We start from the raw sequence: 144,179 nt of genomic DNA, 5'->3' as shown, positions 1-144,179 counted from the left end.
AACCAAGAGATCACGGGAGATCTAGGCACATTGACAGAAAATACCATTTCATCAGACATAGAATAGAAGAAGGACTCCTCGTGGAAAAGAGGGTATCATCAGATGAGAACCCGTCAGGTCCCCTCACGAAGGGACTGAGCAGGGTTAAGCATTTGCAGCATGCGAGGCGCATTGGGCTGAAGGATGATATTAGTTTCAACAATTAGATTCCTGAAACTTGTAAAATGTAATTGACATTTGATGATAAATAAAAGTTGTTATTTATTTATGAGTAAGGTGTTACTATCTTGTGTTGATTGTTTACTATGTTTCAATTTTGCATGTTTTTACTTCCAGAATAATCATGTTATTATTCAAACCATCCACAGTCAGTCAAACTTTGGAAGTAAGTATTGATTTAAGACTGTCATGAATTTGGCTTGTATGATTTGTCTAAAGTGCTTTAGACAATGCAATGGTTCCTAGAACATTCATGAGTACTCATAAGGACTGAGTATTGGATTCAACCCACGCTCACTTGCATCACTTCATGGAATTTATCTCGAGTGATCGTGAGACGGTAATATCATATAAATCTTCAAACCTAGAGATATGAGTTGTTGACTATGAGTTGGTTATTCATTGATTGTACAAAAACGCATTGGTAACTCGATGTTATAAAACATGCCTTTGTGAGTAATTCAACAAGTAGTTAGTACAAGCATATCAGTCGAAGTTTATCTGTTCCTTCTAGAAATAGAAGCGATATTTGGGCCCCTCGATGATATGGTTTTGACCTATGTACTGCGCCCGGTCAGAACCTAATTGATGTGTTCAATTTAGTTCTATGTCGAAACAAATCGGAGATCGAGAAACAAATGTTGGACAATAAGTAAGACCATGTTCCATGTGTTTGTCCGGCTGATATCATGAGAGCAAAGAATTATATGATCACTTATCTTAAATGGTGTATCATCATCATCTTAGTTCCGAGAGACTTTGAAAGAGCTACGATTGCTAGTCGGATTTTGAAGTCATAGTTGCAAATATAGTTATTAGACTTATCCAAGTGGGAGACTGTTGGATATAGTGTCTAAGTCCATAACTTTATTTGGTATGTACTTGATCGGACCCGGCATGGTCCATTTGGGTTGCATGGCATTGCAATACTTGGATAGACTAAATGAGAGAATATGAAACTTATGATTATTAATATATTATAAGTTCTAATATATTAATAATAGTGTTATTTAATTAGTATTAATCACGTATTAATCTAGTATTAATTTGGTGATCAAAGTGAGACTAATTAAATATATAGGGTTGATTATAACAATCATCAACTCTTTTATGGTGGATTAATGATCCATGGTTTGTGGGTTATGGATGTAACCATTTGGAGCTCCATGGATAGTCCATGGGAGTTACAAACCCATGGGTCATGAGAAATGAAGAGTCATGACAATTATGGGTCTTCTTAATGAAACCCTAATTGTGACACCATTATAAAAGGAACCCTTTGGCTAGCAAAATTGGACCTAGTGTTACTAGAGAGGGCATAACTGATTTTGAGTGCTAGAAGTATTCTCTCAAGTTATTCTAAGTTTTGTGGTGTTGTGTGAAGCATTTGAGGCACAACATTTGGGGTGCTAGGCTCACAAAGTCTTGAAGAAATCCAAGCAACATCAAGGTATGTATTTATACTAGTTTATATTTTATTTATTCCCCATGCCATGCTAGTTAGGAAATAACCTTGAAAAAGAAGTTTGCATGTATATAGAGAAAACATAGATTCAAGGTTATTAGGGTTGCATGTACACTTAGGAAGTGTTAGAATGCTCAAAACCCATCAGGTTGTTGACTTCGGACTCGGAGTCAGATCCATCCGAGAAGCCTTTTGCGTGATGATCATCTAGAGGGATTTGATGCTCATTTGAGGGCTCTTCTTCAAGCCATCCAGCATTGCCATGGGGTGGAAAGTACGGGTCGTCATGATGATGGAATCAAACCATGATATCTACGTGAGAAAGGGGGTATAAGAATCTTATATAAATAGGCATACCACTTAAGATAATTATAAGATGATCTTTACCAATTATGTCAATACTTGTATAGTGTATACCAGTTATATGAAATTAAAACAGGATACACCTTCGAATAAGTGACCCTAACTCCAAATCCACAACCAAACAAGGAACATGAAGTAAAGAAAAGGTCACAGATTCTAAGTCTATAACGCCTAAGTTCAATATAACCTTAGCGTGTCTACTTAACGACTATTGACCTACTTGATAGAGACCTTTTTAGTTCTCAGATAAGTAATTATAGTAACACAAATACTCCCATAGTATTTTTAGACTTATGGTCTGTTCTAGTGTTTTCCCTGTAGTAGTGTTGGTAAGTTTTTAGAGTTGTTGCCATATCACAGCCATTCTTGGATATATGCTAATCACTCCTCGGACCAGCATAGTTGATCAGGCTATGCCACCCCCAGGACTGACCATACAACCCCGAGCTTACTTGTGATATTCAACAATCGTAATACTTTTGTATTTGTCATTGTGACACTGATTTTTGTATGAATGCAGGCTTGTATACTTAGTTGAATATTTTATTATTTAAAAGTATAGACTCTTGTTCAGAGTTTTAATCCCATTGATTTTATAGTTAGTATATCTTTTATGAGTTGATATACTAGATTCACTATAAATGATGCTGTGATACCAATCTGTCACACCCCAAAACCAAGAACAGTGGAAACGTTCTGGGGTGGAGGACGTCATGTATAGTATCACAACAAAGTATAATAGTAAACAAGTAAACAAAATCATCCATTACATTAAATATATAATTTAATACAAGTGTGTTCTGTAGTTTATGAGAAACCAAAATATGAATCAAAATAAAAGATGAGTCTTGTATGTGCTCCATCTTCTCAAAAGCTGGCGTCGGTACTTGTGTACTGATGACCTGAGAATACAAGTTATTTTGAAAGAGTTTATCGGTTTTAAAGCTGGTGAGTTCATAAGTATTTAGTGTCTATGATTGTATCAAAATGTTTGAAACAGTGTTTGAAGTATGAGTTTGTAAACGTTTGTGGTAAAAGCATGTGAATGTTTGTATGTGTTTGTAAAAGTTTGTAACTCCTAGAAAATCCTATATTTTCTACTAAAAGTAGCCATCTACCAAGGCACGACTATTAAGTATGTTAGTTTCTTGTAAAAGTGTATAATTTTCCCAATCGTAACTATCATTAACAAAATATAGTTTGTACATTAATGTTTATGTGAAGTGATCACCAAATACATGTAAAGGGTAAATTAATGTAGTACTGTAGTGTTGTATTATAATAACTACTGCTTTACTAACTACATTAAACCAGATTTATATCAAGGTATTATGTGATTAATTGTACCATGCTATCGACTATGAACACAACGATGTAAGACGTCGAAAAGCAATGAAATTTTGCACCCGAAGACCTCCAGGTCCCACTGTAGCTAGCAGCAAGGTGTAGGATAGTCAATCTAGTATAGATCTATATGCAAACTCATGCTCTCCCTCTAGGAGATTCTAGTTACAAATCGGGCCATGGCAGTGAAGACATGGCCCTAAACAGTTGATCACATTTATGTTATAGTATACTTGTATATGGCATGTATATACTAGTGTAGTGAAGGTATTGTTTCTCATCATAGTATAGATGTATAGTTTCTCATCATAGTATAGTTGTATAGTTTCTCATAATAGTAAGTATTGACTCATGAATGAACTGACTCTTTGTATGCTTCATTGAACTAGAAGTAATGTGTAGCGTAACCCTAAACTATACCTGTTATAGTTTACTAGAAGAATCGTTTGTATGACTGAATGTATTGAACTGAGATAAAAGTATTTATATCTACACATATATAAATAATATATAACTAAGGATCCAATGACACTCGGACAAACAACAGGGTACTCTAAGTCCACAACCAAACAAGGAACAGGAAATAAAGTGAGTTGGCAGTCCTAAGTCCTTCAATCCTTATTTATATAATTATATATGTATTAAAGATGATTTTAGCAATATATAAGTTTGAAAGTTGTAATTGAAAAGTTTGATACATTAAAGTGAATTTGATAACAAGTTTAACATGTAAAATAGTTTGATAAGCAGTTTCAAGTCATTTGTTTGGTAAAACAGTTTGAAAGTATAGTAAATCCATATGTTTAATAGTTATTAATCACATGTGAATGATATAATAACTATGATATTCAACTTGTATTACCCCCATAAAAGAATTTAAAATCATTTAAAAGGTTAATTAAGGGGTATGAACTCATATGTAGTGATTGATTTGGATGAAAGTGCTGGATAAGGTGCTAGGTGTCAAGTGAAGACTTGAACACACACACACACGCACTGATCCTATTTAACATATAAAGAAATATATATGTATCTAATTAGTGATTATAACACTAATTAAGAAAATAAAGACACCCTAGAACATGGAAAATACTTTGATTCAAGTGTTATAAGATCATAGGGTTGCATCTAAGGGTTGTAGAGGTGTGTATTGGAGTTTACGGTCTAGGAGTAATCTCTCCATGAGTTTACGGCCAAGGGTTTGCGGCCCTTATGGGTTTATGGCCGTAAATCCGTGTTGTCTTGTATTAAATCGATGTTTAAGGTCCTTAGCTCATAGGGAAGGTGTTCTAGGCCAAGTTCCAAGCCTTAGGAAGGAATGTAGGGCCACTATGCACCCTTTAATAGAGTTTACGGTCAAGGGAGATTGCCATGGCCGTAAACTCCCTTGCTTGGTTGATTTTCTATGTTTTCCAGCCCCTAGTCCATAATACAAACTTATAAACATGTAAAGGAGTTAAGGACTTATAGTTTGAAGGCTAAGAAAGGGAGTTTTCGGCCCAAAACACACAAGTGTTCTTGGTGTTCTTGAGGATCTTGAAGATCTAAGCATAAAAGATGGAATTTTGGGTGGATTCAAAGATGAATCAAGTTGAATGATGTAATCAACACAAGGATGGAAGAGTTTGCTTACATTTGTGATGATCGGAAGGGAGTATTGAAGATCCTTGGGAGCGAGTTTTGAGTTTTCTAGCTTAGAAGTGAAGAATGAAAGAAAAAATGGCTAAGTATCACCTTTATACAAGGGGTTCACAGCCACTTGGAGTTTACGACCGTAAACCCAAGTGTTTGGCCAAGAACTCCTCTTTTGATGGTCCAAGGTTTGTTTGACAGGTTACAAGTTCAACTGACACATTCCTTCACTTAATGCTTTGATGTATTAAAGCTCAGAATGCTCAAACGGACACCAAAGGTGCTAAAAGTTAACAGAAGTAAGTTTGACTAGATTGAAATTTAAGATTTGTATAAGATAGAAATTTTGGGTTGTCACATCATCCCCCTGATAAAGAGAATTTCGTACCGAAATTAGAGTTTAAGCAATAACTAGTTACAAATAACTAAGCGAAAAGATGATGATATTTCAGTTTCATTTGATCCTCGTGCTCCCAAGTGAATTCAGGTCCTCGCTTGGTGTTCTAGCGAACCTTGACTATCAGGATACCGCTTTGCTTCATTTTTTTGACCTCTCGGTCCATGATCTCTACTGGTTTTTACATGAACTTGAGACTCTCATTGATCTCGATCTCGTCGAGTGGGATTACAAGAGTCTCGTCAGATAGACACTTTTTCAAGTTCGAGACGTGGAAACTAGAATGTACGTTACTAAGTTCGCGGGGTAGGTTGAGTTTGTAAGCTATAGGGCCGATTCTAGCTAGAATCTCGAAAGTCCCTATGTATCTTGGATTGAGCTTCCCACGCTTTCTGAAGCATATCAAGCCCTTCCATGGTGAGACTTTCAAAAGAACGTGGTCTCCCACCTGGAATTCAAAAGGTTTCGTTCGTTTGTCTGCATGGCTTTTCTGACGGTCTCTAGAGGCTTTCAATCGTTATCGAATATGAACGATCTTCTCTGTCATTTCCCGAATGATCTAGGGACCTGTGAGAGTGCTGTCAGGAACTCGTCCTTTAGCTAACTGGGTGTCACCCACCTCAGCCCAACACAGAGGGGATCTGCACTTCCGGCCATAGAGGGCATCAAATGGAGCAGCCTTGTTGCTCGTGTGATAAATATTGTTGTAGGAAAACTCGAGAAGGGGTAAATGAGTATCCCATGCGTTCCCAAAGTCGATCGCACAGGCTCACAACATATTTTCCAGTGATTGGATGGTTCTCTCACTTTGTCCGTCGGTCTATGGATGGTAGGCTGTACTCATGTCTAGCCTGGTTCCTAGGGAACTTTGTAGCGACTTCCAGAACCTTAAACTAAATCTACTATGTCTATCGGAGATAATGGATATAGGAACACCATGCAGTTGTACAATCTCCCGAATGTATGTTCTTGTAAGCTTCTCCATCTTGTTAGTTTCTTTGATAGGCAGGAAGTGTACGGACTTGGTCAATCTATCAACGATGTCCCAAATGGTATCAAGTCCAACCGTTGTCTTGGGAAACTTGGTTATGAAGTCCATAGTGATTCGCTCCCACTTCCATTCTGGTATCTTTGGTTGTTGTAGTAAACCGGAGGGTTTCTGGTATTCAACCTTGACCTTAGCGCAAGTAAGGTATTTACTCACGAAGGTAGCAATTTCTGCTTTCATGTTAAGCCACCAATATAACTTCTTAAGATCCAGATACATCTTATCTTTTGACAATCCGAAATTTATCCCGTCATTTTAACAACATCTTCCGTTAATAAAACCGCTTTATTAATTGTCTGTTAACCTTTTCGACTAGGTTAATTAAATTGGGACTTTTTATGACTTCGTAAGGATTGAAGCAAGTTAGAAACACCCTCAATAATTCCTTGAAAAGTTTTACTTACAACCAAGTCAAAATACGACCATTTAAGCGGGTGCGACCAAAAGCCCCGTTCAACGTCGGTATCGGGTAGATTTCCACCGAGCCACAAACTCAAACCCCTTTATAAGGCTGAGTGGACTCCTTTTGAGACTTTTCACCCTCTCTCTACATTCTCTCTCCCTACAAGTTGCTTTCAATCCAAAAAGCGCCCATTTTGAGCCCCAAACTGGTAAGTGATCTACCCTAACTTGTTGTTTACCTCATTTAACATGCAAATTCGTGTTTAAGACATCCAATAGGGGCCAAATCATGTGTTTATGGCCGAAGAACACTCTTGGACCGTAAACACCCATAAGTTGGGTTTTGAAGCCCCAAAACCCTTCCAAATCACTCCTAGGGCTTATATATGACTTGTAGACTTGCACATAAGAGCTTATAACACCAAAACCTTGCATTGAGTAAACAAGAGTTTACGGCCCAAGAACACTCTTGGACCGTAAACCCCTCTTCAAGGGCCGTGAACACCTTTTAATGTGTTAGAATTGCCCTCAAACACCTCCTATAACTTGGGTAAATGTCCAGAAGCAACCACCGTTGAAGTAGGGGCTTCAAACATCAATTAAACCAAGGAATTAGGAGTTTACGGCCGTAAACCCCCCTAGGATTGGTCCATGGGTCGTAAACTGCATAAAATGGTCATATGATGCCCCTAACACCCCTTATGACTTGTATGATTGAGTAGAAACAAGTATGAACCATAAAAACACAAAAGGAAGGGGCTAGTAAGAGTTTATGGCCGTAAACTCTATGTTTACTGCCGTAAATTCCCATGAATGGTCTATTTGAGGCCTTAAACCCTTCATAAGCCCTAGATTTGAGCCTAGCTTAATTCCACTAGTGAGATAAGATCTTAAATCATCCAAGAGCACACCACCCATGATTTTACAGCTGTAAACTCATGGGGATATGGTCTTAGGGCCGTAAACTCTATAAAGAGTTTAGTTTTGAAGAGTAAACTCCCTACCTAGGCCATACACTCCCTTATTTGCAACCCAATAGCCTCCTAGCACTTGACCAAAGTGTTTTTCTGCACATTAGGATGCGTATACGTGTTTAATTTGTATTATAATTACGAATTGTATGTAAACGTATGTCATCATATGTTAATAGGTCACTAAGTGTGTTCAAGTCTTTACTTGACACCGAGCACCCAAGAGACACCTCCGCCCGATCCACTTACAACAGGTGAGTTCATACCCCTGAAATAACCATTTAAATGTTTTTACATGCTTTTATGGGGTGGAATACAAGTTGAAACATGCTAGTTATCATATCAATCATATGTGATTAATAACCCGCATGCACAAGGATTTATTACACTTTCAGCTGTTTTACCAAGTATAATACTATAGATGGTTTTCCAAAACGTCTTTACTTGTTTAAATCTTTTCTCAAATTATCTCTCGTGTTGTATGTTTTACTTCTAAAGCAGTTCCAACAGTGTTTTAAACAAAGGTTTTCTTTACTTATATTGTGTTATCAAATTATATTCAAAACGTGTTTATGAATGGTTTTCAAAGCTTGTTTTACATAACAATATCAAGTCGTAAATTCTTATTTTTAAAGGTTTTCCAAAGGTTTTACCAAAGTTTTCTTCTATACTTCTAGCCTTCTACTTCTACTTGTATAGTTATATAAATAATGTTTAAAAGACTTAGGAAGGCTAGTTCGCCCTATTTCCTTTTCCTCGTTGGGATGTGGTTTGGTGGGTATCGGATATTCGTCCGAAGGTCGTTTAAACATTAGTTATATATCATGTATACACGTATAGACATAAAGGTTTACATCGACCAGTTCATTTCCCTTGGGTAGCAAGGGCATCCTTCCATTCATCATTCATAGATCAGAGACACTAGTAACTATTATAGGAATAGTTAGGAGGTGCTGTTTACTATTTCTAGTACGAGAACTTCAAAGGACTCGGTTCATTCGCGATTCTATATCATTTCTCCAGCACCTCTAGTAGAATTTAGAATACGAGATGCATCTTTAGGACACAGATTTCCACGTTGTTAAGTTGGTAACTAGAGTCTCCTCGAGGGAGAGCGGGCATTGTTTGTATAGATCTATACGGGACTGACACTCCCGCACCCTGAGTGCTAGCTATAGTCCACGGCCTACCAAGCCAAGGGGTGACAAATGTCACATTTATTCCGACGCTTGCAGGGTGTCAAGTAATCTAGTGTCAATCAGTATGGTTACGAGTATCTCCATGTTTACCTTATAGTTCATGGCCTTAAGGTAACGATAATTAACATTGTATTCTTGAAACAACACTCTTAGGATTTCTTTGTTTTAGACCTTGCTAGCATTATCGTTCATTTGATATTGTCTGGGGTCTGTGTTTCTTTGTTTTAGACCTTGCAAGTTGTATCGTTCATTTGATACTGTCTGGGGTCTATGTTTCTTTGTTTTAGACTGTGCTAGCTGTTTCGTTCATTTGATACTATCCGGGGTCTGTGTTTCTTTGTTTTAGACCTTGCTAGCTGTATCGTTCATTTGATACTGTCTGAGGTCTGTGTTCCTTTGTTTTAGACCTTGCTAGCCGTATCGTACATTTGATGCCGTCTGGGGTCTGTGTTTCCTTTTGTTAGACTGAGCCAGGCGTATCATTCATTCGATACTCTACTGGAGTCTAAGATTTCTTTTGCCTTTATCAGTAGTATTTTCTGCTGAGGCATATGTTATTTTCCCCTAGTATTTTTACTAGTGATATTCTCCTACTTTCTTTAAAGTCAAATACCGTATTTCGGTAATGATAGCATTTTAGGGAAAATTTCTCTTTAAAACATAACACTGTCGAGTCTTGGTAGAAGACTGGTTTTAATTAGAAAATATAGGATTTTCTAGAAAGGACGCTAATACACCGTAGATTCTAAACTACTACTTTTTATAAAGTTATTTTGAATAAAATGCTTACTTACACAAATTACACTAAATGCTTATGAACTCACCAGCATTTATAAAAATGTTGATACTCGCTTTCAAAATAACTTGTATTCTCAGGTCAGCAATAGACAGGTACACCTGGGGGCTTTTGTGAAGCCAGCCTAGAACCGAGCTGCATCTATACTAGTTTCTGTATTACTTTGATGTCTCTATAAAATGTAACTTATGTAAAACTATTACTATTAATGCAATGGTTGTTTTACTTTGATTACTATATTGCATATGTTGTGATACTTGACATGACGTCATCCACCCCAGAAGGTTTCCATCGTTCCGGTTTTGGGGTGTGACATATCTGAACCTGGATGGACGGAATATCTAGTGTTGTGCACCTCAGTCGTGAATAAGTCTCTGAAGCCACCGTGTTTCGGTGTCCATATCCGGTAAGGCTCCGCCACCCTTGGCTTCCAAGTTCTTATCCATTCCTCTAAGGGATTCACACGCCACGTTATTAGTTTTCAAGGCTTCGAGTTGCGCCTCCTTAATTTGTGTGGACAGATGCGAATGGATAGTCATGGTCAATGATTTGACCCTTCAGCCAGAATATTCTTTCTGACTTAGTGTGTCTGCTACTACGTTGGCTTTACCCGGATGATAACGAATTTCACATTCGTGGTCATTGAGTAGCTGGATCCACCGTTGTTGTCTCATGTTGAGCTCCTTCTAGTCGAATATGTGTGGTAAACTCTTGTGGTCAGTAAAGATAGTGCTTTTCGTACCATACAGATATATCTCCAGAGCTTCAGAGCAAACATGACTGCTCCTAGCTCAAGATCATGTGTGGTGTAGTTGACTTCGTGTGTCTTCAACTATCTCGAGGCATAGGCGATGACCTTACCTTGTTGCATCAGAACATAGCCGAGCCCCTGGTTGGATGCATCGCAATATACTACAAAGTCTTCTATCCCATCGGTGAGGGATAGTATCGGTGCAGTGCATAAGGCTCGCTTCAGCGTTTGGAACACTTTTTCTTGCTTCTCTTCCCAGTCAAAGGCTATGCCTTTCTGGGTCAATGTTGTAAGAGGTTTCGCGATCCGCGAGTTCTATATGAATCTGTGGTAGTAGCCAGCGAGACCTAGAAATTGACGAATTTTTGTAGGCGTCTTTGGTGCTGACCGGTTCTTAATGGCTTTAATTTTGGAAGGGTCCACGTGGATTCCTTCTTCGCTAACCATGTGTCCCAAGAATTCGACTCTTCGGATCCAAAATTCACATTTTGAGGACTTCACATAGAGCTTTTCCGATCATAATGTTCCTAGGACTTGTCGCAGATGATCGTTATGTTCCTCCTTACTTTGAGAGTAGATCAGTATATCGTCAATGAAGACGATGATGAGCTGGTCCAAGTAAGGAGGACATAGCCTATTCATTAAGTCCATGAATACTGCGAGCGCATTGGTCAATCCGAATGGCATCACCACGAACTCGTAGTGTCCGTAAAGAGTTCAAAAGGCTGTCTTCGGAATATCCTCCTCAAGCACTCGTAACTGGTGATATCCAGATCATAGATCAATGTTGGAAAAGAAATTTTCCCCTTGCAGTTGGTCAAAAAAATCGTCTATGCGAGGCAGAGGGGAACGATTTTTTACTGTGAGTTTGTTGAGTTCCATGTAGTCGATACACATACGGAACGACCCGTCTTTCTTCTTAATGAACAAGACCGATTCTCCCCATGGCGAGAAGCTAGGTCTGATGAGTCCCTTACTGAGCAATTCGTTAAGTTGAGTAGATAGTTCTTGCATCTCAGCAGGTGCTAATCGGTAGGGCGATTCGGCTACTGGGGTAGCTACTGGGACTAAGTCGATTCTGAACTCGAATTGTCGTTACGGAGGTAATCCAGGTAGTTCTTCTGGAAAGATGTCGAGAAAGTCGCTCACTACCGGATGTTCTTTAGTTTTTTCGTTTCTAGGCTCGTATCGACAACGTGAGCAAGGAATGCACGATATTCCTTACGTAGGTACTTTTGTGCTTAAGTACTTGAGATGATACGAAGACTCATGCCAGGATTGTCGCCATATATAATAAGAGTTTCGTTAGACGGAAGATTAAGACATACAACTTTCTCGTAGCACATGATGTCGGTGCGATGAAGTCTCAACCAATCCATGCCGATTATGACGTCGAAATTTTTAATTGAGACTGTCATGAGGTCGATTGAAAAGGTATAGATATCTAGAGTTAGTGTAAATCCTATGTATATACTGCTAGTGCTCTCAAATTCCCCGTTAGCCATTTCTACTGTGAATGGTTCCTTATGGATGCGTGGTTGTTGTTTAAGTAGGCGGGCAAATTTATGATTCACGAAGCTTCTCTCCGCACCACTATCAAACAGTATGCATGCATAAGAGTTATCGAGGAGAAACGTACCAGTGACCACTGTAGTGTCGGAAACTGCTTCCTCGTGGCCTATAGCCAAAAAGTTTCCCACTCCACCGGTATTCCCTGCCTTCGGGCAGTTCCTTTTGTAGTGGACCACCTCGCCACAACCGTAGAAAGCTTGGCCCTCACCAGCGTCGGGGACTTGGGTGATTAGCCTTTCCGGAGACTTACAGAAATGGACAGTGTGTCCTTTCTTGTTGGTGGAAGTTACATTTGTTGCATTTTGGCAAACTTCCAACGTACTGCCTTATCGGAGCAGCTGCGGCATGTACTATCGCAGCATGAACCGCCACGACCTTCTATTTTTAGCAGCTTTCTGCTTTTTCTTGTCATCACAGAATTTATGCTTGATGTCAGCGGCTTTGGAGGGTTCTGAGATGCCTAGGGTTGTTGTTGTTGACGGGGTACAAACTTCATGGTCGATGAGCCATTGTGCCCATCGTTTGGCACTATCGAATGTACTGGGGTTTGAAGCTAATACATTCCCCTAAACTAGAGGTAACAGCCCCCAGATGTACCTCTCTATCTTCTTTCCCTCCGTGGGAATCATGTTTGGGCATAGAGCCACCAGTTCGCTGAATTTGGCGGTATAGAAAACTATGTCGGAGCCCTTCATGGTTAGGCTCCAGAGCTCCTATTCTAGCTTCTGGATTTCTCCCCTCGGCTAGTATTCCTCAATCATGAGGTCTTTTAGGGTTTCCCAGTCCATATCATTTGCCACTATGAGAGTTAGTGACTTGACATGGCTATTCCACCATGTCTGGGCTTTTTCCTCGAAGGTGCAAGCAGCAAACTTGACCTTGCTCCCTGCTGGACAGGAGCAGATCTCGAAGGTCAACTCCGTCTATTGGAACCATTGCGAGAGGGCAATGACTTTACCAGTCCCTCTAAAGGACTTTGGCTTGCATTTGGTGAAGTCCTTGTAGGAGCACTCTCTCGAGCGCATGAGGATTTCACGGTGAGTAGAATTAACAGGTGTTCCACCTCCGTTGGCACCAGTGGAGTGATATTGAGCCATGGCTATTGCCACAGCCGCAACTACTACAACATTAAGAGTTGCCGTATCAATTATTGGAGGAGGTGGTGGTGGTGGTGTTTAATTTTCCGGCCTGCCTTTGGTAGGACGTTTGCGAGGTGCCATCTTTTACTGAACGTTTATAGAGATGATGATAGCAGTAAGAATCAATTGTAAAGTATGATGAGGGTGATTCATTGACTAATTCTACATAGCCCCAAACAATGGAATTAGTGTACGATTTGAATAGAAACACATCAATAGAGTTTGAAAAACACAAGGGTATAGACTTTCCAATAGGTTAGAAACTGTCAATATGACTGGTATTACTAATGTAAATGAGTTCGGGAAAAATGACCTAATAGTAGGTCTTACATCAAACCATATGAGGGAAAATGTTTGACAGTTTAGTAGACTAGATAGTGTTTTGAAACACAGGAATATTTTACAGACAAGTGCTTCATAGGGCACATATAAGAAAAGGCTATTCCTTTATCAAAAGAAAAGATGTGCTAGACATCTTCTAACGGCGACGAACATTCCTTGGGCGAACCCTATGTTCTGCCAGTTGATGCTCCACATCAAGAAGGTGTCGTTCGTAAACTCTCTGGCGAATCCGGAGTTCTATGACTTAGGCCCTAGTCTCAGCTGGTGTCTGTAGCAGGGCCTCGTGGTCCGTCGCAAACCTCTCCCGAGCATTTTCTAGATGGTTGGTGTGAATGGAATGCATTCATGCATTTACATCAACCTCCGTGATGCGATGGAGAGTTGTCTTGCCCTGGATTTCATTTCGGGCAACCCTTCATACCAGGATTGGCAAGACTCTATCTGTTGATCCTCCTTTACTCAGGTCATAAAAGCTTCGGTCCCCATTGAACGACATGGGTTGATTTTTCTCTTCGCTCCATGTTTCCAAGCATTCCACCCATGTAGGCATCGGGCTTTGAATATGTGACAACCCGAAATTTCCTTTCTGAACAAACCATATCAAGCCAATAGAAGTTAGAACAGTTACAGTGAAATTCTAGACTTTGGGTATAAGTTTGAGTATTTAAAGATTAGCACTTAAGGAGATATCAGGAGAGCGGATGCACTAGGGTTTTATGCAACACTGTTATTCCAATACCCTAGGATATTAGAGTTCATTCCAGGAATAAAAATATTTTCTGCCAAAAATCCCATGACTATATATAGAAATCCGAATCATATTCATTCATTAGTTATATTTCCAACTAGAGAAAAGCCGAATTCTCTCTCACGGATCTTCGGGTTTTTATCCCAAATCGTGAGTACTTCTATCTAGTTGTATTATATAGCTTAGATTGTCTTTTATAACATCAAAATCGGATCAAAACCCCAAGATTCGGGAGTTTACCGCCCAAGAACACTTGGAGAGTAAACTCATTTTTAAAGGCCAAAAGAGTGCCCAATGTCCCTCAAAGCCTTGGAACTCAAAGTAGAAGCCGCCATTACATGTTTTAGACCACAAAACAATTAAGAATCAAGGCTAGAAGTGAGTTCACGGTCAAGGAAGTTCTTGGGCCGTGAACTCCATTTTTAAGTGTCAAAATGCCTTAAAAACCTTCCTTAAGCCAAGAGACTAATTTAGACATGTACCTAGATGAGTTTAGGACTAGCAAACACCCTTAGAACACCAAGAGTAGGGTGTTCACGGCCCAAGAAGTTCTAGGGCCGTGAACTCCAAAAAATGGTGCCAAATAGTGCTATAAACTCTCCTAAAGCCTTGGAGAATTTCCTTGCTTCATTCATAGATAAATTAGGGACTTGAAAACACCACAAACACCCTCCCAAGGGAGATTACGGCCGTAATCTCCATGGGATATGGTCCATGGGCCGTGAACTCCTCAAAGGAGTTAAAAGGAAGCCCAAACACTTGTTTAAGCCTTGAAGCACTTCACCACTTAAGCTGTAATAATGTTAGGCTTCATTTAGTGACCCTATAGAGAGTTTACGGCCAGGAGTTTACTCCCCTGGGCCGTAAACTCCAACACATATGGTCTTTTGACCATAAACTCCCATAAGAGGTCTTGCACTCCTTTGTTGCAACCCATTCGCCTCCTAGCACTTGACCAAAAGTGTTTTCCTCGCATTAGAATATTTTTACATGTTTAATTAGTGTTATAAGCACTAATTGTTTATATACATATGTCTTCATATGTAATTAGGACCATTGTGTGTGTCTAAAGTCTTCACTTGACACCTAGCGGTCCTACCTCTTCAGTTCATCCGTATCACCCACAACAGGTGAGTTCATTCCCCTTAATCAATGTTTTAACTATTTTATGGGGGGGGGGATACAAGTAGAATTATGCTAATTATTATATCAATCGCATGTGATTAATAAGCAGCATTCAAATGATTGCCTACTCATTAGCCGTTTTATCAAACAGTTTCATTCAAATGTTTTTCATAAACAGTTTTTGTGTTTAAAACTCCTTATTACACTGTACATTTTACTCTGTATGTTTTATTTCAAACTTATTTACAATTGTGTTTCAAACTAATGTTTCTTTATACTAAACTGTTTTATAAAACCCATGCCTTCAAACCGTTTTATAGATTGACATCAAGTCGATCTTTTCTTAGATAATAATTATGTTCAAAGGTTTTAGAAAACTTACTTTATTGCTTTTATATTATAAATTGCATGCCTCTATATGTATAATTATATAAGAAATGCTTAAAAGACTTAGGAAGGCTATCCACCATGTTTTCTTTTCCTCGATTTGGATGTGGTCTGGTGGGATATCGGGTACTCGTCCGAAGGTCGTTTAAATATTTGTTATATATCATGTGTGCATCTATAGTCATAAAGGTCCTTCCAGTTCATCCAATGCCCTTGGGTAGCAAGGGTATACATCCATATCCATACGTACCAGTTAGATTACTAGTAAACTACCATATGGGTAGTTTAGGAAGACACTAGAACTATTACTAGAACGCGATATCATACAATGAGTCACTTCATTCATGAGTCAATACTTATTACTATTAGAACATATACAACTATACTAGGAGAAGAACATATACAACTATACAAGAGGAAGAACATATACAACTATACTAGAAAGAGAACATATACTACGATACTAGAACGAGTAACAATACATTACATATACCTATGTACATTGACAAAAATTGTGATCGACTTTATCGGAGCATGCCTTAAATGTCATGGCCCGAGTTGTAGCCAGAATTCTCTTGGAGGGAGAGCGTGAGTTTGCGTATAGATCTATACAGGATTGGCTATCCTACACCTTGCTGCTAGCTACAGCCGGACCTGCAGGTTTGCGGGTGCCAAACGTTATTTCTTTTTATGACCATACCTTTGTCGTTGTTACCACTCAATAGTATGGTGCAACTAATCACATGCTGCCTTAATATAAATCCAATTTAAGGTAGTTAGTACAACAGTAGTTCCTATAATACAACACTACAGTACTACATTAATTTTCCTTTTACATATATTTAGTGATCTTTTCACTTAAACATTAAATGTAAAAGCTATATTTTGTTAATGATAGTTACACTTGGAAAATTACACACTTTTACAAGAAACGAACATTCAGAGCAGTTAGGTCTTGGTAGAAGACTACATTCAGAGCAGTTAGGTCTTGGTGGAAGACACCCTTATAAAATAGTAGGAATCATAGGGATTTCTAGGGTTTTTCAAACATTTACAGTTGATTTACAAAACATCGTTATACTTACAGTTCATATACATTTTCCATACTTACAATTCATATACATACAAATTCTTACATACAAATTAAGACAGTAAAATACTTATGATCTCACCAGCTTCAAAGCTGATACATGCTTTCAAAATTACTTGTATCCTCAGGTCATCATAGACAGGTACCGATGCAAGGTTTAGGGAAGATGGAGCTCGTTGAAGACTCATCTTTCATTTTGATTTATGCTTTAGTGTTTATCAAAATTTGACAGAACACACTTGTATAATAATTATATTATTAATGCAATGGATGATGTTGTTTCTTATTTACTACTTTTCATTGTTGTGATACTGTACATGACGCCCTCCGCCCCAGAACGTTTCTGCCATTCTTGGTTTTGGGGTGTGACAGATTGGTATCAGAGCATTGTTTATAGTGAATTAAGTATATCAACCCATAAAATATATACTAACTATAAATACATAAGGGATTAAAAATACTCTGACCAAGAGTTTATACTTTAAATAATAAAATATTTAATTAAGTATACGTGCTGCATTCATACTAAAATCAGTGTCACTAGGACAGTACAATAGAATTACGATTATTGGGCAACACAGGTGGGCTTAGAGACATATGGTCAAAACTGGGAAGATATAGCCTGATCACCTATATTATCCGAGGGTTGACTAGCATGTGCCTAAGTTTAATTGTGTGGTTGCAACAAGTCTAAAATCTTACCAACCCTACCACAATGAGAACAGTAGAACATAATATTAAATTAAAATACTATAGGATTATTTGGTGTTACTATAAGTACGTTATACAAGAGAAGTAAAACAGGATCTTCATTACCAAGTTGATAGTTTCTAAGTGGATACACTAAGGCTATATGTAATTAGGATGTTATAGACTTAGAATCTATGAAAATTTTGGTCTACCCCTATTCTGTGTGAATTTGGAGTTAAGGTTACTTATTCGAAAGCCTATCCTGTTTAGATTACATATAACTGGTATGCACTTCACAAATAGCGATGTAACTAATGAAGATTTTCTAAATAATTATCTAGATAGCTCGTCTAATAATTATTTTCTTACCCCAATTCTCACGTAGATAACATGGCTGGACTCCATCACCACGGCAACCCGTATCTCCCGAATGAGGTCATAGCTGGTTGGTTTGGAGAAGAACCAGAGAATGATCATCCTATCCCTTTGAATGATCACCATGATGAAGACCTTTCGGACAATGCTAACTCCAAACCCGAGGTTGAAAACCTACCCCAGGCAGCTCCCGTTCCAATTCCTAACCCTCGTCCGGATTTTCAAGGCCCGACGCCTGAGTGGGTGGAATTCTTGGAAACATGGAGCCAAGGACAAGATCAGCCTATGCCATTTAATGGTGATCGAAGCTTCTATGACCTGAGTAATGGGGGATCAGCAGACAGAATCTTGCCAATCTTGGTTTGCAGAGTGGCTCGGAATGAGATTCAGGGCAGGACAGCCCTACATCAAATTACCGAAGTTGTCGCCGATGCGAGAATGCATACCCTCCGCACCATTCGTCTAGAAGATGCTCACGAGAGATCTGAGAGAAACCAGGAAACCCTGCTGCAAGCACTGGTTGAATCACGAGCCGAAGTCATAGAACTCCGAGTACGCCAGAGGGTGTATGAAAGACACCTACTTGACATGGAACGTCAACTGGCTGAACTGAGAGTTCACCAGAGGGATGCCCGTCGCCAGTAGTAGATGTTTTACCTTATTGTCCTTGTTAGAAGGAATCGTTTTTTTGTCTTTGCCCGATGTGGTATTTTCTATGAAACTATCGTGTACTGTAAGTACTTTTGGTTAGGTCTTTATACTGTCAAGGACTATCTTCTCTAGATATGATGTAAGACCTTTTGCAAGGTCATTTTCCCAAACTTTTACGTCATGAATATCCAAGATTTTGATAGTCGGCTAACTTCTGTGTCCTTCTTTATTCAAGTACTCTCATCATACCTTCATTGGAGTCTATTTGAAACCTGCTTTAGTCAAGTCATTGGATTATAGTAATTTAGCTCCGGAGACGTTTCCAAGTCTCTTTCAGTGGTTGGATCATGTTATTCACCAACCAACGATACCTCGGCTTGAACGACAAACGTCTTGAGAACATTCTACAAACTTACTTCTACCCATTACTAGGACTCCATCTTAGGGATGTAGGTCAAACCTTCGCGATCATACCTCCAATCCGTACTAGGACTGCATCATAGGGATGTAGGTCAACCTTTCGAGAACATACTCTTACTCTTTTCTTGATCAAATCGAAGTACACCTAGGGTCAGCCAGAATCGCTCACAAAATCCTTATCTTTCGTGTTACAGAATCATGTCGTCATCCGGAAGCAATCAGTCAAACAACGAAACCTCCGCTTTTCCTATGGACGTCGTTACCTTCCACACCACAGTTACAACTACCGTGATGGCTGTCGTAACCGCTATCCTTGCGCACCGTAGCGCTATCAGCACAATCAATACTGATGACGAGATTGAAGAATCCGATCGTAGTATGAATCCAAGAAGTCATCAAACAGTAACAGCCATAGGCTCGCAAAGCCGAAAAACAGAGAACAAGAAATGAAAGCGCCGATCCCAGAAAGAATGCAAGAAATCCCAAAAACTTGCCATGCAACAACAACAAGTGGAAACCCCTGCCATCCTCGTACCGAGCAAGCCATGTGAGGGAAAACTCCCGAAGTGTGATAAGTGTAGTTTCCATCATCATGGGGCTTGCCATGAGATGCAATGTTGTAATTGCCTAAAAATAGGGCACCATGCTCGTGGCTGTGGAGCACCGTCACGACCCATCACTCAAGTCCCTATCATCGGGACCAACCCTACACACAAAAGTAGTGATAAAGCCGAACGCTTTAGGAAGCAATTTCCAAGGTGGAGTAATAAGGTAGGCACTCGTGTCCACATAACACTGGCTAAACACCTCACTTCCACCACCAATGTTGGTGTGGTCCAGATATGTCACTAATGCGGTGAAATTGGACACCTCAAGAAGGATTGCCCGATAGCGAAGAACTCGGGTGCTGATGGGAAGGTTCTCAGGATCATAGCTGCAAGAGAAACTATGTCGGACCCTCGTTAAGTTAATTTAGGCGTTTCGTTGTAACAGACTTATAACCCATCCAAAACTAGTGCAACTAGAGTCTTACCTTTTGTGAGATCCTGTCTGTATAGGGATGCTCGTGCTGCGTATACTTGTCTTTTGTAGTATACCTTATTCGCAGCAATATTCTTGTAGTAAGTCTAAAGTATTGTAACTCTGTTCATGATTGCACGGTTGTGTTTTGTCTGTAAACATCTTATGTTCAAATCTAATGTCTTTAAGTTTCCATATGATTCCGACATTATCATACAACTAGATTCAATTTGATCCACACCATACCAGCTTCTTAAGTACATCCCTTTCTCAGTAAACGTCTTTTTAGCGTAGCCGTCATTTAAGAACACCGAAGTACTCATGCGTGGAGTGCCTCTTAGTTCTTCACTTTTCTGAAGAAATCCTCGAAGTACCACTCGTGCAGTACGTCATGTTTAATCCAAGGATTCATGCGGTGGACCTATCACTGAGGAATGTATACATAAGAGTGATATATAATGAAGGTTCTACAGGTTTAGAATTGATGATTCCACTTTAACTTCTTTTTCCTCGATGGGATGTGAGCTTAAAGAAGAATCAGTTATTCGACTACATTTTCAATCTTAATTATATACGACTCGTATACACGAGATTGTGATTGTGAAACCATGTATGAATTCTAATATGAACTTCAGGACGGAGAACTGCCCAAGCCTACGAGTAATTGCATCGTCATGCGAACCAACTTAGAATCCAGCAAGACTTCTGTAAACAGATTTCCCTTTCAGTCTAAACACCTGCGGAGATACAAGAACAGTCCGGACAACTTAGTGAACTACCCAAAAATAGAATTAGAAGACTAGGCTTCTCACCCTGGAGAGCTCCGGTCATATTCTTACAGAGATCAACGGATTGCATCATATGTGCCTCGACTATAGAGGACTCCGTCAAGATTTTCCAGTAGAAATCATTATCTCTACCTCGCATAGATGAGTTGGTTGAGCAAACACAAGGAAAGAATTACTTTCAGAAATGGATCTGAGATCTGAATATCACCAGTTCGGGTGTTAGGGAAGGATGTCCGGAAGACTATCTTCCGAACTCGATGCAGACACTTCGAGTCCGTAGTGATACCCTTCGAATAGGACCAATACGCCCATAGTATTCACGAGCTAAATGAGTAGGGTACGTCTTTCTTACTTGGATCAGTTCATCATTTCTCCATGTAATGAATTACTTATCTACCCTCGTGGTAAGAAGGAACCCCTGGAAACATTACCTTTATAGGAACTTTCGCGAAGTTTTCTAAGCACAAGTTTTGAAATTGAAGAGTCAGGTTCCTATGACACACTGTTAGTGATGTAGGAAATTTTGAGTACACTTTCAATTTGTCGAAACTGTTGAAAATTTATCAACAACAGAGACGCCAACAGAAATTCACCAAATTCTAGGTTTTACAGACCTATTGTCTTAATTCATCTAGTACTCTTCGCAAATCATACAAAACTGTACGACCTTGACCCAGCAAGGAGTGACCCTTGACTAGGAAATTTAGCAAGAGAAAGAACCTTTGGAATTCCAAGTGAGTGACCAAATTATTTAGGGAAAACTCACTCTGGGAATGGCTTAATACGCTTGTATCGCGTGGAAAGCTAAATCCAATATAGTTAGGACCTCCGAGATTCTTACCAGAGTCGGTCCTGTACCTCGCAAAGTAGACCTACTCCGCAAACCTAGTAACGTACATTCTACTCTTCGCGTCTCGGTCGTGAAACCATACCTTTCCGTTAGGACTCTTGTAAGTCCACTCGTCGAGATCCTCGCCTTCGTATTAGAACCGTAGTGACCCTCGACCGAGAGGTCAAGTGGACGCAGCAACGCCATCGCCCATTAGTGAAGGTTCGTTAGGATACCAACCGGGAACCCGATTTCACTTAGGAGCGCTAGAACCAATCGATTAGGAAGTTTCCTCCTCATGACTCGATCCTTCGTACCTAATTCCTTGCCTAAATACTAATTTTGAGACGAAATTCCCTTCAACAGGGGGATGATGTGACAACCCGAAATTTCCCTTCTGAACAAACCATATCAAGCCAATAGAAGTTAGAACAGTTACACTGAAATTCCAGACTTTGGTTATAAGTTTGAGTATTTCAGGATTAGCACTTAAGGAGATATCAGGAGAGTGGATGCACTAGGGTTTTGTGCAACACTGTTATTCCAATACCATAGGATATTAGAGTTCATTCTGGGAATAAAAATATTTTCTGCCAAAAATCCAAGGACTATATATAGAAATCTGAACCATATTCATTCGTTAGTTACATTTCCAACTAGAGAAATGTCGAATTCTCTCTCACGGATCTTCGGGTTTTTATCCCAAATCGTGATACTTCTATCTAGTTGTAATATATAGCATAGATTGTGTTTTATTACATCAAAATCAGATCAAAACCCCAAGATTCGGGAGTTTACTGCCCAAGAACACTTGGAGAGTAAGCTCCTTTTTAAGGGCCAAAAGAGTGCCCAATGTCCCTCAAAGCCTTGGAACTCAAAGTAGAAGCCACCATTACATGTTTTAGACCACAAAACAATTAAGAATCAAGGCTAGAAGTGAGTTCACGGCCAAGGAAGTTCTTGGGCCGTGAACTCCATTTTTAAGTGTCAAAATGCCTTAAAAACCTTCCTTAAGCCAAGAGACTAATTTAGACATGTACCTAGATGAGTTTAGGACTAGCAAACACCCTTAGAACACCAAGAGTAAGGTGTTCACAGCCCAAGAAGTTATAGGGCCGTGAACTCCAAACAATGGTGCCAAATGGTGCTATAAACTCTTCTAAAGCCTTGGACTATTTCCTTGCTTCATTCTTAGATAAATTAGGGACTTGAAAACACCACAAACACCCTCCCAAGGGAGATTACAGCCGTAATCTCCATGGGATATGGTCCATGGGCCGTGAACTCATCAACAGAGTTAAAAGGAAGCCCAAACACTTGTTTAAGCCTTGAAGCACTTCACCACTTAAGTTGTAATAATGTTAGGCTTCATTTAGTGACCCTATAGAGAGTTTACGGCTAGGAGTTTACTCCCCTGGGCCATAAACTCCAACACATATGGTCTTTTGACCATGAACTCCCATAAGAGGTCTTGCACTCGTTTGTTGCAACCCATTAGCCTCCTAGCACTTGACCAAAAGTGTTTTCCTCGTGTTAGGATATTTTTACATGTTTAATTAGTGTTATAAACACTTATTGTTTATATACATATGTCTTCATATGTAATTAGGACCATTGTGTGTGTCTAAAGTCTTCACTTGACACTTAGCAGTCCTACCTCTTCAGTTCATCCGTATCACCCACAACAGGTGAGTTCGTACCCCTTAATCAATGTTTTAACTGTTTTATGGGGGGGATACAAGTAGAATTATGCTAATTATTATATCAATCACATGTGATTAATAAGTAGCATTCAAATGATTGGCTACTCATTAGCCATTTTATCAAACAGTTTCATTCAAATGTTTTTCATAAACACTTTTTGTGTTTAAAACTCCTTATTGCACTGTACATTTTACTCTGTATGTTTTATTTCAAACTTATTTACAATTATGTTTCAAACAAATGTTTCTTTATACTAAACTGTTTTATAAAACCCATGCCTTCAAACCGTTTTATAGATTGACATCAAGTCGATCTTTTCTTAGATAATAATTATGTTCAAAGGTTTTACAAAACTTATTTTATTGCTTTTATATTATAAATTGCATGCCTCTATATGTATATTTATATAAGAAATTTTTAAAAGACTTAGGAAGGCTATCCACCCCGTTTCCTTTTCCTCGATTTGGATGTGGTCTGGTGGGATATCGGGTTCTCGTCCGAAGGTCGTTTAAATATTTGTTATATATCATGTGTACATATATAATGATAAAGGTCCTTCCAGTTCATCCAATGTCCTTGGGTAACAAGGGTATACATCCATGTCCATACGTACCAGTTAGATTACTAGTAAACTACCATATGGGTAGTTTAGGAAGACACTAGAACTATTACTAGAACGCGATATCATATAATGAGTCAGTTCATTCATGAGTCAATACTTATTACTATGAGAACATATACATTACATTACTATGAGAGCATATACAACTATACTAGGAGAAGAACATATACAACTATACTAGAGGAAGAACATATACAGCTATACTAGAGGAAGAACATATACAGCTATATTAGAAAGAGAACATATACTACGATACTAGAACGAGTAACAATACATTACATATACCTATGTACATTGAAAAAAATTGTGATCCACTTTATCGGAGCATGCCTTAAATGTCATGGCCCGAGTTGTAGCCAGAATTCTCTTGGAGGGAGAGCGTGAGTTTGCGTATAGATCTATACAGGATTGGCTATCCTACACCTTGCTGCTAGCTACAGCCCGACCTGCAGGTCTGCGGGTGCCAAACGTTATTTCTTTTTACGACCATACCTTTGTCGTTGTTACTAGTCAATAGTATGGTGCAATTAATCACATGATGCCTTAATATAAATCCGGTTTAAGGTAGTTAGTACAGCAGTAGTTCCTATAATACAACACTACAGTACTACATTAATTTTCCTTTTATATATATTTAGTGATCTTTTCACTTAAGATTTAAATGTAAAAACTATATTTTGTTAATGATAGTTACACTTGGAAAATTACACACTTTTACAAGAAACGAACATTCAGAGCAGTTAGGTCTTGGTAGAAGACTACATTCAGAGCAGTTAGGTCTTGGTAGAAGACACCCTTATAAAATAGTAGGAATCATAGGGATTTCTTGGGTTTTTCAAACATTTACAGTTCATTTACAAAACATTGTTATACTTACAATTCATATACATTTTCAATACTTACAATTCATATACATACAAATTCTTACATACAAATTCTTACATACAAATTAAGACACTAAAATACTTATGATCTCACCAGCTTCAAAGCTGATACTCGCTTTCAAAATTACTTGTATCCTCAGGTCATCATAGACAGGTACCGATGCAAGGTTTAGGGAAGATGGAGCTCGTTCAAGACTCATCTTTCATTTTGATTTATGCTTTAGTGTTTATCAAAATTTGACAGAACACACTTGTATAATAATTATATTATTAATGCAATGGATGATGTTGTTGCTTGTTTACTACTTTTCATTATTGTGATACTGTGCATGACATCCTCCGCCCCAGAACGTTTCCACCGTTCTTGGTTTTAGGGTGTGACAAAATAGTCTGAAGAGGGTTAGGATTCGGGACTGGAGCCACACGGGGTAGGTTGTTGACTTCTGGCTCGAATTCAGAACCATCAGAAAAGCGTTCTGCATGGTGATCATCCGAAGGGATTGGATGCTCATTTTCTGGCTCGTCTTCAAGCCATCCAACTTTTTTTTCGTTTGGGAAGTACGGGTCGCCATGAAGATGGAATCCAACCATGATATCTACGCGAGAAAAGGGATATAAGAATCTAATATAAATAGGCCTACTACTTAAGACAACTATAAGATGATGTTTACCAGTTACATCAATACTTGCATAGTGCGTACCAGTTACATGAAATCAAAGCAGGATAGACCTTCGAATAAGTAACCCTAACTCCAAATTCACAACCAAACAAGGAACAAGAAGTAAAGAAAAGACTACAAATTCTAAGTCTATGACACCTTAATATCATATAACCTTAGTGTATCCACTTAGCAACTATTGACCTACTAGTAAAGACCTTTTTAGTTCTTAGATAAGTAATTATAGTAACACCAAATACTCCTATAGTATTTTAAGTGTATGTTTTGTTCAAATGTTATCATTCTAGTAGTGTTGGTAAGTTTTTAGACTTGTGGCAACACCACAACCATTATTAGGCAGTCACTCCTCGGAAAATATAGTTCATCTGGCTATATCCTCCCAGATTTGATTATATGTCTCTAAGCCTAATTGTGTTGCTCAACAATCGTAATAGTTTTGTTCTATCCTAGTGACACTAATTTTAGTATGAATGCAGGTATATATACATAGTTAAATATTTTACTATTTAAAAGTATAAACTCTTGGTCAGAGTATTTTAATCCGATCGTGTTTATAGTTTTTATATCTTTTATGGGTTGATATACTCAATTCAATATAAACAATGCTCTGATACCAATCTGTCACACCCTAAAACCAGAACGGCGGAAACATTTGTGGGTGGAGGACGTCATGAACAATATCACAACACCGAATAATAGTAAACAATCAAACAACATCATCCATTGCATTAATAATATAATTTAACACAAGTGCGTTCTATATGGTTTATATGAAACTAAAAATGTAAATCAAAATATAAGATGAGTCTTGAATCTGCTCCATCTTCTCAAAAGCTGGCATCAGTAACTGTCTACTGATGACCTGAGAATACAAGTTATTTTGAAAGATTTTATCAGCTTTAAAGCTGGTGAGTTCATAAGTATTTTTATGTCATTGTTTGTATCAAAATGTTTGTAATAGTGTTTGAAGTATGAGTTTGTAAAGGTTTGTAGTAAACGTATGTGAATGTTTGTAACTCCTAGAAAATCCTATATTTTCTACTAAAAGTAGCCTTCTACCAAGGCACGACTGTTTTGTATGTCTGTTTCTTGTAAAAGTGTATACTTTTCCCAAGTGTAACTATCATTATCAAAATATAGTTTATACATTATCGTTTATGTGAAATGGTCACAAAGTCAATGAAAAAGGGAAATTAACGTAGTACTGTAGTGTTGTATTATATAACTACTATTGTACTAACTACCTTAAACCGGATTTATATCAAGGTATTATGTGATTAATTGTACCATACAATCGACTATAAACACGACGATGAAAGTCGTCAGAAGTAATGACATTTGGCACCCGTAGACCTGCTGGTCCCACTGTAGTTATCAACAAGGTGTAGGATAGTCAATCCAGTATAAATCTATACACAAACTCACGCTATCCCTCTAGGAGATCCTGGCTACAAATCGGACCATGGCATTGAGGACATGTGCCGAAACAGTGGTTCACATTTATGTTATAGTATACTTATGTATGTAATGTTTGTACTAGTGTAGTGAATGTATTGTTTCTCATCATAGTATCATTGTATAGTTTCTCATAAGAGTATCATTGTACAGTTTCTCATCATAGTATAGTTGTATAGTTTCTCATCATAGTGTAATTGTATAGTTTCTCATCATAGTATAGTAGTATAGTTGATCATCATAGTATAGTTGTATAGTTTCTCATAATAGTAAGTATTAACTCATGAATGAACTAACTCTTTGTATGCATCATTGAACTAGAAGTAATGAGTAGCATAACCCTAGACAATACCTATTATAGTTTTCTAGAAGAATCGTTTGTATGATTGAATGTATTGAACTGAGATAAAAGTTTTTATATCTACACATATATACATAATATATAACTAAGGATCCCATGACACTCGGAAAAACAACAGGGCACTCTAAGTCCACAACCAAACAAGAAACAGAAAATAAAGTGAGTTGGCAATCCTAAGTCCTTCAATCCTTATTTATATAATTATATATGTATTAGACATGGTTTTAACAATATATAAGTTTGAAAGATGTAATCAAAAAGTTTGATACGTAAAAGTGAATTTTATAACAAGTTTAACATGTAAAATAGTTTGATAAGTAGTTTGAAGTCATTTGTTTGGTAAAACAGTTTGAAAGTATAGTAAATCGATATGTTTGATAGTTATTAATCACATGTGATTGATATAATAAATATGATATTCAAATTGTATCCCCCCCATAAAAGCATTTAAAATCATTTAAAAGGTTGATTAAGGGGTATGAACTCCCTTAAAGTGAGTGGTGTGGATGAAAGTGTTGAATCAGGTGTTAGGTGTTAAGTGAAAACTTGAACACACACACTGATCCTATTTAACATATAAAGACATATATATATATATATATATATATATATATATATATATATATATATATATATATATATATATATCTAATTAGTGATTATAACACTAATTAAGAAGTAAAGACACCCTAGAACATGGAAAACACTTTGATTCAAGTGTTATAAGATTATAGGGTTGCATCTAACGGTTGTAGAGGTGTTTATTGGAGTTTACGATCAAGGTTTAATCTATCCATGAGTTTATGGCCAAGAGTTTGCGGCCCTTATGGGTTTACAGTTGTAAACCCATGTTGTCTTGTACTAAATCGATGTTTAATATCCTTGCTCATATGAAAGGTGTTCTAGGCCAAGTTACAAGCCTTAGGAAGGAATGTAGGGCAACTATTCACCCTTTAATAGTGTTTACGGCCAAGGGAGATTGCCTTTGCCGTAAACTCCCTTGGTTGGTTGATTTTTGATATTTTCAAACCCCTAATCCATAATACTAACTTATAAACCTGTAAAGGGGTTAATGACTTACAATTTGAAGGCTAAGAAAGGGAGTTTTCGGCCCAAAACACACAAGTGTTCTTGGTGTTCTTGAGGATCTTGAAGATCTATGCGTAAAAGATGGAATTGTGGGTGGAATCAAAGATGAATCAAGTAGGAATGATGTAATCAACACAAGGATGGAAGAGTTTGCATACACTTGTGAAGATTGAAAGGAAGTCTTGAAGATCCTTGGGAGAGAATCTCGAGTTCTCTATCTTAGAAGTGAAGAATGAAAGGAAAAATGGCTAAGTGTCACCTTTATACAAGGGGTTCACGGCCACTTGGAGTTTACGGCCGTAAACCCAAGTGTTTGGCCGTGAACTCCTCTTTTGATGGTCCAAGGTTTGTTTGACAGGTTACAAGTTCAACTGACACATTCCCTCACTTAATTCTTTGAGGTATTAAAGCTCAGAATGCTCAAACGGACACCAAAGGTGCTAAAAGTTAGTAGAAGTAAGTTCGACTAGATTGAAATGTAAGGTTTGTATAAGATAGAAATTTTGGGTTGTCACATCATCCCCCCGATAGAGAGAATTTCGTCCCGAAATTAGAGTTTAAGCAATAACTAGTTACAAATAACTAAGCGAAAAGATGATGATATTTCGGTTTCATTTGATCGTTACGCTCCTAAGTGAATTCAGGTCCTCGCTTGGCGTTCCAGTGAACCTTCACTATCGGGATATGGCTTTGCTTCATTTTCTTGACCTCTCGATCCATCAACTCTATTGGTTCTTCCATGAAGTTGAGGCTCTCATTGATCTGGATCTCGTCGAGTGGGATTACAAGAGTCTCGTCAGATAGACACTTTTTCAAGTTCGAGACATGGAAACTAGAATATACGTTACTAAGTTCGCAGGGTAGGTTGAGTTTGTAAGCGATAGGGCCGATTCTAGCTAGAATCTCGAAAGGCCCTATGTATCTTGGATTGAGCTTCCTACGCTTTCTGAAGCATATCAAGCCCTTCCATGGTGAGACTTTCAAAAGAACGTGGTCTCCCACCTGGAATTCAAAAGGTTTCATTCGTTTGTCTGCATAGCTTTTCTGTCGGTCTCTAGAGGCTTTCAATCATTTTCGAATATGAACGATCTTCTCTGTCATTTCCCGAATGATCTGGGGACCTATGAGAGTGCTTTCAGGAACTCGTCCTTTAGCTAACTGGGTGTCACCCACCTCAGCCCAACATAGAGGGGATCTGCACTTCCGACCATAGAGGGCTTCAAATGGAGCAGCCTTGATGCTCGTGTGATAACTATTGTTGTAGGAAAATCGACAAGGGGTAAATGAGTATCCCATGCGTTCCTAAATTCCATCACACAGACTCAGAACATATCTTCCAGTGTTTGGATGGTTCTCTCACTTTGTCTGTCGGTCTATGGATGGTAGGCTGTACTCATGTTTAGCCTGGTTCCTAGGGAACTTTGTACCGACTGCCAGAACCTCGAAGTTAATCTACTATCCCTATCGGAGATAATGGATATAGGAACACCATGCAGTCATACAATCTCCCGAATGTATGTTTTTGTAAGCTTCTTCATTTTGTCAGTTTCTTTGATAGGCAGGAAGTGTGCAGACTTGGTCAATATATCGACGATAACCCAAATGGTATCAAGTCACCCGTTGTCTTGTGTAACTTGGTTATGAAGTCCATAGTGATCCGCTCCCACTTCCATTCTGGTATCTCTGGATGTTGTAGTAAACCAGATTGTTTCTGGTTTTCGACCTTGACCTTAGCGCAAGTAAGGGATTTACTCACGAAGGTAGCACTTTTTGCTTTCATTTTAGGCCACCAATATAACTTTTTAAGATCCAGATACATCTTATCTGAACCTGGGTGGACAGAATATCTAGTGTTGTGCGCCTCAGTCTTGACCAAGACTCTGAAGCCACCGTGTTTCGGTGTTCAGATCCGGTCCATGAGATATAAGGCTCCGCCACCCTTGGCTTCCAAGTTCTTATCCATTCCTCTAAGGGATTCACCTGCCACATTATCTGTTTTCAAGGCTTCGAGTTGAGCCTCCTTAATTTGTGTGGATAGATGCGAATGGATAGTCATGGTAAATGATTTGACCCTTCAACCATAATATTCTTTCTGACTTAGTGCGTCTGCTACTACCCGGATGATAAAAAATTTCGCAAACGTAATAATTGAGTAGCTCGACCCACCATCATTGTCTCATGTTGAGCTCCTTCTGGTCGAATATGTGTTGTAGACTCTTGTGGTAAGTAAAGATAGTCCTTTTCATACCATACAGATAGTGTCTCCAGATCTTCAGAGAAAACACAACTGCTCCTAGCTCAAGATCATGTGTGGTGTATTTGACCTCGTGTGTCTTTAGCTGTCTCGAGGCATAGGCGATGACCTTACCTCGTTGCATCATAACACAGCCAAACCCCTAGTTGGATGCATCACAATAAACTATCAAGTCTTCTATCCGTTCGGGGAGGGATATTATTGGTGTGATGCATAAGGCTCGCTTCAGCGTTTGGAATGCTTTTTCTTGCTTCTCTTCCCTGTCAAAGGCCATGCCTTTCTGGGTCAATGTTGTAAGAGGTTTCACGATCCGTGAGAAGATCTGTATGAATCTGCAGTAGTAGACTGCGAGACCTAGAAATTGACGAATTTCTGTAGGCGTCTTTGGTTCTGATCAGTTCTTAATGGCTTTAATTTTGGAAGGGTCCATGTGGATTCCTTCTTCGCTAACCACGTGTCCCGAGAATTTGACTCTTCGGATCCAAAATTCACATTTCGAGAACTTCACATAGAGCTTCTCCGATCGTAATGTTCATAGGACTTGTCATAGATGATCACTATGTTCCTCCTTTCTTCGAAAGTAGATCAGTATGTCGTCAATAAAGACGACGACAAACTAATCCAAGTAAGGACGGAATGCCCTATTCATTAAGTCCATGAATACTAAAGGCGCATTGGTTAATCTGAATGGCATTACCATGAACTCGTAGTGTCCGTAACGAGTTTAGAAGGCTGTCTTCAGAATATCCTCCTCAAGCACTCGTAACTGGTGATATCCAAATCATAGATCAATGTTGGAAAAGAAATTTTCCCCTTGCAGTTGGTCAAAAAAATCGTCTATGCGAGGCAGAGGGGAACGATTTTTTACTGTGAGTTTGTTGAGTTCCATGTAGTCGATACACATACGGAACGACCCGTCTTTCTTCTTAATGAACAAGACCGATTCTCCCCATGGCGAGAAGCTAGGTCTGATGAGTCCCTTACTGAGCAATTCGTTAAGTTGAGTAGATAGTTCTTGCATCTCAGCAGGTGCTAATCGGTAGGGCGATTCGGCTACTGGGGTAGCTACTGGGACTAAGTCGATTCTGAACTCGAATTGTCGTTACGGAGGTAATCCGGGTAGTTCTTTTGGAAAGACGTTGGGAAAGTCGCTCACTACCGGGATGTTCTTTAGTTCTTTCGTTTCTAGGCTCGTATCGACAACGTGAGCAAGGAATGCACGATATTCCTTACGTAGGTACTTTTGTTCTTGAATACTTGAGATGATATGAAGACTCGTGCTGGGTTTTTCGCCATATATAATATGAGTTTTGTTAGTTGGAAGATTAGGACGAACAGCTTTCTCGTAGAACATGATGTCGGTGCGATGAAGTCTCAACCAATCCATGTCGATTATGACGTCAAAACTTTTAATTGAGACTGGCATGAGGTCGATTGAAAATGTATGGCTATCTAGAGTTAGGGTACATCCTATGTATATACTGCTAGTGCTCTTAGTTTTCCCGTTAGCCATTTCTACCGTAAATGGTTCCTTAAGTGTGTGTGGTTGTTGTTTAAGTAGGCGGGAAAATTTATCATTCACGAAGCTTCTCTCCACTCCACTATCAAACAGTATGCATGGATAAGAGCCATTGAGGAGAAACGTACCAGTGACCACTATAGAGTCGGCAACCACTTCCTCGTGGCCTATAGGCAAAACTCTTCCCACTCCACCGGCATTCCCTGCCTTCGGGCAGTTCCTTTTGTAATGGACCACCTCACCACAACCGTAGAAAGCCTGGCCCACACCAGGGCCTGGGACTTGGGTGATCGGCCTTGCCGGAGACTTGCAGAAAAGGACAATGTGTCCTTTCTTGTTGCAGTTAGAGCACTACATCTACCGGAAGGGACCGTTGTGGTGGAAGTTACATTTTTTGAACTTTGGCAAACATTTATCGTATTGCCTTATTGGAGCAGCAGCGACAGGTACTATCGCAACATGAACCACCATTACCTTCTGCTTTTTAGCAGCTTTCTGGTTCTTCTAGTCATCCCATAATTTCTTCTTGATGTCAGCGGCTTTGGAGGGTTCTAAGATGGCTAGGGTTGTTGTTGTTGACGGGGTACAAACTCCATGGTCAATGAGCCACTGTGCCAATCGGTTGGCACAATCGGGTTTGAAGATAATACATTCCCTTAAACTGGAAGTAACAACCCCTACATGTACCTTTCTATCTTATTTCCCTCCGTGCGAATCATGTTTGGACATAGAGCCACCAGTTCGCTAAATCTAACGGTATAGGAAACTATGTCAGAGCATTTCATGGTTAGGCTCCATAGCTCCTATTCTAGCTTCTGGATTTCACCCCTTGGGCAGTATTCCTCAATCATGAGGTATTTTAGGGTTTCCCAGCCCATATCATTTTCCACTATGAGAGTTAGTGACTTGACATGGCTATTCTACCATGTCAGGGCTTTTTCCTCGAAGGTGCAAGCAGAAAGCTTGATCTTGCTCCCTACTGGACAGGAGCAGATCTCGAAGATCGACTTCGTCTTTTTGAATCATTGCGAGAAGGCAATGACTATGCCAGTCCCTCTAAAGGACTTTGGCTTGCAGTTGGTGAATTCCATGTAAGAGCACTCTCTCGAGCGCACGAGGATTTCACCTTGAGTAGAATTAACAGGTGTTCCACCTCCACTGGCACCAGTAGAGTGATATTGAGCCATGGTTGTTGCTACAGCCGAAGCCACTGCAACATTAAGAGTTGTTGTATCGATTAGTGGAGGAGGTGGTGGTGGTGTTTGATTTGTCAGCCTGCCTTTTGTAGGACGTTTGCGAGGTGCCATCTTTTACTGAAAGTTTATAGAGATGATGATAGTAGTAAGACTCAATTGTAAAGTATGATGAGGGTGATTCATGGACTAATTCTCCATAACCCCAAACATTGGAATCAATGTAGTATTGACTCATGAATGAGCCCTAGAAGTTGTATAGTTTCTCATAATAGTAAGTATTGACTCATGAATGAACCGACTCTATGTATGCTTCATTAAACTATTAGTAATGAGTAGTATAACCCTAAACTATACCTATTATAGTTTACTAGAAGAATCGTTTGTATGACTGAATGTATTGAACTGAGATAAAAGTCTTTATATCTACACATATATACATAATATATAACCAAGGATCCAATGAGTAGTATAACCCTAAACTATACCTATTATAGTTTACTAGAAGAATCGTTTGTATGACTGAATGTATCGAAAAGTTTGATACAAAAAAGTGAATTTGTTAACAAGTTTAACATGTAAAATAGTTTGATAAGCAGTTTGAAGTCATTAGTTTGGTAAAACAGTTTGAAAGTATAGTAAATCCATATGTTTGATAGTTATTAATCACATGTGATTGATATAATAACCATGATACTCAACTTGTATTCCCCCCATAAAAGCATTTAAAATCATTTAAAAGTTTGATTAAGGTGTATGAACTCACCTGTAGTGAGTGGTTTGGATGAAAGTGTTGGATAAGGTGCTAGGTGTCAAGTGAACACGTGAACACACACACAATGATCCTATTTAGCATATAAAGACATATATATATATATATATATATATATATATATATATATATGTATATATATATAAAATATATGTATGTATGTATCTAATTAGTGATTATAACACTAATTAAGCAAGTAAAGTCACCCTAGAACATGGAAAACACATTGATTCAAGTGTTATAAGATCATAGGGTTGCATCTAAGGGTTGTAGAGGTGTGTATTGGAGTTTACGGTCAAGGAGTAATCTCTCCATGAGTTTATGGCCAAGGGTTTGCGGCCCTTATGGGTTTACGGTTGTAAACCCATGTTGTCTTGTACTAAATCAATGTTTAATGTCCTTAGCTCATAGGGAAGGTGTTCTAGGGCAAGTTCCAAGCCTTATGAAGGAATGTAGGGTAAATATGCACCCTTTAATAGAGTTTACTGCCAAGGGAGATTGCCTTGGCCGTAAACTCCCTTGGTTGGTTGATTTTTGATGTTTTCAATCCCCTAATCCATAATACTAACTTATAAACATGTAAAAGGGTTAAGGACTTACAATTTGAAGGCTAAGAAAGGGAGTTTTCGGCCCAAAACACACAAGTGTTCTTGCTGTTCTTGAGGAGCTTGAAGATCTATGCATAAAAAATGGAATTGTGGGTGGATTCAAAGATGAATCTAGTAGGAATGATGTAATCAACACATTGATGGAAGATTTTGCATACATTTGTGAAGATCGAAAGGAAGTCTTGAAGATCCTTGGGAGAGAATGTCGAGTTCTCTATCTTAGAAGTGAAGAATGAAAGGAAAAATGGCTAAGTGTCACCTTTATACAAGGGGTTCACGGCCACTTGGAGTTTACGGCCGTAAACCCAAGTGTTTGGCCGTGAACTCCTCTTTTGATGGTCCAAGGTTTGTTTGACAGGTTACAAGTTCAACTGACACATTCCCTCACTTAATTCTTTGAGGTATTAAAGCTCAGAATGCTCAAACGGACACCAAAGGTGCTAAAAGTTAGTAGAAGTAAGTTCGACTAGATTGAAATGTAAGGTTTGTATAAGATAGAAATTTTGGTTGTCACATCTTGCCGGGTAGGGATTTGCTACAAATGTGGCAAGGTGGGAATATGGCGAAGAATTTCCCCAAGGGTTTCACAGTTTGTTTCCACTGCAATCAGATCGGCCATTGGGAGTTCGAGTGCCCTCAGCTTGTTCAGGGATCAGCCCAGGGTTCCACTCCGGCTGCATTGCGTGTTACTGATGTTTGGCCGGTGAAGGCCGAAGTTCCGAAGGCTCGTGGGAGAGGTTTCCAGCTGACAACGGAGGAGTTCCGCGGAACACCTGATGTTGTGGCTGGTATGTATTTGTAGCATCCCAAAATTCAAGGCCAAAAATTTCTTTTTTAATTAGGTTATTACATAAAACCCAAGTGACAATAATCAAGAATTTTATCATAAAAGCATATCAGAGTGTAATCCCAAAGATCTCATGTGAAGATAACATAGTGTGATGCACTGCGATCGAGCCGGCTCCTTTCCTTTGAAAACAAAGCACCTGAAACCAAAACTGTAAACCGTAAGCACGAAGCTTAGTGAGTTCCCCCATCATACCACATACCACATAATACCATCGGTATCTTTCAACCGGTATCTGCATCGGTATCTTTCAACTGGTAACCGGATACTATTTCACCCTTACCACCATCACATAATAATATATCATAAACATACTGATCACATACTAACAACATAACATATCAATCGCATACTAACATCATAACATAATGATCACATACCAACATATCATTAACAAACATATAAGCATTGCCTGGGTTCTGTATACCCCTTCAGTATATTTCAACCAGTAACTGCCATCGGTATCTTTCAACCGGTAACCAACATCAGTATCTTTCAACCGGTAACTGTCATCGGTATCTTTCAACCGGTATCCACCATCGGTATCTTTCAACCGGTAATCGGGAACTCTTTCACCCCCTATCAACAAATCATAAGCATATTGGTTCCATGATAAAATAACATAAACATACTGAATCATATAATGGCATATCATAACCATACTAGTCACTTAATAACATATCGTACATGGGTTCTGTCTACCTCTTCGGTATCTTTCAACCGGTAACTGCCTTCGGTATCGTTCAACCGACAATCGGGGACTATTTCACCCCTACCACTATCACATAATAACATATCGTGATCATACTGCTAGGCATGCATTGGTACTATCTACCCCTTTGGTATCTTTCAACCGGTAACTATGGGCTATATCAGCCGTACCACTACTAACACATATGTCATAGCGTCTTAGCACATAAAGCATATCAGACAACAACACACCAGATAATTATCACAAAGACAATTGTCTATCAAATAACTCCTACTAGTGGGTTGGCATTGTGGCCGTAGACCCACTCCTATTGGATGGTAACTCACCTCATGCTGCTGAAGTCCTGAAGACACAATCCACACTCCTGAAGTCCCGCAGACTCAACCCCAGCTGTTGGTTGACAGATTCCCAAATTGTCACCATGAAAATAACACCCAATTAAAAATTGGGTTCCACTACATAACCATGAGTACATACTTTGGATAATTACTACATTACCCCAAACTTGGATTTATGCAAGCCCAAGGCCCAATCCAACGCCCAAAAGTCCAACTATGGCTCAAAGCCCAACATATGGCCCAATTTTCCAAATTGGGCCCAAGCCTTTACATGTCTATTCAAAGGCCTAACCAAAAGTCCAGTCCAACATTTGGTATTCTAATGGCCCAATATCTCATAATCATTAAGGCCCAAACTATGGCCTATCTATTGCCTAATTTTTCCAAATTGGGCCCAAACCCCTTACATGGGCCTGACCCTAGGCCCATTAAATAATCTAGTCCATTTGCTTGGCTTTGGATGTCCCATTAATAACACAATCATCAAGGCCTAACAGAAGGCCCAACAACACACCCATGTGAAATTAGGGTTTCACATAAAATGACGATTAGGGTTAAGGATTTCTTACTTAACCTATTAAGGACTTAATCCATTAAGTCCATCATTCTTCTAAATAAGTTATACGGTGTGATTGGGCTTAATCACACAATTCAATCATTCCAATGGCCCACAAGTGGGTCTCAATAAGTCCAAGCTTATAAATCCAATATTAGGGTTTTCTAAACCCTAATTAGGGTTTCCAACCCATCTTAGCTCAATAGGCCCATTAGGGTTCACTAAGCCCCTTATACACATGTTTGGGCTTTAATGTCAATTAGGGATTTATTGGGACCATTAGGGCTTACAAGGCCCATTAGGCCTCCTTGGGTGCATTAGGGTTTCTTAGTCCTTTTTTCCAAACATTGCTAATGAGTCACGATCCAACAAGGCACACCGCCACCCGACACGGTGGCTGGTGGCGGCACGAGGCGGAAGCCAACACCCTATGGTGGTGGTTTTGTGATTTTTATTATTATTCCGACATGATTACAGTTTACATTGCACAAATCCAGAAATAAAGAACACACTAATTAACATAAACGCACACACTAATTAACATAAACGCACATAGGCGGCACATGGCGGCAGCCACCACCTCACGGTGGTGGTAGTGGCGGTCCTCGACTTTATGGCTTGAAGAACACGCACACATAAACTTTAGACTGCATACAACACTCCAGCCACCCACCTGACGGCTCAAGGCGGCGGTAGCAACACAAAAACGACAGCAGCAACAACAGTTACGACGATAGCCACCACCTCATGGTGGTGGCGGTGATTTTTCTTTGTCCCTAGCCGAGCAAACATACACACGCACTCGTAAACACGAGCTGGACCCCAAATTATTTCCGATCGGAAACACCAAAAACGGTGATCTAAAACCATCGGCCGCCCCTGTCGACATAAACCACTCCAAATCATAGAAAGAATGAAGAGAAAGGAGTAGATGAGTGGTTACAATCATTACCGAGAACTTTGTATCCACACACGCGACATGCACAGTGGCAAACATAGCTCGTTTCACCGGGGGAGGGCAGTGACAGCCCGCTGCTGGCATCCTTTTGCTGCTCTTCGTCGCTGGCAGCAGCTTTGCCGGCGATCTTGGGTGCGGTGGACTGCATCTTCAACGTCAAGGAGGTAGTGGTCGGACCTGACACCGACGATGGCGGCTAAGGGTAGTTTCTTGTTGTGGCAGCTGAAGGGAGGTATAAGAGGGGTGAGACAGCGGCTGCAACATGGGGTGATGCTTTTAGGGTTAAGGTTCTCTTACCCTTATATACCGGCTCTCACACGAGTTTCCCATAATGGCGAAAACAACCCCTCACTTCCCTTTTTGTTTAAAAAACAATCCAATATTTACCCTTTCTACCCCAGCATTATAAATCCATTACAACTCAGGTCCAATATTTACCAAACTGCCCCTTAGCCCCAAAATCTCTTTCAAAAGAAGTCCCAACAATTACCCAATAGCCCCTGCCTTTGTAATTATTTACAAATGGGGTCCATAACTTACACTTTTAACCCCTAACTTCTAACATTATGACAATTAGCCCTTCGAAACCCTCCTTTGATATATAATTATTTATTTTAAGGCTACTATACGTTCATTAATTAGTTTATTTATTTAATAAATAAACAGAATATTACAACTCTCCCTCACTTAAATTAGATTTTGTCCTTGAAATCAATCCTTACCATTCCTTACTTGCCCAACCACTCTAGAGACATGATCACCATCCTGGGCACACCCTAACCTTCCCAGTGTAGCCATGACCAATCCTCGCAGAGCCCTAAAATCTGAAGGTGAACGAATTCCTCGCAACAAGATCTCATTTACCCCATCCGAAATCTGTTGTCTCGGGATAGTCTGAATCCTTGACAGACCACTCATATTGAATCATTTTCGTTGGACCCAGTCTAGTTATCCCTCCACGGACCACTCAACTTCTAATAAATGGTGGTTCCTACTATAAAACATGATCACGTACCCAATTATCCCTGCAAATCACTTATACTTATCCAAGGCTCAGCTAATCTCGCTGCGAGTGACTTGGCATAACCCAAAAAAAAATCTATTATTCCGTCCGAACTTGCAATCCCCAAATACAAATACGAATACTTCCCAGACGCTAAAACTATCCGAACACTGAACTGCCTGAAGCAGTATGCTACTACATAGATGCTTCCCAACATCCACCGAGACCTCTCTTGTCTCAATTCATCTGTTAGTCGTCTGAGACATCAGGTTTCAACCTGACTACGGAGCCTAAAGACTCTTATACAGTCGCTCTACACGACTTCTGAACGAAATCCTTCTCTGAAACTAGTTGCCACTAGTTATCATGCCACTGTGGCTCTAACAACCTCCTGATCTAACCGATCGGGTCCATGCGTCGCATCCTGTCATCATCCAATCCGAGACTAAAAGTGATTGCTAGCTAACCAATGGTATCCTTGCGTCACAACACCCTTAAGCAGTCCATTACTTCCCAGATCTCATAAATGTAGTGATGTTCCTATAGTCTTATCACTGGCTCAACCAGAGCTAATCCATCTGGGTAAATCCGAAATCCAATCAGTGGATTTCCATGTCCTCACTGTTACACCCGAACTGGTGGGTACTACTGTTCCTCTCGCGTTCTAACAACACTCTCATGCCAACTACCAACTTAGTTAATGTTGCGGCTACACCCGCAGTCTCACGACACTCTATCACTATCTGACCGCTAGTGAATGCTACGGCTACCCCCGTAGTCTTACAACACTTCCCATGCTAACTAACCATTGGTGAATGCTATAGCTACGCCCGCAGTCTTACAACACCTCCCATACTAACTGATCGCTAGTGAATGCTACGGCTACCCCCGTAGTCTTACAATACCTTCCATACCACCTGATTGCTAGTGAATGCTACGGCTACCCCCGTAGTCTTACAAAACTTTCCAAACTATTTTACTGCTAGGAATGTTATGGCTACCCCCGTAGTCTTACAACACTTTCCAAACAGTCTGACTGCTAGCGAATGCTACGGCTACCCCCGTAGTCTTACAACACTTTCCAAAATGGTTCGAACACACACTCGAACTAACACACCACTGAACCTGAGTCCTAACCAAAACTCTACCCTGGTTCCCGAAATCTGCAATCACGTGACCCCACTGAATCTATACCATACCGATGCCTGTGATCAAAGCGTCACCGTAAACCACGGAATCATCTACACCCTCTGGCAGGGTGAGAATCGGTGCCTCGCACAACCGCTATCTGAGAGGCTCGAAGGCTGCCTGCTGCTCGGGCCCCCAGTGGAGGGCCATCGACTTCTTGGTCAATCGGGTCAAGGAACCGAAATCTCAGAGAAGTCCCGTATAAATCTCTGGTAATAACCCGTTAGACCCAGGAAACTCCGAATCTCGGTTGGAGACCTCGGAATCTCCCACTGCATCACCGCCTCTATCTTGGTTGGATCAACGAGAATACCCTTCTGATTGACAAGGTGCTCAAGAGATTGCACCTAGCGCAACCAGAAGTCACAGTTGGAGAACTTTATAAAAAGTCTCTCCCCCACTTAGATTCGACTAAGTCTTCACATTACATGAGAATTGAAGGACTCCCAATCCTCCTCTATTTCTAATATCCCACTGATGACAACGTGTGCCTGCCCATGCTAGCGTTTAATCACCGATTAAACCTTGAGATCTCCCATCCTCGGAAATCTCGATGAGTACTCTTGAAATCTGATCCCCTTCTGCTGAAATGACCAACCCTGCTACCCTGTAGCAGCCTAAACCCTTGGAGTAACAAACTCCCTCGTGTACCTTCTCGTACGCGCTGCACTGACTCAGGCCCTGATAGCCGTTCACCCGATGATCAGAAGTGATGGGTCTCTTTTCGGGACCCTCTACTATACGCACCTGGAACGCACCTCTCTTTCCAGAGTGCTCCCAAATGGATCCTGCATCTGCAACTCTTGGAAATCATATCCTTCAGGGTCTAACACCCTGTCACGCTCACTAGCTCACTTGCCAATTTGCCAATGGCTAAGTGCAACAACTGGAACATCCTTTGTCCCCACACTGGGTCACAAACTCTTCCCTGAAGCTTCTTAGATTCTCTGAGACTCTCACTGATTCGAGTATGGTTCATGTCCTTTCAGTAGTACGGGCCGAATACTACCTTCCACACCTATCCATACTTTCCTCAGCCATCCTCCTGAATCCTCCAAGTCACTTCCTAAACTAGTACACCCAAGTCTCACTGAGCCTCACTACTAACCCACTGAAACATATCGTAGGCTTTCCTAGGTTCCGGTACTCACCCAGTCCTTACCTGCTAAAGAACTTCTCACTAATGTCAACTAGCTACCTCATGAATATAGCCATTCGCGACATAGCATATTCACTTAGTAGATAGCTCACATTACTAAGGGTCCCTCAAAGCACCAAGTAAGCAGCATTCAGACAATGGAAAATCTAACAAACATATTCCAATCAGATCAGTTTATCCTCTTGTTAGGGATCTATACTAGCATGCGATTCTAAGGCTCACACAATCAGGCATAACCTAAACAGGCTATCCTATCACTAACTGATCCGTACTATCATGTAATTCAGCAATCACATACAGCAGGAAAATAAGGCATCTTCCTACATCCTTAGCCCTAGTCTAGCATGCAGTTCTCATAATCATATCATATCATTGTTGGATAAGGTGTCTAAGCCCATAACTATTTCTGGTTAGTACTTGACCCGACCTGGCATGGTCCATTTGGGTTGCATGGAACCATGCAATTGGATAGACTAAATGAGAGGAATAACACTTGGAGATTATTAATATATTATAAGTTCTAATATATTAATAATATTATTTGATTAGTTTGATCAAAGAATTAATTTGGAATTAATTAAGTGATCAAAAGATAACTAATTAAATATATGGGTTGATTATGTAAATCATTCATATCTTGTATAGTGGGCTAAGAGGCTCCATGGATTATGAAGTTGGGTTCCACCCATAGGATGCTCCATGGATGCTCCATGGGAGTTACAAACCCATGGGTCATGGAAATGAAGAGTCATGACACATTAGGGTTTACATGGTGTAACCCTAGATGTATCAACACTATATAAGAATCCCATTCCCCACCAAAATCGGCTACACATAAGAAACTAGAGGGCTAGGCCGATTTCAAGAAGTGTGTATTCTCTCAAAAGTCTTTCCAAGAGCATTTGGTGTTGTGTGAAGCATTTGAGGCATCACACTTGGAGTGCTAGGATCACAAGGTTTCAAGGAACATAAGCAACAACAAGGTAAGTTATTCTATCTTTCATTCAAGTTAAAAATTGTTCCCCATGTATGCTAGATAGGAATATAACCTTGGAATTCAACTTTGCATGATAATTAGACAAACATAGATCCAAGGTTATTAGGGTTGGATGTACACTTAGGAAGTGTTAGAATGCTCAAAACCCATCAGTGGTATCAGAGCCTAGGCTTGTTTGTTTGTTATTTGTGCTTAAAAGTTGGAAAAAAGACGAAAAACTTGCTGTCTGCCTGATGAACTCGCCGAGTGAGACTCGCCGAGTTCACTTGTATCTTCAACCTACTCGACGAGTAGGTTCATGCACTCGACGAGTAGGAGCCACAGAGTGCATATTTTCGACTTTAGTTTCTGGAAATGGACTAGAAACATTACCCTAAACTGTTTTGGTACTTGAAAACTTGTTTTAGATGGTGTAATGTCTTTGCTAATCCATTTACAACAACTAGTTATGAAAATTACAAAAGTTTTAAGTGTAATTTTGATTCATGAAAGTGTTCATATTCATGTTCTTGATCTTATGATGTTTAGACGATCATAGGAATTATTTGTAACCTATGGGGTAGTTTAATTCTTGATCATAATGTGTTTTAATGGAGTCCATAACTTGTCCTCAAGTTATGGAAAACCAAAAGTCACTTGAGTTAAAACCATTAAAAGAACACAAGAGTTAGAAAAATGAAGAGTCTTCATTTTTATTACTCTAATAAACTCATAAGTTACAAGAAATGAAAAGTTTTGAAAGTTTATAAAACTTGCCCTCAAGTTTTGGAACAAGTAAAGTCATGTTAAAAACTTTAGTTCCAACCCTTAGAATTTTAAAAGTTAAAATTCAACCCTTATACTTATATTATTATGATTTAATAATTATATATATATATATATATATATATATATATATATATATATATATGTATAAGAACAAAGTCGTCTTACCGCTAGTACGCCTCATTCACGAAGCCGGTCTATAAGGTTGTCCTCTATAAAATGGCAACTTAATGGGTATCCACTCTCACCCACCGCTTGCTTGACCGGTGAAGGGTCGTTAGCCGAACGGGTAAGACACGGACTTATAAATTCTCATTAAAAGCATGATAAATATTATAAAGTAACTAAATGTTTTATTAAATTTCCAATCTTAGTTACTTTAGGAAAACTGTGAATAAGGTGCTAATCCATGAAATTACACTTTACACTTTGTTTAAGTCGTTGGTGGAGCATGTGTGGTTAACCGACACACTAACTTGGACTTAACAAGGTAGGTACAGGGTGAATTAAGGTTTATTATAGTATCGGTGGAGCGTGTGTGGTTTACCGACACATCGATTGAGTGATAAACTTTAAGGGTACCACGTGATTTGCATGGTTACTTCACACCTCGTTTTATGATCCTCGGTATCCCAGTCACAAAACTTGGAGGGCACACTCGAGATTGAAACATGCCTTTGAAAAGTTCATTGAATCTCAAAGAATCTAGGAATTTCTAAGAACCAATCAAAAACCTAATATTTAATATTTCGGTTTTCGTGGTGGAAATTGGTGAATCGTCATTCACCTACCTTTCAAATATGTTATAGCTTGGATTACGACATACCTCTTCTAAGTTATAATATATTGTGATTGGGTCCTAGCCTTAATATTACATTTGGGTGTTTTATTAAGGATTCTCTTAATATCTAAACTAATCTTGTCCTTTTCTTTCAGATGTCTTCAAACAATGTTGCTTATGGCTCTAACCCTAATGGCTCATTTACCCTTATGAAATTGTGTGGGAAAGTCACTTTTGATGGATCCAACTTCAATGAGTGGATCAGAAACATTAGGATGATTACCCGCTACGAGGACAAAGAATATGTCCTTGACAAGGAGCTTAAGGAGATTGATGAGACCACTGCAACTCCTCAGGAGTTCGCTGACTTTCAGGCACATGAAAGGGATGCTACGAAAGTGGCATGCATCATGATGGCCACGATGACAGCGGAACTCCAAAAGTCTTATGAGGATTTCTACCCTTATGAAATGCACCAAGATCTGATGGAAAGATACCATCAAAGTGCACGACAAGAGAGGTATGAAATCATCTGCTCCATGATAACAACCATGATGAAGGACGGGGAATCCGTCACGAGCCACATGCAGAAAATGCAAAGGTATGTGGATCGATTGCTGAAGCTTAATGTGAACTTTCCTGAGGAGCTTGCAATAGATATTATTTTGCACTCCTTACCATCGTGCTATGATCAATTCCGCATGACATATCACATGAATAAGGAAGAGGTCACACTCAGCAAACTTCAGGGACTTCTCAAGACCACAGAAACAGGTCTTAAGGGGAAGTCGGTTGTTAACACTCCTACTCCAAACTCTACTCCGGTTTTGGCAATCGGGAAAAGTCGAGGGAAGAAGAGAAAGAGCTCTTCTAAGGGTACCAAGGCTCGGACCCTTGATGGCTCTTCTTCAAGTGGAACCAAGAAAGGTTTTGTCACTCCTTCTTCTGACCAAAAAGAGGCTGAATGCTTCTATTGCCACGAAAAATCACATTGGAAGCGGAACTGCCCAAAATACCAGCAAGATGTGAAGGATGGGAAAGTTAAACCCAACCATGCAGGTATTTACACTATCTTATCTAATAACTCACCCCATTCTTACTCTTGGGTCCTTGATACCGGTTGTGGTATTCATATCTGTTCTGATTTTCAGGGACTAAGAAGAAGTGAGATTGTGGAGCAAGGAAGAATAAACTTAATCATGGGGAATAGGAAACCTTTACCTGTCACCAAGATTGGAGTTTATACTTTATCGCTAAGTAGTGGGTTTAGTTTAGATTTGAATAAGTGTTGTTATTCGCCAGAAATGGCAAGAAATATTATTTCCTTTCATGCATTGTATAAACAAGGTTTTCACCTTTTCATTTGATAATGAAGTTGGTTCGATTAATGCTTTCTTTAATAATGTTCTTTATTTTAAAGCATTACCTTGTGATGGCGTGTACGAAACAGTATCTGTGGTTGATAACTTAGGAAATAATGTATTGTGTATTGATTCTGTTAATAATAACTTGGATAAAGCATCATTATGGCATTGTCGTCTTGGACATATAAGCAAGAAATGCATAGGCCAACTCCAAAAGGATGGATTCTTGGAGTCATTTGACCTAAAGTCAGATGATAGTTGCGAATCATGCTTACTTGGAAAAATGACAAAGTCACCCTTCACAGGCTCGTGTGTGACAACTGTCAATTCAGGTCATTTTCGGACTCATGCATCTTTATAAAAACCATTCATGCACAACATGCCATGACCTAGTAGTAAAAATTAGGTCAAAATTCTTGCATAAACTAGGATCCAACTAAGATCTAGGACTATTATACTTGACACTTACAATTCTAGTAAGTTGCTTAACTACAATAGGAAATGCCAATGCTATAATTAGAATGAAGATTTCAAGCTTTGTTATAATTGAAAAAGGGTATAAAACCCTAAAAATAAATTAAAATATTCTAATTATACTTCATATGATGATGAACATCAAACAATGTTCCAAAAACCCTAAAGAGCCAAAAATCCAAACTTATAAATTATAAAGCTTAAAAACTTTATAAAGTTTGTCTATAAACTTCATAATATCAAATTTTTATTAATCAAATTATGAATTATAACCAATGAAATAGAAATATAAATTATCATGCATTAATCATAATTTATTAGTTAAAAATAAGATTTTTAAATAAATCAAATTGCTTAAAGAATCACTTTTATAAAAATTAGGGTTTTTATAAAAATAATGGAGGGAATTTTATAAAATTTGAAATTAGGAGAGAGGAGGCCTAACCCACTAAAAAACCGGCCATCTCCCCTCTCCCCATGCTCCCTCTTCCCAAAAACTTCAATCATTAACTCATTTCCTACACTCTACCTCTTCTCTCTTCACTCTCTCACACTCCACTCTCTTCACACACAAACTCTCTTCCTCTCTCTCTCTAACTCACGAAATTTCTCTCATCCCTCTGCCAAATTTCTAGATTTTGAAGACTTTGAAGTGTTCTTACTTCGCTCAAGACCATAACCAAGGTAAACAACATCGTCTTCTTCCATAGTTTCATGATTCTACTTCCTTTTCCTTCTTAGTTTTCTCTTCTTTTCGGATTCTATGCCTTTCCATGGCTAGAAATCATTATTTGTCCCTTGTGGTTTGTAGATTCTCACCATAACACAAGGCATGTGTTTGAGATGGTGAAAATCCGGGATCAAACCCATGCAAGGAGTGAAAAAGATGCATATATATTCATGTGACATCAAAACCGAATATTTCATCTTCTTCTCCATTTCTTTTGTGTTCTTGCATGACCAAAAGCATTTAAACCATTTTTAGTACATCTTGGATGCTCATTCACTCCATGCATGTGTTAGAAATCGGACCTTAACAAAGGCATGCATGATGTTCTTGTCAAAATACCCTAATAATGCACACAAACAAACATGCAATCTGCCAGATTACTTTGTTCGACTTTGAACGGCCACAACTCGGTCATTTCCTAACCAAATCATGATATTTTTTTTGTATTGGATAGTTCCACGATTTACATTTCAAACCCAACTGCTCTCACTGTAAAATATTAAATATCCAATTTTTGGCAATTTTTACAAAATGGTTGCGCATACAGCTCTTTTTCTGTGATCACTATTTTTGCCTTGCATGATCAATAGCCTTAAACCCAACCATAAATCTGAGGAAAAATACTTTAGAAACTTAACATATCTAGTGAATGATTTCTGAAATTTCCTGGCTTCAAACCTCACTGAATGGGCTACACAAATTCATGAACTTCAGCCACATCTACATTTCATGCACCATTGCATGCAACCTTTCTTAATTTGTTTAGATTCATTACCCTCATTTCCCTTCTGAATACATTTTTAACATTTTTTCCTTTTGAAAGCCCTCACATGCATGAGATAACCTGGAAAATTTCAAGAGCTTTTATTATTTCTTTGATTTATTAAAATTATTGCTAAAACCAAGGGCATAAATCACATAAAATACTTTCAGAGGTCAATAAATCCTGAATAAATTCATAGATGATCCTTATGGTGAATGATGACCCCTCACCAACTTTCATCCATTTTTGTTATTGTTTGATATGATTTCCGATTTTCTTTTTGTTAGGGCATAATAAATCACAAAACCACTTTAGAAAATGTGAAATTTGTATCTAACAATTTTCGCATACCTTACCTGTGATGGGTGACTCCATACAATAATTTTAAGCTTTTACATCATGTCTTACTATTTTTACCAATTTTTGGTAATTATAATGGTCTAAAAATGGGAAAAATAGTTCTGATTATCCAAAATTTATGAACATTTACCAGAGTATCATAATGTACAGTAGGAGGTTACATAAAAACTTTGAGGATTTTTCTCAACTGTAAACTATTTTTCTCTTATTTTCTAAAGTTAATTGCACTAAAATACACTTAAATACACATAAATACCCAAAACCAGTTTATACATTATGAAAACCACTTTTTATATTTTTCCCAGGTTATTTATACTGTAAATGATGTTACAAAAATTTATGGTGATTTATTTTAACTGTTTAATATTATTTCTTCAATTAATGACTATTTAAAGGAATAAAACAAGGAAAAATATAAATACCCACTGAAAAATATTTTTTACATTTTTTCCAGCTTAGGATTGTATAATAACAGTTAAATAAAAATTTTGGGTAATTTTGGAAACTTTTTTCTGTTTATTTCAATTTTTATTGGAATAAATGCTCATAAATCATAAAATATAATTAAACAGCTTGTAAATCCATTTTTATATTTTTCCCAGCTTAGTATTGAGTAATAACAGTTAAATAAAATTTTGAGAATTTTTATCCCTTGAATGCTATTTTTCGTGAATTTATGTTGTTAAAGAGACTTAAAAATTTGGAAAATTAATATTCCAAAGTTGTAATTAATCACACGACTTGTAGAATTTCATTATTTCAGAAAAAGTGTAACAAATTAATATAAAATCCAATACTAAAACATAAATTGGCATTTCACTATATGTAGAGTTTAGTATATTAACATTAGATTTCGACATGGAAAGTCACTAGTGTGTGTTTGATGTCGTAGGATCCCGGTAGTAAGACGTTGGTGCACCCCGAAGTACCGCTTGTGCCTACACGAAACATCGTGAGTATTCACGCACTCCCCTATTTTCAGTTTTATGTTTTGGGGTGGAAAAGCATGTTCAGAAAACTATCGTTTGCATGATGTATTTAAATTGTTTATTATCAAACATGATTGCTATTGTATTGCTATGTTTCTTTATGTATGTTTATGCAACACGGAACATTAGAACTTATCGTACTAAGGCCCTTCCCTTATCTTTAACCATTAACTCTTTGAGCCAATGGTCATTATGGATAGCGCTATTAGGAATTGACAACTCCTCACTCGCCCTATTGCTGGAGTGCATGATACCATATTCATCTATGGAACAATAAGCATAGATCTCGATAGGGCTTCAGTCATAGGTTTGGTTGAGACTCATTGTTTGATCATACACATACAAACTCGTTTCTCGTTATAGAAATACACTAGTATTCATTAATAGCAATCAACTTGTTTATCATTAAAGCAATGTACTTGCATTTACGAAAAGCCTTATTTTACGCTCGATTTTATAAACTTGTGAACTCACCAACTATTTTCATAGTTGACGCTCGTTTTAAAGATTCATCATCATAGAGCATGCTGCATCGTGTTGAAGCTATTATGAAGTTATATTTTGATCAATGTTGTTTTGGAAAAACTTGTACTTTGTTTCTTTTAAGCTATGGGTTGTAAACTTTTAAATACTGCTATGGTGATGTATCTTTATCTTTTGCAATGAAACCGTTATCGCTGTCATACCTTGCGTTTCCGCTTTAGCGGGGTGTGACATCGTGTGAGAGGGGTGAAGGTTTGTTGGACCTTGTACACACGGATGTGTGTGGACCATGCAAACATGCCACAAGGGATGCTAATCGTTATTATTTGACTTTTACTGATGATTACAGTAGATATGGATATGTCTACTTTATCAAGCATAAGTCAGAGAATTTCGAAAGGTTTAAGGAATTTAAACAGGAAGTCGAGAATCAACTGGGCAGGAACATTAAGATGCTTCGATCCGATCGTGGTGGTTAGTAACTTAGTTCAGAGTTCCTTGACTATCTAAGGGAATGTGGGATAGTCTCACAATTGAAACCTCCCAAGACACCACAGTTGAATGGTGTGGCTGAGAGGCGTAATCAAACCTTGTTGGATATGGTTCGCGTAACGTCTGTGTTTCCGGGCTTGCCATTTTTAGCAATGTAATAGTCTAGGTTAACCGTTGTAACTCGTTTTGAAATAATAAGAGTGTATTATTTGAGTATTATGTGTTTTGTGCTTAATTGCTTAATTATGTGGTTTGATTAATTAAGAATAAAAATAAGCGTCAAAATTTAAGTGTAAAATAAACTTAATATCTTTGGATAATGTTGTAGTAGTTCAAACGAGGTTTCCGAATACATATAGAACGACCAAATCTGAATTCGTATGAGGAAGTTATGATTTATCGAAGTTTCGACTTAGCGGTATGCAGCCTGAAATACTCGATTTGAGATCGAGCGGTTTTTAGCCGAAGCATTCTAAACGAGGATCGAAGGTCTCGTTGTTGGTATCGAAGCGATAAAAAGTTAGGCGAGAACGGACGTCAAACGAAGAAGTTATGAATTTATAATGAAGTTTTTCTGTCGCGGCCTATTAAAAATAAATAATAAAAATAAAGTCAAAATTAGCCGACCGAGTCTAAACGAAAGTTGTAGAGCGTAGTCTCACCTTCGCGTGGATATAAAGAACGTCGAAAACGGAGTTCGTATGAAGAAGATATGAATTTCCGAAGTTTATTAATTAATTTGTATTTATTTTTAATCTTTAAATCCGGCATTATCCGAAGGGGAGTCAGCGATCCGATCCGAGGTACGCCCCGCGTACTCCGAGGATGTCGACACTCGCAGCAAGTGGCTTCGGATGACGAACGCAGTGACGATTTCGGACGCGTACGCCCCGCGTACTCTGAGGCTCCAGCCTCTTATAAATAGGATGTGAGGGCAGCCGGCTCTTTTGCTAATTTTCTCTCTTCTCTCTCCCGTTTTGCATTGATTTGCGTGCCAGAAATACCCCGAAGCGCCGGTATCATTCTCGAGCCCCGAGGCATGTCCCGAGATCCCGAAGATCCCGAGAAGTGCGGTTCCCGAGCCGAAGCTCTGCCCGCGAGAAGTTTGATTTTTGTAGAGATCTTCCAGATCTGCTGAGGATTACTACTTCTGCAAGTCGTAGTGTTGTCTGATCATCTTCTGATCAAGTGAGTGTATACTACCTTTCATAAACACGATAATAATACAAGTATGGTTTGAGTGTATTAAGTAAATTGTGGTTTATACGTGTGAGTTTGTAGTTACTTTCTTCTAACACGTAACTACGAAGTATTTTATACGAAATACATGTTATGTGTAGAATTTGTTGTTATGTGTGTGAATGTATGTTCACCCTCTTCCATCTCATAGATCTGAATTGCTTTCTATGAAATACGTGTTACGTGGGTATGCCTCATCTGTTATGTGGAATATATATTGAATGAAAATGATATACAGGTTTCAAACTATGTATGAAAGTATATATTTTATCTACTAATATGTTGGGTAGAACATGGGTAGATAGTTGGTGTGTAATAAATAGATGAGAGGCCTCGATATTGTTGTTGTTGATCTAGTTATTCAGCGGAGTATGGATAACGACCACAGACTCTTTCTAGACAGTCCAGTGGAATGCTAGCAGGTTCATAACCTGTAGGTGTTGTGAACGATGTGTTCACCGGTGTACTCTATCCCCCTCATGGTTACCTTTAGGATATCTATTGTTGAGGAAACCCCTTAACAGTGATGTCCGTCCCGATGAAAATTCTAGATTAGGTCCCTTGAGATAGATGTTATTTTAGGGACGTAAAGTGAGGATAACGGGAATGGGTAATTGGGATAGTGATTGGTTGGTGAAATTAAATATAACTTATTTATTGTGGGTTGAAAACCCTATATGCTCACCAGGCTCCCAAGCCTGACCCACTCAGTTTTATTTGTATTACAGGTAGTGGCGCGAGGGCATAAGATGGTTGAATCATCAAGTTGTTTTGTTTACAAGTCTGTATATGTATATATTTGTTGAATGACTTGTAATGTTATCGTTTATGCTTTATGGTCTGTATCGGAACATGACATCCCGAGTCTTGACTATATAATGAAAATGTATCTCTTGATGAAATGCTTTGATAAATATTATTTTATCATGTTTTGTTTTGGGAAAAAATTCCACAACTCTTTCAAATCAAAAGGATTTACTCTGAAAATATTTTAAAAGCATAAATGAAAAACGGTCTTTTCTGGCCGTGATTTTGGGGATGTCACAGTTGGTATCAGAGCATTAGTTTAAGTGAACTAGGAATTTGTAGGATTTCTAGACTTAAACTTAGAATGCTAAGTGGAATTGTGAGTTGTGTGTCTGTTGAATTTTAGACACGAGCACTAGTTTATTTTAGGAAAGTTTCCTAAAATGCTTTTATGTGCTAAATGTTATATGTTGCCATAAATGATATTAATTGTTGGGATCTACGGTCTGTTGCCGACCGGATCTGGAAACCTTATGTGTGTAGGATTCTAAGCGTATGTTTACGGTATTAGAACTAGCATGTAAACGTTTCGGAGTAATAAGGATGATTTGAATATCTATCGTGAATGAAGATCTAAATTTCACCTTATTCGGTGTGTAGATCAAAAATGGTGAGAACGAGGAGTGGCGTTGGAAATGCGGATGAAAACAGGAATCAACCGCCAGTGATTGAGCAAATACCTGTTGTAGCAGCAGCACCAGAACCAATAACAATGGCTGCGGTGCAAGCCATGATTCAGGCTATGCTAACCGAACAAAGGGAGGAGGTGCGACAAATGTTGCATGATAATAGGGATGAACCTATCATACCTATTGAGGAACCTGAATTAATTCCCAAGCAATCGGAGGAAGGGAACAATAGTCGCATGATGAGTCAAGTTGGGACTCAAGGAGAACGAAGGAACGATCCGGAAAGGAGAAACAACAAGGATGGGCGAATGTACAAGAACTTCTTGGGCGCCAAGCCGCCAAGTCTTTCTCGAAGCCCAAAGCCTGTTGAGATAATGGATTGGATCTCCGAAATGGAGATGGTATTTGAAAGTTGCGACTGTAGCAACAAACAGAAGACTGTCTTTACAGTCAGACAACTGAAGACTGGAGTCTTGAGTTGGTGGAAGTTGTTGGCAGATACTATGCCACGAGGAGAAGCCCTGAAAATGTCATGGGAGGAGTTCTTGGAGCAACTAAGGGTGCAATATTGTTCAGAAATAGATCTGATTGATCTGAACAATGAGTTCCAAAACTTGAAGAAGGGGAAGATGAGCATAGACGACTATGCTACTGCATTTACTGAGAAAATGAAGTTGTTTCCGTACCTAGTGCCAACGGAACTCTCCAAGATAGAGAGGTTTGCTAATGGACTGCCTGCCGACTTTGGTCCGACAGTCAAGATGGCAACTACTCTGAAGACGGATGTTCGTGCAGCTAACAATGTGGAGGCCTAGCAGAAGGAAAAGGGTCTGGAAAGGACAGATGTTGGTGAAAAGAGGAAGTTAGATGGAACTTCAGGGTCCAACAAGAAAAACAAGTTCTCGAAGTCTGGTTCGAGGGGAAGTGGAGGTGAAGCGAAAAGGTGCGACAAATGTAAGAAGAAGCATCATGGAAGATGTGATGTGGCAAACACATGCTACAAGTGTGGAAAGCCAGGGCACTATGCCAATGAATGTACCCTCACTAAGAAAGTTTGCTATGGTTGTGGTGAGGAGGGACACATGTCGAGGGACTGCCCGAAGAAGAAGGAGGCAGCTAGACCCAACATTCCACCAAAGCCAAAGGCGAGAGTATTCCAGATGACACTGGAAGCTGCTAAAGATGAAGCTGATGTCGCTTCAGGTACCTTTCTCGTTAACGAATTGCCTGCACAAATTTTATTTGATTCTAGAGCCAACTACTCCTTTATATCGCATGAATTTGGTAGAAAGCTAGCTTTGCCTGTTGTTAGACTAGATGATGCCTTATTAGTCGAAGTTGCTAGTGGCAAGTTTGTACCTATTAGCCATCGTATGAAAAACATCTTAATTGATCTGAATGGGAATAAGTTCCACGAGGAATTATTGCCTATAGAACTTAATGGTTTCGACATCGTGCTTGGAATGGATTGGCTTAGCGCCAACGATGCCAAAATTTTATGCAAGAAGAAAATAGTCAAAGTAAACCCACCTGGGAAAGATTCGTTTATGGTGTATGGGGACAAGCGCAGAGTGAATTCTGGAATCATTTCACTGATGAAAGCCAGAAAATGTTTGACCAAGGGGTATACATCATATCTAGCATTCGTGATTGCTGCTAAGAAAGAAAAGAAGGTGATGCAGAATATTCCAGTTGTGTGTGATTATCCGGAAGTATTTCCCGAAGATTTTCCTGGATTACCGCCTGATCGACAAGTGGAATTCCGTATTGACTTGTTGCCAGGAACAATGCCAATTGCAAAAGCACCTTATCGATTAGCACTGATGGAGATGAAGGAGCTAACGATGCAACTTCAGGAGTTATTGGACAAAGGTTTCATTAGTCCTAGTTCATCACCCTGGGGAGCTCCGGTGTTATTTGTAAAGAAGAAGGATGGAAGTATGAGAATGTGCATTGATTATAGAGAGCTGAACAAGGCAACAATAAAGAATAGATATCCGTTGCCAAGGATTGATGACCTGTTTGATCAATTGCAAGGTTCGAGCTATTTCTCAAAGATCGACCTAAGGTCAGGATATCATCAGCTGAAAGTAAGAGAGCAGGATATAGAGAAGACTGCATTCAGAACTAGATATGGACACTACGAGTTTTTGGTTATGTCGTTTGGACTAACCAATGCTCCGGCAGCATTCATGGATTTAATGACTAGGGTTTGTAATCCGTTCCTAGATAAATCTGTGATAGTGTTCATAGACGACATTCTGATTTACTTGAAAAGCCAAGAGGAGAATGGCAGACACTTGCGAGAAGTGTTAGAAGTCTTAAAGAAGGAGAAGCTGTATGCTAAGTTCTCCAAATGTGATTTTTGGATTCGTGAAGTCCAATTCTTGGGTCACGTGGTCAACCCAGAAGGGATAATGGTTGATCCAGCAAAGATCGAAGCTGTGATGAAGTGGGAGCAACCAAAAAGTCCCACGGAGATTCGAAGCTTTTTAGGATTAGTTGGATATTACTGAAGGTTTATCCAAGGCTTTTCTTCGATTGCTACTCCGTTGACAGCTTTGACCCACAAAGGAGCTACTTATGCTTGGAGTGATAAGCATAAAGAAGCATTCGAGAAGCTAAAGAAGAAGCTATGCGAGGCACCGATACTTTCTCTACTCGATGGAGTTGAAGACTTCGCCGTTTATAGTGATGCGTCTGGGGTTAGATTGGGTTGTGTTTTGACCCAAAGAGAAAAGATGATAGCATATGCGTCTCGACAGCTGAAAGAGCATGAAAAGAATTACCCGACTCATGATTTGGAGTTGGCAGCGGTAGTTTTCGCTCTGAAAATATGGAGGCATTACCTCTATGGCACGAAGTGCAAACTTTTCACTGATCATAAGAGTCTCTAATATCTCTTTAATCAGAAGGAATTGAATATGAGGCAACGACGCTGGCTAGAATTTCTTAAAGACTACGACTGTGAGATACTTTACCACCCCGGTAAAGCTAATGTTGTTGCTGATGCTCTCAGTCGGAAAGTCAATCTTGAAAGGAAAAGGCCAAGAGCGTTGAGAATTGAAGTTTTCTCGACTATTGTGGAAAGTATAAAGAAAGCTCAAGAGGAAGCTTCTAAAAAGAATGACCGAAAGGAGGAACGTTTGGGCAAAACGTTGGTGTTCGGTGTAAAGAGTCACGGACTGAAGGTGTTCCAAGATCGGATTTAGGTACCTATGTCCGAAGGAATTAGACGTCTTCTGATGGAAGAAGCTCACAAAACCATGTACTCGATTCATCCGGGTAGCACTAAAATGTATAGGGACCTGAAACCCTACTACTGGTGGCCGACGATGAAGCTTGATGTTGCAAAGTATGTGGCTGAGTGTGTGACTTGCGCTAGAGTAAAGACACAACATCAGAAACCGTACGGGAGTTTAGAACCTTTGCCTGTGCCAATGGGTAAGTGGGAATACATTGCTATGGATTTTGTCACTAAACTGCCCAGAACGAAGAATGGTCACGACATGATTTGGGTGGTCGTTGATCGATTCACTAAGAGTGCGCATTACATAGCGGCCAAGGAGAAATGGTCTATGGAGAAGCTTGCGAATTCTTACGTGAAGGAAATTGTGAGGCTTCACGGTGTTCCGTTAACGACTGTGTCGGATCGTGATAGCCGTTTCACCTCACGATTTTGGAAAAGTCTACAAGAGGAATTAGGTACCAAGTTATGTTTAAGTACAGCTTACCATCCGCAGACTGATGGTCAGAGTGAAAGGACGATACAAACACTTGAAGATATGCTGAGAGCATGTACCTTGGAATTCCTAGGTAATTCGGACGAACATTTACCTTTGGTAGAATTTTCCTACAATAATAGTTTCCACTCGAGCATTAAGATGGCACCTTATCAAGCATTGTATGGACAGAAGTGTCGTACGCCGTCTTGTTGGCTTGAGGCTGGGGAAAAGCAGTTTATGGGACCGGAGTTGGTTCATCAAACTACTGAAAAGTTGAAACTAATTAGGGAATGAATGTTAGCAGCTCAGGATCGTCAAAAGAGCTATGCTGACGAGAAGCGAAGACCGATGACTTTTGAGGTTGGGGATTCGGTTTTGCTTAAAGTCTCGCTGTGGAAGGGACTTATAAGGTTTGGTAAAAGGGGAAAGTTGAGTCCAAGGTTTATTGGACCGTTTAAAGTTCTTCAGAGGATTGGGAACCAAGATTACAAGCTCGAACTACCAGAAGAACTGAATGGAATTCATAACACTTTTAATGTGTGTTATTTGAGGAAGTTCACGGGAGAAGTTCCCGAGATAATTCCAATTTCTGAATTGAGAATTGATGAGAACAAAAGGTTGATTGAGGAACCAGAGGTAATTGTTGACCGAAAGACTAAGAAATTGCGACGCAAGATGGTTGGGTTAGTGCTTGTCCGATGGAAATACACGAATGGGCTGAATCTCACCTGGGAGACGGAGAGTGACATGATGGGTCGCTATCCGCATTTGTTTGTTGATGTGTGATTCCGGGGACGGAATCATTCTAAGGTGGAGAGAATTGTAACGCCTGTGTTTCCGGGCTTGCCATTTTTAGCAATGTAATAGTCTAGGTTAACCTTTGTAACCCGTTTTGAAATAATAAGAGTGTATTATTTGAGTATTATGTGTTTTGTGCTTAATTGCTTAATTATGTGGTTTGATTAATTAAGAATAAAAATAAGCGTCAAAATTTAAGTGTGAAATAAACTTAATATCTTTGGATAATGTTGTAGTAGTTGAAACGAGGTTTCCGAATATATATAGAACGCCCAAATCTGACTTCGTATGAGGAAGTTATGATTTATCGAAGTTTCGACTTAGCGGTATGCAGCCTGAAATACTCGATTTGAGATCGAGCGGTTTTTAGCCGAAGCATTCTAAACGAGGATCGAAGGTCTCGTTGTTGGTATCGAAGCGATAAAAAGTTAGGCGAGAACGGACGTCAAACGAAGAAGTTATGAATTTATAACGAAGTTTTTCTGTCGCAGCCTATTAAAAATAAATAATAAAAATAAAGTCAAAATTAGCCGACGGAGTCTAAACGAAAGTTGTAGAGCGTAGTCTCACCTTCGCGTGGATATAAAGAACGTCGAAAACGGAGTTCGTATGAAGAAGATATGAATTTCCAAAGTTTATTAATTAATTTGTATTATTTTTAATCTTTAAATCCGGCATTATCCGAAGGGGAGTCAGCGATCCGATCCGAGGTACGCCCCGCGTACTCCGAGGATGTCGACACTCGCAGCAAGTGGCTTCGGATGACGAACGCAGTGACGATTTCGGACGCGTACGCCCCGCGTACTCCGAGGCTCCAGCCTCCTATAAATAGGATGCGAGGGCAGCCGTCTCTTTTGCTAATTTTCTCTCTTCTCTCTCTCTCGTTTTGCATCGATTTGCGTGCCTGAAATACCCCGAAGCCCCGGTATCATTCTCGAGCCCCGAGGCAAGTCCCGAGATCCCGAAGATCCCGAGAAGTGCGGTTCCCGAGCCAAAGCTCTGCCCGCGAGAAGTTTGATTTTTGTAGAGATCTTCCAGATCTGCTGAGGATTACTACTTCTGCAAGTCGTAGTGCTGTCCGATCATCTTCTGATCAAGTGAGTGTATACTACCTTTCATAAACATGATAATAATACAAGTATGGTTTGAGTGTATTAAGTAAATTGTGGTTTATACGTGTGAGTGTGTAGTTACTTTCTTCTAACGCGTAACTACGAAGTATTTTATACGAAATACATGTTATGTGTAGAATTTGTTGTTATGTGTGTGAATGTATGTTCACCCTCTTCCATCTCATAGATCTGAATTGCTTTCTATGAAATACGTGTTACGTGGGTATGCCTCATCTGTTATGTGGAATATATATTGAATGAAAATGATATACAGGTTTCAAACTATGTATGAAAGTATATATTTTATCTACTAATATGTTGGGTAGAACATGGGTAGATAGTTGGTGTGTAATAAACAGATGAGAGGCCTCGATGTTGTTGTTGTTGTTGATCTATTTATTCAGCGGAGTATGGATAACGACCTCGGACTCTTTCTAGACAGTCTAGTGGAATGCTAGAAGGTTCATAACCTGTAGGTGTTGTGAACGATGTGTTCACCGGTGTACTCTATCCCCCTCATGGTTTCCTTTATGATATCTATTGTTGAGGAAACCCCTTAACAGTGATGTCCGTCCCGATGAAAATCCTAGATTAGGTCCCTTGAGATAGATGTTATTTTAGAGATGTAAATTGAGGATAACGGGAATGGGTAATCAGGATAGTGATTGGTTGGTGAAATTAAATATAACTTATTTATTGTGGGTTGAAAACCCTATATGCTCACCAGGCTCCCAAGCCTGACCCACTCAGTTTTATTTGTATTACAGGTAGTGGCGCGAGGGCATAAGATGGTTGAATCATCAAGTTGTTTTGTTTACAAGTCTGTATATGTATATATTTGTTGAATGACTTGTATTGTTATCGTTTATGCTTTATGGTCTGTATCGGAACATGACATCCCGAGTGTTGACTATATAATGAAAATGCATCTCTTAATGAAATGTTTTGATAAATATTATTTTATCATGTTTTGTTTTGGGAACAAATTCCGCAACTCTTTCAAATCAAAAGGATTTACTCTGAAAATATTTTAAAAGCATAAATGAAAAACGGTCTTTTCTGGTCGTGATTTTGGGGATGTCACAGTTCGTTCCATGATGAGTCGAGCTTCGCTACCAATCTCATTCTGGGGGTATGCCTTAGATACGACCGCCCTTATCCTTAATCTAGTACGTACAAAGAAAGTTGCCAAAACTCCTCACGAGATGTGGACTGGTAAAGTGCCTAAACTAGACCAGATCAAGATTTGGGGTTGCGAGGCTTTCGTGAGACACGAGTCTCATGATAAGCTCGAACCCCGAAGCGAGAGGTGTATTTTCATCGGCTACCCACATCAATCCTTCGGTTACCTCTTCTACAGACCTAGTGAAAATGTGGTCTTTGTAGCTAGGAGGGCTTTCTTTAGAGAGAGAGAGAGTTCATAAGCCAAGGAAACGGTGGGAGGCAAGTTGATCTTGAAGAAATTCAAGTGTCAAGCGGTGAAGGAACTTCAAAACCTAGCACTCAACTTGAGGAGGAAACTCCTGTTGAGCCAATTGACAAGTCTGTACCTCTGAGGTGGTCCACAAGGGTTAGGAATGCTCCTGAGTATTATTATGGATTCCATATTACTGTAGAAGGGGATACACTTATCAGTGATGAGACACTGATAGGTTTGGATGAACCTAGCAGTTACGCGGAAGCCATGGCAGGCCCTGAGTCAGCCAAGTGGAAAGAGGCAATGGACAGTGAAATACAGTCCATGTTGTTGGATTAATGTCTAAGTCCATAACTATAATTGGTAAGACTTGACCCGACCCGGCATGGTCCATTTGGGTTGCAAACCTTCATGCACTTAGATAGACTATAATGAGAGAAATAAGACACTTATGGTTATTAATATATTATAAGTTCTAGTATATTAATAATAAGAATAATAAGATTGTTTAATTAGTATTGATCAAGAATTAATCTAGGATTAATTAAGTGATCAAAAGAAGACTAATTAAATATATGGGTTGATTGTGTAAATCATCCATACTTATATAGTGGGCTAATGCTCCATGGATAATCAAGTTGGGCTAAAACCCATAGGATGGTCCATGGGTGCTCCATGGTGTATTTGAACCCATGGATCCAAGGAAATGGAAAGTCATGACAATTAAGGATTTACCCTAATTGTAACACTATATAATGATCTTATTCTTGACAAAAATCGGCCACTAGGATTATTCTAGAGAGGGCTAGCCGATTTCATGAAGTGTAGAACTCTCTCAAGTTATTCTAAGTGTTTTGATAACTGTGATTCCATTTGAGGCTTCCACACTATTGGGGCTAGGCACTCAAGCTTCATGAAGACTTTCTACATCAAAGAGGTATGTATTCTATCTTGTTATATTCATGTTTTGTATGATAGATTAGGATGATACCTTGGATATTCTTATTTGCATGTATAATAGAGAAAACATAGATCCAAGGTATTTAGGGTTGCATGTACACTTAGGAGTGTTAGAATGCTCAAAACCCAACAGTGGTATCAGAGCCTAGGCATGTTTTCTTGTTATACTTGCAAATGGAGCTGAAAAATCGAGTTGTGATGCTGTCAGCCCAGCAGACTCGCCGAGTCCATGAAGGGACTCGACGAGTCCAAGGCAAAATTCATCCAACTCGCCGAGTTATGTTCATGCACTCGACGAGTTGGACCCCAGACAGCATATTTTCGAGGTTTTTGGCTAGAAATGGACTAGGAACATTACCCTACGTTGTTTTTGAACTTATAAACTTGTTTTTTAATGTGGTAATGTTCATGCTAATCCATTTTCAAAGATAATTGTCAATAGATTCATGTTTTGTATTAGTTTAAGGTTTAGACTAATTACATGAAGAAGTTTGATATGAATTATCTTGTTCTTATGAGTTGCTTAGATTAATAGAAAAGTTAATTGAAATAGTTGTTTTCAATCCATTTTAATCTAAGAGTTGAGTACAAAATGTGTTTGTGTAACTTGTCCTCAAGTTACATGAAGAGTCACATTAAAGACTCATAAAACTCATAAAAGTTGGTAATGGTTACAAAATGAAGAGTCTTGTGTCATTGAATTTTTTTTTATGACTCCATAACTTGTCCTCAAGTTATGGAAATTCAAGAGTCACTTCATTAATAAATAAATAAATAAATAAAGTGTAACCTTAATTAATTCCATAAGTTATAAAAATAAAGAAAAGATTAATTTTTTTATTAGTTTAAAGTCTTCCATAAGTTATGGAACTTGAAGAGTTTTTTGGATTAAAACTACTTTAAACACATAAGTTATGGAATTAATTAGTTTTGAATAGTTTCAAAACTTGCCCTCAAGTTTTGGAATTTGAAAAGTTTTCACTTATGAATACTTTAATTCCAAGTTAGCCCTTAGAATTTTAAAAAAAAGTTAAAATTCAACACTTATACTATTTATAACATTAATGGTTAATTATTATATATATGTATAAGAACAAGTCGTTTTACCGTTAGTAGGCCTCATTCACGAAGCCGGTCTATAAGGTGGGTATAAGGTTGTTGCCTATAAAATGGCGACTTAATGGGTGTCTACTCTCACCCACCGCTTGCTTGACTGGTGGAGGGTCGTTAGCCGAACGGGTAGGACAATGACTTTAAATTCTCCCTTCATTAAAAGTATTAATGATAAATACTAAAGTAACTAAAATCTTAATAATTCCCAATCTTAGTTACTTTAGGAAAAATGTGAGTTTGGTGCTAACCCATGGAATTCACACTTTGTACCTTACCAAGTCGTTGGTGGAGCGTGTGTGGTTAACCGGCACACTAACTTGGACTAGTAAGGACCACGAAGGGTGACTTAATGTTTGTCATAGATCAATGGAGCGTGTGTGGTTAACCGGCACATTGATTAGGTGATAATATTAAGGATACCAAGTGAATTGGTATGGTTATTCACACCTTGTTTTGTGATCCTCGGCATCCCAGTCACAAAATTTGAGAGGGCACACTCGAGATTGAAACATGCCATTGAAAAGTTCAATGAATCTCAAAAGATCTAGGAATTTCAAATCCAATTAAAACCTAATAAATTATTTCGTTTTTCATGGTGGAAATTGGTGAATCGTCATTCGCCTACCTTCAAATATTTTATAGCTTGGATTACGGCATCCCTCTTCTAAGTTATAAAATAGTTTGTTGGGTCCTAGCCTTAATATTTCATATTGGGTGTCATATTAAGGACTTTAAATCAACTATCTTGAATATCTCCCAAAACATGTCTGGTTTAGACATTTATGATCTTCCCAAATCTCTTGAAGATGATGTTCCTCAACATCATGCTTCACTTCCTTTATCTCCTCCAATTATTCTCCCTCACCCACAAGTTCTTGAAAAGTTTAAAGTCACTCAAGCCCTATTGGCAAGTTAAGGTCTTGGTGTGGTCACATCTTGGAGATGTAGTCACATATTGACAAGACGGGAGAGTTGGGTGTCAAAGTCTCGTGAAAGTTGGATGTTCAATCACTTTCTTAGTAACATAGCGGGTCACTTTGGGACTACTATGAGACAGACTATGACACGAGCCTTAATGATCTTATCTATTTGTTTTGTGCTGTGGAATCAGCAATGATTTGGAACACTAGTAAAGCAAATTTTGTTAGAAGATCAACTTCCCAAACCTTAAATGGACATTGGCAATGGTAGCATTGGATATCTAGAAAAGCATTTCTCTTCCCAATGGAAAGGGATCGGCCATAGTCAACTCGGTTGACCAAATGGTAAAGAGAAAGGCTAAGTCTGAAATAGTCTCATGTGCCATTATCAAAGGGTCTCCATATGTTTATATTGCCAAAGAAAGGGGCATTGGTTGCGAAGCTGCCCTATTTACCTGAAAGGTCATAAGGTTGATCAAGTCAAGAGGTTTGACTCTACTTCGGGTAAAATACACTGTATAACTCTGTTAAGTTCCTATTTGGAGATTCTTATTACATAATGTGAATGGGTCACATGCTGATGTCTTTTAAGAATCAAAGAAAAGATAGGAAGCTTAAAGTAAGTATATGCTGATTCTGATTGCGAAGATGGGTTTCGATCGCATGGTTCGGTAATCAGAATTTTGAGCTGTTGCTTAAGAGTTATAATATATTGCTTGTGAATAGATAACAACAAGGTTTTCATGTGGATTGTAAGGATAAGTTTTTCCGCAAAGTTTTAAAATAAAAGAAAAAAAGGTTTTAATTTTATTTATTTTAAAAATATCCTTACAATGGCATCGGTGGAAAATTGTTGCTTATATGTTTCCAGTAATAGCAATATTGGAAAGTGGATTTGATTCTTTCATTTGTGGTAGTGTCTGAATTTACCAAATGAAGAAAGTTTTTCATCACCCAAGTTTCAATTGGACAGAAACTTGGAATCATACAAGTTGTATTGTATGATGAATGAGAATTTTCATCTTTGAAAAATTAAGACTAATTCTTTGATCACATGTATATGTGAGTCAATTGAAGGACTAAGGAATTAGGTACACTGGGTGTGCGCTGGTCAAGGTCCACCACAAAGATTGATTTGTCATGATTTACTAAAGATTAGTAAATATGATTATACTTATAAGGTTAAGTATAATTTTGTAACATTGGAAAACGAATAAGAAGAATCAAATTAGGCAGAAAGATAAAAGTTTCTCAAATCTGAAAGGACGGGAGAGTACTTTAGTATCAGCTTTGTGATCATCTTAATGATTAAGAAACCATATCAAAATTTGTTCTCTAAGAAAGTCTTAGTGCATTCTTATGACTAAGAAGAAGGGATCTTGAAATTGTTGAAATGGTTAAATCAAGAAGATGAATCATACTTCGTTCCAATACAAGTCTTGGAGTCATACTCCAAGATTGTAATTTGAGTGACATGTCTTAAAGAAGGTTTAAAACACTTATCAAATGTAAGAGTAAAATGTTTTCTACTCTTGTACATTTGAGATTGGTAAGTTGTGATGTCTTGGATGAGACAAAGACCAACTAAGACCAATTGTGTGAAGTGTTAGTCTTGATAAGAATCCGCACTATCCCTTGAATATTTGTTTTATCAAGGAATGGTTCTTGACTAGGAAAACTTATATGTCAAGGAGACAGTGGGAGCCTTAAAGATCCTGAAAGAGTTTCAAGATTTAATCAAGAGTAAAACCTGTAATTTATCACTAGCACACGACTTAAGGTTTTCAACCTATCGTGTTGACATAATTCTTATTTCTGTACCTACTTCAAATAAGTTGAATTTACATGTGAGTTATCAGAGTTCAACTTGGAAGCATTGGTGGGCCTTGTGTTACCAAGGTGACAAGAAACTAAGATTGAATAAGTTTAATCCATGTAGGGCTGAATTTGTCACTAACCTTATCTTGTGATTATGGTTTTGACAAATTCGCATGGATAGGAACTCATACACTATTAAATCTAAGTGTCATAAGGTTTCTCTCCGATTCATGAAAATGATGGTGAGGAAATGCTTTCACTAAATAGATTTTAAGTAGATATCAATTGTGTCATTTGCATTTTCAAAAGTCATTAGTGGAGCGCGTGTGGTTAACCGGCACACTAACATGGACTTGTGAGAAATGGCAAATGCCTAAGCAATTGAGACTATGATTACGGCATCCCTTTTCATAGTTCTGAAAATTGTTTAGACACACATGTGAGCTATCTAAGAAAGGGTGTATGAATCTAAATTTCAGAAGTCCAACAGATTTCTGGAAATGTGTCAGAGCTAGTGGGAGCATAAGTGTTATGCTGATAATCATCATGTTAGTGGGAGCATGACTATTATGATTAGTATTGCAAGCTAGCAATGTTAATTATAGAAAACAAAGTTTCAATCCGTGAAGTTGCAGGGGTTGAAAAGTTGTTTTGCTATAATTAAGGGAGAGGAAATTATACTTCATGTCAATTCTAAAGCTTAGATTGAGATTTTAATCATCTTTAGTCAAGAATATATGTGAATTTTGTGTTGGAATGGTTCAACTTGAAGAAATTCTATATATATTGCATTTTCAAAATTCGATTATGATTACGGCATCCCTCTTCATAGTTAAATTTTGAAAACATGGCAAATAAAAAATATTGTAGCAAAAGACTGGTCTAGTGTCATGTCTTTATGTCAAACATCATGAATAGTATCCCATATGCTTCGGATATAGGATCGATTTCATGTGCTATAATATTCATCCTTTCTAAATTTTCCAAATGCTTAAGGCATTTAGAAGGGAAAAGTCTAGAACTGGATATGACTAAAGTGATTAAGCAATTGTCGAGGACAATCTGAGGTTCGCCAAAGATTGGTTGCTCAGGGACATTTGGAAGTCTAGTGTTAATTTTGGTAGGACCATATCGACATTTTCTGAAAAGAGGTAACTCTTGTTCGGAAGTGATAGTCAAATAGGACTATGGAAATGTCTCCATAGGTGGAAGTGATTCAATCTATGTAAGATTAGGAAACTTAATGCAAAAAGGAAGTTCCCAAGGAGCTGATCTCCTTTGGAATGCTCTGTAATGGTTGTTGTCAAGTCTTTCTGACTTTGTGCATAATCATTACAAGAGGATCAATGCATATAAGTTTAGAATCTAACAGATTTCAGTAAATGACATAAATTTGGAATTCTTGCATTTACAATAAGGATTTGGGATTGTGAAATGAGTATCATTGGAATCATGTTCAATTGATCTACATCACAATGTAAGGATCATAGACAAACATAGTGTGCATACTTGGGGTATGGCATAACTATTGTTTAGAAAAACAAAGTGTACATGCTAGGAGCATGGGACGACTGTTGTTTTTATTCAAGTCTTAAGTTGATTATTTGAAACATTGAATAATGTGTAATCAATATGGTGATAAATAAAAAGTGGTTTTATTTATATTCAAAAGGGTTCTGAGACCATATTAGATTCGATTATTATTGTATTTCACTTTGCATGTTTTGACTTCCAAAATAGCTAGGTTATTCTTTCCGGATGACTAAGTTATTTAAACACTCCACAGTCGTTCATATGTTGGAAGTAGGTATGAATCAAGACTGTCATGAATCGGGTTTGTAGATGGCTAAATGAGTTTAGTCATGGCAATGGTTGCTACAACATTCATGAGTACTCATAAGTTATGAGTATTGGAATAAACCCACGCTCACTTGTATCACTTCATGGAATTTATCTCGAGTGATCGTGAGACGATAATATCATATAAATCTTCAAACCTAGAGATATGAGTTGTTACCTATGAGTTGGTTGTGCATTGATTGCACGTAAACGCATCAGTAACTTGATGTTATAAAACGTGCCTTTGTGTACAATTCAACAAGTAGTAGAATAAGCATATGAGTCGAAGTTTATCTGTTCCTTCTAGAAATAGAAGCGATATCTGGGCCCCTCGATGATTTTGTTGTGACCTATGTACCGGCCGGTCAGAACTGAATTGATGTGTTCGATTAAGTTCTTTGTCAAACAAATCGAAAATCGGGAAACAAACTGCTGGACAATAAGTACGACGTTGTTCCATGTATTTGTCCGGCTGATATCATGAGAACAGAGGATTATATGATCCCTTATCTAATGGACAAGTCATTGACAAGATCAGAGTTCATCTACAAGGTCAGAGTTCGACAGAAGCTTTTGAGAGCTACGATTGTCGGTTGGTTCCTGAAGTCATACGCAATAATAGTTTTAGACTTATCCAAGTGGGAGACTGTTGGATTAATGTCTAAGTCCATAACTATAATTGGTAAGACTTGACCCGACCCGGCATGGTCCATTTGGGTTGCAAACCTTCATGCACTTAGATAGACTATAATGAGAGAAATAAGACACTTATGGTTATTAATATATTATAAGTTCTAGTATATTAATAATAAGAATAATAAGATTGTTTAATTAGTATTGATCAAGAATTAATCTAGGATTAATTAAGTGATCAAAAGAAGACTAATTAAATATATGGGTTGATTGTGTAAATCATCCATACTTATATAGTGGGCTAATGCTCCATGGATAATCAAGTTGGGCTAAAACCCATAGGATGGTCCATGGGTGCTCCATGGTGTATTTGAACCCATGGATCCAAGGAAATGGAAAGTCATGACAATTAAGGATTTACCCTAATTGTAACACTATATAATGATCTTATTCTTGACAAAAATCGGCCACTAGGATTATTCTAGAGAGGGCTAGCCGATTTCATGAAGTGTAGAACTCTCTCAAGTTATTCTAAGTGTTTTGATAACTGTGATTCCATTTGAGGCTTCCACACTATTGGGGCTAGGCACTCAAGCTTCATGAAGACTTTCTACATCAAAGAGGTATGTATTCTATCTTGTTATATTCATGTTTTGTATGATAGATTAGGATGATACCTTGGATATTCTTATTTGCATGTATAATAGAGAAAACATAGATCCAAGGTATTTAGGGTTGCATGTACACTTAGGAGTGTTAGAATGCTCAAAACCCAACACATGTATGACAATCAAGTTTGGAACTTGGTTGAGAATGTACCAGGTCGTAAGACAGTAGGGTGCAAATGGGTCTTCAAGAAGAAGACCGACATGGATGGTAAAGTACACACTTATAAGGTTAGACTGGTTACAAAGGGCTTCTCTCAAATTCCTTGAGTGGACTATGATGAGACCTTTTCTCCAGTAGCCAAGATTAAGTCTACTCGGCATCTGTTGGCCATAGTTGCATTTCATGACTATGAAATATGGCAAATGGATGTCAAAACCGCTTTCCTTAATGGAAAGTTGGCTGAAGATGTTTACATGAGTCAGCAAGAGGGTTTTGTCAGCAACGAGTACCCTAATAGAGTGTGTAAGCTTGAGAAATCCATTTATGGATTGAAGCAAGCACCTCGCAGATGGAATCTTTGCTTTGATGAAAAGGTCAAGGAATTTGGCTTTTCTAGGAGTGAAGATGAGTCTTGCGTGTATGTCAAGGCTAGTGGGAGTATAGTTAGCTTTTTGGTATTGTATGTGGATGACATACTACTCATAGGAAATGACATCCCAACTCTACAGGAAGTTAAGTCCTGGCTTGGGAAGTGTTTCTCTATGAAGGACCTAGGAGAAGCTGCCTATATTCTAGGGATAAGGATCTTGAGAGATCGGAGTAAAAGACTAATTGGACTTAGTCAGAGTACCTACTTGGATAAGGTGCTGAAGAGATTCAGCATGCAGGACTCCAACAAAGGAGAGTTACCCATCCAGAGTAACACCAGATTGAGTAAGACACAAAGCCCTAGCACTGAGGTTGAGATAGCAGAAATGAGTCGAATACCTTATGCTTCGGCTGTAGGATCGATCATGTATGCTATGACGTGTACTCAACCTGATGTAGCCTTTGCCCTGAGCATGGTTAGCAGGTATCAGGCGAACCCTGGCAAGGCACACTGGACTGTAGTAAAGAATATCCTCAAGTACCTACGGAGACTAAGGACTGGGTCCTTACCCTCGGTGGGAGTGATGACTTGAGAGTTGTAGGGTATAGTGATGCTAGCTTTCAGACTGATAGGGATAATTTTCGCTCTCAGTTGGGCTGGGTCTTTACCCTAAATGGAGGAGCAATCTCTTGGAAGAGTTCCAAGCAAGAGACAGTGGCTGATTCAACTTGTGAATCAGAGTATATTGCAGCTAGCGAGGCGGCAAAGGAGGCGATATGGCTGAACAACTTCATTGGAGACCTTGGAGTTGTACCAGCTATTAAAGAGCCAATGGAAATTTTCTGTGATAGTGAAAGTGTTGTTGCCTTAGCCAAGGAACCAAGGGATCACGGGAGATCCAGACACATTGACAGAAAATACCATTTTATCAGACATCGGATAGAAGAAGGACTCCTCGTGGCAAAGAGGGTATCATCGGATGAGAACCCAGCAGATCCCCTCACGAAGGGACTGACTCGGGTTAAGCATCTCCAGCATGCTCGGAGCATAGGGCTGAAGGATGATATTAGATTTAGTAGTTAGATAACCCAGAAATTTGTAAAGTGTAATTGACATTAGATGATGAATAAAAGGTGTTTTATTTATGAGTAAAGTGTTGCTATCTCTTGTCAATCGTTTACTATATTTCTTTTGCATGTTTTGACTTCCAGAATAATTTTGTTTGGTATAACATATTAATCAAACCTCCACAGTTGGTCATATGTCGAAAGTATGTATGAATCAAGACTGTCATGATTGGTTGCAGAGGTCTAAGGTGTTGGACAAGGCTACAACAATCATGAGTGCTCATGAGTTCTGAGCATTGGACTCAACCCACGCTCACTGGAATCACTTCATGGAATTCTATCTCGAGTGATCGTGAGATGGTAATATCATATAAGTCTTCAAACCTAGAGATATGATTTGTTACTTACAAGTTGGTTATGCATTAATTGTACGAAAACGCATTGGTAACTCGATGTTATAAAACGTGCCTTTGTGTATAATTCAATGAGTGGTAAACAAACATATGAGTCGAAGTTTATATGTTCCTTCTTGGATTAGAAGCTGATATCTGGGCCCCTCAATGATTTTGTTTTAACCTATGTACCGGGCCCGGTCAGAACTAAGTTGACGTGTTCAATTAAGTTCTTTGTCAAACAAATCGGAAATCGGGAAACAAACTGCTGGAAAATAAGTAAGACATTGTTCCATGTATTTGTCCGGTTGATATCTAGAACAGAGGATTATATGATCACTTATCTTAAATGGCGTATCAACATCTTCTCAGTTCCGAGAGACCTTGAAAGAGCTACGATTGCCGGTCAGTTCCTGAAGTACTGGAGTTATAGTTATTAGACTTATCCAAGTGGGAGACTGTTGGATAAGGTGTCTAAGTCCATAACTATTTCTAGTTAGTACTTGACCTGACCCGGCATGGTCCATTTGGGTTGCATGGCACCATGCAATTGGATAGACTAATTGAGAGGAATAAAACTTGGAGCTTATTAATATATTATAAGTTCTAATATATTAATAATATTATATGATTAGTTTGATCAAAGAATTAATTTGGAATTAATTAAGTGATCAAAAGATAACTAATTAAATATATGGGTTGATTATGTAAATCATTCATATCTTGTATAGCCCAATTTTCTGGCTTGAAGAACACGCACACATAAACTTTAGACTGCATACAACACTCCAGCCACCCACCTGACGGCTCAAGGCGGCGGCAGCAACACAAAAACGACAGCAACAACAACAGTTACGACGATAGCCACCACCTCATGGTGGTGGCAGTGGTTTTTCTTTGTCCCCAGCCGAGCAAACATTCACACGCACTCGTAAACACGAGCTGGACCCCGAATTACTCCCTATCCAGCCACTACGGTGGAAGGTGCCGATCGTAAACACCAAAAACGGTGATCTAAAACCACCGGCAGCCCCTGTCGACATAAACCACTCCAAATCACAGAAATAATGAAGAGAAAGGAGTAGATAGGTGGTTACAATCATTACCGAGAACTTCGTATCCACACGTGCGGCCTGCACAATGGCGAATATAGCTCGTTTCACCGGGGGAAGGCAGCGACAGCCCGCTGCTGGCATCCTTTTGCTGCTCTTCGTCGCTGGCAGCAGCTTCGCCGGTGATCTTGGGTGCGGTGGACTCCATCTTCAACGTCAAGGAGGCAGCGGTCGGACCCGACACCGACGATGGCGGCTAACGGTAGTTTCTTGTGGTGGCGGCTGAAGGGAGGTATAAGGCGGGGTGAGACAGTGGCTGCAACATGGGGTGATGCTTTTAGGGTTAGGGTTCTCTTACCCTTATATACCGGCTCTCACACGAGTTTCCCATAATGGCAAAAACAACCCCTCGCTTCCCTTTTTGTTTCAAAAATAATACAATATTTACCCTTTCTACCCAGCATTATAAATCCATTACAACTCAGGTCCAATATTTACCAAACAACCCCTTAGCCCCAAAATCTCTTTCAAAAGAAGTCCCAACAATTACCCAATAGCCCCTGCCTTCATAATTATTCACAAATGGGGTCCAGAACTTACACTTTTAACCCCCAACTTCTAACATTATGAAAATTAGCCCTTCGAAACCATCCTTTGATATATAATTATTTATTTTGGGGCTACTATACGTCATTAATTAATTAATTAATTTAATAAATTAAAAGAGTGTTACAATATTTCTCTACTTATTCATTCATTTACTTTGCACTTCTCTTTATGATTATCCTGCGCTATATTTAGGTACATTTCTTGTGAGTTCTGTACCTGTTTTAGTGTTATTTGACTCGGTGCGAGTCGATCCTTCATATCCATAGCCTTTAGTCGTCACATTGGCAACGGACATGAGGCGTTAAGTAGACCTTTGAGGATTTCTATAACAGATGACCATGCAGTTTTTGCTACCGAGGTATTCCGATGATGCGTGATGGATATTTTTGGCGTCAAGTTTCCGATTGACTAGGTACTGATCGCGATGGGTGATGTCTGTGTCATCGTGGGCATGGATTGGTTGAGCTATTTTTGAGAAATGATCAACTACGAGCGCCGGTTGGTGACTATACAAGGCCCTAGTGGGGGAGTGCTTACAGTGTATGGCAAGGGTACCAGGTCTGGGTCAGCTTTCTAATCTGCCGCCAGGGCAAGGCAGAGTTTACAGCAGGGTTGTATGGGATTCCTGGCGTATGTGATGGATTCGCGGCCTGTATCAGAGAGAACGAGTCCTGTATCTAAGGTTCTGATAGTATGCGAGTTCCATGATGTTTTCCCCAAGCAGTTACCGAGTGTGCCTCCCGAGAGGTAGGTGTAGTTTCGGATTGATTTGGTTCTGGGGACGGGGCTTATCACCAAGCCACCTTATCGCCTTGCGCCGCCTGAGATGCAGGAGTTATCCTCACAGCTTCAGGAGCTACTGGGGAAGGGATTTATTCGACCGAGTAGCTCACCATGGGGAGCGCCAATCCTTTTGTCAAGAAAAAAGATGGTTCACATCGGATGTGCATTGATTACCGAGAGTTAAACAAGTTGATGGTCTAGAACCGTTACCTACTTCCGAGAATTGATGATCTATTCGATCAGCAGCAGGGGGCGTCCTGGTTCTCCAAGATTGATTTAAGATCCAGCTATCATCAGATGAGAGTGTGCGAGGGGCATATTCAGAAGACGACCTTTAGAAGTCGTTATGGGCATTACGAGTTTGTGGTGATGCCTTTTGGACTCACCAACGCACCGGCGGCGTACATGGATCTCATGAACCGAGTGTGTAGGCGTATGTTGGATCGGTTGGTGATTGTGTTGATTGTGATATCTTAGTGTATTCGAGATCCAGGGAGGAGCATGAGGAGCATCTACGAGAGGTTCTTGGGGTTTTGAGGTCGAAGAGGATGTATGCCAAATTCTCCAAGTGTGATTTCTGGCTATCAGAGATCCAGTTTCTGGGACATCTCGTTAATCAGAGCAGGATATTGATCGATCCGGCCAAGATTAAGGCAGTTATGTGATGGGAGGTGCCGAGATCCCTATCCGATATCCAGAGTTTTCTCGGAATCGCCGGCTACTATCAGAAAATTTTCCGGTATTTCTCCAAGATTGTGGTTCCTCTCACCAAGTTGACCCAGATGGGCATTACTTTTGTATGGGGGCCTGAGCAGCAGGCTTCTTTTGACACCCTTCGCCATAAATTGTGTGAAGCTTCGGTGTTAGCCCTTTCGGAGGGAGTAGAGGACTTTGTGGTCTATTGTGATGCGTCTATCTCAGGGATGGGTGCAGTATTGATGCAGAGGGGTCACGTGATTGCATATGCATCGAGGCAGCTGATGCCTCACGAGACGAGGTATCCCACGCATGATTTGGAGTTAGGGGTAGTGGTGTTTTCCCTCAAGATTTGGCGCCACTATCTTTACGGTGTTAGGTGTACCATCTACATAGACCACAAGAGCCTGGAGTATCTCATGGATCAGCCCAACCTAAAATGAGATAGAGGAGGTGGTTGGATGTGGTGAAAGATTATGACTGTGAGATCTTGTTGTTGGATTAGTGTCTAAGTCCATAACTATTTTGGTATGTACTTGACCCGATGGTGCATGGTCCTTTTGGGTTGCCTTCACCAAAGCAACTTGATAGGATGAATTATGGAGAGAAAGGTGATAAGTTAAAACAAACTTGAAGATCTATTAGATCTATAAAACAAGTAAAGAAATAAACGAGTAAACAGCAAGAACACAATAATGGATCAAAGATGTCGAATGATTAATAAACAATCCTCAGAAGAGCTCGATAAAGAACTTCTACTGTAGAGGATTTAGGGTTTACAAGAACGATTAAGAAAATCTGTAAAGCTATCGTAATTGCTATCAATCGTTTTTTTAATATGCATGCAAGCACATTATTATATACTAAACCCTATCAGCTCATGGTTGGACAGGCCCAAACCAAAGTACAAAACATGGACTATTAACCGAGCCCAATAGACGCAATACATCAAAAATGATACGCTATGCTACGCTACCCAACAATCTCCCCCTTTGCGTCAAATTGGAGCGAGATCACTTTGTCTTCTTACTTAAAACAGCAGCAGCAGGAACCTTCTTCTTTACAGTCTCAAACAGACGAGAGATAAGCGTGAGGATTGTCTGTCTAAATCGGATGTACCACTGAATCATGTCGTCAAAGTATTTGATATCATCCGCTGTATTTTCTTTGCACCTGTGGATGATCCCCAGCACATGCTCAAGACAAGCAGTGCTATAAAGATGTTTATCAGCTAAGGCAAAGAGACATTTCTGTCCTTCACTCCTAGTGAACATGACAGAGTTTCGCCTCGGGTCAATTTTTCCCATCTTCATCTGGTTTAGATCACTGGCCGAGCCAACAGGAGAGATCTTCGGTTTCTTCTTGAAGACAGTTGCAATCTCCTGATCCATCAGGGCGACCTCCATGATGTAGCACACCAACATCCTCTTGAGATGGTCAATGATCGGACCATATTCAACTTCATTAGTCAGAAGGATGTTGTGCAGAACGATCCAGTCATGGGGGTTGAGGTTCGGTAGATCTATTAAAGAGATGGCATGTTCGGTTTTTGCAGACACTCTGAGCACTTTGAACCGAACGTTGATAAATCTCCCTTCAGTATATGGCTTCAGAACCCGAACGTTGATGATCTTCTGAGCACTCCAGGTTTGGTACTGGGGTTGAGCGGCCTTCAGATAGAACTCAATCAATTCCCGATCAACTTCCGGATGAGGATGAGGGAACTCAGCAACGTTGGCGAAGGCGTGAAAGATGAACGCCTTTCGGGTTAAGGGCATGTCGAACTGAGAGTCGACGGAGTTGTAGCAGTCAAAGGAGATTACTGGTTCAAGCCATAAGATGCTCGGAGTATCGATTTCCTCCTTTATCATCCTCTCTCGAGTCCAAGCAGGAAAAAGAGTCTTCCTACTCTCGAGAAGGTCGTGGGCTTCTTTCTGTTTGCGCTCAGCTTCTTCAGCTTCTCTCGCCACACGAACATTATCGTCTTCAGCATTGCGTCGACTTTTGCGTTTCTGCAAGTCGGCAATGGTTTCTTGATCATCTTCCTCTTCATCCTCAGCAAGTTTCTTGCCTTTGTCCTTCACACCCGAACCAGAGGCTTGGCCTGTAGGAGGAGGTTCGGTTGTGTAAGTTGCCTTTGAGGAATCAGGTGGTTGCGATCCGGACTCCTTTTCTCCCCCTTGTTTCGGAGTGGACACGAAACTGGGTAGCCCTTCAATTTTACTTAACAGATCCAGGGCAGGAGCGAGTTTCTCTGCAAGGGTACGCCTCACAGAATGGTTCAGGAACGAATCGTGCGCTTCAAGGATGTTGGATATAGCTGAGTGTACATCTGAAACACACGTCCTAATTACCTCCCGTTCGGATCGAAGAGTGTCAAGTTGTTGTTGAGAATTGGAGAGTTGAGCACTCTTGACCTCTAGGGCAGTGGTCTTCTTTACTAGAACGTCCATCAACGAGTTTTCAGTGGCCAGATCCTCTTGGAGTTTATAGAGGCGCTCGTCGATAGAGGCACGAAGGGCAGAGTTGTCCTCTGTCATAGATTGACGAAGTGTGGCAAATGACTTCAACACTGTAGAGACAAATGTGGCCAACTGTTGAACAATTGGTTCCAACGTTGTCTTGGTAGCAGTGGCACTCTCCTGCAAAGATTGTAACAGGGTTGAGGCGTCAGAGAATAGTTTATCGACTTTTTCGGTCGCTGCCTCACAAGCTTTCATCGAGGCATCTATGGCGGCGGTGGCAGAAGCGACTGAATCTTGCTGAGCCCTGGAGAAGGCGTCAACAATCTTCTGAAGAGCGGCTTTAGAGATGGATGATTGAGAGTTAGAGGATGAGGCAATGAGTAAGTCGACTTTCTCATGAAGCTCCTTAAGATGCTTCTTTGTGACCGGAGCGTCCTCATCATCGTCACTCTACACTTGAAACGGACTGTAATAGACCGAATCAAATGTCATGTTTTCCCCGCCAAGGAAAGGGTTATCTCCATCAGAGGCATGACCGGGAGAGATGGTGGTGGTGGTGAAGCTGGTGGTGTTGTGGTATGAGTAGATTCAGGTTGAGTTTGAGCAGGGGTAGGTTCGGGTTGTGTTTGAGTGGGGGTAGGTTCGGGTGGTTGTTGGGTTTCGGTTGTGTGTATGGGTTCGGTTGCTGGTGGTGGTTCGGTTGCATCAGTATGAACCCTCGTATCAGATACGTTGGTTGTAACCTTTGCATTAAATGTTGTTGTTGCATCGGTGAAAATGGGTGGTGGCATAGGGAATGAGGTTTTTGGAATGTTGGTAAAGGGGTTTATGGTGGGAATGGAAGTAGGAATTGTTTGAGTAGGAGAGGGAAGTGGAGAGGTATGGATTTGCATATCAGGGGTAGGTGATCTGAGTGGTGTGTTGCCCCTTGGAGGTGTGTTGCCTCTTGGAGAGTCGTCCGAATCCGAACTCTCACCCTCCGACTCGCTTGAAGAGGAAGCAATAATGAGCTTTCGCTTTGGTTGAGCTTTTCGCCTTTTCTGCTGTGGGGACTGAGCAGCTTTAGTAGCTTTGCTCTTTATAGGAGAAGGGCCTTTAGCCCCTTTCGCCACCTGTTTGCCTTTATCTGCCTTTTTGCTTCTTGGAGCAGGCTTATCGGCATCGTGAATGGACTTTAGCATCTCCTGCGTGAGATCCCTCGGACCAGACTTCTTGAACTCCTTGTAGGTCCGGATGATCCTACTGTCAGCTGGAACATTAGCGTACATGGTCTCCGGAATGGAACCATTGAAAGGGAATTTCGAAGCATCTGAAATGATGATCTTCGTGGTATGAAATGTACCAATCGAAGACATCGGTGTGCCGGCAACAGTGGGAATGCTATACTTGTCCATAACCCACTTCGTTATTAGGGTCCAAAACCTTGCATACGACACCTCAGAATGCCGTGAAGAAGAAGATATACTTTGGATGAGTTGTTGCCAGAGAACCAACCCATAGTCGACATTGACGCCGTTGTAAACTCCGTACAGAATGGACAAGAATAATCGACTGGAGCCATCTGAACCTGAGCTTCTTTCTGAGAGACCTTTGAATAGCACAATGAACATCCCGTTCCACTATGGCGGTAAACAAGACTTTTTGAACTTTGCGACGGAGGTGAGCGCCTCCGTGTACCCCATATTGTAGAACATATTGAAGAGGTGCCCCACCGGAATTGTCTCCGGATTAACCCTTGAAGGGTCAGCTTCAAACCCTAGCAGTGAGCCAAATCGTTGCTTGGAAATAGAGGCTTTGTGATCAGAAACCTCGAAGAAGATCCTATCGACCACTTTATCATAGTGTGCAGTCGCATAAATATGCGATAAGAGCTCCATGGGCACTGATTCCACCCTCGAAAGTGCAGGTGCTATTGGCGAATACTTCAAGCACTCGATGATTGGGAACATGTAGGAGTCATATGCGTGAGGGGTTAAATCGATCACGAGACACTGTTGAGGGAGAATGGGAAGGATGTGAGAAGTAGCGTGAACGGAGGATGAATCTGCCATTGTTGAAGATGGGAAGAAGATGATGAATAGTTAGGTTTCAGGGAATTTTTGCTCTCTTGGGAATTTTGATGCAGTAAAGAGGTAAATGGGAGAGGATGTCGCTTTTTATAGTGGGTTTAAGGAGAGAGAAAAATCTTCCCAAATCATCTATCGAAATACCAAGAGTTTTTCGGAGTGACTGATGCGTGATAGTTGTCGAACCGATGATCACGCATGAGAGAGAGTGTCAGATTCCGAAGAACACGCCTCCCATCAAGCGCCGTTTTTGATAAACCGTTTCAAATTCACACGCGTCTGCGACGCCAGTTAGAGATTAGACGCTTCAAATTCGCACTCTTTCCCTGTCCCGCCGTTTGAAATCAAATCAATTAAACTCCCGCCTGTGTCAGCAACTCTTCATCTTATCCCTTTAAAGTGTAACGACATCTTTCAAATAATACGCCCACGTGGATTAAAATTGACCACATCTTATAATTAATCACCAATCGAAAGAAAAAGCCTGTAATTATTAGTACCAGAATGTTGGAAAATCAAAGATTTTCGTGCTAAGGGTGTAAAAAAAAAAAAGAAATAAAGCAAATCTTTTTAGGAATAATTGTGATGTCAATAAAGACACGCAACAATTGATCCCGGGCACGAATCTCTTCCTTCAAAGTCAAGAGAGACCTTAAAGTGTTAGTGTGGTTTCCCGTTGAATAACGATCAAACACTTATTAAGAAGTGTTGAAAGGCTTCTTTTAATTAGGCTCCTTAGGGTGGCTTTAGCTTTGATTCAACAGTCCTAATCTTGAAATAAGATAGAAAGTGAACAAAGTACTTGTGAGACCGGTGTAGTCTGTTGAACAAGTAGGTAGGAAATGAGTTTAAAGTGGCTTGGCAAATATAAAATCTCAAAAAAAATAAAACTGGATCCCAAGAGAAGAAATGTTATGGTGTTTAACAATTTCATAGGAATCACACAAAAGAAAAACTTGAGATTTCATGAGGATACGTCCGTCAATTCATTAGTGAAAACTTGAGCAAATTAATTGTTCACCGTCAATTCAGATTTGGTATTGAATTTTGGGTTTCACTCAGCTCGTAGTGGCACGAAACTAAAATCATAAACACAGTTTTTGAGTAACCATAAACCTCAGTGGTAATTTCTGAGAGTCTCAAGGGTTACGTTGATGAAACGAATTTAATGGAGAAATGTAATGGAGATGGTGTAAGAAAGAAAAGTACCTCCGCTGTGAAAAGTAGGACCAAGCAGAAAACTCTTATCTCATGTGAGAAGAGAGTTAGGTAGCTCACGATTAGAATAAGAGAGTAGTAGCCTAATTGGGAAGACAAGGTTTGTGTATACCAAGTCATTAAGGCTATTATTCAGAATCTGATGCGGCTTTGGGCACATACAGCAGCATGCTTCTAGGGACACTTAACTAATCCATCAAATATTCCCCATAAACGAACAAACACACATATAAAAATTAAAGACAAAAAGCAAATGAAGAACAAAATATTTTTGGAGTTTTGATATATATAAAAAAATGATAAATAATAAGAAAAATAAAACTAAGAAAGAAAAAAATTTTGGAAAAGAAAAGAAAAACATAAAAAAAAACTTTGGAACAGAACCCGAGCGTTCGGTTGGTTTCGGTTTTGAAAATTTTGGAAAACCGAACCCGAGTGTTCGGTTGGTTTCGGTTTTGAAAATTTTGGAAAACCGAACCCGAGCGTTCGGTTGGTTTCGGTTTTGAAAAATTTTGAAAAACCGAACCCGAGCGTTCGGTTGGTTTCGGTTTTGAAAATTTTGAAAAACCGAACCCGAGCGTTCGGTTGGTTTCGGTTTTGAAAAATTTTGAAATACCGAACCCGAGCGTTCGGTTGAATTCGGTTTTGAAAAATTTTGAAAAACCGAACCCGAGCATTCGGTTGGTTTCGGTTTTGAAAAATTTTGAAAAACCGAACCCGAGCGTTCGGTTGATTTCGGTTTTGAAAATTTTTGGAAAACCATGGCATTTAGACTTTCAAAAAGGAAATACTTTTGACAATAAGATAAACAACTTTGTACATGAAATTTACAACCAAGAAAACTACCTTTGAAATGATGAGCGAGTGCAGATGATTCAACCGAACCCGAACGTTCGGTCTATTTCGCTTCTGACGTTTGAGTTTGAGAGGTAGTTTGTGGTACCGACTCTGATTCCATCATACCTAGCCCTTGTAGAATTTTGTTGAATGACGCTTCAGGAAGAGCTTTGGTAAAGACATCAGCCAATTGATCAGTGGTTCTAACAAAGTGTACTTCAACGTTTCCATCTTCCACATGATCTTTGATGAAGTGATACCTCAGTGCTATGTGCTTGGTCTTGGAGTGATGCACTGGGTTATGACAGATCCTAATTGCACTTTCAAAGTCACAATATAGTGGGATCTTTTTCATATTTAGTCCATAGTCTCGGAGTAGACTCTGGATCCAAATCACTTGAGAGGTACAGGATGCAACTGCAATGTATTCTGCTTCAGCTGTAGACAAAGACATGCACGTTTGTTTCTTTGACTGCCAGCTAACCAACTTCCCGTCAAAGAATTGGCAGCCGCCAGTGGTGCTTTTCCTGTCAAGTCCACAACCTCCAAGGTCTGCATCTGAGTAGGCTTGAACGAAGAAGCCTGAGTTGGAAGGATACCATAGACCTAAAGAGGTAGTTCGCTTGAGATATCATAGAATGTTCTTCACTGCAAACATGTGAGGTTCGCGTGGGTTTGCCTGAAATCTAGCACAATAACAAACAGAAAACATTATGTCAGGCCTGCTAGCAGTGAGATACATTAGAGAGCCTATCATTTGACGATAAAGCGTAATATCAACAGCCGGTTTATCCAGGGATGGAGTGAGCTTGGTGCCGAACGCCATTGGAACTTTGACTTTTGAATCTCCCATCATGCCAAATTTTGCTAAGAGAGTCTTCATGTAAGCTTCCTGATTAATAAAGATGCCTTCGGGTCCCTGTCTAATATTTAAACCAAGGAAAAAGTTTATAGGACCCATTGAGCTCATTTCAAATTTAGTCTCCATCAACTTTCTGAATTCAGCTGTTAGGCTAGGATTCGTTGAGCCAAAGATGATATCATCGACATAAATTTGAACTATCTGAAGATGGTTACCTTCCTTTTTACGAAAGAAGGTTGGGTCAACCGAACCTTGTTTGAATTTGGACATCTTTAAAAATTTAGTCAGCGTTTCATACCAGGCTCTCGGAGCTTGTTTCAGTCCATACAAGGCTTTATCCAAAATGTAACAATGATTAGGATACTTTTCATTCACGAATCCAGGAGGTTGCTCCATGTACACAGTTTCTTGGAGTTCTCCATTGAGAAATGCACACTTGACGTCCATTTGGTAGACCTCAAAGTTTTTGTGGGCAGCATAGGCTAGAAATATTCTTACTGATTCCAGCCTAGCTACAGGAGCGAAAGTCTCTTCATAGTCAATGCCTTCCTCCTGACAGTATCCTTTCACTACCAGACGTGCTTTGTTCCTTATAACGTTCCCTTCCTTGTCCATTTTGTTCCTGAAGACCCATTTGAGACCAACAACCAAGGCATCTGGAGGAGTTGGAATAAGTCGCCAAACTTTGTTCCTTTCAAATTCATTCAGTTCGTCTTGCATAGCTTGAACCCAATCGGAGTGATCAAGAGCAGTGTTAACTGTCTTTGGCTCAACTTTTGATACGAATGAGTTAAACATGCAGAATTCGACTTTTGAAAACAAGGAAGTCTGTTTTGCCTTGAGTTGTGATCGAGTCAGAACTTTTTCAGTTACATCACCACCAACTTGAGAGACAGGATGATCTCTGGTCCATTTGGTGAGAGGAGGGTAGTTTGGATCAAAGGTTGGATCTAATTCAGCGTTTATCATTTCTTCTGGTTCGGACTGGCTTTCATAGTCGTAAGACATATCAGCATGCTCCCCCTCGATAGATGATCTTACAGGAATGTCTTGAGAACCTTGAGCTACAGTGGTTTCTTGTGGTGTTGAGCTTTCGGGCGTTGATGCACCTTCGGATGGTGAGGCACTTTCGGTTGGCAAAGTGCTTTCGGTTGTAGTTTGAGACCTTAGCTCCCCCTCAACTTGTGAGCTCGGCTGGGATGATGATGGTGGATCCTCCCCCTCGACTGAAGCATTGGGTGATGGAGGCTCATCAGAACTTAATCCTCCTTTATTCATTCTCCTTGCAGCGTCTTCAACACTTTGCTTCATATGATCTACCTTGTTGTTTGCTGCACTGGCTTCAGAGAGAGTGGCCTTCTCTAGTTCATCAAAAAGCTCCATGAACTTCTCGAATAGATTAGCGATCGAGGCTGTGACTTGGCCAGTTTGAGGAAAGATTTCTCCAGCTGTGTCTTCGTTGGCCTTTAGCTTTTTGACATAGCTATCATCAAAAGTCACGTAGTAAGTTTCTTCTATTTTCCTCGAACGCTTGTTTAATACCCTATACACTTTAGAAGTGAGAGAATAGCCCAGAAATATCCCTTCGCCGGTTTTGACATCGAACTTGTTGCGGTGTTCTTTAGAATTGAAGATAAAACACCGTGAACTGAACACATGGAAAAACTTCACATTTGGCTTCCTGTTGTTGATGATCTCATAAGGAGTGAGAGTGAAGCGCTTGTTGAGATATGACCTATTTTGTGTATAACAAGCAGCAGAAATAGCATCAGCCCAAAAATATAAAGGTAAGGAAGCGAAACTTAGCATGGTTCGGGCTGCTTCACATAAAGATCGGTTTCGTCTTTCGACAATTCCGTTCTGTTAAGGTGTGTAGGAGCTGAGAAGTTGTGACTGATTCCCTTTTCTGCCAGGAATTCTTCGAATTCTCTATTTTTGAACTCCAATCCATTGTCGCTCCTGATGTTGCGAACGACCTTCTTCAGCTGTACTTCAATCTGCTTGATGAACACTTTTAGCTTGTGAGTCGCTTCAGATTTAAGCTTCAGAAAGAACACCCATGTAAAACGCGAAAAGTCATCAACAATAACAAGAATATACTTGCTACCACCGATGCTTTCGATAGATGATGGACCACACAAATCAATATGAAGTAATTCTAGTGGTTCAACAACTTTATTGTTTATTATAGATGGATGACTTTGACGACTCTGCTTCCCCATTTCACATGCAGCACACAAATGATCTCTATCATACTTGAGCAATGGAAGACCTCGAACACGACCTCCAGTGACAAGTTTGTTGATATCTTTAAAGTTGAGATGAGAGAGTCTTCGGTGCCACAGCCAGCTTTCGTCAGATTGTGCTTTGGATAATAGGCAGATAGTTGGGTTTCCTTTGATGGGTTTGAGGTTTAGAAGAAACATTTCGTCTTTACGCTCCGATTTGAGAATAACTCTTTTCGTCTTCTTCTCAACTATTTCAGAACCCTCATCGTCGAATGAGACTTTGAGACTAGTACCTCCAACAAGCTGAGATACACTGATGAGGTTGTGTTGTAGTCCTTCCACATATGCAACCTTCCTTATCGTGAAATCACCGTTTGTAATCATTCCATAGCCTTTTATGGTGCCGAAGGAGTTGTTCCGGAACTTGACGTTTCCACCATTTGAAAGAGACCTGTATTCCCTTAGCTCTTCCTTCCTTCCTGTCATGTGACGCGAGCAGCCACTATCAATGTACCATTCTTCGTCAAACTGCTCGTCACTGATAACCTGCAAAAATTAAGCAGATTTAGGAACCCAAAGCTTCTTGGGTCCACGTGAGCCTTTCACAGGAACAGGAATAGTAAGAGAGATGTCAACTAAATATGTTCGTTTTATTAGTGTTGTTTCATCTTTCTTTTTGATGGTAAAAACTTTAATTTTATTGGGATTCGATGCTTTCGGTTTTGACTCTGGTTTAACCACTGAAACCTTCTGTTTTCCTTTTTGTTCAACTGATGATTGAGATTTTTGAGAAGGAACAGAATGGAATTTAGAACGAGGTGGAGAAGAGTTAGAAGAGTTTGAAGAATTAGAAGAGTTAGAATGAGAGAGCTTAGATTGAGATGACTTTTTGGCTGGAGTTTCTAGGTGACCCTTTTGCTTTTGATCATTAGTGGGACCGACCCTAGAGTTTTGATCTCTTTTGATTTCCAAACCAAACCTTTGCTTTCGGTTGATGTAGTTCTCAGAACCGAACTTCTGCTTTCGGTTGTAATCATTTTCTGAACCAAACCTTTGCTTTCGGTTGGAATCATTTTCTGAACCGAACCTTTGCTTTCGGTTGATGTTTTTCTCCGAACCGAACCTCTGCTTTCGGTTGTTGTTGCTCTCTTTCGATCCAACAAGACTTTTCTCTGACTTTAAGTTCCTGTCTTGATGTGAGAAATAGGCATTCTGAGATTGCCAAAACTGTTTTCTTTCAGAGAGATTCTTCCTGTATCTCTGATTCCTTTTTCGTTTTTGATTTCTCATCTGCTTCGGTTGATGATGGATGTTAGCTTTCGGTTTTTGTTTTTCTTTAGCTGGTTCACTCTGGACTGATGAAGTTTCACTTGGGGATGTGACTTCTTTTGCAGGAATTTCTTTTTCCTGAGGAACATCTTTTGTACCACTAGTACTTGGCACATTGAAGCTATCAGGTTCATTCAAAGGTTCTGGCACATATCTGCCTTTGCTTTTCCATGAAGTCCTTTCAGACAAACCTACCGTTTCATCAGCATTGTCAATGGGAGCTGACCAGAAGAACTCGTCACAGCCATCAACATTGTCTTCGTTTACAATAGCTGTGAGTTCAGCAGTCTGATGTTCGGTTACGCCTGTGACCTTGTACACTTGATTTGGAGTGGTTCTTACTTTTTGATATACTACCGCCTTCTCTGCAAGAATCGGGGACTTTTGTTGGGACATACAAGCAAACTCCACTGAATTTTCTGAAATAAGATTCTTGTGGTTTTCGAGTTCGCTCTTGACAAATTCTGAACAGTCAACGGTATCCTCTACAGAAATTTCACTCATATTGTCGTCCTCATTAAGCTCAGATGCATTTTCAACATCAATTTTATTTTTTGAGCTCAAGTTGGCGTTTAAAGAGTCAAATTTTTGTATGGTTTCGGTTCTTAGTTTCAGTTTATCATTTTCATCCAAAAGGTTTTTAAGCATGTCCTTATGGTCCTTGGACTTGATAAAAGATTCGATTTTGTCCAGCCCATACATATACGTTGGATTAACATCCTCAGATGAAATAACACTCTCACAATTATACGCTTCAGCATCAATTTCATCCTCCTTAAACTCAAGGAAGGGTAAAATCATACGATGAATCTTTTGTCCTATTTCACAATCCAAATGAAGATGAGTAATATTAGTGTAAAGACGTTTGGCAATCAAACAAAAAACATTTCACTATTTCAAAAGCTTTAAATTGTCTCTTTGCAAATAAATGTTTTCATCTTTTATTTTGATTAATTCCGACTCCTTCAGTTCGATCCACATCCGCCGTTCCTCACTCTTCGAAGACACCCTGCTTAATTGGTCAGTTAGGTTAGAATTGGTGACTCGAGTTTGAGTTAAACTACTATCTAGATGAGAGATTCTTGAATTAACACCTTTTAATTCTTTTTCATATGAGCATTGTGGGACTTTAAATGAGACAAAAACTGATTGTACCTTCTTGATCAGTTCATCAAGCTCGTTGAACTGCACGCTGAGCGGTTTGGCTGTAAAGCACAAGTTCTGTTGCTCCTTCGTGTCATCATTCCCACCATCAATGTTGTATCCCCTCATCTGAGATACGTCGGACACCATCAAGCATCTTCCTCCACTGCTCTCTTCTTTCGCCACATAAGCCTTTCCATGAGAAGGCTTCCTCACTTCATCATCTTTAGAGTTGGTTGACCAGACCTCCACGCCACCGAACTCATCATCAGCTACCGAACCCTGCACAATTAACGCATTCATAGGAGGGTTAGCAGTAGATTTCTTCCTCCTGATTTCATCTAGCTTTTTCTACAACAAAGCTTCTTCATCATTTTCCTCATCCTTTTCTGCCATCTTTTTGAGGACGCAATCTTTTGCATAGTGGTTCTTTCCTTCATAATAATAGCAGCTCACTGCCGAATCTCCTTCAGCTTTCGGTTCCTTCTTTGACTCTTCAGCCTTCGGTTCATCTTTGATCTTTTCAGAACTGTAACTCCCCTGCAAATTTCGGTTCTTGTTAGTGGGGAGTCTCTTCTTGATGAACCTCTTGGGGTTTGACACCATCATAGCATAGTCCTCAGAAGTGAGGTCATAATCATCCAAGTTGAGGTCTTCGTCCTCCATCACCGCTTTGCTTTTGGATAGGAGGGCCAACGAACCTAGGCTTGAAACCACATTTTTCTCCTGTAACACGATCTTATCTTGAGATTTTAGGATGCCACCAGTTTCGCCAAAGAATAGGATTTGAATTGCTCGTGTGCTTTAACTGTGGACACAACTGCTCTCCACTCCACTCAGATCTGAGTCCGTTCAAAAACGTAACCTTCTGCTCAATAAGCTTCCTTTCGATGTCGTGTTTGATCATCTTGCTAAGAAGATGATTGAAGCGATCGAACGTTTGAGTCACTGTTTCTTCTGCTCCTTGCTTGAATTCACCAAACTCGGACAAGAGTAAGGTTTGAATGGAGTGTTCAAGATCTTCGTCTGTAGAGTACAATTCACGTAGCCTGTCCCATATCTCTTTTGCAGTCGTGCATGAACTCACCAGACTGAAAGTATCGGATTGAAGAGCGAATCTGATCAACCTTAACGCTTTGATATTGCACTGAAATTTATCTTTTTCGTCTTGCACAATATCTTTAACATCTTTCAGAAGATCATTATACTCCTTTTGAGTTTTAATAATCCTTGAAGTTGCTGAATGAGAAAAAGGTCCAAAAACGATTGCTTCCAAGATGAGGTATCCATTATCCTCAGATCCTATAACGTAATCTTCAAAGTGATGCGCCCAGACTTCATAATCATGGGTGTACAAGATGGGAATCTTCGTTGTTGATCCAATGTTGTTCGAAATATTAATGGGATTGGATTGCGACTCGTCCATAATTGATCGAATAACTTGTTCAAAGATCAGACTTGTAATATATCAAATTAGGGCAAAACAATAAATATCGAGATATGTCAATTATGAGATGACGGCTCAATAAATATCAATAAATGCGGAATAACCCTAATCGAAACCTTTTTAACAGAAAAGAAGTGTATTGATTACACAGCCTCCTGCTCTGATACCAATTGATAAGTTAAAACAAACTTGAAGATCGATTAGATCTATAAAACAGGTAAAGAAATAAACGAGTAAACAGCAAGAACACAATAATGGATCAAAGATGTCGAATGATTAATAAACAATCCTCAGAAGAGCTCGATAAAGAACTTCTACTGTACAGGATTTAGGGTTTACAAGAACGATGAAGAAAATCTGTAAAGCTATCGTAATTGCTATCAATCGTTTTTTTAATATGCATGCAAGCACATTATTATATACTAAACCCTATCAGCTCATGGTTGGACAGGCCCAAACCGAAGTACAAAACATGGACTATTAACCGAGCCCAATAGACGCAATACATCAAAAATGCTACGCTATGCTACGCTACCCAACAAAAGGATTAAATATGATTTATTAATATATTATGAGAATAATATATTAAAGGAGAAATCATATTGTTTAATTAATATTAGTCAATAATTAATAAGAATTAAGTTTGTGACTAAAAGACATTAATTAAACTTAGGGGACTAGAACTGTTAATTTTATCATAGTTGAATATTGAGCTAATGGACTCCATATTAAAGGAGTGGACGAATTCTATGGGGAAACCCATTAGAAATCGTCCAAGGCCTTTAAGGAAGGAGCCCATGGGTTGCTTAGGGCTTAAGCATCCAAATTAGGGTTTCCTTGTTAGATAACCCTAATAGCCTCACTATTTAAAGAACCCTTCTGCCCAAAAACGTGGCTAAGCTTCCTTCTAGGGTTTCCACACGTTTTGGGCAGCCTCCTTCTCTTCTCCTCTTTATCCTCTTGCTCTTGGTGTTTGTGAACCATTAGAGGAGTGACATTTGTGACTCTAAGCTTTCTAAAGTCATTACAAGGAGGAATTGTGATTGTTATTGCTACATAACAATCAAGGTATGATCTAAACCCTAATTTATATGTTATATTGATTATGATGTACTAGATCTAGGGTTTATAGTCTTGGATGAATTGCATGTACAATAGAGAAACCTAGATCTAAGCATTAGGGTTTGTATGAGCATATATGATGTTCTTATGGCTAAAACCCATCAGTGGTATCAGAGCCTTGATTGGTTTCTATTGTATTGATGTCTTGTATGTTTGTTCAAGTTGGAAAATTCGATTTTGGTGAGTCTACCTGATGAACTCGGCGAGTCCCATTGTGGACTCGGCGAGTAGGCCCCTACTCGGAGAGTCCATAGGGGTACTCTGCGAGTTCGAGCGTCAGAAGAGGGGATTTCGGGATTTCTTGCTGTTTTTTCTCATGGATACTTGCCTTATCTGTTTTAGATCATTAAAATCCGATTTTATACATATTTATGAGTATATCCTTGATTAAACAAAAGATAATTACCAATTGATTAGATAATAACTTCCTTATATGATAAAGTTTGATTATTTGTATTAATTGGGTAACTTATTTTGCAAGAAATTGAAATTAGGTCAAATATAGATAATGATGAAATTAATTGTTTAATTTATATTATTTGTTATTTGATCCTTGTGTTATGAAAAGTTTCAATTTTCCGCTTTAGGTTTTATAGTTTAAATTTGAACTCAAAAGTTTTGTTTTGAAATTTAAATAGTTCAAACCCTAATGTTTTTAAAAAGGTTTCAAAACTTGTCCTCAAGTTTTGGAATTTAAATTTTGATTAAAAGTTTAATTTTGATGTATATTTAAATTCTAAACCCTAATGTTTTGAAATGTTTCAAAACTTGCCCTCAAGTTTTGGAATTTAAAAGTTGATTAAAAGTTTAATTTAGGAATGTTAAATTCTAAAACCCTAGTGATGTTTTGAAAAGTTCATATCACACCCTTATGGTTTTTTTAATTAATTAAGGTGTATAATTAAAAGAGGTTTAATAAATCCATAAAAGTTTTGGTTTACAATTTAATTGAATTAAAAGTATAATTGTTAAATTTGACCAACTAGTATTTTAAAAGTGTAAAATACACCCTATACTATATATAACATTAAAAGTCTAACATTATATATATGTATGAGTAAAAGTAAGTGTTACCGTTAGTAGGCCTGATTCACGAAGCTGGTCTATAAGGGTGTTTAAGGAAATTGCCTATAAAATGGCGATTGAATAGGTCTCCACTCTTACCCACCGCACTCTTGACTAGTGGAGGGTCGTTAGCCGAACGGGTAGGATAGGACAGAAACCTTCCATTATAAGTATAATGAAGTACAAAAGTAACTAAATGTTTTACAAATTCCCAATCTTAGTTACTTTAGGCAAAAGTGAATTGATGTAATTCTATGAAATTACACTTTGTGCCCTTGCGAAGACATTAGTGGAGCGTGTGTGGTTTACCGGCACACTAAATGGCTCTAAGAAAAGGTAGAAAAGGGTGACTCAATGTTTGTCATAGTTCAGTGGAGCGTGTGTGGTTTCCCGGCACATTGAATAGGTGACTATAACATGTGGGGGCACCATGTAAGTTTGCATGGTTATTCACACCTGCTTTGTGATCCTCGACATCCCAGTCACAAACTAGATGGGCATATCGAGATTTAAATGTGCCATTGAAATGTTCAATGAATCTCATAGGATCTAGGAGTTTTCATAGATTTAAAACTTAAATTACTTTTTCGTTTTTCATGGTGGAAATTAGTGAATCATCATTCACTTACCTTCAAATATTCTACAACTAGATTACGGCATCCCTTTTCTAGGTTGTAGCGTATTGTGTTGGGTCCTAGCCTTAGTATCTCATTTGGGTGATTTATTAAGGACTCAATTAATCAACTAACTTGAATTCGTTTTCTCCCGTTTTGTAGATGTCAAATTTCGACAACTATGGTCTTCCCAAATCCTGTGGAACAAGCTTTCTACACGAAGATGATATTCCGCGATTCGATCAAGGAACAAGAGATCATGCTTCACTTCCTCCTCCTTCTCCAATTATTATCCCTAACCCACAAGATCGAAGAATTGAAAGGTTCAATGTCACTGAAGCCCTATTGGAAATGAAACATGAAGACGGTAAACCCGTGTGTGCCCACGTTCTAGGAATGAAATCACACATCGACAGGTTGATAATGTTGGGTGCGTCATTCCCTAAAAAGTTGGCTGTGAACAGGGTTCTGCAGTCACTTCCCGAATTATATAATGAGTTCAAAAGAAAGTATTATATGATGGATCATGACGAAAACCTCATTGACCTAACTTACATGCTCATTGCTGCTGAATCAGAAATGATTTGGCAAAGAAATGGAGCATATTTGTTGGGAAAGTCAACCAACCATGCTTCCGAGGACGTTCTAGGAGAACCGATCTGCGTTTGCTGCCAAGAGAAAGGGCGTTGGATACAAGTCTGCCCTAAGAGCCTGAAGAGTCCAGAAGATGGGAGAGTGAAAGTGTATGGCTGTGCTTCAGGTAAAATCCACTATCTAACTCCATTAAGTTCCTATTCGTTGATTCTTAATACATGATGTGATAAGATTGCATTTGAATGTTTTGCAGGATCAGTGAAAAGAGAGGAAGCTTGATGGAAAAGCAAGATGAATCTAATCACGAAGAAATGGATCTCGATAGCACGGATTGGAAGATTAGATTTTGAGCTTAGAAAGTTATGATAGAGTTGTTAGGAATTTTTTTTCATAGTTTTTCAATTGATTTTGCATTGTAAGGACAAATGTTTTCCGCTGCTTTTATGAATAAAATAAATTTTGAGTTTACTCATTTATTTACTTATTTAATTCCTTGCCATGAAATTGTTATGAAAAATTGATGTTTGCATATTTCTACAATGAATGGATGTGATTCTTAATTATGTTAATAGTGGAAATGTCAAGAAAGGAAACCTTCTCATCACCCAAGTTTCAATTGGACAGAAACTTGGAATCATGCAATTTGGTTGCACGATGAATGTGAAATTTCATATTTGGAAATTAGACTAATTCGTTGACAAAGTGTCAAGTGAAGGGCTAGGAGATCGTGTACACAAAGTTGCATGTTGATCAAGTCCACCACAAGAGTAACAAAGATATTCGTCATGATTTACTAAAAGTTTACTAAATATAATTATACTTATAAGATTAAGTGTAATTCTGAATTGATTGAAAAAGGTTTAAATCAATAGCAGAACGAATAAAAGAATCAAGTAGGTAGAAAGATAAAAGTTCCCCTATTCTAAGAAGAAGGGAGAGTACCTTTTATACTTTATGATATGTCTTAATGATTAAGAACCATATTTCAATTGATCCTCTAAATAAGTCTTAGTACAAGTGTATGTATAAGAAGAGGAATCATGAATTGAAGAAATGGTTAAATCAAGAAGTCAATCATACTTCATTCCAAAACAAGTCTTAGAGTTAAGATTGTAATATTGAGTGACAAGTCTTAAGAAGGTTTATAACATTCATCAAATGTAGAATTTGGAAAAAGTTTTTCTTATTCTTTCACATTTGAAATTGGTAAGTTGTGATGTCTTGGATAAGACAAAGACCAGCTAGGACCAATTTGTAAAGTGTTTCAACTTGATAAAAACTACACTAACTTTTGAATATTTGTTTGTCAAGAAATGTTTATTGACAAGAGAATCTTATATGTCAAGGAGTTAGTGGGAGTCATAATGGTCTTGAAGAGTTTAAGAACTAATCAAGAATAAACCATATCAATGATCACTAGCACACGAGTTGAGGTTTACAACCTATCGTGTTGACACTATATTGTTTCTATGCCGTTCCAATCGAGTTAATTATGCATGTGAGTCCTGTGAGTTCTCATTTGAATGCATAAAAGGCAAGGACCTTGATCAATTGAAAGTACATTGATAGGAAAGGGTGAGCTGCTTAACTACTTGGAAGACATGGTGGGCAGCTGTGTTACCATAAGGCAAGAAATCAAGATTGAGAAGGTTCGGTCCATATGAGTTTGGATTTGTCGCAAACTTTGGTTTTGACAAATTTACATGGTTAAGAAAACATACACCATTAAAATCTAAGTGTCATAAGATTCCCTCCTTCATGAAAATGACTGTGAGGACATGCTTTCACTAAGGAAGATTTTAAGAAGATAGTGATTGTGAAAATTGTATTCTCGAATTCGATTATGGTTACGGTATCCCTTTCCATGATTCGAATTATGAGATTTGGCAATTATTCTAAATTGTTTAAGACACACATATAAACTATCTAAGGCAAAGGTGTATAAGTTTAAGAAGTCTTGATAAAAGATTATCAAAGCATTGGGTATTAGAAATATGAACTTAAAGAAATTCAATAGGCATTGTTTTTCTGAAAGTTAAGTTGTTTTTGAATACATGTCAAAGCTAGTGGGAGCATAAGTGTTATGTTTGTAATAATCATCGTGATAGTGGGAGCATAAATGTTATGATTGCATGATTATTAAGGCAAGTATTGCAAGTTAGCAATGTTAATTATAGAAAAACAAGAGTCATACTTTGCAAAGTTGTAAGAGTTGAATAGCTGTTTTGCTATAATTAAGGGAGAGAGTATTATGTTTCATTTCAAATCTAAAGGCTTAGGTTGTGGAATGTTAATAAACTTAGTCAAGGATACATAGTGTTTTCTTAAATTTCGATTATGATTACGACATTCCTATTCATAATTCGAATTGTGAGAACGTAGCACATAAAATATTATGGCAGAAGATTGATAAAGTATCAAATCTTTATGTAAGACATTATGCATCGTGTCCCATACGCTTCGGGTATAGGATCGATTGCAAATGCTATAATATTTGACCATTCTAAAATTTTCCAAATGTCTAGTGCATTTAGAGGGGAAAAGGAAAAGAATCGGTTTTGACTAAGATAATTAAACAACTATCAAAGGACGATCCAAAGCTCGCTGAGGATTGGTCGCTTGTGAGTAGTTGGAAGTATAGTATTGGATGGACCATATTGACATTATTATGAATAGAAAAGATTCTATGAAGAATGAGTTGTCATATGGAAAATATAGAAACGTTTCATATTGGGTGTTGGATATTGAGAATTTGTGTCTAGATTAGAAATTTTATGCAAATGGATGTTCAAAGGAATGTACTTTGAGTGAGAAACATCATATCTATGGAATTGTCTTGTAACAATCTCCAATAGAGGACTTTGTAATTCATTGGATATAGTCATTGTGACTTTTGTGCTATGACATTACAAATGGGATCATTGCATTAAATGTTAGAATCTAACATATTCCATAAGTGGAAAGAATTTGATATTCTTCCACTTGTGAAAAGGCTTAGAAGTTGTGAAACGAGTATGATTGGAAATGTGTTCATTTAATCTATTTCACAAAGTAAGAACGATAGGTAAACATTGTGTGCATGCTAAGAGCATGGGACAAGTGTTGTAATAATTCAAGTAAGAAGTTGATTACCCGAAACAACAAATAATGAGTAATTGATATGGTGATAAATAAATGGTGTTTTATTTATACTCAAAGGTTTGAGGTCATATGGGATTAGTATTATTCTTGTGTTTCACTTTGAATGTTTTGAATTCCTGAATAATTAATTATTTTAGAATAATCGAATTATTCGAACGGACCACAGTCGTTCATATGTTGGAAGTAGATATGAATGAAGACTGTCGTGAATTGGTGTGTGGGTTGTCTAAAGAGAATTAGACATAAGCAAATGTTTGCTGTAACGTTCATGAGTGCTTATGAATATGATTTGAGAATTGGATTAAACCCACGCTCACTTGGATCACTTCATGGATTGTATCACGAGTGATTGGTGAGACGATAACATCTTATATTCTTGAAACCGAGATGTGTGAGTTGTATCTTGCAAGTCGGTTGCATATTGATAATATGTAAATGCACCAGTAACTTGGTGTTATAAAACATATTGTTGTGTGTGATTTGGTGAGTAAGTGCAAGCGAGCATTGAGTCAAAGTTTATCCATTCCTTTTATCCAAAGTAGGATAAAAGTGATATATGTGCGCCCCTTGATGATTTAGTGATGGCACCTAAGTGCTTGGCCAAGCCGGGACTAAATTGATGTGTTCAATTATAGTCTGTTGTCAGTCGTCATAAATCGGAAATCGAGAAATAGTATAGAGCGAATGATTAAGTTCATGTCTCATATCTATACGATATCTAGAATGGAGGAATATATGATCCCTTATCAAAAGGACACGCGTATCTGATAAGATCAGAGTTGACAGCGGCTTTGGAAAGTTACGATTGCAGATCAGGATCTGAAGTTATACGCAGAATAGTTATTAGACTTATCCAAGTGGGAGACTATTGGATTAGTGTCTAAGTCCATAACTATTTTGGTATGTACTTGACCCAATGGTGCATGGTCCTTTTGGGTTGCCTTCACCAAAGCTACTTGATAGGATGAATTATGGAGAGAAAGGATTAAATATGATTTGTTAATATATTATGAGAATAATATATTAAAGGAGAAATCAAATTGTTTATTTAATATTAGTCAATAATTAATAAGAATTAAGTTTGTGATTAAAAGACATTAATTAAACTTAAGGGACTAGAACTGTCAATTGTATGATAGTTGAATATAGAGCTAATGGACTCCATATTAAAGGAGTGGACGAATTCTATGGGGAAACCCATTAGAAATCATCCAAGGCCTTTAAGGAAGGAGCGCATGGGTTGCTTAGGGGTTAAGCATCCAAGTTAGGGTTTCCTTGTTAGATAACCCTAATAGCCTCACTATTTAAAGAACCCTTATGCCCAATAACGTGGCTAAGCTTCCTTCTAGGGTTTCCACACGTTTTGGGCAGCCTCCTTCTCTTCTCCTCTTTATCCTCGTGCTCTTGGTGTTTCTGAACCATTAGAGGAGTGACATTTGTGACTCTAAGCTTTCTAAAGTCATTACAAGGAGGAATTGTGATTGTTATTGCTACATAACAATCAAGGTATGATCTAAACCCTAATTTATATGTTATATTGATTATCATATACTAGATCTAGGGTTTATAGTATTGGATGAATTGCATGTACAATAGAGAAACCTAGATCCAAGGATTAGGGTTTGTATGAGCATATAGGATGTTCTTATGGCTAAAACCCATCACTTGTACCATCCGGGCAAGGCTAATGCGGTAGCAGACACCCTAAGCCATAGGGGAGAGAGTGATCCGATCCGATATATATGCATGAGGATGTGAGTGATGACTCATGTTTTAGATACCATTCGAGAGGCCCAGGTGGAGGCCATGAGACCGGAAAATCGCAAGAGGGAGTGGGTGATTGGGCAAGTGTCTTAGTTTTTTCCTGATAGTCAAGGGCTTATGACTTTCTAAGGGCGAATTGGGTGCCCTACACTAGTAGAATTCACCGAATTTTGATGGAGGAGGCACATAGATTGAGATTATCGATCCATCCAGGAGCCACTAAGATGTAATTGGACATGAAGAGAGATTATTGGTGGCCTTATATGAAGAGGGACGTGGCTTGGGTAGTTGAGAGGTGTTTCACCTATCATCAGTTTAAAGCTGACCACCAGCGTCCTCATGGTCCCATGCATCCTCTGGAGATTCCCCAATGGAAGTGGGAACATATTTCCATGGACTTTATCACCAAGTTGCTGAGGATTGCACATGGAGTTGACGCAATTTGGTTGATTGTAGACCGGCTAACGAAGAGCCCTCATTTCCTTGCCATTAGCGAGAGCTCTTCCATAGAGATATTGACCAAGATATATGTTAGGGAAGTGGTAGCTCGGCGTGGAGTGGCAATATTGGATCAGGAAGTGAGGACATTCTGGTGTATCTGAGCCTGGATTACATTGAGCGTCTGATTGCAATACTGGATCGAAAGGTGAAGGTTTTGAGGAACAAAGAGGTACCACTGGTTCAGGTCCAATGGTAACATCGGAGAAGGTCCGAATTGACGTGGGAGTTAGAGTCCGAGATACGAGAGCAGTATCCAGAGTTATTTTCAGGTCATGACTTCAGGGGCGAAGTCTGATTCTAGCGGGGGATTAGAAACCCTAAATCCCTGGGTTTGGGGCCTATTTAAAGGCACTTATAGCCTCATTTACGACTACATATCCTTAACAGAAAACCCTAATTGACCTTTGAGCTTAGAGAGAAAGAGAGAGAGAGAGAGAGAGAGAGAGAGAGAGAGAGAGTGCTTTGCTAATTATGAGTGTTTAGTGCATCTTGTGAAGAGAAGATAAGATTTCCAAGCCAAGGGACAAGATAGTGTTGTGGTATCTATGGTTGTTTCACTTCAAAGCTTCTGGGAAAGGTATAAAGCTTGCACCTTTCTCATTATTTCGTATAGATCTAATGGTTTTGTGAATCTAGGGTTTTTCCACCGAAATATGAGGACCTTGAGAGTTTTCTGTTTCGAGAGAGGGTTGAACTTCAGATCTGGACCTTGTGAGGTTCCTAGAGTCCAAAAGTCCCTGCTTTATTCAACCTTAATAGAGATCATAAGTGAAAAACCCTTTTTGGGGTGTGGTTTGGCGTTTTAAGCTCAAAATGCCATACATGGACGTAAAGCTTGTGAGTTTACGTGGTTGATGAGCCTTAGGAGTATAGATCTATAGTTTGGGGAGGTTCTCGGCCTTAAAAATGGCTGAATGAGATATGGGTCTGAATGGACTCGTCGAGTCAAGGAGCCGACTCGACGAGTCGGATGGGGTTGTCCTGATGGTTTTTATCGCGCAGCAACTCGGCGAGTTGACGGGTCAACTCAGCAAGTTGAGCCAGAATTTTAAATGATTATGTGGATGGAGAGCAGACTCGTCGAGTCCAATAAGTACACTCAACGTGTAGGGTCAATAAGGACTACTGACTGGAGTTTGACTTCTGTTGACTTTGGGTTTGGTCAACCTTGTCTTTGGGAAACCATGGAGAGGTAAATTGGTCTTTTTCGCACTTCAAGACAGTGAGAGAGATAACTAAGTAAATGTGTAATTTAAAAAGTTAATTATATAATTATGGTATGTGATTAGAGGAGGCTAGAGTTGGGGATTCATGTATGAGAGTATTCATTCACTTACCTTACTTACGTGGTGAGTCTCCTCACAATACTTACCAAGAGTGGTATCTTTATGTGATTGAGTTGTTTTATGTGTTTATATGTGTATTATAGTATTCTAAACCCCCGAAGTACTCATGCGAAGAGTACTTTGTCCTCCGAAGCCTTATCGTCAGACGTCCACAGATCGTCATGAAATACCACTCATCCAGCAGACCAATGTCCGAGCATAGAGGCTATGGACGAATACAGCCCGCCTATTATTCTTGAATGTATATGCAAGGGTGGTATATGAGTGTGTTTACGCAGACCTAGTATGTGTGTTTCCACCCTATATCCTGTTTTCCCTGTGGGTTGTGGACCTGGGGTAGAGTCGCACATCCGACAGTCCTACTAATCTTAATTGTATACGACTTGTATACGCGAGGTAATGATTGATGGACCAAGTATGAATCCTATGAAGAACACCAGGGCAAAGTTGCCAGGTCTACGAGTGAGCATTCTACAAAGCAGAAGAGCTCAACCCCAGTAGTAATGTTAAGAGAGCGAATTTCGGGACGAAATTCATTCTAACGGGGGGATGATGTGACAACCCAAAAATTTCTATTTAGTAAAACCATCCACTACAATTGAAGTCAAATCTATATCAACTAACTATCAAACTTTTGGGATAAGTTTGAGTGTTTTAAGGTTAGTGCTCCAGTGAATATCAGGAGAGAGGATACACTAGGGTTTAATATGTTGCAATAAGCGCCGAAACCTTCAAGAGTTTGGAATATTACAGTCCAAAAATGGTATTCGGACCAAAAACCATCAAGGCTATATAAAGAAAATTTAGCCATTTTGGATTCATTTGTTACATTTCTAGCTAGAGAAAATTCGATTTTTTCTCTCAAGGATCTTCACATGATCACCCCCAACTGTAAGTACTTCAACCTAGAGTGTATATAAGTGTGTTATATGCCTTAATAACATGAAAATCAAGCCAAAACACCAAGGAAATGGTGTTCACGGCCCAAGATCTTCTTGGACCATGAACACTAATTTTGAGGGCCAAAATGTGCCCAATGTCCCTCCAAGCCTTGGAACTAAAACTAGAAACTACCATGACATGTTTAGACAACAAAATCATTAAGAAGCAAAGGCTAAAAGTGAGTTCACAACCAAGGAAGTTCTTGGGTCGTGAACTCCATTTTTGAGTGCCAAAATGCCCTAAATGCCTTCCTAAAGCCAAGAGATTAACATAGCACTTTACCTTGATGTGTCCAGGACCCAAAACAATCAAAATACCAACACCCATAGGTGTTTACAGCCGCAAGCTAATGACCAAATGGTCTATGGGCCGTAAACTCAAGATAAGAGTGTTTTGATGCCAAAAACATTTCCTAATGCTTAGGCTTGAATTTAGGATGCTTCCTTATGACCTTTAGGACCCTCATAAACATAAATGGCCATGAGTTTACGGCAGTAAACTCATTAGGGCTGTGATCTCCTTAAAAACTCCAAAGATGGTGGTCTTTCTCATCCTAGGTTAGAGCTAATGTCCCTAAATCATTCCCTAGCCTTCAAACTTTCCTTCACACATGTGTAGCCATGAGTTTATGAACGTAAACTCCCTTGGGCGGTGAACTCATGGTAGTAAACTCATGTGTGTGCCTTATACCTTCCTATGTTGAATCACATGTGATTCCAACACTTGGTCAAGGTGTTTCCTAGTACCGGAAGGTGTTTCATTTCATATAGATGTTATAAACACTATATTCATGTCAATATGTGTCCTTATATGTCATTTAGGACTTATTGTGTCTCGGAACTTCATTCGTGGATTTCTCATCCGTACGCGCATACCCGTTTGAATCACCCACATCAGGTGAGTTCATACCCTGTAATGAATCTTTTATCTATTTTAACTGTTTTAAGGGGGGGGGGGGGGGGGAATACAAGTCGAACACAATGATAATTGTGTAAATGTATGTTACAAACATCTTTAAAAATGTTACTTATGTTATTTATAAGTTGTCAATACATTCCAAAACTCTTTTAAAGGTTATGTTACTTCATAGTTATACAAAACTCCATTTTTAAAGTATAAGCATAACTTGGTAGATAAATGAGTCTTTTCAGTAACAGTATAGTTAGAACATTAGTAAACTATTATAGGTATAGTTTATGAGAATGCTATTCATTACTTCTAGTACAATGAAGCACACAAAGAGTCCGTTCAGTTCACGAGTCTATACTAATAGTATATGTTTACATAAATACATTCACATAGATACACTTACATGGAATACATTTACATAAGTACAATAACAATACACGATAACAGAACAGAACATAATAAGGTGCTATAGCCTGGAACAAGTTTAGGATCTAACTATACCAATGAATCACTTCCGCATTAGTGATAGTTATATTGGGTATACATGATCATAGTAATGTGGATGTTCGCGGCGTGCACTCATGCAGGTGTCGCGTAAAGTTCCTAAAATCTCTTGAGAAGGGAGCGTCTAGCATAGGATCTAGCCATCACATTATGCCTTAACCCTCAATTAAGGCACAATAGTACTAAATGTACTCACTTATTACAAATACTACAGTATTTACACTCTCATCATGACAATTACAAAAGGATATAAAATTCCAGTTACAATATTATTAATACCTTTACCATGTGTCTTATTCACATAACCGATAAGGTAAATTAGATTTAATTAATAATAGTCTTACAGTCGAGTCTTGTTAGAAGACTACTTTCAAAACAGTCGAGTCTTGGTAGAAGGCTACTTATAAAAGTTAGGACCATGATGCTACCTTTATGATTCCTTAATGTATACAGTATAGGATACATATATGCTAAGTAGATTCCGACAGCTAATAGGATGTGTGCTCTTCACTGTACGTCCTATTCCCGTTGGATGTGGGCTTACACTGAGGTCCCCCAATCTATTATCTACCCGAATCTATATATATCTATGCTTAGTATACATTAAGTCATCATAAGGGTACCAGGTATGGATCAGGTCATAGGACACAAAGTCAACGTACAATTATTCTAGTACAAAACTTACTTTTCAAAGTCAGTACTATTGGTATACAAAACTAGTGATTTCCCAGTTAAGGGCTTAATCCATTTTTTTAAGCCAGTATAGTTTTTAAAAGACTTTAAGTGAGTTAACTCTATAACACCATAGTTTATATACTATGTTTATATACAAGACTAATATCCGACAGATAGTTAAATGTGTGTTTTCCTCCGACGTCCTGTTCCCGTTGGATGTGGGCTTAGATCAGATTCCCCCAATTAACTATCTACCCGATATCAGATTGTATATAGCAGTATAAACAAAGCTATTATAAAAGTAATCACCATAGTCAATATTTTACTATAAGAAATATAGGTTTCTTAAAAGAACTCTCCATTAGATATAAAGGAACCATTACAAATAACTCCATGAGTAACAAGTGAATACACCAAGGTTATATATGACAACGATCTAACAACCAATGGAATGTGTGTTATCTGCCTTACTTATTGTACCCGTTGGGTTGTGAGTTGAGGGCAGATGCGCACAATCGATTGTTTATTTACTCCAAGTATATATAACGTGTACCCACTTAGTACACATAGAAAGGGTTGTAGTATCATTTTACTTAACTTCCATTAATGTAGGAAATATACGATTTTCTAGAGGAACAGGCAAACTTTTCAAAAACAGAACTTATAGCCTACATCACTTTACATATACATTTCAACCACATTTTACAGCTTACACCACTTTTACGTATGCATTTTCAACAACACTTTACAACTTACTCACACCACTAAAATCTTATGAACTCACCAGGTTAATTGCTTATCAACTCTTTCAAATAACTTGTATTCTCAGGAGACTATTTGACAGGTGCTCATGTTAGGAATTTAGAAGATGGAGCATTCAGCTTCAAGTCTTGCTTTGTTATTGGTTTATGACTTCTATGTTTTGTGAACAAATACACTATAAACACTTTCTTTCTTAATGAAATGGTTGTTCATTACTTTCTTACCATATACATATCTCGTGATACTTGACATGACGTCCTCCACCGCCGAACGTTTTCGCCGTTCCGGTTTTGGGGTGTGACAGATTGGTATCAGAGCATTGTTTATAGTGAACTAAGTATATCAACCGATAAAAGATATACGTATATAAATACAATGGGGCTTAAGTGCTCTGGAAAATGATATATTTTAGAGTATAACTTCAAGTTATAAAAATATACCTACTTGCTCATACATGTACATAATTGAACTAGGGTAACGAGGAGAACAAAACAAAAAGTATTTAAAGGTTGGGCACTGTCGTCAACCTGAACAGTTATGTAATCATAGCTAGGATCAATATAGCCTGATCAACTATATTCATTCGAGATGTGACCGACATGTGTTTGGGAATGATGTGGTGTTGCAACAGGGTTAAAACTTACCAGAACACCAGTCAATAGAACGCCAGAACAAGTACGGTTAGAGTTAGAGTACTATGGGAGTATTCTATCATACGATCACGCGATAACGAGTTTAGAACATACCAACTACATTAAGTTAGAATACTATATGAGTATTTTAGTCCATATAAATAACTTATGTGATAACTTAAAAGACCCTTGCGGATAGGTCTATAATCTTACAGGGTATATTCATAAAGTTTTATATATAATCAAGATCTTATAAACATAGAATTTGTGATTGACGCTTCGCTATCCATTCCTTGTAAGGAAGTAGTGTTGAGGTGGGATCAATTATTCGAAGGTCCATTTAATTTTCAATTATATACAATACAAACTGGTGTACCTTGTACAATTATAGGAGGATTCCGTAAGCATCACCCCATAAAGTTACGTTAAAGCTCATAGGTTCTTTAGTCACTTTCATTCTCACACGATAAGCCCAGACAATCGTAACCACTTCCTCAATTAGAGTTCAGGAGGAACCAAGACAAGTTCATGAGAAGTTTTTCAAGGAAAGATCAGCTGAAGTAACCAAAACGTCTTACACGTCACACTAATAAATATTAACTAGGTTAAATTATCGAGCGAGTGGAAACACTGCTCACACTACATGTGTTAGAATTATTTTCTTACATGCAGCTGGTAACAGTTATTCAGGAAACAAATATTCATTTGAGGATAGTTATTTCAAATTCATAGAGTTTATTTCGTATAGACTCATTTATGAATTGTTTCTAGAACCCTGTGTAAGTCAGGACCCGATACATCCAGAACTAGGACAACCTTGTCTTTTCAGCTTTCGGCTTGTGTCCATTTCCTATAGACTTATTCCTCATATTTGTTTTCTTTTAGCAAAGATGCCTCCTCTCAAATCTCCGAGACACACTACTCCGATAACTCCAATACCACCTCCTCCACAAATCGATGCAAAAACTCTGAATGCTGTAGTGGCTGCAGCTGTGGCAACAGCCATGGCCCAATATCACCCCACCAGTATAGGTGGAGGTGAAGCGCCTACCGATTCTATGCAAGGTGAGGTCCCTGTGTGCCCGAGAGAATTCTCTTACAAGGACTTCACCAGATCCCAACCATTGTCCTTTAATGGGACTGAAGGAGTCATTGCTCTCATGCAATGGTTTGAGAAAACGAGTCGATTTTCGAAATCTATTTATGCCCAGAAGAAAGCAAATTGAAGTTTGCTACCTGTACCTTCTCTGGCAAGGCCCTAACATGGTGGAATAGCCATGTTCAGTCACTGACCCTATCAGTGGCAAACTCAATAGGATGGGACAACCTAAAAGAGTTAATGCGGGAAGAATATTGCCCATTAGGCGAGATTCAGAAACTGGAACAAGAGCTGTGGGATCCTACTATGGTCGGCTCAGACATAGTGACCTACACGTACCGGTTCAGTGAACTAGCAACTCTATGCCCTGGGATGATTAACTCGGAGAAGAAGAAGATAGAGAGATACATTTGGGGTCTGACTGCTCTGACCCAAGGAAATGTGTTATCCTCTAACCCAGCCACGTTCGACAGTGCTAAACGCTTGACTCATCAACTCATCGATCATGGAGTCCGCCACAGCGTAAAAGTCCCTATTCCTGAGTCATCGAGGGAAGAGGACTATAATCAGAAGTCAGGGAACAAGAGGAAAAAGAAGCGAACAACACAAGACACCCCTCAAGAGCAACAAGCGAGTACCATGTACGCCGCAACGACGCCTACTACTTCAGCATCTGCCAGTCGATATGCTTGAAACCTCCCGAAGTGTGGAAAGTGCAACTTTCACCACACCGGAGTGTTGGATTAGTGTCTAAGACCATAACTATTTTGGTATGTACTTAACCCGACGGTGCATAGTCCTTTTGGGTTGTCTACACCAAAGCAACTTGATAGGATGAATTATGGAGAGAAAGGATTAATTATGATTTATTAATATATTATGAGAATAATATATTAAAAGAGAAATCATATTGTTTAATTAATATTAGTCAAGAATTAATAAGAATTAAGTTTGTGACTAAAAGACATTAATTAAACTTAAGGGACTAGAACTGTCAATTGTATGATAGTTGAATATTGAGCTAATGGACTCCATATTAAAGGGGTGGATGAATTCTATGGGGAAACCCATTAAAAATCATCCTAGGCCTTTAAGGAAGGAGCCCATGGGTTGCTTAGGGCTTAAGCATCCAAATTAGGGTTTCCTTGTTTGATAACCTTAATAGCCTCTCTATTTAAAGGACCCTTAAGGCTCGAAAATGTGGTGAACTTGTTGATTAGGTTTTCCACACGTTTTGGGCAGCCTCCTTCTCTTCTCCTCTTCATCCTCTTGCACTTGGTGTTTGTGAACCATTAGAGGAGTGATATTTGTGACTCTAAGCTTTCTAAAGTCAATACAAGAAGGATTTGTGATTTTTATTGCTACATAACAATCAAGGTAATATCTTAAACCCATTCTTATGTTTATATTGATTATCATATACTAGATCTAGGGTTTATAGTCTTGGATGAATTACATGTACAATAGAGAAACCTAGATCCAAGCATTAGGGTTTGTATGAGCACATAGGATGTTCTTTTGGCCAAAAACCATTAGTGGTATCAGAGACAGGTTGGTTTCTATTGTATTGATGCCTTGTTAAGTTGTTCATGCATGAAAAATTCGATTTTGGTGAGTCTGCCTGATGAACTCGGCGAGTCCCATTGTGGACTCGGCGAGTAGGCCCCTACTCGGCGAGTCCATAGGGGTACTCGGCGAGTTCGAGCGTCAGAAAGAGGGGATTTCGGGATTTCTTGTTGTTTTACTCATGGATACTTGCCTAATCTGTTTTAGGTCATTAAAATTTGATTTTATGCATATTTATGAGTATATCCTTGATTAAACAGAAGATAATTACCAATTGATTAGATAATAACTTCCTTATATGATTAAAGTTGATTATTTGCATTAATTGGGTAACTTATTTTGCAAGAAATTGAAATTAGGTCAAATATAGATAATGACAAAATTAATTGTTTAATTTATATTATTTGTTATTTGATCCTTGTGTTATGAAAAGTTTCAATTTTCCCCTTTAGGTTTTATAGTTTAAATTTGAACTCAAAAGTTTTTGTTTTGAAATTTAAATAGTTGAAACCCTAGTGTTTTGAAATGTTTCAAAACTTGCCCTCATGTTTTGGAATTTAAAAGTTGATTACAAGTTTAATTTTGGAATGTTAAATTCTAAAACTCTAATATTATTTTGAAAAGTTCATATCACACCCTTATGGTTTTATTAATTAATTAAGGTGTATAATTAAAAGAGGTTTAATAAATCCATCAAAAGTTTTGGTTTACAATTTAAATGAATTAAAAGTATAATTGTTAAAATTGACCACCTAGTATTTTAAAAGTGTAAAATACACCCTATACTATATAACATTAAAAGTCTAACATTATATATATGTATGAGTAAAAGTCAGTCTTACCGTTAGTAAGCCTCATTCACAAAGCTGGTCTATAAGGGGTGTTTAAGGAAATTGCCTATAAAATGGCGATTGAATGGGTATCCACTCTTACCCACCGCACTCTTGACTAGTGGAGGGTCGTTAACCGAACGGGTAGGATCGGACAAAAAGTGAATTGATGCAATTCCATGAAATTACACTTTGTACCCTTGCGAGGACGTTAGTGGAGCGTGTGTGGTTAACCGACACACTAAATGGTTCTGAGAAAAGGTAGCAAAGGGTGACTCAATGTTTGTCATAGTTCGGTGGAGCGTGTGTGGTTTACCGGCACATCAAATAGGTGACTGTAACGTGTGAGGGCACCATGTAAGTTTGCATGGTTATTCACACCCGCTTTGTGATCCTCGGCATCCCAGTCAAAAACTAAAGGGGCATATCGAGATTTAAACATGCCATTGAAAAGTTCAATGAATCTCAAAGGATCTAGGAATTTTCAAAGCATTTAAAACTTAATTAGTTTTTCGTTTTTCATGGTGGAAAATTAGTGAATCGTCATTCACTTACCTTCAAATGTTCTACAATTTGGGTTACGACATCCCTCTCCCAAGTTGTGGAATATTGTGTTGGGTCCTAGCCTTAATATCTCATTTGGGTGATTTATTAAGGACTCAATCTATCAACTAACTTGAATTTATTTTTTTCTCCCGTTTTGTAGATGTCAGTGTACGAGAACTATGGTCTTCCCAAATCCCGAGGAACAAACATTCCACATGAAGATGATAGTCCACGATTCAATCGAGGAACAAGAAATCATGCTTCACTTCCTCCACCTCCTCCAATTATTCTCCCTAACCTACAAGATCGAAGAATTGAAAGGTTCAATGTCACTAAATCCCTATTGGAAATGAAACATGAAGATGGTAAACCCGTGTGTGCCCACGTTCTAGGAATGAAATCACAAATCGATAGGTTGATAATGTTGGGTGCGTCATTCCCTGATAAGTTGGCTTTGAACTGGGTTCTGCAGTCACTCCCTGAATCATATAATGAGTTAAAAAGAAAGTATTATATGATGGATCATGACGAAAACCTCATTGACCTAACTTACATGCTCATTGTTGCTGAATCAGAAATGATTTGGCAAAGCAATGGAGCATATTTGTTGGGAAAGTCAACCAACCATGCTTTCGAGGGCGTTCTAGGAGAACCAACCTGCGTTTGTTGCTAAAAGAAATGGCGTTGGATACAAGTCTGCCCTAAGAGCCTGAAGAGTCCAGAAGATGGGAGAGTCAAAGAGTATGGTTGTGCTTCAGGTAAAATCCACTATCTAACTCCATTAAGTTCCTATTCGTTGATTCTTAATACATAATGTGATAAGATTGCATTTGAATGTTTTGCAGGATCAGTGAAAACAGAGGAAGCTTGATGGAAGAACAAGATGAATCTAATCACAAATAAATGGATCTCGATTGCATGGACTTGAAGATTAGATTTTGAGCTTAGAAAGTTATGATAGATTTGTTAGGAATATTTGATTACATAGTTTTTCAGTTAATTTTGAATTGTAAGGACAAATGTTTTCTGCTGCTTTTATGAATAAAATAAATTTTGTTTTGACTCATTTATTTATTTATTTCCTTGCAATGAAATCGTTATGAAAAATTGATGTTCAAATATTTCTACAACAAATGGATGTGATTCTCAATTATGTTATTTATGGAAATGTCAAGAAGTTACCAAATAGGGAGAGTTTCTCATCGCCCAGGTTTCAAGTGGACAGAAACTTGGAATCATGCAACTTGGTTGCACGATGAATGAGAAATTTCATATTTGGAAATTAGACTAATTCATTGACAAAGTGTCAAGTAAAAGACTAGGAGATCGAGTACACAAAGTTGTGTTTTGATCAAATCCACCACAAGAGTAACAAAGATATTCGTCATGAATTACTAAAGGTTTAGTAAATATGATTATACTTATAAGATTAAGTGTAATTCTGAATTGATTGAAAAAGGTTTGAAACAATAGCAAAACGAATAAGAAGAATCAAGTAGGCAGAAAGATAAAAGTTTCTCTATTCTAAGAAGAAAGGAGAGTACCTTTTATCATGTTTTATGATAGGTCTTAATGATTAAGAACCGTATATCTCAATTGATCCTCCGACTAAGTCCTAGTGCAATTGTATGTCTGAGAAGAGGAATCAACAGTTGAAGAAATGGTTAAATCAAGAAGTCAATCATACTTCGTTCCAAAAACAAGTCTTAAAGTTAAGATTGTGACATTGAGTGACAAGTCTTAAGAAGGTTTATAACATTCATCAAATGTAGAATTTAGAAAAAGGTTTTCTTATTCTCACACATTTGAAATTGGAAAGTTGTGATTTCTTGGATAAGACAAAGACCAACTAGGACCAATTTTGTGAAGTGTTTTGTCTTGATAAAAGGTACACTAACTCTTGAATATTTTTTTGTCAAGAAATGTTTATTGAAAAGAGAATCTTATATGTCAAGGAGACAGTGGGAGTCTTAATGGTCTTGAAAAGTTTAAGAGCTAATCAAGAATAAACCTTATCAATCATCACTAGCACACGACTTGAGGTTTACAACCTATCGTGTTGACACTATCTTGTTTCTATGCCATTCCAATCGAGTTAATTATGCATATGAGTTCTATGAGTTGTCATTTGAATGCATAAAAGTCAAGGACCTTGATCAATGGAAAGTACATTGATAGGAAAGAGTGAGCTGCTTAACTACTTGTAAGACATGGTGGGCAGCCGTGTTACCATAAGGCAAGAAATCAAGAATGAAAAGGTTCGGTCCATATGAGTTTGAATTTGTCATAAACTTTGTTTTTAACAAATTCAAATGGATAGGAAAACATACACCATTAAAATCTAAGTGTCATAAGATTACCTCCTTCATGAAAATGACTGCGAGGAAATGTTTTCACTAAGAGAGATTTTTTTTAAGAAGATAGTGAATGTGAAAATTAGATTCTCGAATTCGATTATGGTTACGGTATCCCTTTCCATGACTCGAATTATGAGATTTGGCAATTAGTCTGAATTGTTTAGACATACATATGAGTTATCTAAGACAAAGGTGTATAAGTTCAGGAAGCCTTGATAAAACATTATCAAAGCATTAGGTATTAGAAATATGAACTTAAAGAAATTCAATAGGCATTGTTTTTCTGAAAGTTAAGCTGTTTCTGAATGCATGTCAAAGCTAGTGGGAGCATAAGTGTTATGTTTATAATAATCATCGTGATAGTGGGAGCATAAATGTTATGCTTGTATGATTATTAAGGCAAGTATTGCAAGTTAGCAATATTAATTACAGAAAACAAGAGTCATACTTTGCAAAGTTGTAAGGGTTGAATAGTTGTTTTGCTATAATTAAGGTAGATAATATTATGCTTCATTTCAAATCTAAAGGCTTAGGCTTTGGAATATTAATATTTTTAGTCAAGGATGCATAATGTATTCTTAAACTTCGATTATGATTACGACACTCCCCTTCATAATTCGAATTATAAGAACGTAGCACATAAAAATTTATGGCAGAAGATTGATAAAGTATTAAATCTTCATGTAAGAGGGGACTCACTGGAATCGTTCCGGCAAATTCTGGGCTAGACATTGCTCTACATGATACTTATTATGTGGTTGCACATTTCCATTATGTACTTTCTATGGCAGCCGTTTTTGCTTTATTTGCAGGATTTCACTATTGGGTAGGTAAAATCTTTGGTCGAACATATCCTGAAACTTTAGGTCAAATCCGTTTTTGGATCACTTTTTTCAGGGTTAATCCGACCTTCTTTCCCATGCATTTCTTAGGGCTTTCGGGTATGCCACGTTGCATTCCAGATTATCCAGATGCTTACGCTGGATGGAATGCCCTTAGCAGTTCTGGCTCTTCTATATCTGTAGTTGGGATTTGTCGTTTCTTCGTGGTCGTAACAATCACTTCAAGCAGTGGAAACAACAAAAGATGCGCTCCAAGTCCTTGGGCTGTTGAACAGAATCCAACCACACCGGAATGGATGGTACAAAGTCCTCCAGCTTTTCATACTTTTGGAGAACTTCCAGCTATCAAGGAGACGAAAAGCTCTGTGAAGTAAAAGAAAAAAAGGTCGCCGATTGCTACTAAGAACCTAACAGAACTTTTCAAAATTGAAAACGGATCAGTCGACCTGGTCTACGAATCTATTCTAACTATCAACAAATTCTTCAAATTTTAGGCGGGATGGGGATTTTCCATATATATAATATCGCTTTTTCCTAAATAATTTTTGCTAGGAATATTCTTGAGTATGCTAAAAAAAATTTCTTTATTTCTGGTGGAATTTTCTTGGTTATTATTTGTTTCTAATGATGATCTATAAATATAGTAGTTATTTTTAGTTTCAGAATGAATATATTTATATGATAAAAGATCATATCTATAGTTTTTTTTTTTAAATTATCCTCTTTATTTGGTAATAAATAGACTTTCAAATTTTGTTTTTTTTTTTAATCAAGTAATTGGTCTTTTTCAGAGGAATACCATTTGTTTAAATCTTTATTTTGAGACGTCTGGCATTGGTTGATTCTATTTCGCCATTTTTGGGGGATTAATCTAGACGATGTAATCTGAGATAAATCGTATTGATAATGACCTCTTAACCAGTTTTTCCATGGATTCATTCCATAATTTGGAAGTTTATTATGTCTTAATTCGGAATGAAATATGCCTTGTCTTCCAAAAAAATCCTTTCTTTCAGTCTTAAGACAGTCCCAGGGCTCAATCTAGGCTGCCAGCCAAGATGAAGATTGATTGAAGGGGTTGTCAGGGAGCTTCATAGGGAATTGTATGCATCGTGTCCCATACGCTTCGGGTATAGGATCGATTGCAAATGCTATAATATTTGACCATTCTAAAATATCCAAATGTCTAGCGCATTTAGAGGGAAAAAGGACAAGAATCAGTTTTGACTAAATTAATTAAACAACTATCAAAGGACAATCCAAAGTTCGCCGAGGATTGGTCGCTTGTGAGTAGTTGGAAGTATAGTATTGGATGGACCATATTGACATTATTATGAATAGATAAGATTCTATTAAGAATGAGTTGTCATATGGAAAATATGGAAATGTTTCCATATTGGGAGTTAGATATTGAGAATCAATGTCTAGATTAGAAACTTTTATGATTGGAAATGTGTTCATTTGATCTATTTCACAAAGTAAGAACCGTAGGTAAATATTTTATGCATGCTAAGAGCATAGGAAAAGCGTTGTAATGATTCAAGTAAGAAGCTGATTACCCAAAACAACAAATAATGAGTAATCGATATGGTGATAAATAAAAGATGTTTTATATATACTCAAGGTTTGAGGCCATATGGGATTAGTATTATTCTTGTGTTTCACTTTGCATGTTTTGACTTCTTGAATAATTTTATTGGTTGAGAACACTTAAATTACTCGAACGGGCCACAGTCATGAGTGCTTATGAATATGATTTGAGCATTGGATTAAACCCACGCTCACTTGGATCACTTCATGGATTTTATCACTAGTGATTAGTGACATGATAACATCTTATATTCTTGAAACCAAGATGTGTAAGTTGTATCTTGTGAGTCGGTTACACATTGATAATATGCAAACGCACCAGTAACTTGGTGTTATAAAACATATTGTTGTGTGTGATTCAGTGAGTGAGTGCAAGCGAGCATTGAGTCAAAGTTTATCTGTTCCTTGTATCCAAAGTGGGATGAAAGCGATATCTGTGGGCCCCTCGATGATTTAGTGGTGGCACCTAAGTGCTTGGCCATGTCGGAACTAAATTGATGTTTCAATTGTAGTCTGTTGTCAGTCATCATTAATCAGAAGTCGGGAAATAGTATAGAGAGAATTATTAAGTTCATGTCTCATATCTATACGATATCAAGAATGGAGGAATATATGATCCCTTATCTAAAGGACACACGTATCTAATAAGATCAGAGTTGACAATGGCTTTGGAAAGCTACAATTGCAAATCGAGATCTGAAGTCATACGCATAATAGTTATTAGACTTAACCAAGTGGGAGACTGTTGGATTAGTGTCTAAGTCCATAACTATTTTTGTATGTACTTGACCCGATGGTGCATGGTCCTTTTGGGTTGCCTTCACCAAAGCAACTTGATAGGATGAATTATAGAGAGAAAGGATTAATTATGATTTATTAATATATTATGAGAATAATATATTAAAGGAGAAATCATATTGTTTAATTAATATTAGTCAAGAATAAATACGAATTAAGTTTGTGACTACGAGACATTAATTAAACTTAAGGGACTAGAACTGTCAATTGTATGATAGTTGAATATTGAGCTAATGGACTCCATATTAAAGGGGTGGACGAATTCTATGGGGAAACCCATTAAAAATCGTCCTAGGCCTTTAAGGAAGGAGCCCATGGGTTGCTTAGGGCTTAAGCATCCAAATTAGGGTTTCCTTGATTGATAACCCTAATAGCCTCTCTATTTAAAGGACCCTTAAGGCTCAAAAACGTGGTGAACTTGTTGATTAGGGTTTCCACATGTTTTGGGCAGCCTCCTTCTCTTCTCCTCTTCATCCTCTTGCTCTTGGTGGTTGTGAACCATTAGAGGAGTGACATTTGTGACTCTAAGCTTTCTAAAGTCAATACAAGAAGTATTTGTGATTGTTATTGCTACATAAAAATCAAGGTAATATCTTAAACCCATTCTTATGTTTATATTGATTATCATATACTAGATCTAGGGTTTATAGTCTTGGATGAATTGCGTGTACAATAGAGAAACCTAGATCCAAGCATTAGGGTTTGTATGAGCACATAGGATGTTCTTATGGCCAAAACCCATCACGGAGTATGCCAGGAAATGCAGTGTCTGAACTGCCACAGAAAGGGACACACAGTCCGTTTCTGCAGGGCACCGGCTCAACTGATCTCTCAAGTCCTAAAACTGAAGAAAGCCAAGCCTGCTATGGCTGTGGTGAGACTGGACACCGTCAGAGGGACTGCCTGAGAATGAATAACTCAGGAGCGGATGGACGTATTCTGATGATCACCGTAGGAGAATCTACCTCGGAGTCGTCGTCGAGTAGTGGTACGTTTTCAGAATAGTAATTTCATTTAAAATTTATTTATATTCATATAAGATTAAAATTGGGGGGATGACACTTAAATGTAACTATAACAACTCACATGTTGAAATAGGTCGTAATATTCAAGAGAACTAAAAGATCCCTTAGAGAAGGTATTACGACTCACCATATACATCAGGGTTGTGCACAACTTAGATGTTGCAGACTTAGAGTGAGTGACTCTGCTTAGGCCCCCTTTCCTTAATTGATTGAGGATTTGAGGCAGAGATCCTCAGTCGACTGCCTGGATCATCTTAAGTATTCACAACTTGTGTATGACTGGTGATACTAGTGGTACCATGGGGGATCATGGTATAAAAGTATCCCTTTAGTAAGTAAAGCACTTTTATTTGTATGTATGCGCACATAGCAGTACGATACATAGGAGTGTTAATTTCAAAATAGAAAACAGGAAACTCGAGATCAGTTACAAGGAGTGCATTGTTGAACATACTAGAAGTACAGTACCAATCATACCAGGGATACATCATCATTTATCAGCCATTTCTTTCATTTGAAAAAAATTTTGTTCAGTATAGAGTCCGTTGTTTTTCTTTCGTCATGAGTTGGCGTGGTCCTCACCATACTAAGTTCATTGGTTTCTACTGCCTCGATCGACAACTCCTCGAAACTTTCATCATTCGTATCGAAGGTCCGACCAAAACCTAAACTTTATCTTTCGCATTCTAAACCCCCGAAGTACTCATGCGAAGAGTACTTTGTCCTCCAAAGCCTTATCGTCAGACGTCCGCAGATCGTCATGAAATACCACTCATCCAACAGACCAATGTCCGAGCATAGAGGCTATGGACGAATATAGCCCGCCTATTATTCTTGAATGTAAGCGCAAGGGTGGTATATGAGTGTGATTACGCAGACCTAGTATGTGTGTTTCCACCCTATATCCTGTTTCCCTATGGGTTGTGGACCTGGGGTAGAGTCGCACATCCGAAAGTCCTACTAATCTTAATCGTTTACGACTTGTATACGCTAGGTAATGATTGATGGACCAAGTATGAATCCTATGAAGAACACACCAGGGCAAAGTTGCCAGGTCTACGAGTGAGCATTCTACAAAGCAGAAGAGCTCAACCCCAGTAAAACCATCCACTACAATTGAAGTCAAATCTGTATCAACTAACTATCAAACTTTTGGGATAAGTTTGAGTGTTTTAAGGTTAGTTCTCCAGCGGTTACCAGACCCAAGAGAGAAACCCTAAGTGAGCTAGAGCGATTGTGAGAGGAAAGGAGCCACTTCTTGAGCACTTGTTGCTATTTTTGCAAATAGAAGAGGACCAAGGCAAGAGGAGGCTAAAGAGGGTGCTAATCCAGTGATTCCAGGGCTCAGAGACTTCATTTTGAGGTATTCATTCAACCCTTCTTCAGTTTATGGTGTAATTTCTAGAGTTAGGGCTTTTTAGCCCCTTTTAGAGGAAGGTTATTGAGTAATTGGTCCCTTCTCGTGTTGGTGCTTTAGATTTGGACCCAAAGAGGTCCAGAGACCCTTTTCCCTTGAGCATTATGAGTGTTAATGGGGGTTATGAGCATTAGATGTCATTTTAGTGGTCATATCTTCAAATAAGGCCTTTAAGCCTTTGCATGAGCACCAAGATGTTAGCTTTACGTGATTATCATGCTTGGGGAGGCTAGATCTATGATTGTATGGGACGGATCTGACCTCATAAGTTGATTTGAGAGTGTGCATGGCATGAACTCGCCGAGTCCCAAGAACAGACTCGACAAGTAGTATGAAGGTTGCCCATTAATCATTAAGTGAGTGGACTGCCGAGTTGGGGGATGACTCAGTGAGTCAATAGGGGACTAGAGGACTGAGGTTCAAGGCTGTATTCACCGAGTTGTTCTTGAAACTCGGCGAGTTGAGTCGGGGTGGCCCCACGATTCATGTCTGATGAGACTCGTCATGTTTAGGGAGGGACTCGACGTGTCAAGTGGGACAAAGAATTAGGAGTCATGTGTGGGTACTCGCCGAGTCACCGGAGTGCACTCGGCGAGTTGGGTCAAAGTTTGACCATTGACTTTTGTTGACCTTTAGGGTTTGGTCAACAATGGAGTCCTTGAGTCGAGAAGGGGGTAAAATAGTCTTTTACCCTTCTGAGGGTGACAATAGAGGGTCGAGTCTAGCCTTGAGGGTTATATTTATGAGGATATTTACCTTGTGTGAATAGGCGGAGGCTAGGCAATACTTCAACAGAGTCAGGGATTTACGAGAGTCTGAGGTGAGTCTTCTCACTATACTTTACCCTGAGTAGGTTATCAGAGTTATGTGATGCAGTGTTGTATTCTATATATGTGTTATGTGTTGCACTGCATTACTCTATGTGATTTATGTTGTGCATGTTACAGAGTTAGAACCGGAAGGTTCACAGAGATAGAACCTGAGGGTTCGCAGAGTTGGGTGCACAAACCCACAGAGTTATAGCCTCGAGTGGCTAATATGTGTTATATATGATATTTTGGGGAACTCACTAAGCTTCGTGCTTACAGTGTTATGTGTTTTGTGTTTCAGGTACTAGCGAGGATCGCGGGAAGGCACCGACCTGATCAATACACACATGGGATTTTATGTTATGAGATCTTGGGATTGATATATGTTATGATTTGAGTTTTAAACAATGATGTTTTTATGAGTAATGAATGAATTATGTTTTTATAAAATGCAAAAAAATTGTTTTGAAATTTACGGTGTTACAAGTTGGTATCAGAGCCTTGGTTTGAGGGATTCAAGTACACCTTCGGGCGTATTTGAACTCAAACTGAGGATTTGAGAAATATTTTCAAAAGAGAACCAAGTTTTCTAAAAAAAATGAATGATTTTTGAATAACGCAGAGCAGAGTTGTGTGTACGATCAGTCAGCGCCCGAGCAGTGATTTCAAAAAATACCCTTATGTTATATGCTTATGAGATTGATATGATGTATTCTCGTGCTAGAGTGAGCTAGGTATTCCTATTAGGACTAGAGTGGCCTAATTTGTGATGCCTTAGCCTAGAGGGAGGTGAGCTGCGATGAGATGCTTGAGAGTGAGTAGGTAGTAGTGAGGAGCTTATTAGAGATCTGTTAGAGAATGGATTGTGCATAATAGAGTACTTGGGACTTGGGATCCTAGCAGGAGGACTTCGGGTGTATACCGACGCGGTGTGAACAGTATTATTGGGCCCGTACTACTGAAAACACCGGGACGGTGTACAGTTCAAGTAAGAATCTTTAGGATGCCAGGGATCAATAAGGGATGAGTTATCGAGTGTGAGTATGCTCGAGTGAGTTTCTAATATATCGTATGTTGTATTTCACAGGTAGATCATGCTGAGGACACGTCATGCGCCAGAGAGCAGCGAGACTAGCAATGAGGAGATCCGCCGGATCATCCATGAGGAGGTGGCTGCGGCCATCAGAGAAGAGATACCAGAGATGTTCGGGTCTATCAAGACCACGCTGATTGAGACTTTTGACGAGCGTTATGGCGCTCTTTCTGAGGCTGCTGTTACAGCGGCCACCGCAGCCGTTGCTGCTGCTAGGCCGCAGGGGGGTGACTCGTTGTTGTTTAGGGAGTTCAGCAACACGAAGCCACCAGAGTTTGATGGGATGCAGGATCCGATTGCAGCGATGAGATGGGTATCTGACATTTAGGGATGTTTCTATACATGCTCGTGTCCGGAGCACTTGATGGTTCGGTTTGCGCTGAACCAGCTTCGCCTGGGGGCGAAGGACTGGTAGAAGTTCACGACAGCACACTATTCTCCAGCAGAGCTTGATGCAGTAACCTGGGAGAGGTTCACCGCCATGTTTCGTGATGAGTACGTTCCCCCGGTGGAACATGACCGGTTGGCACATGAGTTTTTGACCCTCAAGCAGGGTACGAAGTTTGTTATGGTTATCACCATGATGTTTCATGAGAGGGTGATGTTCTGCCCTGAGCACGTGTCTTCTGAGCAGGCACGTATGAGCCGTTATTTGAGTATTTTGAGGAGAGATATTCGGGAGTTCGTGGCGAACTCCTCGTACCGGACATTTGCCAAGCATCAGGCAAATGCCCGGAAGAGGGTGATCGAGCTAGAGACTTAGGCTAGGGAGGAGGCGGAGTCTCAGGGGAGGGATCGGCGACCGGCACAGTCCCAGCTAGCAGCCAAGCGGGCTAAGCCCGCTGATCCTAGAGCAGGGAGCCAGAAGGGCTGCACTTGTGGAAAGTGCGGCAAGGGTCATGATGGAGTTTGTAGAGCTGGATCTTGCTACAAGTGTGGCAAGGAGGGGCATATGGCCAAGGGGTTTGCAGTGTGTTTCCACTGCAACCAGACCGGACACCAGAAGGCTGAGTGTCTGCTGCTGCGAGGGTCAGCACAGGGAGCTTCTCAGGGGTCTGCCTCTGCTGCTATTAGAGCTTCTGACAGTCGGCCGGTGAATACCGAGACGCCGAAGGCTCGGGGGAGAGCCTTCCAGTTGACTGCGGAGGAGGTCCGTGCAGCGCCCGATGTCGTGGCTGGTATGTATACTTTCATGTATTTATTTTAATGTTTGAGATTTTGTGCTTATTTTATGATATGCATAGGTACTTTTCTTGTGAGTTCTGTACCTTCTTTGGTGTTATTTGACTCGGGTGTACTCGAGATCTTTGGTGTAGAGTTTCCTAATGATTTGGTCCCGATTGCGATGGGGGAAGTCTGTGTCATCGTAGGCATGGATTGGTTGAGCAGATTTGGAGCCGTTATCGATTGCGAGGGGCAGCTGGTGACTATACGAGACCCAAGTAGGGGAGTTCTTACGGTGTACGGCGAGGGTACCCGTCCGGATTCAGCGTTTTGTTCGGCTGCTAGAGCGAGACAGAGCCTACAACAGGGTTGTAGTGGTTTTGTAGCATATGTGATGGATACGAGAGTTGGTGTAGAGAAACCGAGTATGGTTGAGGAGGTTTCGATAGTGTGGGAGCTCCCAGATGTCTTTCCCGAGGAGTTACCGGGTGTGCCTCCTGAGAGGCAGGTTGAGTTCCGCATTGATTTGATTTCGGGAGCAACACCTATTGCTAAGGCGCCCTATTGCCTTGCACCTCCAGAGATACAGGAGTTATCCTCGCAGCTTCAGGAGCTGCTGGGGAAGGGGTTTATTCGGCCGAGCAGCTCGCCGTGGGGAGCACCGATCCTTTTTGTGAAGAAAAAGCATGGTTCGCACCGAATGTGCATAGATTATCGAGAGTTGAACAAGTTAACGGTCAAGAACCGTTATCCTTTGTCGAGGATCCATGATTTGTTCGACCAGCTGCAGCGAGCATCTTGGTTTTCCAAGATTGATCTGAGATCTGGATACCATCAGATGAGGGTGCGCGAGGAGGATATCCAGAAGACCGCGTTTAGGACTCGTTATGGGCATTACGAGTTCGTGGTGATGCCATTCGGGCTCACCAATGCGCCTACAGCGTTCATCGATCTCATGAACAGGGTATGCAGACCGATGTTGGATCGATCAGTGATTGTGTTCATTGACGACATTTTGGTATATTCGAGATCCAGGGAGCAGCATGAGGAGAATTTGCGAGAAATCCTCAGTGTGCTGAGATCGGAGAGGCTTTATGCCAAATTCTCCAAGTGCGATTTTTGGTTACGAGAGGTGCAATTCCTTGGCCACCTCGTTAACCAAAAGGGGATTTTGGTCGATCCGGCCAAGATCGAGGAAGTGTTGAGTTGGGAAGTGCCGAAATCTGCTTCCGAGATCAGGAGTTTTCTAGGGTTGGCCAGCTATTATTGGAGATTCATCAGGGATTTCTCCAAGATTGTTGTTCCTCTCACCAGATTGACCCAGAAGGGAGTGGTGTTTAGCTGGGGCCCTGAGCAACAGGCCTCATTTGAGACTCTTTGCCAGAGATTATGCGAAGCCCCAGTGTTGGCTCTTCCAGAGGGAATGGAGGACTTTGTGGTTTATTTTGACGCATCGATATCTGGGTTGGGCGCGGTGTTGATGCAGAGGGGACATGTGATCGCATACGCATCAAGGAAGCTGAAGCCCCATGAGGCAAGGTATCCCTCCCACGATCTAGAGTTGGGGGCTGTGGTGTTCGCCCTCAAGATTTTGCGCCATTATCTATATGGGGTTCGATGTACGATATACATAGACCACAAGAGTTTGAAGTATTTGATGGATCAGCTGAACCTGAACATGTGTCAGAGGAGATGGTTGGATGTAATAAAGGATTATGACTGCGACATCCTGTACCACCTGGGCAAGGCTAATGTGGTAGCCGACGCCCTGAGTCGTAGGGCAGAGAGCGCCCCGATTCGGGATATTTGTATGAGATCGACGGTGATGACCCCGGTATTGGACACCATCAGAGGGGCTCAGGCTGAGGCAGTAAAACCGGAGAACCATAAGAGAGAGCGAGTTATTGGACAGGTGTCAGAGTTCGTGACCGATAGCAGAGGGCTTATGACCTTCTAGGGTTCGATTTGGGTACCGTTTGTTGGAGGAACGCGTACCATCTTGATGGAGGAGGCGCATAGATCGAGATTCTCGATCCATCCTGGGGCCACTAAGATGTTTTTGGATCTTAAAAAGGAGTATTGGTGGACCTGTATGAAGAGAGATGTAGCGTGCTTTGTTGAGAGGTGCCTAACCTGTCGTAGGGTTAAGGCCGAACATCAGAGGCCGCATGGTAAGTTGTAGCCACTGGAAGTCCCGGAATGGAAATGGGAGCAGATATCCATGGATTTTATCACCAAATTGCCAAGAACGACGAGGGGTGTCGATGCGATTTGGGTGATAGTAGACCGTTTGACAAAGAGTGCTCACTTTCTCGCCATTAGTGAGAGTTCTTCTACAGAAAACTTAGCAGAGGTCTATGTGAGGGAGGTGGTATCGCGGCATGGGGTGCCGATCTCGATCGTGTCAGATCAGGATGTGCGTTTCACTTCCAGATTCTGGAAGAAATTTCATGAAGAGTTGGGTACAACGCTACATTTTAGTACAACATACCACCCATAGACTGACGGTCAGAGTGAGCAGACGATCCAGACGCTCGAGGACATGCTCCGAGCATGTGTGTTGGATTTTGGCGGAAGTTGGGACACGTATTTTCCCTTAGCGGAGTTCTCCTACAACAACAGCCATCATTCGAGCATTGGTATGCTGCCCTTTGAGCTGTTGTATGGGAGGAGGTGTCGGACTCCCATTTGTTGGGGAGAGGTAGGGCACCAAGTGATGGGTAGCACGTAGATCGTGCTTCAGACGACAGAGCAGATACAGCGAGTCAGGCAGAGATTGTTGACCGCTCAGAGTCGCCAGAAGAGTTTTGCAGATATGCGACAATCCGAGCTTGAGTTTCAGGTCGATGATTATATTCTCCTAAAGGTATCTCCTTGGAAAGGAGTGTTTCGATTCAGGAAGAGGGGCAAGCTAGGGCCCCGGCATATTAGGCCGTTAAGAGTGATCGTGAGGGTGGGCATGGTATCGTATCTCTTGGAGCTACCAACGGAGTTGGAGTGGATTCATAATACCTTCCACTTGTCTCAATTGAGGAAGTGTATAGCCGATGAGTCGGCGGTAGTGCCGTTAGAGGATATTCAGGTGGATGCGAGCCAGAACTACGCAGAGAGACCAGTTGCGATTGTAGATCGGAAGATCAAGGTTCTGAGGAACAATGAGGTGCCTCTGGTGCAGGTTCAGTGGCAACATCGGAGAGGATCCGAGTTGACTTGGTGATAAGTTATAAAACAAACTTGAAGATTGATTAGATCTTTGTAACAGGTATTATGATGAACATAAAAAAAACAATAAATAACACAAGTGTGGATCAAAATATGTCGAATGATTAGATCAGACAATCCTCAGCAGAGCTCGACTAAGAACTTCCGCTGTAGAGGATCTAGGGTTACAAGAACGATAATAATAAACTTCAGAATTATGCTCTGATCGTTCTATTCTATCGTTATTCTAAGATGCATGCAAGCACCTAAATTTATACTAAACCCTACTAAAACTCATGGATGGATAGGCCCATACCGGAGATACAAAATGGACTAGCTAATGAGCCCAATAGACGCAACACATTATACAAAACACGACCCAACAATCTCCCCCTTTGCGTCAAATTGGAGCAAGACTACCTATTCTTCTTACTTGGGCCAGCAGCGGGAACTTTCTTCGTAGTATCAAACAGACGTGAGATTAGAGCAAGAATAGTCTGTCTGAACCGAATGTACCATTGTATCATGTCATCAAAGTACTTGACATCATCCGTTGTGTTCTGCTTGCATCTGTGGATGATCCCCAAAACGTGCTCCAAACATGCAGTAGTGTAGAGGTGTTTGTCAGCCAAGGCGAAAAGACATTTATGTCCTTCATTCCTGTTAAACATAACTGAATTCCTTCTTGAGTCAATCTTGCCCATCTGCATTTGGTTGAGATCACTGGCAGAGCCAACAGGAGAAATTGTAGGTTTCTTCTTAAACACGCTCGCAATCTCCTGATCCATCAGTGCAACTTCCATGATGTAGCACACAAGCATCCTCTTGAAATGATCTGTGATCGGACCATATTCAACTTCGTTGGTGAGGAGGATGTTGTGCAAGATAATCCAATCATGGGGATTATGGTTTGGAAGATCTGCAAGGGAAATAGCATGTTCGGTTTTGGCAAATCCCCAAAGTACCTTGAACCGAATGTTGATGAAGTTCCCTTCACTATACGGCTTCAAGACCCGAACGTTGACAATTTTCTGAGCGCTCCAAGTCTGATATTGGGGTTGAGTAGCCTTCAGATAGAAATTGATTAAATCCCGATCAACCTGTGGATGAGGATGAGGGATTTCTACAACGTTGGAAAAGGCATGAAAGATAAAAGCCTTTCGGGTCAGTGGCATGTCGAACTGTGAGTCGACAGTGTTGGACCGATCTATAGAGATCATCGGTTCCAGCCACAAGATACTTGGTGTGTCAATGGCTTCTTTAATCATCCTCTCGAGAGTCCAAGCACGAAAAAGAGTTTTCCTACTCTCAAGAAGGTCGTGGGCTTCCTTCTGTTTTCCTTCGGCTTCTTCAGCCTCTCTTGCCACACGAGCACTGATGTCAGCCTCATTGTTTCGACTTTTTCGCTTCAACAAGTAAGCGATAGTCTCTTTATCTTCATCTTCTTCCTCTTCCTCAACAATCTTTTTTCCTTTGTCTTTCACACCAGAACCGGAGGCTTGGCCTACTGGAGGAGGTTCGGTAGTGTGAGTTGCCGTTGAGGTAGAAGGTGGTTGGGACATTGTTTCCTTTTCTCCCCCCTGTTTCGGAATGGACACGAAATCAAGTAGCCCTCCGATTTTGCTGAGTAGGGTAAGGGCGGGAGCGAGCTTCTCTACAAGGTCACGCCGCACAGTGTAGTTAAGAATGGGATCATGTTCTTCGAGGATGTTGGAGATGGCAGAGTGGACATCCGAAACACATGATTTTATCACCTCCCTTTCAGACCGAAGAGAGTCAATCTCCTATTGAGAATTGGAGAGTTGAATGCTCTTGACCTTCAGAGCAGTGGTCTTCCTCGCTAGAACATCCATAAGAGAGTTCTCGGCAACCAAATCTTCTTGAAGCTTTGAGAGACGGTCTTCAATGGTTGTGCGAAAGGCTGAGTTGTCATCAGAAATTGATTGACGAAGAGAAGCGGAGGACTTCAACTCAGTTGAGACTGATGTTGCCAGCTGGTGAACAATAGGTTCCAGCGTAGTCTTGGCAGCATTGGCACTCTCCCGTAAAGACTTCAATAGGGTAGAGGCATCAGTAAATAGTTTATCGACTTTTTCGGTCGCAGCCTAACAGGCTTTTGTAGAGGCATCCACGATGGTGGTTGCAGAAGCAAGAGAATCTTGTTGAGCTTTGGAGAAGGCATCAACAATTTTCTGAACTACAGCTTCAGAAAGTGATGACTGAGATGTGGAAGAAGAGGCGATGAGTGAGTGAATTTTATCATGGAGCTCCTTGAGATGCCTTTTAGTGACAGGAGCATCGTCGTCATCATCGCTTTGTACTTGAAACAGACTATAGTAGACCGAGTCAAACGTCATATTCTCCCTGCCAAGGAGTGGTTCTTCTCCCTCTGAACCATGACCAGGAGAAGGTGGTGGTGGTGAAGCTGGTGGTTCGGAAGTATGGGTAGGTTCGTGTTGGGTTGTTTCGGGTGTAGGTGTAGGTTCGGGTGCTGGGGTGGTTTCGGGTGTTGGGTGGATTTGTGTGCTTCAGTATGAACCCCCGTATCAGATACGTTTGTTCTAACATCTGCCGTGGTTGTTGTGGTTGCTTCGGTGAATATTGGTGTAGGTATTGGGATGGAAGTGGGTGGTATTTGAGTAGTGGAAGTTATGGGGGGAATAGAAATAGGAATTGTTTTGGGTGGAGAGGAGATTGGAGAAGTAGAGACATGAACTTCACGGGTTGGAGATCTGGGTGGAGTGTTGCCTCGTGGAGAGTCATCAGAATCTGAACTCTCACCCTCAGATTCGCTTGAGGAGGAAGCGATAACCAGCTTTCACCTCGGATGAGTTTTTCTCCTCTTCTGCTGTGGAGACTGAGCAGCCCTTGTGGGTTTCCTCTTTCTTGGAGACGGGCCTTTTGCCCCCTTGGACACCTGTTTTCCCTTATCCGCTTTCTTGCCTCTTGGAGCAGGCTTGTCGGCGTCATGTATGGATTTCAGCATCTCCGGAGTGAGATCCCTTGGACCGGAATGTTTGAACTCCTTGTACGTTCGGATAATCCGGCTATCAGCAGGAACATCCCCACACATGGTTTCCGGAATTGAACCATTGAACGGAAACTTTGAAGCGTCCGACACAATAATCTTCGTGGTATGAAAAGTACCAATCGAAGACATTGGAGCACCAGCGACAATGGGGACGTGGTACTTGTCCATCTCCCATTTTGTGATGATCGTCCAGAACCTAGCATACGAAATCTCTGAATGTCTGGAAGTAGAGGAGAGACTTTGGATGAGTTGTCACCACAAAACAGACCCGTAGTCCATGTTGATTCGATTGTAAATCCCATACATTATGGAGAGAAATAAACGGCTGGCTCCATCAGACCCGGCACTGTGTTCAGATAATCCCTTGAACAATACAGTGAACATTCCATTCCACTGTGGAGGTAGGCACGACTTCTTGAACTTCGTCACCGTAGTAAGCACCCCCCGTGTAGCCCATGTTGTAGAACATGTTGAACAGATGACCCATGGGGATGGATTCTGGATTGACCCTGGAAGAATCCGCTTCAAACCCTAACAGCGAATAGAACTGCTGCTTTGAAATCGACGCCTTGTGCTCAAAGACATCAAAGAAGATTCTGTCAACGACCTTGTCGTAGTGAGCAGTCGCAAAGATCTGCGACAGGAACTCCATCGGAACAATCTCAGCCCTGGTTAGTGCAGGAGCGATTGGAGAAAAATTCAGACACTCGATAATGGGGAACATGAAGGCCTCGTAAGCTTGAGGGGTAAAATCGATGATCAAGCTTTGTTGTGGGCGAATCGGCAAAATGTGGGATGTTGCGTGAACTGAGGAAGAATCTGCCATTGCTTGAAGAAAATGGAGAAGATGATGAACAGTGAAAGGTTAAGAGTTTCTGGATCTCTGGAAATATGGGCACGGTAAAGAGGTAAATGGTGGATTATGGTGCCTTTTATACTATGGGTTAAGGAGAGAGAAAGATCTTCCCAAATATTCGATTGAGAAACGAAGGGTTTTTCAGAGTTGACTGATGGGTGACAGTTGGGGTTGCCGATGATCACGCATGAGAGAGAATGTCAGGCCCCTAATAACACGCCTTCCCATCAGGCGCCGTTTGGATACGAAACGGTTTAGATTCGCACGCTTCCCTCTTGCGCCGTTTGAAAGCAAATCGATTAGACTCCCGCCTGAGTCATCATGTCGTCATCTTTTCCCTTTAAATTGTAACGACATATTTTTAAAATTTCTCCCACGTGGATTAAAATCAACCACAGCCTTTAATCAACCGCCAATTCATTTGAAATGCCTTGTAATTAAGAGAACCTGAATTTTGGAAAATCAAAGATTTTCGTGCTTAGGGTGTAAAAGAAAAGAAATAAAGCAACACTATCGGGAAAATATGTGATGTCAATAAAGACACGAAACAAATGATCCCGGGCACAAATCTCTTCCTTCAAAGTCAAGAGAGACCTTAAAGTGTTTGTGTGGTTTCCCGTTGAATAACGATCAGACACTTATTTAAGAAGTGTTGAAAGGCTTCTTTTAATTAGGCTTATCAGGGTAGCTATTGCTTCGATTCAAAATTCCTAATCTTGATATAAGACAGAAATCGAACGAAGTACTTGTGAGACCGATGTAGTCTATTGAACAAGTAGGTTGGAGATAATTTAATTTGACTAGGAAATTTATAAAATCTCAACAAAAATTAAAACTGGATCCCAAGGGAAGAAATGTTATTAGTTTTAACAATTTCATAGGAATCACACAAAAGAAAATTTTGAGATTTCATGGAGGTACGTCCGTCAATTCATTAGTGAAAACTAGAGCAAATTAATTGCTCACCGTCAATTCGTATTGGGTATTGAATTTTGGGTTTCACTTAGCTCTTAGTGGCACGAAGCGAAGATCATAAAGACATAAATTGTGTAACCATAAACCTCAGTGGTAATCTCTGAGAGTCTCAAGGGTTACGATTGTGAAGCGAATATGATGGAGAAATACAATGTAGATGGTGTAAAGAAATCAAAGTACCTCTGCTATAAACAAAATAGGACCAAGCAGAAAACTCATATCTCATGTGAGAAGAGAGTTAGGTAGCTCATGATTAGAATAAATAAAAAGGCCTAATTGGGAAGACGAGGTTTGTTTATACCAAGTCATTAAGGCTTATTATTCAGAATCAGGTGAAGCTTTAGACACATACAGCAGCATGCTTCTAGGGACACTAAGCTAATGAAATTATATACCCACAAATAAAAATAAAATAAAAATAAAATAAATAATAAAAAAAATAAAAGTCAGACTAAATAAGATAATTAAGAAAAATATTTTTTGGAGTTTTTGAATTTATATATAAAAAAAATATTTTTGGAATTTTTGATAATAAAAAAAAAATACGACAAAAAAAATTAAACACACAAAAAAAATATTGGAACCGAACCCGAGCGTTCGGTCTATTTCGGTTGAGAAAAAACTTTGAAACCGAACCCGAGCGTTCGGTCTATTTCGGGTTAGAAAAATTTTGGAACCGAACCCGAACGTTCGGTTGATTTCGGTCGCCAAAGAAAGTAGATTTGAAAGAGAGAATTACGTTGATAATAAGAGAAATGAATTTGGAAAAGTTTCTACATAAGATCTACAACCAAGGAAACTACCTTTGAGTGATGAGCGAAAAGCAGATAATGCAACCGAACCCGAGCGTTCGGTTCATTTCGGTATTTTAACGCAAGACCCGAACCCGAACGTTCGGTCTATTTCGCTTCTTGCTTTTGAGCTAGAGAGGTAATTTTTGGTAGTGACACCGATTCCATCATACCTAGCCCTTGTAGTATTTTGATAAAAGATGCTTCAGGAAGAGCTTTGGTAAAGATGTCAGCCAGTTGATCAGTGGTTCGAACAAAATGTATTTCGACGTTCCCATCTTCCACATGATCCTTAATGAAGTGATACCTCAGTGCTATGTGCTTAGTCTTGGAGTGTTGCACCGGGTTATGAAAGATCCTAATTGCACTTTCAGAGTCGCAATATAGTGGGATCTTTTTCATATTGAGTCCATAGTCCCGAAGTTGGCTTTGGATCCAAATCACTTGTGAAGTACATGAGGCAGCTGCGATGTATTCTGCTTCAGCTGTAGACAAGGACACACAAATTTGTTTCTTTGATTGCCAACTAACCAACTTCCCGTCAAGGAATTGGCAGCCTCTAGTGGTGCTTTTCCTGTCTAGTCCACAACCTCCAAGGTCTGCATCTAAGTAGGCTTGAACGAAGAAGCCTGAGTTGGATGGGTACCATAGGCCTAAAGAGGTAGTTCGCTTGAGATACCGGAGTATGTTCTTCACTGCAAGCATGTGAGGTTTACGAGGATTTGCCTGAAATCTAGCACAGTAACAAACAGAAAACATTATATCAGGCCTGCTAGCAGTGAGGTACATTAAAGAACCTATCATTTGGCGATATAGCGTAATATCGACGGCTGGCTTATCCAAGGATGGAGTAAGCTTGGTGTCGAATGTCATTGGAACTTTGACCTTTGAGTCTCCCATCATGCCAAATTTAGCAAGGAGAGTCTTCGTGTAAGCTTCCTGGTTAATAAAGATGCCTTCGGGTCCCTGTCTAATATTTAAACCAAGGAAAAAGTTAATTGGACCCATTGAGCTCATTTCAAATTTAGTCTCCATCAGCTTTCTGAATTCAGCCGTTAAGCTAGGATTCGTTGAGCCAAAGATGATATCATCGACATAGATTTGAACAATCATAAGGTGGTTACCTTCCTTCTTACGAAAGAAGGTTGGGTCAACCGAACCTTGTTTGAATTTGGACATCTTTAAAAACTTGGTTAGCGTTTCATACCAGGCCCTCGGTGCTTGTTTCAATCCATATACCGCTTTGTCCAGAATATAACAGTGATTGGGGTATTTTTCATTGACAAATCCAGGTGGTTGCTCTACGTACACCGTTTCTTCGATTTCTCCATTTAGAAATGTGCACTTTACGTCCATTTGAAAGGCCTCAAAGTTCTTGTGTGCAGCATAGGCAAGAAATATGCGAACGGATTCCATCCTAGCAATAGGAGCAAAAGGTTCCTCATAATCGATTCCTTCCTCCTGGCTGTATCCTTTCACCACTAGACGTGCTTTGTTTCTTATCACATTGCCTTCCTTATCCATCTTATTTCTAAAGACCCATTTGAGGCGCCAAACTTTATCACATTGCCTTCCTTATCCACCTTATCCATCTTGTTTCTTATCACATTGCCTTCCTTATCCATCTTATCCATCTTGTTTTTTATCACATGAGGCGCCAAACTTTATTTCTTTCGAATTCATTAAGTTCATCTTGCATGGCTTAAACCCAATCGAAGTGATCAAGTGCAGTGTTAACTGTCTTTGGTTCAACTTTTGAGACGAAGGAGTTAAACATACAGAACTCTACTTTTGACAATAGGGAAGTTTGCTTTGCCTTCAGTTGTGATCGAGTTAGGACCTTTTCAGAGACATTACCAACAACCTCTGAAACAGGATGATCTCTGTTCCATTTAACAAGAGGAGGGTAATTTGGATCATAGGATGGATCCAATTCAGCATTTACCAGCTCTTCTAGTTCAGATTGACTATCATAGTCATAAGTCATGTCTGCATTCTCCCCCCTCGACAGATAAGCTTTCAGGTGAATCTTGTCTTTCCGGAGCTACAGGAGTTTCGGGCGGTGTTGAGCTTTCGGATACCACTGGACTTTCGGGTGCAGATTGGCTTTCGGGTACAGCTGGGCGTTCGGGAGCAGCTGGAGAACAATTCTCCCCCTCAACATGTGAGCCCGGCTGTGAAGAAGAAGTTGGATCCTCCCCCTCAACTGAAGCATTGTGATGTGGAGGGTCGTTGGTACTTGATCCTCCTTCATTCATTTGCTTGGCAGCATCTTCGATGAGTTGCTTCAGATGATCTACTATGTTGTCTGCTGCACTAGCTTCCGAGAGAGTGGCCTTCTCTGGTTCATCGAATAACTCAACAAACTTCTCAAATAGGTTTGCAATCGAGGCTGTGACTAGGCCTGTTTGAGAACAAATTTCTCCAACTGTGTCTTCATTGGGCTTCAGCTTTTTGACATAGCTGTCATCGAAAGTCACATAGTAAGTTTCTTCAATCTTCCTCGATCGCTTATTCAAAACCCTATATGCTTTCGAAGTGAGAGAGTATCCCAGAAATATTCCTTCATCGGCTTTCACGTCGAACTTGTTACGATGTTCTTTAGAATTGAAGATGAAACACTGTGAGCCGAATATATGGAAGAATTTAACATTTGGCTTCCTGTTGTTGATGATCTCATAAGGAGTGAGATTAAAGCGTTTATTGAGATATGACCTGTTCTGTGTAAAACATGCTGCAGCAATAGCATCAGCCCAAAAATATAATGGTAAAGAGGCAAAACTTAGCATGGTTCGGGCCGCCTCACACAAAGATCAGTTTAGTCTTTCGACAATTCCGTTTTGTTGAGGGGTGTAGGGAGCTGAGAAGTTGTTACTGGTTCCTTTTTCTGCCAAGAAGTCTTCGAATTCTTTATTTTTAAACTCCAGCCCATTATCACTTCTGATGTTGCGAACAACTTTCTTCAGCTGCACCTCAACCTGCTTGATAAACATCTTTAGCTTGAGTGTTGCTTCAGAAAGAACACCCATGTAAAACGTGAAAAGTCATCCACAATGACAAGAATATACTTGCTATCGCCGATGCTTTCGATAGATGATGGACCACACAAGTCAATGTGAATTAAATCTAATGGTTCAACAACTTCAGTGTTTACAATGGATGGGTGACTTTGACGACTCTGCTTCCCCATTTCACAAGCAGCACATAAATGTTCTCGATCGAATTTGAGCAATGGAAGACCTCGAACATGAGCACCTGTGACCAGTTTGTTGATATCCTTGATGTTGAGATGAGAGAGCCTTCGGTGCCACAGCCAGCTTTCGTCAGATTGTGCTTTGGATAACAAGCAGAGAGTTGGATTTCCTTTGATGGGTTTGAGATTTAGGGGAAACATTTCGCCTTTGCGCTCCGATTTGAGAATTACTCTTTTCGTTTTCTTTTCAATTATATCTGAACCCTCATCATCGAAAGAGATCTTGAGACCGGTACCTCCAACAAGCTGAGATACACTGATGAGGTTGTGCTGTAGTCCTTCAACGTATGCAACCTTTCTGATTGTGAAGTCTCCATTTGTGATCATTCCATACCCTTTTATTGTGCCGAATGAGTTGTTCCCGAACTTGACATTTCCACCGTTTTAAAGAGACCGAAATTCCCTCAGCTGTTCCTTCCTTCCTGTCATGTGACGTGAGCATCCACTGTCAATGTACCATTCTTCGTCAAACTACTCGTCACTGATAACCTGCAAAAAATAAGCAGATTTAGGAACCCAAAGTTTCTTGGGTCCACGTGAGCCTTTCACAGGAACAAGAATAGTAAGAGAGATGTCAACAAAATATGTTCTTTTTATTAAAGTTGTTTCATCTTTCTTTTTAATGGTGAAAACCTTAATTTTATTGGGATTTGTTACTTTCGGTTTGGATTCAGGTTTAGGTATTTGGACATTGGAATGATTTTGACCTGTTTTGACTGAGGAAACCTTCGATTTTCCTTTCAAATCCTTTGAATATTTTGGATTTTGAGATCGAAAAGAATTGGATTTAGAAAGGGGTTAAGAGGAATTAGAAGAATTAGAAGAAGTAGAACGAGAGAATTTAGACTAAGATGTTTTCTTGACTTGAGGTTCTAAGTGACCATTTTGTTTTTGATCATTAGTGGGACCGAACCTAGAACTTTGGTCGCTTTTGCTCTCGGAACCGAACCTCTGCTTTCGGTAGATAGTGTTCTCTGAACCGAACCTTTGCCTTCGGTTGTCATATTTTTCAGAACCGAACCTCTCCTTTCGGTTGTTATTACTTTCTTGCGGTCTAACATCATTTTTCTCTGACTTCAAATTTCTATCATGATAAGAGAAGTGAGCATTTTGAGATCGCCAAAACTGTTTTCGTTCTGAGAGATTCTTCTTGTATCTCAGATTCCTTTGCTGCTTCTGATCCTTCACTTGCTTCGGCTGTCGATGGATGTTTGCTTTTTGCTTCTGCTTTTTGTCAGCCGGTTCACTCTGAACTGATGATGTTTCTCTTGAAGGAGTGACATCTTTTGCAGGAACTCCTTTTTCTTCAGGAACATCTTTTGTACCACTGGTACTTGGTATGTCGAAGTTATCAGGCTTGTTCAAAGGCTCTGGCACATATCTAGCTTTGGTTTTCCAGGACGTCCGTTCAGACAGACCAATGGTTTCATCAGCATTGTCGATAGAGGCGGACCAGAAGAACTCATCACAACCATCAGCATTATTTTCGTTTACAATGGCGGTGAGTTCGGGTGTCTGATGTTCAGTTACTCCTGTGACCTTATACACCTGATTTGGAGTCGTCCTTAACTTTTGACATACAACAACCTTTTATTCAAGGATCGGGGACTGTTGTTGGGACAAACGAGCAAACTCCACAGAATTTTCTGAAATAAGGTTTTTATGGTTTTCGGGTTCGCTCTTGACAAACTCAGAACAGTCAACTACATCCTCTACAGAAATTTCACTCATATCATCATCCTCATTAAGCTCAGATGCATTTTCAACATCAATTTTATTTTTTGAGCTCAAGTTGGCATTCAATGAGTCAAACTTTTGTATGGTTTCGGTCCTTAGTTTCAATTTATCATTTTCATCCAAAAGGTTTTTCAGCATGTCCTTATGGTCCTTGGACTTTATGAAAGATTCGATTTTGTCTAGTCCATACATATAAGTTGGATTTACATCCTCAGACAAAACTACACTTTCGCAATTGTATGCTTCAGCGTCAATTTCATCCTCCTTAAACTCAAGGAAGGGCAAAATCATGCGATGAATTTTCTGCCCTATTTCATAGTTCAAATGAAGTTGAGTGATATTAGTGTAAAGACGCTTAGCAATTAAACAAAAGACATTTCTCTGTTTCAAAAGTTTCAAATTGTCTCTTTGTAAATAAATGTTTTCATCTTTTGATTTGATCCATTCCGACTCCTTCAGCTCTATCCACATTCTCCGTTCCTCACTCTTTGAAGACACCCTGCTTATTTGGTCAGTTAGGTTGGAATTGGTGACCCGTGTTTGAGTTAAACTGCTGTCTAGATGAGAGATTCTTGAATTTACATTTTTTAATTCTTTTTCATATGAACTTTGTGGAACTTTGAATGAAACAAAAATGGATTGTACCTTCTTGATTAATTCATCAAGCTCATTGAACTGCACGCTAAGGGGTTTCGCTGTGAAGCACAAGTCCTCTCGCTCGTTCGTGTCTTCATTCCCACCGTCTGTGTTGTATCCCCTCAATTGAGATACATTCGACACCATCAAACACTTTCCACCGCTTCCTTCACCTTTCGCAACATAAGCCTTTCCGTGAGATGGCTTCCTGACTTCATCATCCTCAGAGTCGGTTGACCAGACTTCTACGCCACCGAACTCATCATCCGCTACCGAACCCTGCACAATTAAAGCATTCATTGAAGGGTTAGCGGTAGTTTTCTTTCTGTTGATCTCTTCAAGCTTTTTCATCAACATAGCTTCTTCGTCTTTCTCCTCATCCTTTTCTACCATTTTCTTTAGGACACAGTCCTTGGCATAGTGGTTCTTTCCTCCACAATAGTAGCAGTTCACACCCGAATCTCCTTCAGCTTTCGGTTCTTTCTTTGGTTCTTCACCCTTCGGTTCTTCCCTGACCTTTTCAGAACTATAACTTCCCTGCCAATTTCTGTTCTTATTGGTAGGAAACCTTTTCTTGATGAACCTCTTCGGGTTTGACACCATCATTGCATAGTCTTCTGAGGTAAGATCATAGTCTTCAAGGTTAAGGTCTTCATCTTCCATCACACTTTTGCTTTTGGATAGAAGGGCCAATGATCCCAAGCTAGAAACCACATTTTTCTCCTGCAAGACAATCTTTTCTTGGGATTTCAAAATCCCTACCAGCTTTGCCAATGAGTAAGATTTGAATTGCTCATGTGCTTTAACAGTGGACACAACTGCTCTCCACTCAGATCTAAGACCGTTTAAAAACGTAGCCTTTTGTTCAATCAACTTCCTTTCAATGTCGTGTTTAATCATCTTACTAAGAAGATGATTGAAGCGATCGAGCGTCTGAGTAACCGTTTCTTCAGGATTCTGCTTAAATTCACCAAACTCAGACAAAAGTAAGGTTTGAATGGAATGCTCGAGATCTTCGTCTGTGGAATAAAGCTCTCGCAGCCGATCCCATATTTCTTTAGCAGTGCTGCACGAACTCACTAGCCTGAAAGTATCAGATTGAAGAGCGAATCTGATTAGTCTTAGTGCTTTAATATTGCACTGAAATTTATCCTTTTCGTCTTGGGCAATATCTTTTACGTCTTTCAACAGATCATTATACTCTCTCTGAGTTTTAATGATTCTTGACGTTGCTGAATGAGCGAATGGTCCAGACACGATTGCTTCCCAAATGAGATATCCATTGTCTTCAAATCCAATGACATAATCTTCAAAGTGATGTGCCCAGACTTCGTAATCCTGGGTGTAAAGGATGGGAATTTTCGTCGTCGATCCAATGCTGATTGAGATGTTAATGGGATTTGATTGTGACTCGTCCATGCTAGATCGAATAACCTGTTTGAAAGATCAGACTTGTAATATATTAAATTAGGGTAAAATAAATGTTGAGTTACGTCAATTATGGGATGACGGCTCAATAAATATTAGTTAATGCAGAATAACCCTAATCGCAACCTTTTTCACAGAAAATATGTGTATGAATTACACAGCCTCCTGCTCTGATACCAATTGATAAGTTATAAAACAAACTTGAAGATCGATTAGATCTTTGTAACAGGTATTACGATGAACATAAAAAAAACAATAAATAACACAAGTGTGGATCAAAATATGTCGAATGATTAGATCAAACAATCCTCAGCAGAGCTCGACTAAGAACTTCCGCTGTAGAGGATCTAGGGTTACAAGAACGATAATAATAAACTTCTGAATTATGCTCTGATCGTTCTATTCTATCATCATTCTAAGATGCATGCAAGCACCTAAATTTATACTAAACCGTACTAAAACTCACAGATGGACAGGACCATACCGGAGATACAAAATGGACTAGCTAACGAGCCCAATAGACGCAACACATTATACAAAACACGACCCAACACTTGGGAGCCGGAGCGGGAGATGCGTGAGCAGCATCCGGAGCTATTTCAGGGATGAGACTTCGAGGGCGAAGTCTGATTCAAGTGGAGGAGAATTTTAACAGCCGGAAATCCAGGTATTATATTTATTCATTTTATTTTAAGTTTTGTGGAAGAACTCGGCGAGTTGGTGCGTAGACTCACCGAGTAGAGACGCGAATCATTATCCGGGTGAATGGCTGGACTCGGCGAGTCGCCCCGTGGACTCGGCGAGTCCACACTGTTTAATGAAACCCTAATTCCTCGGGTTTGGGGCCTATTTAAGCGGCCTTATGGCCGTCATTTGCGGCTACCAGACCCCATATGTGACAACCCAAATTTCCATTATGTACAAACTATATTACTTCAATAGAAGTTATAGCAGTCACAGTTAATTTTCAGACTTTTTCGTGTAAGTTTGAGTAATTCAGGGTTTACACTTCAGGAAATATCAGGAGAGTGGGTGCACTAGGGTTTTGTGCAACACTGTTATTCCAATACTCTATTATATTAGAGATCATTTCGGGAATAAAAATATTTTCTGCCAAAAATATCTCAGGACTATAAATAGAATTCTGAACCAAATTCATTCATTATTCGCATTTCCATCTAGAGAAAAGCCATTTTCTCGCTCATGGATCTTCGAGTTTTTATCGCGAATCGTGAGTACCTCTATCTAGTAGTGTTATATAGCCTAAAAAGTGTTCATAACATAGATTTCATAGCTAAATCACTAGATTTAGGAGTTTACTCCCCAAGGTGTTCTTGGGCGGTAAACTCCCGAAACAAAGCCTAGACCTTCCCTTGTGATATGCTACTACCTTGGACACATATAGAAGTGTATTAGGGACAAGAAAACAACCAAGAAACACAAACACACGGGAGTTCACGGCCCAAGATGATCTTGAACCGTGAACTCCAATAACTTGGATCAAAGGGTGCTTTTAAGGCACCTAAAGCCTTGGACATTTACTAGGAATTGTTCCCACTTAAATCAAGGACCAAAACACATCAAAATCACCCTTCAAAGTGAGTTCACGGCCCTAATAAGGTTCTTGGGTCGTGAACATCAAACAAAGGCACCAAAGTGTGCCTAAGGCCTTCATATGCTTGGAATAAAAGTGTAGAACCTATACCACTTGTGCAAGAGACTTGAAAGCATAAAAAACACCCATCCTTAAGATTTTACGGCCGCAAACTCTAAAGGAAATGGCCTTAAGGCCGTAAATTCCTCAAAGGAGTGTTTCTATGCCTTAAACCCTTCCAAGAATTGAACCACCAAGTTGGAATAATTCTAGGGATCATTTAGAACATCAAAACACAAAATACCACCAAGCTTGGGAGTTTACGGCCGTAAACTCAAGAGTTTACAACCGTAAACTCCATGTGTGAGGTTATGGGATCCTTTGGAACCCTAAACCCAAGTACCTTGTCCCACAATAGCTTAGATGCAATCCTTAAGGCTTAAAACACTTATATAAAGTGTTTATTATGTTCTAGGATATATTAACATTATCAATTAGTAATTTAAGACTAATTGAGTGCATATATGTGTGATTATATGTTCATTAGGATCGTAGTGTGTGTACAAGTCCTCAATTGACACCAAACAATCCTACACCGTCCAGTTCATCCAAATCACCATCTACAGGTGAGTTCATACCCCTAATCAATGTTTTAAATGATTCTAAATGCTTTAATGGGGGGGGGGGATACAAGTAGAAAACAGCATGTTATTAAATCATCTATATGTATTTTATAACTGTGTTTTCATTCAACAGATTTCACATACTACAAAATGTGATGCATGAAATGGTTTTCTATCTTTAAAATACTTTGTTAGCAAATGTATTACTTTTGAAATGTTTATCAAAATGACATCAAGTCACTTTTATATTTGTTCAAAACCCTTAGATATCATACAAAACCATTTTACATTCTTGAACTAAACTATGCATATACACTTATATTCTTATATATGTATTGATGTTATGTTATATGTAGTAAGAGTGTATAAACCTACTTGATCAACCAATTACATTTTAGTAAATTATCATAGGGATAGTTTGAAGATATCAAACATTATTCCTATTACAAGGAATCACAGAAGAGTCAGTTCATTCAAGAGTCTACACCAGTACATTACCTGATACATGAGTACATTTACATATACTTATCTGTTACATGAACACACTTACATGAATACCATACATGAACACTGTTACATAGGTGCATTATCCTGTATTCACTTACATGGATACTTGTACTTAGAACTACGAGGATGATTTATTAGTACTTTCTGTGTAAATTATCTTTCCTATCCCGGTTCAATGGGATATCTCGGCGGGACCAACCATTCCGAACCCCGCTGATTAGCACCAGTGGTCGTTGACCATCTACGGAGGTCTATGGTTACTATTTATATTAGGTAGATCGATATCTATGTGGGACCAACCATTCTGAATCCCATCTGATTAACACCAGTGGTCAATGACCATCTACAGAGGTCTATGGTTACTATTTATATTAGGTAGATCGATATCTATGCGGGACCAACCACTCCGAATCCCATCTGATTAACACCAGTGGTCAATGACCATCTACGGAGGTCTATGGTTACTATTTATATTAGGTAGATCGATATCAGGGGCTAACCCCTCCACCCACCTGCTGCTGCTACAGAGGACAAGTGGACAATCTTCGGAATGTTCATTAGGTTATATTTTTCACTTATTGCGATGTTGCGTTAGTCCTAGTACCCAGTGACAACACTTACACAAGAACATTTTTCCTGTTTACTTTATTTTGTGATACATTCACATAAACGATGAGTTAGACTAATTACTGTTTGTAGTAGTCAAAAAGAAGGAAAAAGTATCATTTTACTTACAAAACATTCTGGTCTTGGTAGAAGACTACATTGTCATAACCAAACATTCGGGTCTTGGTAGAAGACTACATCTCAAACTAATAGAAAATAAGGGATTTTCTAGGGCTTTTCATACTTACATCAACATTTTCATTTAAAGGTTTACATGACTTTTAAAAAAACTTTTCAAAGCGAGACAATGACACTTAAATACTTATGAATTCACCAGCTTTAAAGTTGATACTCTCTTTCAAAATAACTTGTATTCTCAAGTCATTAGTAGACAGGTACGGTGGCTAGGTTTTGAGAAGACGGAGCAGACAAGTCTCATCTTTTATTTTGATTGTATATTTTTGGTGTCTTATTACAATGAAAGAACACACATGTATTAAAAATTTACTTATAATGCAATGGATGATGTTGTTGCTTGTTTACTATTTTACACTCAGCGAGTTCATCCTAGCAGAAGGCATTTTTCAGTTTGCCTCAACTTTGAAAAATCAAAAAAGCAACAATATAACAGAAAACTACCCTAGGCTCTGATAGCACTGAAGGGTTTTGAGCACTATAACACTCCTATGGTGCACATGCAACCCTAGATGCTTTGGATCTAAGTTTTCTCTAGTTATACATGCAATTTGTTTTCCAGATCATGAAGCCTAATCCAGCATACAACATAACATATGAATCATAAAACTAGTTAAATGATTACCTCTTGTTGTAGCTTGATGTGTTTGGCCTTTAAGAACTTAGCAGCCAAGTGTGATGCTTCCAATGGTTCACAAAAACCACCAACAATTTGGAGAACTCATGAGATTACTAGGCACTCAAAATCGGGTCTGTGAACTCTAAGCACACAAGGGTCACCGATTTTAGGCCATAGGGGTTATATATATGCTGTAGGAATCCAAGGGTCACGGGTAAACCTTTATGCATACACTTGGGCTTATAACGGACTAACACATTATGGATTCTTATATAAGCTTAGCTCATCACTAATCCACCATGGATTATTAGCCCAACATATATATATATATATATATATATATATATATTCCTGATTTACATAATCAACCCTTGTATATTTAATCAGTCTCTTTTGATCACTAAATTAATTCCATATTAATTCTTGACCAATACTAATTAAATAATATGATTCCTCTATTAATATACTATACTTAAAATATATTAATGAATCATAGATAACCTCTAGGCCAAAAGTTCATCCTATCAGATTGTTTTGGTGAATCCAACCCAAAATAGACCATGCTACTCTTGGGTAAAGTACATACCAATTATAGTTATGGACATAGACACCTTGTCCAAAATCGGAAGAGATGTTGAAAAAGAAATAGCTGAAAAGGAGAATTCGGAAGATGAAGTCTGATCGTCAAGTCATATGACGAAGCTGTAGCTTTTTACTCAAACATCTGACTAAAGAATTTTTTCAAAAAGCATATTAATGCGAAGTCTCGAGCCAGTGATGCTAAAGTAAGTTTTGTTGGAATGTGTGTAAGTGAAGAAAAGAAAGTAGAGATGAAGGAGATCAAGTATGAAGATGCGAAAATCGAGAAAAAGGTAAAAGGTGACTTTGGATTCGACTGCCATTACTATAATGGATCGAATCATATGGCCAATGATTGTGTGTTAAGAAAGGGGGATGAAAAGAAAAACAGAGTCAAAGTTGAAGCATATTCACAAATTATGTAAAGATTAGAGGAATTAAGAGCAAAGGCGAAAGGGATGTCACTTGTGGCCAGGGGTATGGATGAAGTAGAAGTAACCTACAAAATATGGTCATCAGGTTCTGATGATGAGGAAATGCGAAACCCATCACATGGGACCATATTCACAAATTATGAGAAAGAGGAGGAAGAGAAAGTTACTAGAAGGTGCTTTGTTTTGATATCAACTCACAAGTCACCCATGACTTCACGGGTACATTCTCTTTTACAATCCTTTAACATTCATTCTAATGCTTACACTTCGATGTTATTTGAGTTTGATGATGCAATTACTTATGTTAATAATTTGATTAATTCTGCTAGTAATGATGCTAAAAAGACCAGTATTCAACTGCTAGAGACACAAAGGATTTTGGAGACTAAGAAATCTTATATAGATCAGTTACACTTATAGTTGATGCATGTAATGTGTGATAGAGATAGTCTAAGATTTGATAATAAAGATTTGCATATACAACGAAACATCTATTGTAACATAGAAAAGAAGTTGTATGCAAAATTAACTGATTTACATCATTTGTTAGATATTAGCAAAGAATGCATAGGAAACTTTTACCCTTTTTAGCTTTCGAAAGGGAGAAAATAGATTCAACTTCCTATTACTGTGAAAAGAAAATATCATAATATAACAAAGTCCCAAATGATTTTTATGCATATGGAATAGTGAAAATTGATGAATGTTTGGATGCAAATGAATTAGTTGAAATTGTAAATAAGACCTTGACCAAAATTGAACAAATCAAGATTTTGAAAAGAACTGAGAATTCGACACTTAACTCTCCAAACAATTTTGCTGATATCGAAGATGATTCTGATGATTTGAGTGAAATTAAGACAGAATAAATTGTTGATTCTTCTCAGTTATCTGTCATTAATGCCACTTCTTTAGCAAAGGGTAAAGAAAATGTAATGATTATTTGGTTAAAATTAACACTGGCCAACCCTTGACTTTGATTGTTCATGATCCTGAGCATGTAAGAGTCAATGATAGTCAAATAAACAGTGATGATGATGATAATATTTCGAAAGAATCAACAATACCACGAGTTATTGTTGATTAAGTGTACGAGGATATCGAGAAATTCTACAAAATTTTGAAGGAAAAGGGTTCTCATTTTCTTGAACCAAATACGGTCGTGTATCCTAACTTCAAATGGTCAGATTAAGTTGTCTTCCCGAATCAGGTGTTTGTTACCTCCAAAAATGTTGATAAAGTTAAACCTGAAATCAACAAAATTGTTGAAGAAGATAACAAGAAATTTCTAAAGAAGGATTTTTCTCTAATCAAAGTATTTGACCATGTGATCAGTGAAACGACATAGATTCACGGTGGTACTGATATGTAGCCTCTGGCCATGTAGAACATGTCTCGTAAGAGAATGAATTATATCCTATGGCATTGGCAAAAGGTTAGATAGGATTGATATGTAGCCTTTAACCATGTAGAGCATGTCTTCATAAGAGAATGACCTCTATTATATGGTATTGTCAAATGGTTAGATAGGGCTATAAGCCTGAAATCTACCAAAATGTTAATCATAAATTGTATGTTCTGTGCCATTTGTGCCAAAGCATTATTGATGCATATCAAGTATTGAAATCGTTATGTCTCATTGATCGTAAGTCTTTAAATCAAATATTGAGTTGATATTGAAAGCATGACATATGATACGCATATGCTATTGTTGCTCTTGTTCCTCTTTGCTTCTATCATAATGGTATGTATATGGCATAAGATTATATTGTATGTATTTATTGAATTCACTAAGCGTTATCGCTTATTCCTCTTAATGTTTTAACAAATTGCAGGTGATAATGATCCAGTATAGTCTTATACTGTGTTTGCAAGAATTAGAATAGTTAATTCTATTTCTTTGTATTTAATGTTCAAATATGTATACAAGTATAGTATCCTGGGTAGTTGTGTAATATATAACACTTTGTAATAGTCGGTTTGTATCCAGACGTTTGAAATCACTTTATCAATGTAAGATATTGTTTTTATGAATATGCAAGTATCATGTTTTGGAGTAACTATTTTGTCAATTATGAAAGTTTGGGTCTTTCAGAAATTCAAAAGTGAGGGTCTTTCATAAGGCGTAATAGGGCACGTCCTAGTGCGCAGGTCGTACACTTTGTACACGGGGCGTACATAAGAATCATGCAAACACTAAGTATGAGGGTTTGGTTCATATTTAAACCTCATTATACCCTCATACCTCATTCCTTCTTCATCCACCCTCTGTGACAAACTAACCCAAGCTAACCCTAACTGAAAGAGTGCTTTTTGGAGCCCTTTTATGTGTTCAAAAGTGTTACTGAAAAAGAAGAGAGTGTGAGAAAAGCTTAGGGTTTGGAAGCTTTTTGGATCTAGGATTTCCTGCTTTTTAGCAACCTCTAGGAGGTATAAAGTTTGCATCTTGACCACTCCATCTTGTAGATCTAGTCATTTCCTCCTTTAACACACTTTTTTCCCAAAATTGGTGATTCTTGAGCATGGCATGTTCTTAACTCAATATGTTTTCCTTTCAGAGGTTTTGGAGCCTATTGAGTCATAAAAATGTGATCTTGCACACTAGTTTCTTCTCATGCTTGGTCTTAATGAATTAAGAGGTTAGGATCCTTCGTATTGGGCACTTTATACCCATGCAATATCATAAAGTTGGAAAGTTTATGGTCAAATACATTATTATGTACCTGGATTTGGAAAATGGACTTCAGGGCTTAAGTTGGGAGCGGTGGTTTTCGCTCTAAAGATTTGGAGGCATTACCTTTATGGGGTCCGCCGTACCATTTACACAGACCACAACAGTTTGAGGCATATTATAGATCAGCCGAACTTGAACATGAGACAGCGCTGGTGGCTGGACATAGTCAAGGATTATGACTGCGATATCCTTTACCATCTAGGTAAAGCGAATGTGGTGGTAGATTCCTTGAGCTGCAAGTCGGCTGGATCTTTTGTTCCGGTGACATGTATGAGGATATATGTGGATTCTCCACTTGTGGGTTTGATTAGGGAGGCTTAGATTGAGGGTATTCGAAAGGAGAATTGCAAGATTGAGAGGATCAAGGGTGAGATTACCAGATTTGTGCCAAACAGTAATGGTTTTTTAACCCGTTGCGGTTGGGTGTGGGTTCCTATGTTCGGTGGGGTCATACATATTGTGTTGGAGGAGGCTCATAAGTCTCGCTTTTCTATCCATCCAGGGACCAACAAGATGTATCGGGATCTAAGATTGAGTTATTGGTGGCCGTGCATGAAGATAGAGATCGCTTGGTATTTTGATAGGTGGTTGACCTGTAGGATGGTCAAGGCTGAGAATCAGAGGCTACATGGCAAGCTTCAGCCTCTGGAGGTTCTCATGTAGAAATGGGAGCATATTTCGATGGATTTTATCACCAAGTTGCGAAAGACGACAAGGGGTGTTGATGCTATTTGGGTCATCGTGGATCGATTGACTAAGAGCGCCCATTTTCTGGCATTTTCATGAGAGCTTGTTGGTCGAGAAGTTGGCCGATTTGTATATTCGTGAGATCGTTGCTCGCCATGGGGTTCCGGTCTCTATTGTTTCAGACCGTGATGTTCGGTTCACTTCCCGTTTCTGGCAGAAGTTCCGTGAGGAACCGGGCACGAGGCTTCATTTCAGCACAACTTATCATCCGTAGACTGATGGCCAGAGCGAGCGGACCATTCAGACTCTCGAGGATATGTTGCAAGCCTACATCATTGATTTTAGTGGGAGTTGGGACTCCTACCTACCTCTTGTTCAGTTCTCCTACAACAACAGTTTCCACTCCAGTATTGGTGCTTCACCTTTTAAGTTGTTGTATGGGCGGAGGTGTCGTAGGTTAGTCTGTTGGGTTGAGTTTGAACACAGGGTCATCGGTCGGACTGAGGTGGTTCTGCAGACTACATAGATGATTCAACAGATCAGGCAGCGATTGCGGATTGCTCAGAGTCGGCAGAAGAGTTATTCTGACCAGTGCCGTTCTAATTTGGAGTTTCAGGTCGGTGACATGGTGATTTTGAAGGTCTCACCCTGGAAGGGTGTGATTCGCTTCAGGAAGAAGGGGAAGTTGGGCCCTTGATATATCCGACCATTCCAAATTATTGTCAGGGTTGGCAAGGTTTCTTACAGATTGGATCTTCCAAAGGAGCTTAGTCAAATTCATAGCACTTTCCACGTTTCGCAGTTGAGGAAGTGCATTTTGGATAAGGATGTGCTGGTATCATTGGATGATATTCACATTGATGAGCACTTGAACTTTGTTGAGAGGTAGGTGACCGTTCTGCAAAGGATGGTAAAGTTTCTATGTAACATGGATCTAACTTTGGTAAAAGTACACTAGAAACATCGTAGGGGATCCGAGTGGACCTGGGAATCGGAGGCTAAGATGTGGGAGCATTATCTGGATTTGTTCACCGCAACAGCCTTCGAGGACGAAGCCTACTTCAAGTGGGGGAGAGTTGTAACATCCAAATTCCCAGGTATGTGAAATTTATTAAAAATGGCAATTTTACCTTGGAACTCGTCGAGTTGATGGCCTCAACTCGACGTGTTGAAAATCTTTGGGCAGCGGATCTTTTAGACCAACTCGACGAGTTAGAGTGGAAAACTCGACGAGTTGGTGGCTGAATATGAAACCCTAACTTTTAGGGTGTTGCACCTTATTTAAAGGCCTTATGGCTTTTGGATGACCTCCTTAACCATCCCCTCTGTCCGAAAAAACCCTAATTCGTGCATCCTCTCCTATTTATGTGTGTGTGTGAGCTTGTAGAGTGATTCTTGGTGTTATTTTCATGGTACTTGGAGTTTGAAGAGGTTTGATTGAAAGGAAGGCAATAAATCCAAAATCGTCTTTGTTTTTGCAGCCATTTTGAGGTATAAAGTCGATACCTTGATCATTTGTTGCATAGATCTTCTCTATGGAAGTTTAGTGTCATTTTTTGGCTGATTTTGGAGTAATTCTTGGGGTTGGTTAACACTCGTGTTTCTAGCCTAGGCATTTATATTGAGTTGATAGTCTAGGTTAACCTTTGTAACTCATTTTGAAGAAACGAAAAGGAATTATGTGAATATTATGTGAATTATGTGTTTTATGATTAATTATTAGGGCTTAATTAATTAAGAATAAAAATAAGCGTCAAAATTAAAGTGTGAGATAAGCCCGATATCTTTACATAAAGTTGTAGTGGTCGAAACAAGGATTTCGGGGATATAAAGAATACCAAAATCCGAGTTATAACGAAGAAGTTATGACCTGTCGAAGTTTCGCGACAAAACCGACACGGTGTTGAATGTCGTAAAAAGAGAGTTTTCGATATACTACTTTTTAGCCTTAGTAATCTAAACGAAAGTCGTAGTATTCGTTAAATCGAGAAGTTCGATAAAAAGAACGCCCAAATCTGACTTCGTATGAGGAAGTTATGATTTTTCGAAGTTTCAGCTTAGTAGTAGATAGCTAAAAACTCGAATTTTAGATCAAGCGATTTTTAGCCGACACAACCTAAACGAGAATTGAAGGTCTCATCATTAGGAGCAAAACGGTAAAAAGTCTGACGAAAACGGACGTCGGATGAAGAAGTTATGAATTTTTAACGGATTTCCTGTCCCGGTCTGTTAAAAATAATAATATAAAATTTAAATTCAAAATTAGCCGACGAAGTCTAAACGGAAGTTGTAGAGTGTAATTTTAGCTACGCGTGCATATAACGAACGTCAAAAACGGAGCTCGTATGCGAAAGTTATGGATTTTAGAAGTTTTGGCACGAAAATCGAGAAAATTCGCATAGTCACGAGTTGCCACGTCACCCTCGCTAAAAAAAGTGCCACGTGTCCTGCTGAGTCATCCGAGCACATGGCCTAATCCGAAGTGGTCCAATAGCGGTGCGACACGTACCCTCTTAGCACATGTCCGAACCCTCGCAGCATGCCACGAACCCCCCTACTTCGGACCCTAGACCTCGGTCCAATCACAGACTGCCAGCGAGCCCCTCGCATGCGCAGACCATGTGCGAGCCATGCGCAGCCCACGTGCGAGCCCTCCCCTATGAGCCTTCGGATCTTCGCCACCTTGAGACTTCTCAGCCGTCCGATCAGAATCTTCACCCTATAAATAGAAGGCTGCGAGCCTTCTCGGATATTTTTAAGAAATTGCCATATTTAGCCCCTTTCTTCATATTTTCTTCATCTTTACATTCCGCAAAGCCCCGATATCAATTGTAATGCCCGGTATACTCCACGAAGTGCCCGAGAAGCCCGGAAAATTTATCTTTATGGTTTCGAAGCCCGACTTTTGCAGAGCCCGATTTCTCAATAAATCTCGCGGTTTTATTACAAACGATCGTTTTAGGAAACGAATTGCTGCCTGATTTTCATCAAAACATGTGAGTGGGTAGTTACTATCAATTTACACATAGATATTAAGTATTTACCTTGAAATACGTGTTATGTGTAAATATATTAATTGTATAATTGAGGTGACTGTTGAATTGATGTTTTATACAAGTTTTAAACTTTATATGCTTTTTATCTACAAAATATGTTGGGTAGAACATGGGTAGATGAAATAGTTGATGTGTGTTAAAAATGTGAGAGGCCTCGATGTTGTTGTTGTTGTTGTTGTTGTAGTCATCTAGCGGAGTATAGATGTCAACCACAAACTTTCTAAATAGTCCGGTGGAACACTAGCTGGTTCGCAACTTGTAGGTGTTGATGAATTAAATGTTCATTGTCGTACTCCATCCCCCTCATGGTTGCCTTAAGGACATGTATGGATGAGGAAACCCCTTAGCAGTAGTGTCCATCCCGATGATAATCCTTAAGCTAGGTCCCTTATGATAGGTGCTTAGGGACGTAAAGTGAGGACAACGGGAATGGGTAATCAGGGTTATTGTTGATTGGTAAACTTAATAAGTATATTATTGTGGGTTGAAAACCCTATATGCTCACCAGGCTCCCAAGCTTGACCCACTCAGTTTTTATGATTACAGGTAGTGGAACCCGAGCATAGTCGGAGGACGAAGAGAGATTTTTGGATTATAGGCCAGTAGTTGTAAATAACTGTCGAAAGGCTGATAATGTCTTGTTTATGCTTTTGATCTGTATCGGA

The 144,179-nt window shown here is 39.4% G+C and overlaps 1 pseudogene; it reads left to right on the top strand.

Moving 5' to 3' along the window:
- The first annotated feature begins 35,463 nt into the window (after positions 1-35,463).
- LOC145066574 (cytochrome c oxidase subunit 1 pseudogene) lies at positions 35,464-108,527 on the top strand (annotated as a pseudogene).
- The last annotated feature ends 35,652 nt before the right edge of the window (positions 108,528-144,179 follow it).

Source organism: Lactuca serriola, chromosome 1 (genome assembly GCF_051521515.1).
Source record: "Lactuca serriola cultivar US96UC23 chromosome 1, Lser_US96UC23_V15, whole genome shotgun sequence".
Classification (NCBI taxonomy): Eukaryota; Viridiplantae; Streptophyta; class Magnoliopsida; order Asterales; family Asteraceae; genus Lactuca; species Lactuca serriola.
Note: the sequence above shows the minus strand (reverse complement) of the source record. Positions and strands in the feature narration are given on the sequence as shown.